Genomic DNA, 144179 nt, shown 5'->3' on the forward strand with positions numbered 1-144179 from the left:
TTCACGAAACTGTTTGTTTTTGAAAGCATAAATAAACGGATTGGCACAGGAATTACACAGAGCCAATATCTGGACAGGTAGAAAATGAGATATCTTGAAGGACGCCAAACCAATGTTGTGAAGAAACACCATCAACTGATCCGGGGTCCAGCAAACGACGAACGTTACGAATACGATCAACGTCATCTCGATGACTTTACGTCGGACACGGTCACGGGAACTTGATTGAGTGCCAGGTAGTGGTAAGCTTGCTCCCGATGTTGTGTTCTGAGGTGTTGTTTTAAGACTTTGCCATATTCTTACATAGGCCCAAGTCATTGTGAAAAGTGGGATAAGGTAGGTAAAGAGAAAGAGAACCGTGCCGTGAACCAGAGCTGCCGTTCGCGTAGTAGAGTATGCACACTCCCCATCAACTACTTTATGAAAAAGGGGAAAATTGATAAGTAACAGACACGGTAGCAGCCAAGATATAGCTATGCCAACAGCAGCCCATCTTCGAGTGAAGAATAGTCGATGCTTCACCGGATAGACAATCGCACACAGTCGCTCCAGGGTGATGGCAACCAGTTGATTCGTTGACGCCAGGACACTGATCCAAAAGACATACCCAGCTTCAACCGCGACACATTGAAAGTGACGAACTCGGGGATCAGTCGATGGTAAAATCAGCCGAGAAAATACCGACACTACCCAAAGCAAAGACGAAATCATATCTGTTACCGCTAAACTGGCAATGAAGTAGTTTGTCAGGTTTTGCAAAGATTTCTTGCGCAATATTGTAATGCACACCAGCATATTGCCGAAAACGCCGACAAGGCCAAACAGAATCTGGACAACATTAACGGGTTTCCAAAGCGATACAAGGAATACAATATCTTTAGCATCTGTTTCGTTTCTGCAAACGGTATGATTTGTCTCGTTACTCGTCATACTATAGACGGTCTTGAGTTAGTGTTACTTGTAAATTTCTGTCATTAATATGAAAAAGCTAATCAGTTAAAACAACGATTGATCCGTCCCTATGTGCAGCATCCGTTGTTATCATCAATATACCAACTTGAAGTTCTACTACGCCGCGGCTTTGGTATTGACAGTCAGCACTTTTGTCATCTCCCACTTGCAAAGAGAATCCTAAGAAAATAGGAATAAAAATAACAGTCTCTCGTAAGTTGTCACTGACTGACTGACTGACTGACTGACTGACTATCTGTCTGTCTGTCTGTCTGTCTGTCTGTCTGTCTGTCTGTCTGTCTGTCTGTCTGTCTGTCTGTCTGTCTGTCTGTCTGTCTGTCTGTCTGTCTGTCTGTCTGTCCGTCCTCCGTCTGTCTGTCTATCCGTCCTCCGTCCGTCTGTCTGTCTGTCTGTCTGTCTGTCTGTCTGTCTGTCTGTCTGTCTGTCTGTCTGTCTGTCTGTCTCTGTCCCCTCTCCCTTCCACTTCTCTGCCCGTATTTCTCTCCCCTTCTGCCTGTCTCTGTCCCTCCTCTGTCTCTGTCACTGTCTCTGTCTCCCTCTCTCTTGCTCACCCTGCCACCCTAACTTGAATTCAAAGTACTCATACATAGATTTACATTTTGTAAATGTTGACGAATATAATTGTACACAAGTACTTACTATCAACTTCGTACAGCTGTTTACCATGTAGACCAGTACCCCTCAAGAACATACACCCCCTTTCTCCTGAGCCTTAATGTCAGGTAGCTTTCATACACGCAACGTATACTAACTATATACATACAGCCAACTGTACAAACTATTGGTAAATTCCGTATAAGGAATATTGCCTGGAGCTCAGAAAATCAACACGCCCATAATGTTGGAGATGACTCTGAGACGAAAGCGGTCGTTCACACATCCTGTACTTTTTAAACAGGACTTTTATCATTGGTTGCAGAATGTCGAACTCAACTGACGTAGCGTATGAACAAGAAATGTGTATTTATCAGGGCAATTTTTCATAATCACAAAAATCGAGTTCTTCGAGTAAAGATGACACGTCCTAGATGCATGCGTACTCTATTTCTTCTCAATCTTTGTCATATCAAATCCTTGATGCATAAACTGAAATAATATGGAGATGTAATAAAATTAGGGATCACCAAATCGCCAAATAATGGGAAAATTAGACTCGTGCAAAGTTTACACACTTTTAAGCAGATGTGTCCCTTATATATATTATAATATTGAGTTTAGCAAACAAACACGAACTGATCGAAGATTTGTTTGCTCAATTCTTGGCTCATCAATCAATTCATAACTGAAGCGATACTTGTGTTCACACGTAAAGCCGTTTTATGGGAAACGCCACTCCAGAATATGATGGCATTTTCGTGAACTTTGGGTTCTGGAGAATCACTTCACGATTGCATACAGTCATGATGTACTTGTATTTTAAGGACACGCATTGCCTTATGGGAGACAGCAGACATGCATACTTGATAGTAGCTGAACTTTAAATTTTCAGGACCCTGATGTGCCTTTACCCTCAAATAAAACATCCATTAATATTTATGCTCTGTTGGTGAAAAAGTATGTCTGATAACTCCCATGAGACAATTTTAAGGGGAAGGACCTACGCTGAACAATGAACGAGGAAAATGTTTCACCTCGGTTTACGTGTTTCTCCACAGTCGAGTCGAACGTAAGGGGCGGTCTATGGTTCTCATGACTCGCCCTAGTCTACACATGTGCACATTTCTTCATTCCGGCGAAATTGTAAAAAAAACGCCATCAACGACATGATTTGGAAAATATTACGTCACTGATTGTCATATGGAAATCTCATCAGCGCTACTGAGCGAAAATTATCGTTTACAGGGAAATGTAATAAAACTAGTGGTTCAAAGTTTAAATTTCTTTCTGACTTCAATTGTCATTTCTTTCAGACTGTTAAATTACGACGACTATGAATTAAAAGTATCTGCCTTTTTTTGAATACTTTATTTTTACAGACCAATCACGGGTGTTATGATGAGAAATATAGACCTGAGTATGAGCGCCCAAAGTGATATAAAATCACTCGAGTGAATCAATATTTTACAAAAAATGGCTTTTATTTCTCATAGTGGCGTTTAAAATTGCGTTCTTGTAGTTTTGACAAGACAATTACCAACAACCCAGTACAAATAAATGAAATCAACAAAATTCTGTCTCACATCGCGTCTTTTTCCGATCAGATTATTAAAAAAGAGAACTGTCTTTAATTTTTTATTTGTAGCCTTTAAGCTCTGTTTACACATCATATCTCTATCACCATTAAATATGAAATGAAGCCTGAGATAGTTTGACCATCATATAGTTACCAACATGTATCTTGCAATTGGTGTGCAGTATAATATGTGCATTATATATATATATACATCATATATATACATATATATTACATATACATCAGTATATGTAAATGTCTATGCTGGCGTAAACAGTACTTACATACGTATGTAGAGCAGTGTAGATACACAGTATCAAGCAAGGTAAAACAGAAGCCGTCACACAGCATTTCACAGTGTTGCGATCATCAGACGATGATGGAGCGTGAGACACTGTGTAACGGCTTCTGGTTATCTTGCTTGATATAATATATATATATATATATATATATATATATATATATATATATATATATATATATATATATATATATATATTTGCTTGGTACTGTTATATATATATATATATATATATATATATATATATATATATATATATATATATATATATATAAGCTTTGTGTAAGGAAAGTTCAGAAAATTTTGTAAAACTTGTTTTCCTTAGCTTGTCGTTCCACAACATTAAAAATGTGGGGTTTTTTCAATCTTTCTACCAGGGCATGTGAAACTGTATAAATTATTTAATTACATAGGGTAGTGAGTTCCAATAGGTACGTCATGTTGGCTTCTAAACCGGGGCCAGGGAATGATAGTTGATAGCGTGACACGAATGTCGTATCTTTCGAATTCAGACTAGGTCAAGTACCACGTGGACTTGAATACGGACCAAAACTTGTATATATTGACAACTGTATTAGAAAAATATAGTAGTTGATCTAATTGTTTACTTAAAGTGTAAGCTTATAATGCATTCTTAATCCGCTCGCTCAGAATTTTATTGAAGTTGTTTATTTATTTTGTTTTACTTACAATATCTTTAGATGTCATCGCAGTAGATGGTATTGATGCTATAAATGCCATTGTCTCCGAGGAGGAGGGGACGACGCGTAAGCACATTCCCATAGCACCATTCTCGAATATTTTAGACAGTGCCGTAAAGAGGGCTGTGGTTTACAATGTCTAGACGTCGACGTCGTACGTATTGACCCGCTAGTTATGATCATGTTACCGCATATGATAGCGCCCCCAATGTCATTTATCAAAATTACTTCGATTTTAACGTGTTCATATTATCCGCCGTCCTTGATTTATTCCTGTCAAGTGTATTGGGTGGTTATAAACTGTTCATAAACAAGGCTTATAAACCAACCTAAAGCAAGTTAATCTACAGTATACACTAAATGTTTATGTTTTCTTTTGAATTTAACATACCCCAAACATCTCATAAGTATATCATAGTCTAATATTTCAAAGTTTGTGTATATACTTTTCTTCAATAAATTTCAATTCAATTCAATTCAATATAATTATACATAACAACCGAGGATGTAACGGGGATGGGAAGAGGCCTTTGCAAAACAAAATAAAACAAAACCATGCAATCATTTCAAAACAGCACTGAAAATCATAGCAAAGAACAAAATGAACAAATTAAAGTTTTTAGTTTACTATAATGTACATACAATAAAGTGAAATAAATAATTACTACACATACAGTTCACAACAACAACAACAACAACAACAACAACAACAACAACAACAACAACAACAACAACAACAACAACTCGATCTTGCCCGCTTAACAACCACAAGACAAGACAAGACAATACAACACAACACAACACAATACAATACAATACAATACGATACCATACAATACAATGCAATACAATACTGTAAAAAGACAAGACAAGACAAGACACGATACGACACGACGGTGTCACGACACGACACGACACAACACAACACAACACAACACAACACAACACAACACAACACAAGACAACACAGCACAACACAACACGACACGAGACAACACAACACAACACAACACAACACGACACGACACAAGACAAGACAAGACAACACAGCACAACACAACACGACACGAGACAACACAACACAACACAACATAATACAATACAGCATACAAGAAATTTAAAGACAAACCAAGACATGTACAAGAAAAGGAACTGAATTCAATATGCATGAAACAACCAACGATATCCCTGCGTCATGTGTAAGCAGACGAAACTACGAAAGCCACCAGGTTTTCTTTTCTTTTCAAGAGTCCAATATTCAAACATTCGTTCTCAAAGTTATTGACATTGCTTGCTGTCCAAATGCTAAAATAACGTTGTTCGTCGCGACGTGAATGAAAATTAAAATGTTTCTGTCGAGGAACGCGTCGAGGTCGAATCCGATGCGAGTGCATATGTGAAGGGACGTGAAGCTTACAATATCCACACAAAGATATCGGATTTTAGAGTCAGATGTCATTTCTGTCACGTATGCAATGGTTTGTCCCCGACTACACTCTCATTCCAGCTGTTCTAAATTATGCGGTGATTTATCTCTAAAGGTTTATTTGGATTTATTTACAGCTGGTCGTCCTTCTAGTTCATGACCTAAAGTACACACGACTATTTCCAAAATCATCACTTGATATACCATGAATAATGTTTCGTAGTTTACCCACATTAATATATCAACTGCTGTGTGTACAGTAAAACTTATCGATATTTCTGATATGTCTGATAGGCGTATACGTAGGCCTCGTTAATTGTAAAGTGACGTCATTTTCAACTTTGTTTATCTTCGCTTGTGTTTGATTGGAATTGATAGGCTGTTGAAATCATTGGCCTTCACCCTTGAAAAACTCAAATGGATGTTATACTAAACGTCGAAACAAGACAAGTTTTCAGACGTACATTTTTTGGATGACTAATTTTTACGGCGGGATTTCAGGTGTGAAATGTAGACGGGATTTAATTTCAATTTCTTGGACGGACTGGTATTACGTGTTTAAATACATGCAACTTTAGAACCTCAGGGTGTATACATTGCATGGAACAGCCTCTATCACTTTCTTTGCGAGACATGCCAAGATATACTGCAGAGGAGTGTGTTCTATCTTTCCGTTGTGGTGTTTGAGGCCAAGTTTTTCCACCCAGTCGGATTATCGTCACTGATTTTGTGACAAAATTATCCGTGCACGATGTCATTCAATCCAGAGTTCCATGCGCAGGGACAAGTGGACTATTCAAATCCCATCACCGGAGAAGTTTCCGATTCCGGATGCCCGGGAAAATTTCGCCCGCTCGACACCGGATTGGAAAAGTTGAATCAATATGCCGACCAAGTCGATGTTGCTATACCTAGCGATAACCAAAATGGAACTAATGATGTAACCAAAGAAGACCAACCAACCACTGCTGAGACCGAGGAAGCCGGTCAACTTGACGACAAGCCGCAGACAAACGGCGATATTGACCAGGACGGGGCGGAAAATGAAGTACAAGTGCAAATTGAGGCCGGCGTATCAACTGATTTGGAATTGGAGGCCAAGCCAGGGGACGTAATTGATGGTGTTAAAGGGGAGGCGAAGGAGGAGGCGCTAAAGGTAGGTGCCCAAGTTGGTGAGATTGAAGTAGAGCAGAAAGAAATAGATGTTGACGTGAATTTGGAGGGGGCAGAACAAGTAGAAATAAAACCGGAGGACCAGGGTGCTGCTGTTGGTGTGGAACTTAGAAAAAAGGATGATGGAGAGGACCCAGCAACTAAGAAAGTTAAACGACGGAGCTTTCTTGAATCTTTGCACTTGCCGAAATTTGATTTTCCACCCGGTCGGAAGCATCATAATATTGGTACACAAACACCTACAACTGAGAAAGAGAGGGAAAAGGAAATGAAAAAGGGGAAGGTGTTGAAGGAAAAGAAGCCCAAGAAGAGTAAAGAAAAGCACAAAGATAAGAAATCAAAGAAACATGACGAACCTAAAGCACAGAGTGACAAAGATAAACCAGATGAGAAAGTCGAGAAAGAAGATGAAGAACCGAAAGTTGAAGATGATAGTAAAGAGGAGATAGAAATGGAGGTAGCAGCAGGTGGAGAGGTTGAAATTAAGGGAGGGGAAATAGATGTGAAAGTGCCTGATGTGGATGTCTCCAAAGAGGATCAAGATACCTCAAAAGAGGAGGGTGAAGTGAAGTTGGAATCACCAGATTTAGAGTGGGACTTGGAAAAAGAGATCAGATTAGTGGAACAAGAGTTTGCAAAGATTGATGACTTCATTGCAGATGATACTATAGGGGAGGAGGATAAGCCAGAGGAAGAACCTAAAGAGGAAATTGAAGTCAGACCTTCCACGCCAGAACCACCACCTGAAGAACCACCAGCACTACCAGAAAAAGATGTAGAAGTTAAGCCCCAGGAACCTGTGAAAGTTGTTGTGAGTACTGAGGTACAATCAATACCTGTCCCTGTGAAAGTGAAGACAAAACCTACCAAACCCACTAAACCAAAGAAACCAAAACCAAAGAAAACTGTCATCGAGACTGGCATTGTACGAACACTGAGTGACCCTTCAACATCTGATGAACCTGGTACACCAACAACTCCTGAACCTATGGAAGTGAATGTATTTCAGGAAGTTTCAGTAGTGACGCCTTCAATGCCAGATGAACCAGTAGAAAAACCATCTCCTGAAGCGAAAGTTGAAAGACCGTCAACCCCTGACATGCAAATTGAAAAACCGTCAACCCCTGAAGAACCTGAAGAAAAGTCATGGACTCTGGAAGTACCAATAGAAACACCATCAACTCTTGAAGTACCGGATGAGAAACTATCAGAAGAATTACCTGAAAAGCCACAAACACCAGAACTAGAAGTAAAAACGTTAACATTTATGGAGCCGGATGAAAAACCAGCAACACTTGAAGTACCTGAGGTTGAAGAAATATCGTTACCTGTAGTAGAACCATATGAAAAGCCATCAGCTCCAGAGGAGCCAGATGTAATTCTTCCCACAGGTGATGTAGATGTAATTCTTCCCACAGGTGATGTAGAGGTAATTACTCCCACAGGTGATGTTGACATAGTTACTCCCAGAGCCGATGTTGAAGTAGTTACTCCTGCAGCCGATGTTGAAGTAGTTACTCCTGCAGCTGATGTTGAAGTAGTTACTCCCACAGCTGATGTTGAAGTAGTTACTCCTGCAGCTGATGTTGAAGTAGTTACTCCTGCTGCTGATGTTGAAGTAGTTACTCCCTCAGCTGATGTAGAGATAATTACTCCCACACCAGATGCAGTGAAAGTACCTGAAGTGGAACCAATAGAGATACCAGCACCACCAGAAATAGGAGAGGTGACTGAAGTACCTAAAGAGATCACCATTGATGAAACACCAAGCCAGTCTGTAGAGGTAACAACACCAGAACCAATAAAAGGAGATGTTCATGTTACAGTAGTGCCTGGTGTAAAACCTGTAAGAGTAAAATCAAAACCCAAAGATCATAAAACTGTTATTGAGACTGGTATTATAGCAGGTGCTGCTGATGTAACACCTGCGACAGAAATCGTCATGGAGAAAAGGGCATCTGTATCCTCGGCAAGTAGTTCTGATAAAGATCATGACACTTCAAAGGAAATAATAGTCGAAGGGGAAGTACAGAAGCCAGTGAAAAAGAAGAAACCTAAAGTTGAAAAGGAGAAGCAGAAGAAGGAGAAAAAGGAAAAAGTGAAGAAGGAGAAAGACAAGGAAGAAGGAAAAGAAAAGAAAGAAATAAGTTTTGGCATTCACATCAGGAAAGGCAAAGATAAGGAAAAGAAAGAGAAAGTTAAACCGGAAAAGAAAAAAGAGAAGGAGAAGGATAAGGAAAAACCAGCTAAGGTCAAGGTTACAAAAGAGAAAGAGAAAGAAGAAGTCGTCAAGGTTACAAAAGAGAAAGAAGAAGACAAGGATGAAAAAGAGGGAGAAAGAGTAGTGGAGATAGAAACAGTTGACGTGGTTCATGTACTACCAGCAGTTGAAATTGTGCAAGTTGAAGTGGAAAAACCTGAAAAGAAGAGAAAACATCCCAAAGAGAAAACGGAGAAAGAGCCAAAGAAGAAGGAAAAGAAACATGATGACGAGGAGAAACAGAAGAAGAAGAAGAAAGAAAAGAAATCTGATGATGAAGAAGAGAAGAAAGAAAAGAAATCTGATGATGAAGAAGAGAAGAAAGAAAAGAAATCTGATGATGAAGAGAAGAAGAAACATGATGACGAAGAGAAGAAAAAGAAGAAGAAAGAAAAGAAACATGCTGAGGAGGAGAAACAAAAGGCAAAGAAAAGAAAAGATAAGGACAAAGATGAAGCAAAGGAGGAAGATGACGATAGTAAGAGAAAGAAAGAAGAGAAAGAGGACAAGTCACCAAAGAAGAAAAAAGAGCATTCAAAACCATGGATACTGAAACACAAAGGCAAGAAGAAAAAGGATGAAGGACAAATTAGTGGAGATATTACTGTTACACCTCCAGCTGTTGACATCCATGGTGAACTCGAAACTACAAAATCTGATGTTGATACCACAAAATCTGAAGGTGACACAACAGAGTTACGTCTTCTCAGTACAAGCACCATATCAAGTGAAGGGGATCATCTACCTTCAGATGGGGACTCCTCACGTCCTCTAAGCCAAGTCAGTGAGCCTGAGGGTGGGGATAAACCCCATCCTGCGAGTCCAACTTCTCCAGTAGGCGGAGGAGATGCTTCCATCACTGTGACTACCACAAAACCAGAGATTGATATCTGTCCCATCAGTCCTGTGTCAACTACATCAGATGATTCAGTGCTCCTCCCAGCTACTCAACACATTACAGCCGAGGAACTCAAAAAACCAGGTGAGTTACTTTTACTGTTTTTCTTGTTTATGTTTGGAATCTTGGCAGCATTGAAACAAAGGAAAAATGATGCCAGGAATCCAGGCATACAACTAAATTTATAATCAGAGGTACAGTTGTGAGGACTCTTGATTTGTTTTAATTGTTAATTTTTTTAAATATAATTTCTACAAATGAATGGTTGATAAATGTTGCCTTGGATTACCAATATAGCTAAATTTGGGAATGTCATGATGCAACATATTCATAATAGAACTGAACAACTATAATTATTTTATTGAAGAATATCTTGGTAGAACTTAAAACATGTAAGAATGAAACAAATATAATATGTAAATGTATTTTTTTTTACAAATGACCATAGTGAATGGCATTTCTGTTTGTCCATCTGAAAAAAATACTGTATTGATCACATGCTACAAACTAGACTGTCCACTCTACGCTTCACAGAGTTTGAGAAAAATGTTAAAAATTGAGTGAAAATCAGACTTTTAGAAAACTATACAATTAAAAATAGAAATGTCATGATTGCAAATTGCAAAATAAAAATGAAGGAAAATGATCAATATAACCCAAATATACATATTTTGAAAAGTGTGTAATCTGAATTAAGTCAATTATTTGAGCTGGGAATGAGAATTTGTCGCACAGAAGTGAAAAATTGTTATACAGGATAAAATGTATTTAATGGAACATGAAACTTTTAAGATAAATACACAGTGGTATACTAATATTCAGTATTTTTAAACTAAAACATAATCTGATTAATTTATGTAGTAAGTTGTTCTGTATAGTCATAATACACATCAGCTTCTGAAAATTGACTGAGTCACTGTCATGTCAGCTGTGTGTAACCCATAGCAACCAGTATGTTGTGACGTGACATCGTATGAGGTTAGAGAGTTAAATGGGAAGTTGTAAGTTGTATTTACATGTAATTGAACTCACTGTTGGTTTCCGTCTGTCAATTTGTTCTGGCCTCCGAAGGTTTTGTCTTGGTGAAATGTTTGGCAATAACGTTTATCAGTATGGTAAGTCACAAGTCATATGATAGTATGAAAATTAGTTACATATGAGAAATACAAGCCAGTCTAAAAGTTGACTGATATTTGAAATTTTTGTAATGTTTAGACTTCATTATATTAGACCAGATAGTCGTGAATGATGACATGCTGAAATTGTATCACTTGCTACAAATCTGAGATGTGTACCGGACCAAAAGTGTTGTGTTAAGACATTAGTGTTTTCATTTCAGACCTTAGTGTTAACGTTCACAGACTTAAGAGAAGTGTAAAACAAGTTTAACTTTATCTCCTAACTTTGACACTGAATTAGTTCTTTTCTCTCGTAAGCACTATTTGTTTTATTTTATTTGTTGTAACATTCTGCAGCTGTAACAGAGGCATGAATTATAATTGAGAAGGGAGGGAGGATTACATTGCCTTGAGGTTATCGTGTACATGTTATTTATCTACTTTGACTTTTAAAGTATCATGTATGTACAAATATTAAACGCTATAGCCTAGGTCAATATTTTGTTCTGGACGTCTTCATTAAAAATTAGGGAAGACTTAAGGTATTTTAAGGGATGTAGTCACATGAAATTAATATTAGCAAAGACTTGACCTGGGCTATAAAGAGAATGTTATCAGATAGAAGTTAAGGGAAGATTAGGGACAGTGTGTGACATGAAATGAACAAAGGCTTGAAGGAACTTTAGGGGAACGGAATTTTGATAAGAGATACTGTCACATTAAAGTTAAACTTAAACAAGCGAAGACTTGAGGGTAATTTTTTAAGGGATATTAGATGTCACAATGTTTGACTGCAGTACTTTTAACTTACGAGTTTAATTTCTACAGTTACATGTGCACTAATTCTGTTCAATGCCAATTTGGCAACTAGATGAGGGACTTATGGAGGGGGGGGGGTGACTAGAACTTAATATTTTTCATTGTTTTTGAACGTGATATAGATATGTTTCTCACAATGTTGTCTTGCTTATGGTAGATTCCAATAAAACTTTATGTTGATTTACAGATGGAAATGATTTTACGTTGTTCTATAATGAACAGAACAAAATTTTGAATTGACAAAATTGGAGTTCTATTCTACCATGGAAGGACTGTCAATGTCTAATAATGTAAATAATCTAACTTGAATGATGCGACCTTTTCACACTTAACACAATGAATTACTGTGTACAATTTTTAAGTGGTAGCTTTGGGTCCTACTCATAATGTATAGCTTTGTAATTGTTCGAATAGAATAGTGAAAGTAAAATGTTTAAAAAAAACCCCACAAAGTACTGTTCAACTTTAAATCCCTTTTCTTATGACCAATTATTTTGTAAATTAGTCACAAGACTACAAGCAGACTGTATTACATAAACAGTGTGTTTATTTGGATGTCATTACAGCTGTGTTTCTAGTAGTTTAGTCTTAGACTAATAACATTCAACTGTAACATAGACTATTTAAAAACTAAACACAGGGACCAAGCTGTGTCCATAGACCCTACACAAATAATATGCTATGTCCCAATCTGAAGTACACATGAGTCACTCCCAACCTGACTTTTGTGCATTATAACTGATGAGTCACCATCATTCCTTTGATGTCCCACCCAATATCAAATACAAATTAAATAAACTAAGAAAATGATCAAATATCATCTGTGTAAACAAAGCATATGAAACAAGGGATATTTTGACATCTGGCATATTTGGTTATTTTAATCCCAGTTTCATTTTATTTCATTTTAATTCAAATCTGTGGTATAGTTACAAGTATATCGCATCAAGTTCATCAACATGTACATGTAACTTTAGAAAGAAAACTTATTTGATAATTTCCTGTTCACTCACTACATGGCAATATCACGTACTTGTAGAAAAGTAAAAACAAAAAGATGGAAACAGAAAGGGAAATCAGGTAAAATTGACGTCATAGTTTTCCTATAGGTTTTACATACCATGAATTGTTTTTGAACCAGTATAAAGTTACTGGGAAACTCTGGTAGATTCTACCTACTTCTATAATGCTCTTTAGCAAAAACACTGACATCAGATTAAAAATGCTATTAAGGAAAGACAGCAGATATCAATTAGTATGGAACCTAGTATCTTTATCTAAGTTGTCAATTTGTGGTCATGGTTTGATGTGGTGAGAATTAGACTGCAGGGTGAAAGAAATTATGTAAAATATTGACTATCAGTTTGAAACTGTGTCGAGGTACCAGTGATCTTTTGGAATGGGTGGGGTAAACTGTATTCAGGAATGTATTCTATAGCACTTTGGAATACTTGGCAACTTTAATTGAGATCATCTATGAATAAAAAATGGCATGGGGTTCATTTTGCAAGCAAGGAAAATCTTGGATTCTGTCCAGTTTGTATATTTTGTTCAAAATGAAAATCACATGGTGAAAAGAAATACATTCATGTTGAACTGGAATTTTTCCTGACAAACATGGAGACTTAATTGCAAATGTGATCACACGTTTTTGAGAGTGCACCTGTTGCTGAAATGTCACATGTTTAGACTTTCTTGAAAAAAACAATTAGATTTGAGTAGGTTATCCAGGAAAAATGTTGAATGAATTCTGAGCTAGTGAATGAAGTATTATTTTGTGAAAGATTTTCTGAAAATCATGAAAATCATGAAAATTTTCCATTCGTTCCTGTGAATATGCAGGGTGTTATAAAATTAATATGGCTTACTTGATGAGCTGAACTCTGTCCACCAAACCCTAATTTATAATACTATAATTTATGGTTGCATTGATAGTTGAATCTGCTCATAGGAATGTAGTAACTTATAAGTGAAGTCACGTAATGACATTATCTCATCCATCCTTTACAAGGATCTGAATGTACGTGGATTAAAATGGAAATTTTTGATTTGTGTACCATCTGATGTATAAATCCAGTCGTAACCATCATTGAACATCACAAAGTCAGTCTTGTGACCCAGACAAAACAGGTCATGCAGCTAGAATGAACTGCAGGCGTCCACATAGTGTATCACAGTGCTGACACCATGCCAACACCAAATAACATATTACTTTGTCCTCATGCAACCAATGGGTCTGTTAACCAATATGTCATCTTGTGCTCCATACCCTGATGTAACTTCAGGACCCCTGTTGTTGGTGCTTGCATAAGACATCTTACCACTGTATATGAAATAGCCAATTTATTCATTTACAAAATTTTGTGATCTCTTCAACACTTACATAGGCTTTGTTGCATTGAATTGGATAGTTCTCTTGTAATCCTGTATTTTACTGTCAGTGTAGCTATGAATGCATTAAAGTGGCCATATGGATGAGGATTGGGTATTTATTTTGGATTATTAATTTATAAAACAATTTTATCATGGATTCCTACTTGAAAAATCAATATGAAACAACATTTACCAAGTCCTTGTTTGTAACTCAAAACATTGCAAAAGATTAATAAATGTGTAAAATCTTTGTTATTGTAAGTACAATAACAAACCTTTTACACATTTTTTATTGAGTTACAAACACAAACTTTGTCAGTGTTGTTTCACATGACAAAAATTGTTTTATAAATTAAAAATCCAAAATAAATACCCAATCCTCATCCATATGACCACTTTGAAAGGTAGAAATATAAACTTTTAAATCATTTTTGCTCCAAAAACATGGTCAATAGTTATGTACATGTGTGACCATTTCAATCACATGGTGTGTATAATACATCACAGTAATGTGCAAAATGTATAAAGTCTCCAGAAAATGAAACTTTGGAGACCAAAAATTTGCAGAATTTTGTAGCAGAGCGAAATAAGGTTCATAGTATGTGTTCATACTAATTTATCATCCTCTTAGGTAGCAATGATGAAATACAGTTGGCATCTAGTTTGACTCAATTTAATAGTAAATAATTATTGCAGATGACTTGATCATCAGCAAAAGTCAGTGAGGTTTGAAATCCTGTGGTGAAGTTAAAGAGATTTAATCTGGTGTACATTCGGAGAGATAAATTAATGTCAAACTTTCATTACTACTAGTCAACAAGTCTAGTGTGTACAGATGTGAACGTTGCACTCATACTCAATGAAAACATGTGATAGATGTTGACAGACCTTTAGAAATTGTTGAAGTTCTTCAAATTGTTGGTTTTCTAAATTTAAGGTATACCAAAAGGTAAGCATTTACGCAGATGGATAAAAGAATGAAAATTTCCCTCTGAAGGCATTTGTGAAACATATATATCGTATCAACGCAAGTCTGTTTCTAAAAAGAGCTGGTCACATTTAAGTTTGTCATGAAAATGTTCCCTTTTCCAGACCAGATGTAACTCACTATATACATGTAAAACTTGAACTACATAATTTTACAGAAACATGTCCTAAAATCCATCTTTACCTAAGCTAAGGGTACCCAGGAGAATTTTACTGAAACTGATGTGAAAATTATGTGTTTATAGTAGTATGCAAAGTTTCATTCAAGTTTCACTAAAATTTTTACTGTAGATGCAAGTAAACAATTTTACAGGAGCAATAGTGTGAACCCTGTATCAGCAACAACAAATTTGTGTCACTCATTTAAAGAAAATAATCTCTCTAAGCAAATAGTTCAAGTCAAACTTCATTAACATTATAAGAGCTCAAAATAGTCGTAAACTAAACTTTGGTGTATGAAAGTGCCGTCTTCAAAAGTGACAAATGCATTCATGTATGTGATTGTTATGCCTGATTTTGAAATTATGAAAACAAAAATGAACAGGTAATTGCCATGAGTAAGATATATGTATTAATATTCATGATATACTCATTTGAATATTCATCATTATGTAAATAAGTTGTTGACAGACAGAAGAAGCATATTTTACATTGTTGGTGATGAAATGATATTCGCCAGAATAAGAGGCATATTTATAGTAAAAGTACAGGGTTAGTTGGTGTAACCCTGAATATGATACTGGAGTCACTTTGATGAACAAAGTGTTATGCCATCAGAATAGCTTTTAAATGGTGTATGATCCAGACAGATTAAGTTACAAATAGACGTTTTTTTTCCCATAACATGAAGTTGCTATGGTACCCATTCCGTTGAAATTGTCCTTGAAGTGCTTCAATAGGATTTTATTTGCTCTAAAAGTGTCTTATCATATTTCATCGGGGTGGATGAAAATCATTCATTCAAATGTTATAAACTTTATCAACCTTTCAAAAATTCTTTTTTTTTTCCAAACTAAATTTCCACTGCAAAGTACAGTATACTCGTATGTATGCTGTGTAGACTTAAGTTGCACTGATTTGTCAACACTTGCATAGATTTCAGTGCCATGTGTACCACAATTCAGATGGAGAAACCAGTAAAACACCATTGGAACCTAGATAAATTTTACCCAGCGGACTTCCTCCATTTATTATATTAGTTATCAAAATCACAGAGGCAACAAATGCAATTCTGTGTAAGTACTTAGTGAACTTTTCTTCACATTTTACCTTTCCATTTAAGTTTTACTTAGTGAACCTTTTGCAAGGCTTCATGTTGTACTTCCACAAGTTGTGTCACCATAACTATAGAGTAATATCTGGATAAAGTCTATATTATCATAAGTACACCTCGCCATTGTAAACCACTATCTTTTTCATTGCAATGCTAACTGGCCTGAATTTATTTCTTTTTAGTTACGTCAGTAGAAAAAAATGTGTTGGCTTGCCAGCTTGGTACTTCTCTACTGTTTGTGGTGTATATAGTGTGGTTTCATACCCTGTGGGTGATGTAGCCAATACTAGCCATACAATATATGCAGTTATTATTTCCTGTAAGCATCAACAGCTGTGTCGTGATCTCCCTGTGTTTAAATTTCCATTTTGTATATTTATAAAAGTTATTGATAGCGGCTGAACAGAACAGTTCATGGAATGAGTTGACACCCAGTTATTTCTAAATCCCTGTGCTTTGATCAGTGTAAACACCGTATACAATTTGACTAATGGGTAGCCCTGACCCCCAAGAGAAGATTTAAGTTTCCTGCCCGGTATTCTGTATCTATGATCACATTTATTGAAAATTAGATAACAAAAATGATACAATAACAACTAATAGGTTGTACTTTTAAAGTGGCTGTGAAAGGGAAATCAGCTTTGTAGCCATACTATATGTTTGAACCACTGGGACGTCAGTTTATATATCAGCAGGGAACCACTCTCTCCTTTGAAGGAAAACATTTTTATCAAAAAAAGGAACAGTAGGGTAATGGTTAATAGTTTCATATTTCCTGTTTGTACAACAGTTTGATGACCTTTCATAAATTTGTTGTTCAGTTTAGTGGACATGTTTAGGATTCATCGACCAAACTCTGTGTGTGGTAATCTGTAATAATAATGATAATAATAAAGTGTTCTTATTTAGCACTTTCTCGCACTATGCTCAAAGCGGTTCACAATTAGTACCCCAGGCACCATCCTATAACAGTACAAGAGCCCTTCCCAGAGGAGCCCACAGTGCACTGCAGCCTAGCTCTGTAAGAATATAGGACTAAAGCATATCCATTATACAGCTTGGATGACTTGGGCACAATTGTTGTTGAAATCTTGCCTAAGGATTTTAACCAGAAAGACACAGCAATGGCGAGGCTTGCACCAACAGCTAACACTAGTAACAGATCAAGTCAGTCACTTTAACCATTCAACTGTCATGACTCCTGTAATGAGTTTGAATAAAGTCAATTTAAACTGATAATTCAAAATCAATAAAGTAAAAGGCAAATTTGTACTTCTGTTATAGAATTGAAGTAATGAGAAGGTGAGACAACAAATAACTTATAAGTACATTCAAGAAAAACATGTACATTATCGTCTTGCTAATCTTGCTAAAATGTACGTAATATGTTCTAGGTGTGGAATTTGAAAGTGTCAACAACAGAGATGTGAGTGTTTTAAACACTTATCTTTTTGCAAAAGTAAAAAGTGAATTAATTTGCAGTGCATTAGAAGCATTGAACAGTTTGTAGTTATATTTGAATGATTTTAAAAGACTAAACTTGATCACAACACTTGTTATTCTCTTTTTGCCTCAAGGCCTTGAAAGTGGCATATGCCAGTCTTTCACTCTTGGTTACCAGTAACTTGTTGATGTGACTTGTGTTGTTCATGTATAGGAAACCATGGAATCAAAACTACATACTATCACATGGTGAAACTGAGTCATGGCATGAATATGCTATGTCATAAGACTTTACAGTCAGTGTCTGATGATAATTACATGTATACATTCTTCCTAGTTTTAATGTATTGTTCTGTGCTATTTCATAAATTACTTCTAAAAAGATATTAATATATGATAGAATTGAGTACGTTAAGGTGTGAAGAATTTAGGAGCACTTCACTGATATTTCCCTTGAAAATGATATGATGAAAATATTGACAGTATCACAGGTTTAAGTTTCTTGAAGGTTGTATAAACTTTGTTTGTCCTGGCCATGGAATGTTTATTGTGAAAGTTAAACTTTCTGAAGTAGCTGAATCATCTTTCCATAAAAGGTTAATGCGCATTCTTTATCTTGATTGTATCAGTCCTTAGATTTGTTGAAGATGCTCATTCTGTTCCAAGTGAAACAGTCATGTTATCCCATCTTGTCTTCAGAAAAAGTGAATTTACTCATGTTCATTGAGGACTGATTGATTCATGCCATATACCAAACAAATGCTTTTGAGTAATATGCAATTTCATACAGTGAATTTCTAGTGAAATTTTTCTCAACAAGTGCCATTCATCAGATGATCAATTCTGTGTTCATGTGGTCTCACTTTAGTAGTTATTTCTAGCTAAATAGTAGATTCTATAATTAAACTCATCTGGTATCATATATATGTTGATTTATGCCTCAGTATGGATATAGATCATAATTTTCATATAGTGTTGACAAGTTAACAATCGTGTCAACGCCTATTTTAGGGTGTACCCAATTACACCCTGGAATCATTTATTCAGTGCACTGAACTGTTATGCTACAAACCCAAGGTACTAGTGATAATACAACATGTTTAAAGTTCAGTATTAGTAAAATGACATAATACTTCAAGTGAATGAAAAAAATAACAGAAAATGTTCAGGTCTGGCTGATGATATCCATTGAAGTGCAATAAACACTACACACTTCAAGTATGTTAAGAAGTAGTACAGGTACGGCAGTATTGTTGGTGTGGTATGTAATATTTCTGTTTATCAATTGAGAATAGAAATGCACACATGGGACTGATATATATGAAAAAAACAAACAAGACTTGATTTATTCATAAATAGGAAAATAGCAAATCATGTAGATTGATGTGTAACATTATTTTAAAACAAAATGGAGTAAAGGGAACAAACAGCCCTACAAAATAATTATGAGTTTGTTATGAAGTGAAAAATGTGTGGCTTGTTAGTATTCGTTTATGTAAATTACTATAATAGATAAATTACAAAACATGATTTCATTATCCTACAGTCATGTAATTAAAATGGGAAGGAGAATTTAAACTGAAGATTTTATTTGGAAATATTCTCTTGCTTCACTGTCAAACTCAAAACCAGTGATTTCAACTATATATATTTGGTGTCAGAGTTGTAGTTGGATAGATCCTCAGTTCATTTACTAAACTCAACACACGATATCACTTGATTAGAATACTGAATGTGCAAAGGCCATGCATCATACACTATATATAACTTGATGGTCACAATGCTATAATTGTAAGTTGATTGCACTCTATATTCTGCTATTAAAATATTGCATTTTATCTCGACTGAAATCATTGTACAATTGAAATGATATACAAAGTACATTATATCCCTTGTATTGTAATTGTCAAGGCACATAATGATGTATCATGTTAATCTAAACTATTTGAAGACAAGATAAGATTTAATGTATGTACATTGTGGGCAGGTCAGTTGTCAAAGTTGAAAAGGACACATGAGCATATATATTCCATATTTGGGCAATAATATTTTCATTGCATGCCTTGTGTACATTCCTTATCAGAAAATGAAGGAATTAAAATTTAGTATGAAAATTGTTTTAATACATTATCACACTGCAGTGTATAATTACCACATATCCCTTTCAAATAAAACATGTATAGTTTCAAGTTAAATTAAAATGTATAAACTTTCTCGTGTTATTTCAAACATTGGATTAGAAATAGCAGACAAGTGCTCAATTGAGGTGCAACAGTAGGTGTTATAGTCTTCTGTGTATAAGGCATTTGGATTCGGGTCACTCATGTTAATAGAAAACAGAACAACTTTCTGATATAATAAATATTTTAAATATATTATCTCAAGAATTAGGGAATCCATTTTGTCAAATAAGAATAGAGATACACCTACTGTAAACCTGGAATATTTTGCTAAAGACTTATTTTCACTTATTTTGGAAAACAAAAACACAAAAATAAGTAGACCTTAAATTGCCCTCAAGAAACTAGTGAGAAATTATTATATTTGAATGTATTATTTTTTTTATATCAACCATGTGTAATTCTATGATTCATACTAAGAAATATATTTAAAGGGTAATGTTTCAATCTCAGGTTCTTGTATCAGTGTTATCTTATAATTTGAACCATGAGGATTAAATATGACAATTCTTTTATTCTGTGCCAACTTTTTCTAAATTTTTGCCAGACAACTGCTTTCTACAGCTACATAAATTTAATCCTGGTTTGAACTGGGCCTTTGAAAGTGCAGTTATGTTATCATGTGGAATGAAGACAGTGGACAACAGTAGAAAATTTACGATGGGCATGGACCACCATCAGCTTGTTTTTGAGAAAATCTTCTGCAATCCACACCAGTGTTGTAGACAGCAGAATGTCAAATGTTAGAGTGTATTGTATCATAGACTATTTAGAGCAAAGATTGAAATCTAATATAAACAGATTATGTTAGTAAAGTACCACTCTGGCAGTGATCACACAATAACCCTTCGGATATTAATAAAATATCATAGCAAAGTAATAACAGATTTATGATAACAACCATAGTGATAATGCAAACAACAGTACATGAGGTTCAATTCAACCATTGTATTTTTAACAAAAGTAATGCTTTCAGTTCAGAGGCATACAAAAGGAAACGTCTTGACCCTTGGATTTAAATACGTAAAGACATCCCTTGATTAATCAATGCTTGCTTTGCAAACACAGCAAATCAAATGTAATATGAATTCATATTAACTTACAATTTGCATAAATGAATATTCATCAAGATTGTCCATATGTGGACTTGAGGATTGAAGAATACATAATTAGAATTTGACATTTAAAATTAATGTGTACAGTGACACAGGCTAGAAATAACTGACCCTCAATCAGATCAGTCAATAGAAGTATGAAGTTCTCAAATTATGTATCAAATTATTTAAACATACTATTCCTTTGACTTTAGATATTTTGAAATGTTCATCATATGTCGCTTTGTAAATTGATAGTAATACACTACATGGTTTCACGTATTTTAATTAATTGTATATGACTCGCACAATACTCAAACATTCCTTTTTGACAGTTTTCAAAGGGAATTATTCAAGACTCTCTGTGTTGAATATTTGCCATAAAAAACTAGTACCTCTTAAATTTTGTTCATAAACATATTCCTGGACAACAAAAGGGCTAGACGTCAGACGCCAGCAAGCTGCATAGGAAATGTGATAATGTTCTAATTTCTTGACCTGAATCCCTTTTATAGTGTAGACAATATAGTGATGTGATCATAAAGTTCCCCTAAAAGGAAATGAAAGACCACTGAATATAAGATGACATTGTCATTTGAGATTTTATATCGTTGCCCAGTCATTTTAGCGAGTGTTTTATGTTTGCTAATGAAATTAATTAGTAAGTAGTTAAGATACATAAAAATGTGGAGGCCACTGTTACTTTTAATGCTATTGTTATCAACAATAAAGTGTTCATAAATGTTTCTGTTCAAAGTATATTAGCTGCCAGAGTAATATTTAGTTGGTGATGTAAGTTTTTACTTCTGTTCATACACGTAGGCTTTTAACTTAAAAAGTGATTCAGAGTCAGCGACTGTCATAAGCAAGATCTGATATATATAAATATATATACTTTTGTCCTGTGTGAATGCACTATTTCATCTGTCTTGTCAGATGGTATTACAACTTGCAGTTAGTTTATAGTTCTGTCCTGACAGTGCTACGGCTAGCATACTTATTTTGTAGTCCTGTCTAGATAAAACTACAGCTTACACACGTATTCTGTAGTCAGTCCAGATGGTACTACAGCTTGCACACTTATTTTATAGTCCTGTCCAGATAGTACTATAGCTTGCACACTTAGTGTGTTGTACTATCCAGATAGTACTACAGCTTGCACACTTAGTGTATTGTCTTGTCCAGATAGTACTACAAATTGCACACTTATATTGCAGTCCTGGCCAGATGGTACTACAGCTTGCACTTATTATGTATTCCTGTCCAGAGGGTACTACAGCTTGCATATTTAATATTTTTCTGAATGAAAACTGCCAAACATACCATATCAATATCAAGAATCAAGGTACACATCACTGTCAAATCCTATAAATGGCTAATAGTACACATGGATGTTCCAGCGTCAGTCATATTTTGGTTTAAAGTTACTTCTAAATATGAAAAGTCTGTATAAAGGAGCTAGTAAAGTGCTATTACCGTTAATCCTTCCTACTAACCTGAAAAGGTTGTACTGGCAGCTTGTCATTGCCTGTTTGCTGAATGAAACATATCATTAAACCAGAGAGGCAGGATGACTCCATTTCAACTTTTGGGTTCTTCAATTGCAAAAGTTGAGATTTTACATTACAAAAAGTTGCAAACAAAAGAGTTGAGAAAGTTGGATAGAAGTGAGGGAAATGATTTTAAGAGTCTTCTTTAAAGAACATATTATCAATTTCATTGTCAGGTAAAATAAATTTTGTTTCTGATAAACATGACTTCAAAAAATAGGGTAGGTAGGTCTGAATTTTATTTTATTTAAAATTTTAAAACAAATTACTTTGACCCAAGATAAGATAATCGTTGATTACAATATTTTCATGAGAGTTCTGATGAGGTGTAAAAGAAGTAAATAAAGACATTTATAGTTAAGCAGATGAACACATTATGCAGCCCATACTGTTATATGATCTAAAAAGAAATTGGTTTCTCTCTCAGACTGTAATATGATTTTGTTTTATCTTGTTGCATGCAAAAAAATATTAGGGTGGCCAGGAGGTGGGGGGGGGGGGACTATTAAAACTAGGACCGGTATGGCTATCCGAAACACACTATATTTTTTATTTGGCCTTATCTTTCTCATCCCTCCCTTCCATGAAATGTCAAGGAATTGTTTATTGTGAATATAAATATTTTTATCACGTAGACAAAATGACATTTTGAGGAGCAGTTCAAACAAGTCTCTGTTGATGACCTGTAGTGACATTTGGTAGCTTCCTGTGGTAGCACAGACAAAGTATTCACAGTATGTGCAACCTTTCTCATGCCTGGGTCAAAGTGTCAGGATACATGGTTTTTACCTCCAGAGTGACCTTTGATGAGGTTACACCAAGATAGTACATAAGTTTTTAGTGGGAATCTCCAACTGAGAGGCTCTTACCATTATGTAGAGGACTGTATCCTAATTGTGAAACATTCATGAAACATTGAAGATTGGCCTAAATGTCTTATTTATTGGAGAAGTTTAATATATATGTTTTCATGTTGGTAGAAAAAGTACATGAGTTAAGATAGATATGTACAAACATGAACTGGATAAATTACTTCAACACTATTTGCCAGACTTGGAAGGTAAAGAGATTTGCTGGACTACTCTATTCATGTACCTTTAATTGGTTTTGAAGATAATGAACAGCTGGTCTAAAACCTTTAACATAATCTTCCTCTAACTATTGTCTTTTTTAAATCTGCAATATATTTGGAGATAATGTATGTTAAGCCCTGTGCAATAGATGAAATAGTTTTTGTTGTAAGTCAAAACTGTCAGTAACAACTAGGCAACATTCTCAGATACAGATTCCTCACCTTCAAATAGGGATATTGTGAAATTATACCATGCACAAGCCAATTTACTGTCTTTGAACAAAAAATATGGATTGTATACCCTGGTCATTCTCATCTAGCAACTCATAGTGACAAGGTCCCTTAGGTCGCTCATATTTTCCTTGGCTGAAAGAAGAAAAATATTGGGAAATAATGTCAGTGTACTATATATTATAACAAAGAGTATGTGTGGAATCAACTACCCATTATTCCTTCAGGGTAAAGTATATACAACTGAAATTCATTAAATTTGAAATCTTATGGAAAATTGAACTTTACTGCTTGAAATTTCTGGAGAATGAAATTTATGAAATGGTGAACATAGGATGTTGAAAATTATTATTACTTCAAAAATGTACTTTCCATTAAAATAATCAAATGTCAGTCATCTTGTAAAATGTACCTTAAAGTACTCTGTTAAGATGATATTAATAAAAACTGAAATGGCTTGGACGTTTTAGGTATTTTATATATATCAAGTTAAGATTTTTATTTTACAAAGATTTAGTAATACAACTAATTTTAAGATTAAATTTGCAGACATACTGTTATACTATAGATGAGGATACAGTCTTTTATAATTAGATGTTATTCCATAATATTTTTCTTTATTCAGCCAAGGAAAATATGAGTGACCTAAGTGGTCTTTTTTGTCAAGATGAGTCACTAGATGAGTAGTGACAATTACTCTTAAGCCATGAGTATTTTCAGCTAAATGAAGAAAAATAATGGAGAATAACATGATTATACCAGCGACAGTACTATCAAAACAGCAGAACAAGCAAACCAAGTGACGTAGACACATGTTTTCATGACATAGACGCGCGTTGTTGTGATGTACAACAACTAGATTATATATTCCATGTTTTTTGTCCTAAATGGCTTGTGCATGGTATAATGTCCATTGTCTTATTTTCATCAAGGAGGTAATAGACACAAACTTATAATTACATATTTTCATATTTTGAATTCACAGAAGAAAAGAAGACACATAAATTCCGAACCTTTCCTAGGTCTAGCACACCCAAGAAACCCAAACGGAAAGATCATGGACACCGTAAACGCCGAAGCTTAGATGCAGAAGATGTAACAAGTTATATCGTTGAAGGCTCCATGCCAATTCACCTGCCTGAGCCAGCTGCAAAACACCACAAGGTGGTAGTTGCCATTGACTTTGGTACCACTTTCAGTGGATATGCCTACAGTTTTACCAACGAAGTAGATGTCATTCACATCATGAGAAAGTGGGAAGGTGGAGATCCTGGCGTAACTAATATGAAAACTCCAACAACCCTTCTGCTGCATCCTGATGGACGGTTCCATTCCTTTGGATTTTCTGCCAGAGATTTCTACCATGATCTTGACCACAATGATGCCAAGAAGTGGCTCTACTTTGACAAATTTAAGATGACTTTACATTCAAGTCAGGTAAGTCATTCTTTGTTTCCTTCTGCCACCATTTTCCCCATACAATCCTACCATAAACGTTTCCTTTGCTCGTGATTAGGGTACCAACATCAGTCTGAAATATTGTTCAAAGAAATATGTTCCAGTGTTGATTGAGAATTGTGTTGAGAATGTCATAACTCATTAACTCAAGTATACACTTTAAATAAGTAAATACAGCTGTTAAATTTGATATCATTAATATTTTAAAACCTTCAATTACACAGGATGTGGTAATATGTTACACAACAACCTGTCATGTTTGATGGTAAAGATGAGTTGCATCATGTGAAAGTATTTAACAGTTAACAGTACTATATAGTTGTGTACAGTCCTGAATATTAGATTTATTGAGGCAAAAAGCACCTGAGAGAAGATTTCATACTTTATTTTCAAACAAAGTATTTCAAATTTATATTTTGAAGTAATGCTATTATATAACAACTTTGCAAATCAGTTTTGTTGTGGTCATGTAGTCTGACCAGAGAAGATATCTTATTTACAAAGTCTAACCTAAGGGCAAGTGAGATTGAAATACTAACCGTTGAAATATTTACTTTCTTCCGTTGTTTGTTTTCCTCACCACATTTTAAGATATTCATCACCCCAAAGTTTATAAACACACAATCTCAGTAAATGACTTGTGTGGGCCTGTACGATTACCGGACTTTCACCTCTTGCCAACCCACAGAGGAGAGTCCAATTAGTAAATAGCATCTTCAATCCTGTATTGTTCTACAACATTGTAATCTCATGTTAAGAATTTTGTGTACAGACTTGTGATAAGAGTGTCTATGAGAAGTTCTGGGTGTCTTGGTAGTTTGAGAAACTCGTTTTCTCGGATCAGTATTCCTGGATTTGACAGTGTCTTATAGATTTTAAGTTTATTCTAAACTTTATTTTCTGTGAATTATGATTTTGCAAGATAGTGATTTTTATGAGTAACCTCAGTCTATGATTCCTATAGAAAAAAATAATTTGACCAGTTTCTTCCTCAATCCGCCTTTTTAGTTAACCTTAAAACATATTTCCTGTGAGTTGTTACTTTATAAAACAATTATGTTAAGTGTTCTTGTCCATTACCCAGAAGGAAATGTAACTACTTAGATCTGTTGACTTAGCTGGGAACTAATATTATGAAAGACTGTGTAATGTACAAAGTTCATATGATCTGGAAAGTCTTTGAATTTCAAGCCACTCCTCAAAGGTTCAATGAAGTTTAATCCTTGTAACTTGTGGAAAAAATGAACTTTACTAAAAGTAAATGATACGTTATAAAATGGCAAAAAATAACTGCCTTTAATACATGGAAACGTGCAGAAATATACTTCGCATTGCTACAAATGACAATCTGATCATAAAAAGAACACTACACATCAAACTATACCAGAAAATGATATAAAATTGACCATGAAAACTTAAGAAAAGTGACTCAAAAACTGGAACAACTGGAAATTTATGATTGTGATTCTTACATTTTGCTAAATCCATCTTGTATATGTACATGTATACAGTATGTTATATGAGTGATTGAATGGTGCTCTGGATTTTCACAAAACTATGTGGACTCGAGTGAGTCTCAGAAACATGGCTGTAGTGTACATGTCCCAATAAAATGATCTATTAAGGCAGTACTTTTAACTAAGAAGACATGAGGTTTGATGGTGACTTTTAAGTAAAAGTTACAAAAATATTGACACTGATTTATAGTGTGTTTGCCTATTAGTATTATTTATATGTATTGTACTTTAACCAACTTTTATTTATTGCCTTATTGTACATGAGTCATCAATTAGCTAAAATATGTATACCTCTAAAATGCCCAATTTTAGTCACATTCATACTTCGCTAAAGCCATAAATAACTTTATAATCAACCTATCGGAGAATATGCTGTCTTAGTTCAGGATGGGTTGGAATTGGAGAAGCGTGGCCATATCCATTGTTAACAAATACTAGATTCCATTGAGATGCAGTCATCGATTTATGAACAATATTTAATTTGTGATATTGAGTATTTTGAGATAGGAGTTAACTATATTTTGTTGAGTAGTGAAATATTATCAAAAGTGCACAATAACAGGAAAAATCAGATTGTACAAGATTGAGATAAGTACTTGGAATTCTGCTGCTATTTAGATTAATGACCTGTTTCTGTGATTTAATATTTTATCAAGGGGATTGATGCATTTATTCCATAATAAATTAAAGTGGCCATATGGATGACAAATGGGTATTTATCTTGGATTTTTAATTCTTAAGACAACTCTACTATGTTTTTCCAACTTGAAAAAACAATGTGTACAGTATTGACTAAATACTTGTTTTATACTCACCAAATGTTAAAAAACTGAAAAGTGTGTGAAATGTTTGTTATTGTTCATACAATAACATATTTTAAACATTTTGTTACAATTTTTGAGTTACAAACGAGGATTTAGTATATGCTGTTAATTTTTTTTTCATGTATAAAAGCAGTTGTTTGATGAATTAATAATCGAAAATGGATACTCAGTTGTCATCTGTATGGCAGCGGCTACTTAAAAACAAAACAACAGAGATGTACACTCTGATGTCTTGATTGACACTTTTATTAAAGAGAATTAAACTAAAAATTGTGTTCTTTTGACCATCAAAATTCTAAGTTGTCTGGATAAAATATTCACATTGCTCAAACATAACTATGCAAATGTATCCGTAAATAGATATTTTGTCATACATGTTAACCTAGAGATTATCTGAGCAGTCAAAACACGGAGTTTAAAAGGGAATACAAAGGTCACTGCTCCTATTACGTTGGAAGAATCAGGGTCATCAAACTTATATAAAAATTAATAAAATTAAATAGTTAAAACTGCCAGTTAGGATGGGATACTGCAGACATCATACCAATTTCAAGAAATGCATTAAAATGTAATGCTACTAAATACAGTCACATGTCCACAAAAAGCTGCTAGACAGAAAAAAATTTGTTAACTTGCACAGATTGATAATATAACATGTACATTAGGAGACTAAGATTGCATAGATGATAATACCTGATGGCATAAAATTCCTCAGTGGCTGCCAAAGGACACTCTAGAACTATATGAAAACAACAAAGTTGCCTGTGGTGCTGTGACAACTTTGATACAGACACCCCTTCCTCCCCTCCCTCCTTTTTTTCTTGATCTGGATATTTTAATTAAGTTTTTGTGTTTCTTGACAGAAATGTATAAGTCAGTGCCCAGGGTATCATCAAAATTTTTTATTCCCTGTCACTTTAAACATCAAAATTATTTTGTAGTGTTTCTTACTTTAGATACTTTTTTCTGTGAAAATTTGCATTTAGATATATTAATTGCTATAAATAATAAGTTGGGAGATGGGCTATTTTGTTATAGTTTGATCCTTAATTTAACAAAACAAGAGATATTTTTCACTTGTTAGTCAGTATTCCCAAGGAAGGCCTCCCTAGTGTCCATGGTGCCTAGGCTATAGAGAGATGGTGATATCACTATACCATCTTTGTAATGCGATATTGGCTGACTATACCCACCCAGGAATTCTATACTAGCTAGTATGGAATGCCGTGTATATGGACAACATACCAACCAGGGCAGAAAATAGACTGTACCGATTACTGGATCAGAAACACTTGATATACAATCACTCATTAAAAGTTAGTCAAGTGTGAAGTACACATGCTATGCTGTACGTGGTATGGTAAACTTGTGGTATGGTAAACTTGTCGTTACAATTTAAGTGATGTGGTCTTAATTTGACTGGTCAAATCAAATTGTTTCTCTGCATAGACTCTATAAATATCACTTAGTTATTTTAGATTGTGGGTATTGTTCTTGTGTTTTGTTTAATTGTTTCTGTAATGTATGTAATTTGCAATGCTTTGTTTCATTGATGTGCAAAACTAGTTGTTAGGTTTAGTACTGGCTGATGTGATTTAAGGCGATTTTATGCATTTGCTATATATGCAAACAATGAATGGAAGTTCAATGAATTGAATTGAATTGATTCATAGAATAAAAGTGAATTAGTTGTTGTTTTTCTTCTTCTGCAAAATGAACAATGAATTTGAAGAACAAATGTGAAGAACACAGTAAATAAGTTGTCTGCACATATGAAATAAGAATTAGGGGAAGTATATTTTGATGAATTGAAATGAAAATTGACAGAATGATCACAATTGATGATGATGATGATGATCATGATGATGACGATGACAACGACGACGATGGCGACGACGACGGCGATGATGATGACGATGACAACGGTGGCGGCAGCAATGGTACTGGTGGTGATGATCATTATGTCGTTGATGGTGATGACGATGACGATGACAATAATGATAACGATGGTCAGGGTGATAATTATGTGATCATCGATGATGATTATGACAATTATTATGATGATGATGATGATGATGATGATGATGATGATTATGGTGATGTTGATGATGATGATGATGATGATGATGATGATGATGATGATATGGAGATGATTATGACAATGATGATGATGATGATGATGATTATGGTGATGTTGATGATGATGACAGCAGAGATCATAACTGCAATGACAAGGACTTGCACGTCAACTGTACATAAAGTGATAAACAAAAAATTATTACAACTGAGATTCAGCTGTGACTTGTATTTATGTCATATATATGTATGCCAGTATTCAAATTTCACTTTCATAGTATAGTGCCAGACAATTCATAGCATAACTCAAATATGATCAACAACAAGATACTCTGCCGCCATTGAGAATAGTATGATTTGTGAAGAAATGAAATAGACAACATGCCATGGGGATTCAATAATACTCTCAAATATAACTATGTCTGGACATTGAAAAACTTAAAGCTAAGTAATTCAATGTATAAATTCTGATAATTAAATGAATCATTGCTAATGTTAAACATTGAAGCTCTACAAATGCATTCGTTGATTATGTATTGTCTGCAAGCATCACTGAGTATTTTGCTTGCTTAAAGTATGTGTACAAGTCTTCCAAATTGATGAACAGTAGTGCAACATATTGATACAATGTGCTAAAGTAGGTTTGTGTCTTTGTGCAAAATTTAGTAGGTTACAGATTATAAAAAAGATGTGCAGCAATTGTCCACGTCAGTATAACTTTGATCATAATAAATTTCAAATTTGACATACAAAATTACCAAAGTTCATTGTTAGACATCACTCTGTAATCTACATGTATAGCCATGATGATGTCATCTAATAGACGGGTTTATTTGCAACAGTTTGCAGCGTTTAAAAATAAACTATTATCAAAATTTGCCACTGTGTAGGAGTTATAACTCAGTTCATAGGCAAGTACTGTATATGTAGCAATATATGTTGCAGTACTTCATTGTTCATACTTCGAGTGGAATCGCACTGTAAAAAATTAGTTTTTCCCTTGTAAATTTGTTGAGCTAAATTGTTGTGACAAGGCCAAATTATTGTGTATTTGTGGTATATCTACATTGCACGCTGAGTTAGTAAGGGAAAGTAGAATTAAAAAAAAAAACTCCCTATATATAATGATAGTAAATGTTAGGTAATATAGTACTATGTACTGTTTTAGCATTTCATAGCTATTGTAACTAGTGCATGTTTATCCAGATACATAGTGGCCAGATTTGAGAAATTATCAGTACAGTTGATTTATGTCTTGTTATCATTACAAGTATATGGTAGGTTGGTATAGTAAATAGGTCATATGGGATAGTTCCATGTCATAAAATGAGAAGTATTTTAGGACCACACCTAAACTCAAGATTGCAAAAAAAAGGAGTTAACATATTTTGAGTTTTCAGAGTTTGTTTTCATGCATACAAGGTCCCTAGTTCTGGTATTGTTGTGTGAGTGTAAATGACCATAAGTTGTAAAATAATATGATAAGTATTGTTTTAGGACTACACTAGACTGTCGACAGTCGTTCGTGCCTTTTTTTTGCTACGTTTCATCTAAATCAAAATCGTCGCCTCGCTCCGTAGCACTGGATAATGCGTACTGATAGGAACTGCCATTGCCGAGGCACGAACGGTGAGTGCCGAAGTACGTGGTTATAGTATTGGTCTGGATCGGAGCGAGGCAACAACTTTAGTTTTAGATAAAATGTGGCAAAAAAGGCACAAATGACTGTCGACAGTCTAGGACTATACATGTACACCTAAACTTGGTTTTTCACATATACAAGGTCCCTCATAGTATTGTTGCTATGAGTGTAAGAAACAATAAGTTATAAAATAATATGATAAGTGTTTTGGGACCATGCCTAAACTCCAAATTGTGTCGGGGAAAAGGAGTTCACATTATAGTCTGAGTTTGTTTTCACTTATACAGGGTCCCGAGTTCTGGTATTGCTGCTATGAGGAGTGTATATAACAGAGGGCAACAAAGTTTGCGTCTATTGGGGATTAGATAATTACCACAATGACAGCACATTTCAAACTGATGATGTACACAACAGTGTGTAGAGGGTTTATGTTTCAGATGTTTATTATAACGTTCACGTGAAGGAACAAGTCAGATATATGGTAGGAAGGCTGTGATATGGAAATATGCCACGTCATTACTTGTGTCATTTTAATGTAGATATTGTTGAATCATTAAAAATAAATAAAATGTTGTGAAATCGTTTGTCATAAAACTTTGAAATAGTCAATAGTAGTTTAAGTAAACTTTGACTGTCAGGACTGATCCTAAAATATACAAACCTCAAGATGTTTTTATGGAGTAGTAGTGATAAACAGAATCTTTTATTTCTAGGGGAACTTCAGTCATGCAATAGTGTTCCTAAGTTACATAGAATGCATTTGCATATATCTAATTTGCATATAATTTATTTGCATATATGAAATTTCCATATACTGTCTTTGCATATGTTAGGTCAAAGTTGAAACGGTCATTAATTTACTGTATATTCTTTTTGAGTATGTCAGACTAGGAGTGAAATACTATAGCAAACAGATCTTCAAAGTGACAATTTCTTGGCAAATGAGAACATAACGTTTTGTGTACACTGAATCACCTTTTGCTGCCCTCATATTCATGAATAAGAAAACACCAAAACCCATTTATGTTAATTGTCAAACAGCATAACAATTCATTATTTCAGATTAGATCTTAGATGTTTCCCTTGCGATTATTTGTTATCGTCCATGTGAATATATTGAACTTGTAATTATAAGAACTTTGATACTAGACTTTGATGTATACCAATCTGCGTCAACAAACAGACAGTCTTAGTGACAAAAAGTGTTTGTTAAATTTCCATCGACCATGAACTTCCTTAAAACTGACTGTATTGTTGCTGACAATCAGAATCTCACATCTATAGGGTCTCATTAAACTTAGTCAGTGAAATTCTTTGTTGACATCAATCTCTGAAACTTCAAGTTTATATTTTGACAAGAGGCATATAATAATAATGGAATAAAACAAAACAAAGGCATCCTTATGTGGACTAGGCCATGTGAAACAGAAGTCCCATGGCTCTCTTAACTTGCTACAGTAATATGTGTTGTATGGGAAAGTACAGGACAAGAGGATACTGTATACCACCTACCCGCACATTTACATAAATCAATCTAAATATATCTCCAGCTAACTGTAATTGACCTTGGCCAGTAATCTAGATGGAAATGGTGGTCTCTACAGTTTAATAGTTTCCTGGGTTGCTTCCTGTAAGCTTCTGTATTGGTACATCCTGGTATCAATAACTTTGTGTACCACTGGTAAATGTACATTGCATTATATCAATAACTTTGTGTACCACTGTTAAAATTCAAAGGAGAAACTGATAGCTGTGTTCTGCATCTTATTTTCTTTCTCCTGTTTTCTCTTGTCTTGTCTTGTCTTGTCTTGTCTTGCTATGTCTCATCTTGTCTCGCTTCTCCTCGCCTCATTTTGTCTCATCTCATTTCATCTCATCTTGTCTTGTCTCGTCTCGTTTTGTATCACTGTTTTCTCATGTTTTGTCTTAGTTTGTTTTGTCTTGTCTTGTCTACCCTGATTGAAGATTTTGATATCGACACAAAGATGTGATAGTCTTGAAAGTCTTCTCCATTTCATTTGCTGGCCTACATGTAAGTCTGCATGATTTTTTTTTCTGTTGAGATGTAAAAAATGTTACTGTATACAAACCAGTGGTTGAGATGGAGTGGATTGATTGATTTAAAGTATATCCCTCTACCAACTTTCTGTGAGGAAAGTATGTTTTGTCCAGAGGCTGATATTTTACAGACATAGATAGATATGATACATAATTGCTTCAAAATGTGATGCACATGATATAGAAGTAACCAAAACAAGCCTGACATATGAGATAGTGTCAGGATTATCAAGGGTCAGATCAATATAACCCTAGGCAAAGCTTTGATTGGAGATGTAGGTACAAGTCTTTTTAGTTCTATAGAATTTACACATTGATTGATTACTACAACTTCTGTGTTCACATTTCAAAAACTCACCAACAGATTTGTGATATTCTGGCTAAGAAACAGAGATTTTAAAAATGATTCTGAAGTCTTAATAGACTTAATGTGTCAGTGTTATGTAATAAAGGATGTTAACTCAGTTTCCTGTTTATCTTTCAATTTAAGGAAGTATTTAGAGTACAGTTAACACTTCTATAAACTAATTAAATGATAATTATAAATTGATTGAGATAAACTACAGTGATAAGATACAGTGTTTATCTAACAGGAAGTATTTAACCCAAGAAGTCTTTGCAAACATGTGACAACTTGAAGGCTTGAAGCAACTCATGTTCAGTGCATAAACGAAATTTGACAAGTTTGCAACAGTTTCCGGTTATAATTATGGAGTATATGTACATTTGAACTTCATGGAATTTTCTTTTCAGAGTGGAGCACGGAATTGTAATTCAATGTATTACTCCATTTCTGTTATATTGTGCTTTTGGGTACCCAGTATTTTCCATGTCTTAATTTTTCAAATAAAGTGTATGTATTTGCTGGAATCATGGAAATAGAAAAGAGAAAATTTTATTTTATGTAAAAGAGAAAATTTTATTTTATGTGTATTCACAAATTTGGTTAGCAGTCCTTACAATGACTGGAGAACTTTGATAGATCTTTTAAAATACCATTTAACAAAATGTGATGGAAACAAACTATTTCCCTTCCAAAATGAAAACATAATTTTGATGGAGAAACCAGGTAAATTGACGGGGGAAAACTTTGGTAGACTTTACCCACATACTAAAAATACTGAAACTATAGTATGATGGAGATAAATAGCCTCGTTATTTCGAGCATGAATTTCAATCTCTGCAACATTAACCCTATGTATTTTCCACATCAGGAATACAACAACATGGTTGAAGTTACAGAATTGGAAGTGTTTTGTTTGGTTGTTTTATTACTGGGTCACAATCCTTCAGTTACCATCAACAGAATTTAGTAGTGGTTCACATGTTTCCATAAATCTAAGGTATTTATGGACAGATGTAAATGATGTCTGGCATATAAATTCAGAATTTAAATTAATGTATCAAAGTACAGTGTGCATATTTTTCCAAAATAAATGAAAAAGTGACTTGATTGTCATCTTCAGACAGAATTTAGGATGGTAATGGTGGTGAGAAAATATTGAGAAATGTTTTAGAAACCTGTAGATTCCTGCTGTATGAAATATTTGTTGAATTAGCTGGCTAATATTTCCTGCATTTAAAGACCAAGGATTCAATCCTGGGTGCTCATATTAGTATTATCGTATCATTGGAACATGAACGATTACATCGGACTAATCTTTTGCTCTGGACCAATTTTTTCTGTGGGTTTCACAGGCAGTTGTTTTCACAGCTCTGAACTGGTCCTTTTAACTTTGACAGAAATATATTAGTTTAAATCGTAATCCAAACTTCTTTAAACTTTTTATAAAAGAAAATGAAGCTAGTGAATGGAAATTGTATAAAAGACAAAATTCCAAGTATGTATAAACAATTCATGTGGCACTGTTCTAGTTATAATGTACATCTTGTGACCTTTGACCTCACTGCAACCACAGAAAGTCCATTGATGGAAATGCTGTATATGCCCTTCAACCTGTCATTAAAATAGAATTATATGTATGTAAGATAAGGTCAGATAGCCACCATTAATCAAAGGTACTAAGTGTAGTCTAGTCTTGTTGTAGTTTAGTGACAGTGCCCTCAATCTTTGTACAGTAATGATGCAGATGTTGTGAATTCTTATGGATGAGAAATGGGTTTTTTATTATTTTTTGGATTTATAAATAAATTTGCCAAGTTTTTTTTTACTGTAAAAAACAAAGTGAAACAACCATAGTCCAGTTTACAAAGAAAATGATTTTGAAAGTGTGGAAAGTTAGTTAGTTAGTTAGTTTGTTTGTTTGTAAGTGTGGCTAATGACAACATTCATCTTGAAAGTGGGCGTGGCTTAGTGACAATTTTCATTCCTAATAGTGTGTATGGCTTATTGACACAATTCATAAAAGTGGGTATGGCTTTATAACATTAAGCCAGTGGTTTTACAGTTGATGCCCATTGGGTGTGACTTTGACAGCTGATGCCCAGTGGGTGTGACTTTTTAGGGCATATACTCATGAAAGTGGGCATGACTTTAACGCCATATAAATGTGTCAGTAATAATTGGCTTTCAAATTGCTGTGATTATTACAAGGAATTTTGACCCCTCAAGTTTAGGGTGAAAATTACTGGGCCGAGAGGTATATATAAATATAACCATGCATGTACAATAAAATATGTTCTAGGTTTTGAGTTAACTAGAGAACTGATGATATTAGATATTACCATACATTCGTCTTCCCCAACAGAAATATGTAAGATCTATTTTAGCGACAACTGCTGTTTCAAGTCTAGAGCAGTTTAAAAATATCAAATAATCATGTTTGAATGACTCAAGACATGTAAAAATACTTAATATCTTCATAAACACAGACAGCCTGCCACTATTTTAAGAAATTATTTGAGTAAATTTAAATTATTTTCCAAGATAAGTGATGAGTCTGGATAAGTGGGTGGGCTTGACATTTCATAGTAAGCTATGTTTAGCACTGATGCAAGTCATCAAGGGGCTTGTATAAGGTATATGTCTGTGTTAGAATCTATTTTATACTGATGTCAGCATGCAGTGACATCACAAAATATTTGTCCTCTGCTTCTCCTCAAGGAGAACATGGCTACATGTGTTGTCAAGCATTTAGAAATACTAATGATATCATGAGAATAAATATTTCATTTATGTAAGGCACCCTAGGGATTTAAAAAAGAAACAATTAGTACTGAGGGGAAAAGTAGAGAAAAACTATATAGTTTGTGCTGAGGGGAAAAGTATTTATTATACAGTAAAAAAGAGATATTCGAGCAAAGTATGTCATCGTACACTTTGAAGCAAACATCTGTACATCATCACATTAACTTACTGAATAAGTCTTGTAAAACATTAAGACACAAGATTTATAGATAATGAGTTTACTCCACTTATTTTTGACCATTTTTTCCAATATGAATATAAACTTAATCAGACAACAAATGGCACTTACATGTCTGACTGTAAATTTAGTACTAGTGTCATCCATAGAATAGGAAAAGTGTAACTGGATAAGAACAATGACAAGTGTCTAATAGCTTTGTGGGTACTTTTTGGATTGTTACTCCCCATTGCAAGTTGCTGGTCACCCACAATGTTTGAAACTTTGATACATTCATGCACAAACCAATAATAAACTGCACACATTCTACAATTTAAAGATAACAAGATTGCAGTTTGTTGCTACATTGTGTCTAAATGTAAACATACTGCAACTATATGCAGCCATAGGGCACCAATGGTTTGATGTCTGCATTTGATGTTTGCATGGTAGTATATTTAAGTTAGACAAAATTCCACAGGGAAAGTATATTCATTCAATCTTGCTCTGTTAAAGTGTAGCATATTGTACACGAGTTTATTAATGATTTCTGTGTGGTTGTATCAAACAGCAGTGAACACTAGCTATTAAACATGAAACGTACAGGCATGTAAACAAATCTTTTGGCAGTAAGTAGCTATTTCTCCAAATTTATTTTCCTCTGTGGATTTCCAATAAATAGACAGGCAAAAAGAAAGTTTTAATCTGTGAAACTGAAAGTTTTGTTGTGATGAATGAGATTTAAAATGGAGCAAAAGTGATGATGACACATACATTACAATACATATGTCCTGACTGACTTGTTTATAGTGATGACCCAGTCAGGGACACAACACTTACTTGTGTGGAGCAAATGAATCAGGGTTGTTTGTGTACATGCGATCAGTTGTCAGCACTTCATTTCACTGCTGTCAAGTAGATGTTAATGCAGTGATATAAAACACAGGATTTCAATTAGTGTCAGCTTACTAACCTTGAATAGCTGGCTGATTTCATGACTATCATGTATACTCTAATCTATAAACTACTATCTTTTCATTCAGAGATTTGTTTGTTTGTTTGTTTGTTTGGTTGGTTGGTTGGTTGGTTGATTTGTTACTTTGTTCCATGCAATTCTTCACCCACTTGTGACTATACTCCAATTCTAATAGGCATTCCTACCTATAACATTTCATTTAGTCATTAATTTTTGTTTGGTTGAATGTTAGTTTGTTCTTTTCACTTTCACATGTTTACTTCCAACATGCAATTCATGTAATTAGTGAATTAATCACTTTCCTGTACAAGAAATGTTTAAATGGGAGGGGGGAGGAGGAGAGGGGAAGAAAGTAAAAACAAAACCTGGGGCCTTAAATTTCTATGGTTGATGCACTGAGGACTAGAGAGTAAATAGAAATGCTGTGATATACTGTGCTGTGTTTGTATGGTCTGGCTATAACCATAAGTCTTTTTTCAAAACTGATTTTGGCCATGAAGGGATGAATTTAAATTTGTCTTATATATGTCCAAGCGTCCAATACTCTGTTGGTGTACATTTGACTATATAAGAATAAAACTACAGGCCACTTGATGTACAGTATATAAATGCACTATCTAAATGCAAGTACGGTTGAATGTACAGTACATGTTGAACATGGGTTTACAGTAATTGACTGGATGGCCTAGAGGGTCTACTGGTACCTATCACACTAATCACATACAGTAAGACATTTACCATAATCTTTAATTTGAATCTTATCTCATTTCTGTAGAGGAATGTACACTATTTAGATCCACCCCTCAGGAGAATAGAGTCAGATTTAGATAAAGACACTAGCCATTGCAACTTTGACTGGTTTATTTAAAACTCTGACCCTGCTGTACACCATGCAAGGTATGGAGTGTGTAACATTGCTTTAATTGACAGCTATGTTTACTAGTATGTAATATTCTGTAGTATAATACACGCTATCAAGTAGTTGTACTAGCTGTAACAACATCAATATGAATAATATTCCTGTACATCTTCATAGCATATGTTTAGTAACTTCAAAAGACCAACTGTAGACAGCTAGAACACTGTACATTAAGTGGCCTAAAGCATGACTCAAGATCGCACCTGTGTGTGCATCAAGCCAAAGTGAAGTTAGGTTTCTGTATTGTGTCTTCTAAGCTTTGCTCTACAAATTTTCAAAAAGTAATTGTAATAAAAAATTTCAAAATCATACAAGGAGACTTAATTTCACCCAAGTGACCCTTAGAAAAAGGTTTTATAGCAGCCTATAGACATATTTCATAAACATTTTATAGTACTTTTATATAACTTTTCATATTTCTCAAACTCTAGCATCTCACAAATAAATATGCAAATTCAGTGTGATAGTTTCAACTTTATAGTATGATGGGTCAGAACTTTAATATATATAATGATTGGGAGGCATGGTGTTTGTCAACAACAACAACAACAACAACAGCAACAACAACAACATGAACGACAAACTTCATCCAGGCATGTATCAGATGACCAATGGTGAACTTCTCAAGTAGTGGTGAATTTCTCATTTCTCATATTAAACTGTGTTTGTAAATTAGACAACCTCAAGTTCATGGCCATTGACCTGTTTTATCTGATTACCTAATTATAAGGCAGACACTGGATGTCTTTGCTGTGGTCCTGAAATACCTTGGGGTACTTAGGAATCTGGAGATATGAAATATTAATACTTGCTTAATGGACTGACAGAGTGAGTAGTTATTTGATACTTTGGTCCAATGTATCAGACACCCTAGTCTCGTTCTTGTACGAGGCATCACGATTACTACCATCATCTCCACTCATGTATAGGGAAAGTCCTTTAATATTCTAACACAGAAATCTGTGCTACCTGCGCTGGGTGAAGGGTAAACAGTGCATGTCAGTAGTAATTCATCACAAATTGACAGACAGTTGCAATTGGTAGACTATTGCTCATTAACCAAACTCCACCTCTTCAGTCTGAAATTAACATCATGTGGGGACACGATAATGTTGTCACATTTATATGAATGCAGTCAGGGGTAGCACAGATTTGTGTGTTAGAATATTAAGGACTTTCCTTAAGCTGCCTTAAGTTTAAGCTGCCAATCCTAATCATTATTTTAAGTATTTAAAACAACAAAATAAAAGAAATTCTTTGTCTTCTTGACCTTATGACACATCAGTTTTCTTTCCCCAGTGATGTCTGTAAGTATTTCACCCAACTATCACAGAAGGGGTATTCTGACAGACATTTTGTTTGGTATTGAATTGAAGCAATATATTTCAAAATTATGAAAAAGATAATATGAAATGAAATTCCGACCTACCTACCCTATTTTCTGAGGCCATGTTATTGGGAAACACGTAATTATTATTTTTCGCTTTAGAATGATCATCGTTGTGGACAACAAAGTCCAAACTTTTTGGTCATGACTACGTTACAGCAACATGACTGCTGCCTTAGAACTGATAATTAGTACACCTTATTTTAAAATGTAAGTTGATGACATATTTGAAGAACTATTTTTAGGGAGATACGGTTTAGAAATGTTATAGTAAAAGTAGAAGACTGACCTGAGATGAAAGAAGATGAAGATATATTTATATTCATTGAGAGCATACACATCTTTAGTGTCAAAGGTCAAGATGTAGTGAACATAAATCAATATACTTTGAAGCTACATAATTTGATGCTGTGTTTTCTACATGTTTCCAGTGAATTGAATTATTTCTTCCAGAATTTATTAGAATAATGAAATATATTGAATGAAAGTGGCCATATGCATGATAATGATAGTTATTTTGGATGTTTTAGTGATAAAACCAGTCTACTATGTTTTTCTACTCGAAAAAAAAACATGTGAAACAACATACACTGAGTCCTTGTTTGTAGCTCAATATATTGCAAAATGCTAGAAAGTGTCTAAAAATGTGTTGTTACATGTATAATAATATACATTTCATGTTTTTTATTTTTTTTTTAAATTATTGAGTTACAAACAAGGACTTGGTATATGTTTTTTCAAGTACAGCAAGAGTTGTTTTATGAATTGAAAATCCAAAGTAAATACACAATTCTAATCCATGTGGTGACTGTAAGAATTCATGGTTATTGATAATACTCAAACTGTTCTGTTGTCAAATTTGTTTTCTTTAATACTGAATTCATTTATGAACTCGTGGAAAGTTGTTGAAAGCAGTTGAATTTCAAACCAATTCCAGAAAGTCCTTAGAAGTTTTAGAAAAAAAATTTGATATATGTAGAAATTCCTTTTAAATGAAATTTATGAATTTCAAATATTTAGTAATGAAATATTGAAAAAAAGATGGCCACTGCCATAGGGATGATTGCATAATGTTACACAAGCTCAATGAATAAACTTTGTTCATTTAGGGGGAGGAGGGGATATGATTGCTGAACTTCATTTTTGCACTTCTAACCAAAATTTTGAACATTTTCAAGTCTTCAATGATAAAATGTTCTGTATTTACTACTGAGATGTTGATATGTTATTGCTAATGTGATACACAGTGCTGGGTTTCAGATTAGTATTTTAATGTGTTTACCATATTTCCACAGAATCGTAGCTGTTTGACTGCTACAATTCTCACCATGGTTATATTTAAATGTGTCAATGTCGCACTTGTTAATGTTCGTTTATGGGTGAAGGGGTTTTGACCTAAACAAACAAAGTTCATCTATTGAGCTTGTGTGACATTATACGATCATACCCTTTACAAGTCAAGTTTCCATTATAGCAACTCAAATGACAAATTCTGTTGGTGAGATGCACTACAAATATTCCTGGAAAATATCAATAGTTGACCAAGAAGACTCTCAGATATTAAAATGATACTCTTACAAACTAGAATGTCCGTGATTTTTCAAAATACTACAGGAATGTCCTTAAAACTTGGAAAGCCTGCAGAATGAATTCTATGTATTAATTTGAAAAAAATTATAAATTATTGAAATTCCTATTGTCAGATAACTTCAAGTGAACTTTGCATCACAAATTATTGGTTGTTATAATGTAAAACCTCACATTACTCTTGAAAAAGGGAATAATTAATACTTGAACAAGAAATTCTAAAACTTGTAAACTCATGTGCATGCAAGGCAGAAATATAAGAACAGCAATGAATAAGTCACTATTTTAAAGATTTTGTGTTGTGTTTTGATGAAATTTTGATTTTGTTAGAGATAGAGGAAGTTTCATATTTAATATAAACATGAAAATCTTTGAAATTAGTAGTAAAACAGTGGAAATGAAAAGTATATTCTTGTATTAATTTTATCTGTATTTCCTTCACTGATTGCATACTTATCAATCTCGTGGCATCTCTAGATAGTGTGTTTGTCTGAGAGCCATAGAGAATTTGTACTATCCAGTGGTTAGACAAAACACAACATACTTGTTTATAGCCTTGGTGTAACTCATGTAAACACTAGATGTTTTCTAAGCTGGTTATTAAGTAGGCAAGCATTTCTGTCCACAGTTCAGACAAGAGACTCTGTAATACCACTGAGGCGTATACCATGTCAAGTATTTGGTATGGAAGGACGTACGCGTGAGAGACTAAAAACCATTCCAAAGTTGAATATTTGACATGTCTAGCATTATGACGTCTGTGAAGTCATACCAATCGATATCGGTCAAGTGGTTCTACTTGCATAATACATGGGTCTAATGACAATTTGTAAACTAGTATAATAGGAATTAATGTATAAGATCTTGATTGTATGACGTGTGTGTATTATTCATCGGTGTAGAGGTATAAAACGGGTGAGAATTAAAGTCACCTTTGTCATATTAGATTCAAATCATTTCATGGTAAGTCAAGCATATTACAAGCAATAATACACCATATAATCGTTTCGGCATGAATGAAGATGTGAAGAAGAGAAACTGGAGTAGAGTTACTTTGTCTCAAGCAGATTCTGAGTCAAGTCGGGAAATATGCTATCTGTTGATTTCTTGACACATTGTTGTCATGGTAACAATATGAAGGTAGTCATCTATAGTTTTAAAATTACAACGGATGTCACACTGTAGTCTAGTTGTGGTTGCCAGGGAAACAAAGGGTCATTGAAAGGTTGAAAGGTCACGATGCATAACATTTTTCACTTGAATTAAAATAAAGAGCTAAATTCACTTTCAGGACATCATGATGGGAACAGTGATATTTGATAATATTTTAAAGTTTTGATTTTTGATTTCGGAGCAAAGATTTATTCAAGAATATTGACTTTAGCAAAGGCAGTCTGCCTTGAAATTCTGGCATTGTGTGTAATGTAAGCTAAGTTTGTGTGTGGTCATGTTTATGCAAGGTCAGAGGATTTCTGCCAATTAATCTCATCCTAGACTCTATAAGATATTAGATGTGGTTAAGAAGTGTCCTTCAATACTAGATAAATGTTTATTGATATTGAACCAGTTGTGGAACCCCATTGCATGCCGATACATAGGAATACAAACAAGCACTTACAGACCTTTAATTGTTACAGTAACTTTGTTTTAAGCTTGAAATTGTAGTCCCACAGTGAGAATGCGAAATTATGATAATATATATAGCTGACTGAATGAGTTTGAAAGTATGTATATATTTTATTAGCACAACTGAACTGAGGTTCAGTAGTGCTATAGGAATCGCCCGGCATCTGTCTGTCTGTCTGTCTGTCTGTGTGTGTGTGTGGATGTGTGTGTGTGTGTGTGTGTGTGTGTGTGTGTAAACAACTTAAAGTCAAAAACCACTGAACCGATTGCCACGATATTTGGTGGGTTCACTACCTTGGGTGTCTAGTTGGGAAATTGTTCAAATCAAAATGATCGCATCAGAGGTGTGTGATTTGGGTCAAAAAATGTGATTTTTGGTCAAAAAACTTAAACTCAGAAACTACTGGGCAGATTGGTGCAAAATTTAGTGGGAACATTCTTAAGGGGGTGTAAAGGAAGATTTGTTCATGACGGGATGATTCCATCAGTGATATGCAAATTAGGGCTAAAAATGTGTCTTTTTGGTTAAAAATCTATAATTCCAAAACTACTGAGCAGATTGGGCTGAAATTTAATGGGGATGCATCTAGGGATGTATGGACAAAGAAATATTAAGCATACCATGATTCCATGAGTGATATGCAAATTAGGTGTAAAAATGTTCATTTTTGGTCAAAAACTTATATCTCAAAAAGTACTTGGTCACCGAGTCTGAAACTTGGTGAGATGTTTCTGAGTGTTATTCTTCAAAACATTTTGACAAAATTGGCTCTAGCGACCATGACCACGCCCTTAGCAACAACCAAATGGCAGTATATTTTGGTCAAATAACAACATCATATGGTAGGCAAATGAGTAAACATTCAAAAAATGTATGCAAATACTGTAGCAACCATGACCACGCCCATAGCAACAGCCAAACGGTCGTGTATTTCACAAAGATAACAACAGGAATTAATAGACAATTGAATAAACGTTCAAAAAATGTATGTAAATTTGCCTAGCAACAAGACCACGCCCATAGCAACAGCCAAATGATCACATATATTGCAAAGATAACAAAGGGGATTAATAGACAATTAAATAAACATTCAAAAAATGTATGTAAATATGCCTAGCAACAAGACCACGCCCATAGCAACAGCCAAATAATCACATATATTGCAAAGATAACAACAGGAATAGAAGACAAATGAATAAACATTAAAACAATGTATGCAAGTGTGCCTAGCAACAAGACCAAGCCCATAGCAACAGCCAAATGATCACATATATTGTGAAGATAACAATGGGGATTAATAGACAATTGAATAAACATTCAAAAAATGTATGTAAATATGCCTAGCAACAAGACCACGTCCATAGCAACAGCCAAATGATAGCATATATCGTAAAGATAGCAACATGGTTGGATAGGCAACTGGATAGTCATTCACCAAATGAACACTTATTGTTAGCATGTTAGCATTTTTAAAAACTGTACAGTTGTGCTACAACGCCATTGGCGGTATTTTAATATTTTTGGGGGGATATGTATGCACTGTATGATTTTATCAAGAAGCTATTTGTAGAGATTCATGTACCTTTTTGGTGGAGAATTTGATTATAACCAAGCTCAGTTCATAATGTTTATACTAGCCAGCTGGCAGTGGTATTGAGAGGGAAAAGTTGTTCAGTTTTTGATACATTTCAACTTTGAATATACATGAGGAATCTGAGTAGATAGTTTTTGGAATTTTGATTGCAACTCAGAACAGAACAAAAGATAAGGATGACATCAGACAATAGGGATTATAAACTATATGAACAGAAAGTATGGTGAGAAAATATAATATAAGACTTTCAGATATGTACAGAACTTGAAACAGACTTTGAAAGAGACACAGACTTTGAAACAGATCACTTCCCTTTACTGGATGACAAAAATAAACACTTTCCAGTGTATTTGAAGTGTTGATAGCATAAACACAGCTGTTCCTGTGGTAGGAATTCAGTTGGCTACTTGAATTGATGAAAAATGACTGTAAATTTCCCCGGAATGGAATTAAAATGGGGAGGGGCTGTGAGTCTCGATGATAGATGCTAAGTGACATCTTTTGGTTAACATTCAAATTGTACATGTACATAGAAAAAAAAATCATATTTGCATGTGTGTGTGTGGTTGTATATGTGTGCATGTTTGTATATACTTGTATATACCAGCAATCTGATTAAAAACTGATGTGGTGAAAGCAGCTAAATGCTTTATTTACCTAAATTTCCATCGTTTTGTGTTGTGTTGTGTTGTTTTTGTTCCGAGTGATCGTGGGAAGGTGCTGATCACTCGGAACAAAAACAAACAACACAAAACGATGGAAATAGAGGTAAATAAAGCATTTACCTGCTTTCACCACATCGGATTTTGGTGAGATTGATGTACCAGGTAATGCTTGAAAACCTGTTAGTATGACAGCCGGTTTCCATATAATAACTAATGTTATTCATCTAAGGACACTTCACAGCTGTCTGTATAAACTAAATAACATTACCATTATCAAAAAAATGCTATTAATTAACAGCCAATTAACCTAATTATAGTGTAAATACTTTATCATAATTGGATTGCTATACAAACACCTTCAACAATGTGTGGAGGAAACTAAGCAATCTAAATGCTGGTGACTTTGATGTCTTTTTAAGAGGGGTTGTAAAAGTTACAACTATTTATTTTACAGCTGAGTGTCAAGGAGTTGTCCATCACTATCAGAATTAATGATTAACAGCTGTATACCCCTCTACTTTACAAGTGACAAGTACAAAGCTATAAACAAGATGTATGTTAATTGTTAATTTATTTTGTATCAGATGTTCATGCACAGGGTGCAGCGAGCATGTAATTGATTGATCGATCGATTAATGGATCGATCAATTTATTGATTGATTTATTAACTGGTTGAATGATTGATTGATTGAATGATTAATTTTTGTAGTGAAATTTGTGTGTGATATTGCTAAATTGACTCATTGATTTTTGTGGTGATATAAAACTTTTTTTCTTCTTTCCCTGGCTATTTTTCTCTCTTTCAGCTGTATATAATTCTCTGTTTATTGACTAAGTAAGACATCTTGTCCATTCTCCCCCTCTTATCTAAATTAAAACACCCCTAATCTTATAATTTGCCAAGAGAGCAGTTACATTAACACTTTGCTTTATCTCTTATCTTGTGGGAGATTTTTTGCTGTTTATTGCTGCCTGTACCTTACCAAATAACATTATGCTGGAAAGAACAAAATCTTGCACATGTGCATATATAGCCAAGCAAAGCTAGATTTATATTCAACACTACAGTACATTCTTATTGGAAAAAAGAAGCATTTAATGTAGTCATGTGTGGTCTTTACTGTATTGATCTGATTTCAGACCACTATAAAAGAACAGACTAGCAACGTCTATTGACACCATAACACCAAAAGGAAAGGCCACATTGCTAGTCTGTTCTTTTAGTGGTCTGTGGTCTGATAATTAGGAGCTGTAACCTTGATGACAAAAACATGAACATGTTACTAACAACAAAACAAGCAAAGACGAACTTTCTAGATCACACTCAAAAGGTGTCTGACCATTAGTTCAAATCTTAGATCGAAAATGAATGATTTATATTACCTTGTCGTCTAATATCCTGATGAACATTAAAAATATTACAATTTCTTTTTATCCAGAATGTAGAGTAAAAGTCATATCAACATAAATGTGCAAAAGTTTATGTTATAGATGAACATACAACTCTAGTAATGCAAACTATCTGTTAATTAACTAGAACAAAACACAAAAACACAGTGTTGTAGTAAATGACACCTTGGGAAGGGAAGGTGCCGGGTAAGGTTGATTGAACAGCTAGAAAAAAACTAACAGTTTACACTACAACTTCTTGCAAAAACTGCTCCTTGATCATGTGACCAAAACAGTGCATGACATCACAAATAACAATGAGCTCATTATAATACTATTAGCTAGGCTTATATTACCCATAATTCAATGTTTGCCCCCCCAAGCATTTACAAGAAAGTCAAGGTCAAACATACACATCACATATTATCTTTGTTTGAAATGTTCAAATACAAAGAAGTAAAATTGATTCATAAAACTTTAACAACACATACTCCAACAACTCTGAGGATAGAATTATCTATCATGTATTGAATTAATGTGTTGACATTGAACGCCTTGAATTAGGGCAGCCGTCTGCCTACTTCAAAAGAGAAGGATAGGTCACAAAGTGTTTATAACTTACAGATGTGAGGTGGGGTATCATATTAATCCGTTGTATTGGCTTTTCTAAACAACCACACCTATAATATACAAACAACTGAATAATTGAAATTATACTGTGGCCGGGTTTTTTTAATTCACCGCTTTGTTTATTTATATTAAACAAGCTCTGGTTTTCACTATTCATCCAATCATTGTATAGTACATTGCAGTAAAATATGAGTTCTTGATTTCCTAGTTGAAACTGAGCATCGTTTAGAAAGTCGTAAAGAGGTCAATCACTTTTTGTAGAGAGACTGCATTGTAAACTTTGCGTTGTGGAGAGGAATTAGTTGCATTTATACACCACGCAAGTTATCAGTGATTGCCAGAGAAACACCAAATTGAAACTTGTCCCTCATTCATTGTTCAGTGGAGGTCCTTGTCATGAACACAGCCTTGTGTCACAAGAGTCAGTAGACATGCATTATGCAACAGTAAAGCATATTCGCAATTGCTTTATTTTGAATGTAGCACTTGAAGTCATGTATAGCTAACTCCCATGAGACAATGCAATAACCTCCACTGAATATGACTGAGAAACAAGTTTCAACTCCGTGTTTCTTGGCAATTAGGCATAATGTAATATGTGATGTAAAATCATCATGAAATGACTCCCCTGAACCCAAAGATTATAAAAATGCCAAGCTTTCCCACAGTGGCTTTAAACCCGACACCCTATATTTAGTGTACAAGTTATGTATTTTGTTACATAGAGTTACAGAAACCAAGTCATTAAAGGGTTAAAAATCAAATATGTGGTGTTACATGTATAATTTTGATGATGTGGTTTTGACATATTTTGTTTCCAATTCAGGCAGCTTCAACATTATATTCTGGTCAACTATAGTAAACTCTTCTGTTGAAATGTTCTAGTTTCTAGTTTCTGCTGATAGAAGTCAGAAATAATGTGACGGCGGGTATCTGTAAGATTTATATATGTAGCCCTTTGTATCATTTGAGTTTCTTCATATCTCTTGTCACTCACTGTCACAGTACAGCCTTAGGGTAGTACTGGTAAAGAGTCTACAATAGATCCCCAGTGATGGGGTCAGATACCATATGATAACCTATTCAAGTGCTTGTCTCGGAAACTAGCCAACAGCAACACAGAACAGCTAAACAGCTACAGAGAAAGCCAATTTCATCAAAAATGGTGCCTCAGATAGCAAAATTTAAACGACAAAAAAAATCTGTTTATGACATACCTATTTCAGTAAATAGTTCTTGTAGGTGGAGTACTTTGTTTATGACACTAATATCTTTTCTCCACCCATGATAAAATGTATTAAAAGTTCAAAAGTTCAAATACTAAGAAAACCCCCCAAACTTTTTCCATACATATATATACACACTGGCTCTGTCTATTACAACTTAATTAGGAGTACAGTTAGCTGAGCAGAATAAATCAAATCATTATACTTTAAATTTAAAACTTAAAGGTCCAGTTTGGATCGATTAAAAACCCAGTTTGGACCAGGACTAAAATATAGGTGTGGAAAACAGTTGCCTATTGTAAATAGAGTTATAGAAAAAGTTCACACTGAACAAAAGAATGACCCTATGTATTCCTTTTGGCACCACTGATAAGATAACACTATGAAATGCAAAAACTTGGGATTGAAACCCTGGCTGAAAAACTTAAAAAGTGTGTCAACTACAGTGAAGGTTAGGAAATAGTACAGCTGGTAACTATCATACAGTGTGGATTGTATATCTGTGTCAGAGTGGTTACAGTTAACATTAAACCATCACATCTTATCTAGTCAACGTGCAACAGTAACATTAAACTATCTGGGGTGTTTTTCTCCAACTTTTTCTTTTCTTGAAAAGTAGATCAAAACTAATTGTTTTGTCATCTCCAGGAAGAGAGTGATATTGTGGTTTTGTGATAGTATGATATGTACAGGAGCATTACTAATGTAGAACATACTTTATGTAGGTGACAATGCTACTAAATTACTGTATTGCCTCAGCTCGTCTATATATCTCTTTGATGAAGGGAGTGATAGGTAGCCAAATTGTACATTTCTGTCGCTGCCTTTCTCTGTCTGTCTGTCTGTCTGTCTGTCTGTCTCTCTCTCTCTCTCTCACTCTCTCTCTTTCTCTCTCTCTCTCTCTTCCCCCCTCCCTTCCCCCTCCCACCCTAAGTCAGATAAGGACACAGGTTCTTGTCAGTTTTAGTTTACTTTAATATGATTTCCAAGTATAACAAGATAATGGGCCACCCCCAGATTCTAACAAGTAGGTCAAGTCAAGGATTTCAGGTCGTCATGTTAATGTCAGACTGTATATCCAAGTTGTAATAGGTTGTATGCTCCATAAATCACAAAGCAGACATAGATACACTAGTTTGTTTTAAAGTTTAAATTCCTTTAACTTGTCTGGCCTAATTCTGGGGTCAGTTCAGTGTGATATCATGCTGATAGATACATTTGAACTCACTGGCTTCATAAAGCTTTATCTGGAAATGTGTTGTTTGGCAAAAACATGAACATTTCTTGTAAACAGATGAAATTTATACTCATGTTCCTGTGGCTTGATCTTTACAGAAGTTCCTTGGAAACAGTACATGTATATGTAAATTTGAGAAATTGAAAAAAAAAGCTTTCTTCCCAGTGTTATAAGTAGAGAAACCATACACTGTTTTATGCTAACTTTTTTTTATCCACCATCTTTAAAGGTGCACAAACTGCAACTAGAACGAGTTTTTGAAATATTCTGATTAGATAATGAATTACTCATATTATTGTACACCCTGATCAGTACTGAATCACCTGACCAATTTGTGCAGCAGTACACATAATATGGTGCAATAAATTCAATCAAATTTATTTTGGGGTCCATACCCAAAAATCAAAACAATCACAATTATAACCTATTGATGTACTACTTATGGATACAATTGACCACTAATTAACATGTACAATGACTATCGTTGATATTTTAACAATTTTTAGTTAATATATCGTTGGTTGTGTGATCTAAAAAAATATTATTTCACTTACAGTAAGTGCACCTTTAAAATGAATTAATCTGTCAGTGAAATATTACCACAGTCAATTACTGCATTCTTGAGATTTTACTTGCATTATTACTGTATAATATTGGCTTTGAAGTTTTAAATTTCCAAAACTTGGCTGATGACATTTCCATCCACAAATTGTCTTCCAGTTCATTGCATATACTTAGCAGCATGAACAATCTGTGAATAATATTGTGTAGGGAAATCTGAAGACATTTGAATGTTGTAATTCAGACATAGAAGTTAATGGTCAATGACCTAAATCCTAGTTAGAGTGTAGGGCAAATAAACCAGATAAGACCATAAAGAAACATTTATTGGAATACTTTATCAAAATTAACATCATTCAATTGTAAGTATGTAGGAAAGATGTATAAAAATGACGTTTTCTCTTGAAATTATAATATTTGTACGAATTCTTGCCAACTACATAATATATCTTTAGCAAGTCTTCATTTCTGCATTGTTTTCATGAATATTGCAATGTTACTTTTAAACCTGCACTAAGCTGTATAACTGGAATGTTATTTTTTCCGACGAGACAACAAAATACCACTACTACTACTACTACTACTACTACTACTACTACTACCACTACCACTACCACTACCACTACCACTACTACTACTACTACTACTACTACTACTACTACTACTACTACTGTAACTAACTGCTCAGGGTGTACAATATTACAAGTAAGTCACATGTATCTAAGAAAAAAAGTTTCAAGAAAAATTTCAATTGCAACTTCAATTATCTTTGAAATCTTCAACTACCATGTTAAAAATAAAAAATGTAATTAAGAAAAGACATATTGAAGGTTACACCCATAGTTAGCATTCCAAGTATAAATAAGTCAGAGTTGTGACCTTGTAGAAGCACATATCAAAACTGCATCAGATTCATTTATGCTATTTGATCCGCATTTAGCCAGGCCTCTTTATAAATTGCCAGAGGGAGATGGTCATCGTTTGCAACTGTTGCATCTTTACACGTAGCTAGGGTGTAGGGTGTACGTAACGTACGTATGTTATTTGTAGAAATGGAAAGTTTGTTGACCCTCTGTGTCTCAATGCAGTGTCTTATCTCTGAAAGACCAAGTCCTGATTATGAGTAAAAATTTATGTACATGTACTAAATACAGTTATAGTGGCAGGAGTTGGGTTGGGTTGAGTGGAAAAAGTTGGGTCTTGAGTAAAAAGAATGGTTGTGTAATCTTATAACTGTGTAATCTTATGACTGAAGTCAGAATCCTAGGATTGAATCTGTGGCCTTTAAAAAAAAGTCGTCTTCCAAGTATATCCCAATACTTACAAGTAAATATGGAAAATTTCCTAATGCTATTTCAGCAATCTTGGTCGAATTGTTTGAGACACAAGTTCATGTAGACACCACTAGAGGGCGCTCTACATTGATGCAAAAGGTTCATTCTGCCAGACAGCTTTCAATAGGCTATGTACAACCTTGCAAAGTTAAAGGCCCAGCGAAATTGTTGTCATAACTAATAATAATAAGGATAAACACTTGTGAAGTATCAGCTTTCACAATGAATTTTGTGATTAATGCTGTGCAAATATTACCTCAGACAGAGACCATTATTGGCACAACAGGGATATATAACTTTCTCAACTCCCTGGGGAGCATTCAATCCATTGCAGCCTCTGCATAATATTCAATCCTTCATAAAACAATCTCTGTCCTACTAGTTCCCCACTTTTGCAGATGGGTTGATTATCACAATATAGTGTAATTATGCTGTACAATACCATCTTAACTCATACCAGGTGTGCCTCATGTTATCACTGCACATAAACAATGACGACATGAGACCATTCATTTGAATTGTAATCTGCACTTTGCTAGTTTAATTGTTTTTGTCACCACCTGTCAACACTTCAACAGGATTGGAGGGCAAAAAGTCAAGATGTCATCATAAATAGCGCCCTCTCACATATAGTGAAAGCAACTTTTGTCTTTACTGTATGATAAAGCTTTGGCACAATGAATAGAAATTAGTATTACTAACAGAAAGTTCCAAGAACCTGGGTCACAAATGTATCAGATATGGACTATTATACCATGCATAACCAAAATTATGGAATATATACTCATTCTACGTCACGACAACGTGTGTCTACAACACTGGTTCTGCTGTGTTCGAAATATGAGTAAAAAAATGTTCAAAATTGCCAGTATTTCCCCAATTTTTCTTTGATATTAATGGCAGAAGTACAATACTCGTGACCTAAGAGTTGTCACTATACTCATCTAGTGACACGTAGTGACAAAGGCCCCTTAGGTCACTCATATATTCCTTGGCTGAATGAAGGAAATATTGCGAATGACATCTAATTATATTGGTATTGTTTGATTTAAAACACACAGGACCTAAACAGCAAGACAGAATTGGTTGCTGTCAATGGAAAGAGACTTCCAGCAATTGAAATTTTTGCATATGCTCTAAAATTCTTCAAAGAACATGCCCTTCAAGAGTTAAATGATCAACTTGAAGAGAAGATAAAAAATGAAGACATCCGATGGGTGATTACAGTACCTGCAATATGGAGACAACCAGCAAAGCAGTTCATGAGAGAGGCAGCGTACAAGGTAGGTTTTTATACAAAAAAGTGCATGTGCTCACAAGTGTTCTTATAAAGTCTATTGTTGTATATCCAGTCTCACTAACAATTAAGTTAAGAAGTTAGTTTTAGCTTTCTGTCAATGAGAAGTAATCTACTGTATGTGTGTGTGTGTGTGTATGTATGTATGTATGTATGTATGTATGTATGTATGTATGTATGTGTGTGTGTGTGTGTGTGTGTGTGTGTGTGTATGTGTCATTTTACACTGAGGTCCTGTTATAATAATATCATGTAACACACATTTCTAACCCTAATATTTTGATTATATATATAATTATATAATGAAATTGCTGTTACCGCTCAGAATCAAGAATTGGAGAAACATTGTAATTGTGATGTGAAATGAAGAGAAAGATTTTACCTCTTCACACCATACTGCAGTTACCTAGTTTCATGAAGACATAGCTTACTTCTTCAACAGACTGACTGCTATCTTTTTTATTCTTTTCTCAACTTAAAGGCTGGCATAAGTTCCAAGACCCACCCTGAACAAATTCTGATAGCTTTAGAGCCAGAAGCAGCGTCAATATACATCCGTAAGATGAGACTACATGAAATAATTCCAGAAACAGACGACAACAATCGTTTCACTCGATATCGTAGTGGATGTCGATTGTCAACAGGTCCTATTAATGTTGACTTTATGCACGGTAAGTTAACTTACCAGTTTACACGAGTCAGCGGTTGATTATAACAAATTAAAACAGATTTTGTAAGGATATTTCTCTACTTGTCTGTTGTAACAAATTCTGTTAGATTATCTATTGTCAAAGTCTTGATGCCAAAAAAAATATTTTCCAAAAAATATTTTAACGATCCGTTGAAAATTAATTGAATGTACAGATTTCATTTGATATTATAAATATACGACAATAAAATGCCACTTTGAACCAAAATATTCATGAACCATGTAACACTTTCACCAACCCCATTAAATGGGTCAAGGGTCAAGTTAATAGGGTCAGTAGGTCAGAAGTCATTGATTTGGGTCAAGAAGTTGTTATGGTATTGGCTAGGCTTTGGGTTAAGGGTCATTTACCATATTCAAGAGGTCATTACTCGAAGTCCACATAGGACACGTCAATAAAGAATCATTAATGATTCTTTTGATCAAGGGGCAAGTATTTAGGTCAAGTGGCCAGATTTCATTTACTTGGGTCAAGTTATAATCTTCTTTGCTTTGAAATGAACAGGTACCAAATACATGGTGGTTGACTGTGGTGGTGGAACTGTTGATATCACAGTGCACGAGTTAGAAGAACATCTAGGTACACTTAAAGAATTACACAAAGCTGCAGGTGGAGAATACGGATCTGTTAGCGTGGACAATGCCTTTGAACAACTCCTAGTAGATATGTTTACTACAGAGTTTATTGAAGAATTTAAGGTGAGAAATAATTCAGAAGTAATGGTGTTGTCACTTTTATCCCTGCACATGTAATACAGGAAGTCCATGTAGTCTTAGTCAGAGTAAATGGTTTGGATGAAAAAACAGTCTATTCATCTCTACAAAGGATTACTTAACATAGTGTGTACTTATCAGTTGTGTCCATATTCGTCTTAGCCTACTCAGCAATAGTAAGTTATTTATGTATAATAAACTTACAACACTCAATCCAGCCTTCGGTTTACTATAATAGATGCAAATGAAATCTGTTGTTCTTCAGTGTGGTAGATTACACAAGTAAGGTGATTCGAATCACCCTGTGATCAACATAGTCTAAACATTGGAAATCCCTAAACAACTGTTTTAGTTTGTGTCTATCTTAGAAAACTGAAGGCTCAACTACCAGGGTGATAATTATATCCAGATGAAGACTATCAGTTTTCCTATACTGGCCGCAGATCATGTTTGTTCCTTACCAAACCGAAAGATTAGTCACAAACTGCAACAGGTCGTTTTCAGCTTTTGTAAAGCTGTAGAATGTCTGCCAGTTGTCTTTCTGTGAGCTGTTCTCGGCAGCTCAAAATTAACTAAGTATGCGCAAAATAAGACTTCTTGCAGCTGGTTGTCAGAAGTCTGAATTGAAGAGCTGTTGCAGCTCAAGGAAAGATCTTTCATTTTGGTAAAGATTCTGTCCAACTATCTAAGTGTCATGTAACTACCAAGATCGATTTATTAAGCACAAGCTTCGATTAATATGTCGCCTTCAGTGATACTGTATAGTTAGAGGACCCTGGAGAATAGATAATCTGAAAATGTTATCTAATTAGTAATATGTATAGATGTAAAAAATTATATATATATAATATATAAAAAGCTGCCAATAATAAGTTTTGTATTTCACAATTGTCACTGTTGATACATAACTGCAGATATATTAATACTGTGATTCCTCAATTGACTTCATAGAATGATCCACAGTTGCAAACCCCATTAGGGAGATATTCTGAGTGTTAAATAATTGTTCCTCACCAAGAACTTGACCATAAGTTATACACACACATTTACAGATAAAACGACCAGCTGGTTGGGTAGACTTGATGATTGCCTTTGAAGCCAGGAAACGTAACGCAAGTCCCTGGAAGAACAATCCTCTCAATGTATCCCTACCATTCTCATTCATTGATTACTACAAGAAGTACACAAAGAACAATACAATAGAAAATGCTGTCAAGAAATTCAACCACAAAGATATCAAGTGGTCATCACAAGGTGAGTTAAAGTACATACAGATTTGTAATATACTTTTTAGAGAGTCAGTATGAGTAACTAAGAGTAGAGATTTGTACATTTAGGACAAGAAAATACAAGCATTTGCAGTATTAAAGTACAGAGAGATTTATAACAAGCAAATGATAAACATTTTCAGTCAGTCAGTATGAGTAACTAAAAGTACATAGAGATTTGTACATTTAGGACAAGAAAATACAAACATGAGAGATTTGTACATTTAGGACAAGAAAATACAAACATTTGCAGTATTAAAGTACAGAGAGATTTATAACAAGCACATGATGAACATGTTCGGTCAGTCAGTCAGTCAGTATGAGTAACTAAAGTAGATAGAGATTTGTACATTTATAACAAGCATATAATAAATTTTTGTTTCAGACTATATTAGTAATAGTACAGAGAGATTTGTTCATTGTAGACAAGCAAACAAACTGTTGCAATCAGTCGATATCAAAAATTGTTATTTTATCACAATCAATGATGCAAAGTAAATAACTTATATCAAAGGCAGACAAGTTTGTAATAACTTTTGGTTGAAACCAGTTTCAATTATGACAAAAGATAAATCAGATACATGATATTAATTGTGAAGTAAATATCAAAGTATTTCAAAGCAAAACACTGAATCACAACAGAAAACAAGACTTGATATGCTGATAGATGATGGTGTTTTTTTATACAGTTATTGAAATGATAAAAATGACATTCCAATTTTAAAGACGGTAGATTTTCATACATCAAGTGTGTTTAGTATACATCTTCCTTTCAATCCTTACTGCTATACATTGTATGACTTGATATACCTGCTTTCTTTACATCCCATATTCCTTTTTGTTTCCCAGTACAATGAGATCTGTCTTCAGTTCCTTTCCAGCCATGAAGAACTTTGCCATCATGTGTGCCTCCTATACCTTTTTGTTCCCAGTTGGTACTAACATGGTATATTCTACATTTCCTTGTCTCTTTCCATTTGCCTTTTTCTCAGTTTTTCTTTCCTCCTTTTGGTTTCTGTCACCTTGGTGTTACCCACATACTGTGATCATAATCTTTGGCCTAAAGGTCATATCTATTTTCCATTTGTTTGGAAGGATTTGTAAAGCACATTTTTTTCTCTCGAAAATTAGGTACTTAGATATATAAATTTATTAGAGATGATATTTTTCTTTAAATGGTTCCTCAGGATAAATAAGCAGCATGGCGTGCAGTGGGATAATTGTTCATATTTTTGATAAATAATTGCCAGTTATAATACCTTATTCTGCCAATGGAAAGTCAATCATCAATGCATAACAATTAATGAAATGTCATATCTGATGTTCAAGTGAAAAGAGAATGCAAATGAGAGATCTATGTAAAGTTGTGGGGTGATCTGGTAGAGGGATCTTTTTTACTTTTTTACCACTACATATAACTGGATGAGAATATATTCAAGTAATATTCCTGGGGAACTCGGGTCAATTTCTACCTCCATCAACTAAACCACAACCTATCCTCACCTCCTTCATAAATAGATTGGAACTGTAATTTATTAATGCATGCAAATTTATGCACACATGCATGCCTGAATTTGAAGCATGGTTGTTTAACATCAACATTTTCTCCAAGTTAACAGAATAATGATATCTTCAAAAGTTGAAATTTGATGTCTATAGCACTAGCTCTCTTGGAAAACTATCTCTTAGTGATAAAATTATTCACACTCTGATACACACATCCTAATATTGAATGTCTTTTCTCTTGGTATGTCAGTATGAATTACTTGCATCAATTTCATTTTAATCTTACATGCATATCTAAATAGCACACACACATCACATGTTTAACATTGCTTATAGTGGCCATATGAATTAAGGTTTGGGTATTTATTTTGAATTTTATCATGGCTTCCTACTTGAAAAATCAATGCGAAACAACATTGACAAAGTTTGTGTTTGCAACTCAATACATTGCAAAAAGCTAATAAATTGTATAAAAAGTTTGTTATTGTACGTGCAATTACAGATTTCATAACACATTTACTAATCTTTTGCAATTTATTGAGTTGCAAACAAGGATTTTGCATATTAAAGTAGGAAGCCCTGATAAAGTTCTATAAATCCAAAATCCAAAATAAATACCCAGTCCTCATCCATTTGGCCACATTAATGTGAATTACTGTTTAAACTCAAACTAATGTGACTTTAGTATGTATCAACCATCAGACATACATACATACATACATACATACATACACATACATACACATACCGTACGTATATATGTACGTACGTACGTACGTACGTAAATAAATACATACATACATACATACATACATACATACATACATACATACATACATACATACATACATACATACATACATACATACATACATACATACATACATACATACATACATACATACATACATACATACATACATACATACATACATACATACATACATACATACATACAGACAGACAGACATACATACATACATACACATACCGTACGTATATATGTACGTACGTACGTACGTACGTACGTAAATAAATACATACATACATACATACATACATACATACATACATACATACATGCATGCATACATACATACATACATACATACATACATACATACATACATACATACATACATACATAGACAGACATACATACATACATACATACATACATACATACATACATACATACATACATACATACATACATACATACATACATACATACATACATACATACATACATACATACATACACAGATAGACAGACATAATCCTACTAGTAAACATACTAGATAAGTATCCACTACATTTGAGAGGAGAAGTGCAAATTCAGAAATATTTTACACTAACAACAAGTATTAAGATCCATCAGTCAGTTAGGGATAATGGTTACATAGTAATACCAGTGATAGTTTCATTTGGTGCTGTAGGAAATTTGTAAAGATGAATTTTCACTTTCTGGCCAGAAAACCAACTCATAGTAATAATAATGTTAGTTTTTATAGAGCACTTTCCCACTATGTGCTCAGAGTGCTTTACAATTTACAATACAACTCATGAAAATAATAGTAAGGAAAAGATATAAAACACAGTGCACAAGGCACAGTGATTATTGAGAAAATAGTCTTTTGAAGCTTGTTGAATACAAAAAGTGGTAATGGAAACCAAAAGGAGAAGAATGGAATTTTAATTGTTACTGGTGGAGATTAGTTCCATACAGGTTTGTAAAAAAACCTATGAAGTTCAATGTTTTATCAAAAGATTACAGTATGTGATTCAGAATTTGATGTGTTTGTTATACTGCTGTTACTGTCAACTGGGAACTAAACCATTTTTACTAGTGGAGATTCTCTTTAATTTGCCCCTTGAGTTCCAGGTATGCTGAGGTTTACGCCAGAAGCTATGCGCAGTTTATTCCAACCAACCTTAGATCACATCTGTGGTGAGATTGAACTGGTTCTCAAGAAACCAAACCTTGACAAAGTCAATTATCTCTTCCTGGTTGGTGGATTTGCCGAATCACCACTCCTCCAAGATGAAGTCAGGAAAGCGTTCGGCAACAACCTGAGGGTTATTATTCCACAAGATGTTGGATTGACCATTCTCAAAGGTGCAGTACTATACGGTATTGACCCCAACGTCGTTAGGGTCAGGCGGTCACCCTTAACATATGGTGTCGGTGTGCTGAACAAATTTATTCGTGGTAAGCATCCTGAAGAAAAGTTGATCATCAAAGAAGATATTGAATGGGTTTCTGACATCTTTGATGAGTTTGTGATAGCTGATCAACCAATTGCAGTCGGGGAAACAGTAATGCGTAGTTACACCCCTGCTAAACCCAATCAGAAATCTACAGTGATTAACATGTATTGTAGTGATAAGCAAAGGGCTGCTTTTATCACGGACGAAGGGGTAAAGAAGTGCGGTACACTTCATATTGATCTGTCGGAGACCACGTATATGCAAATGCCAAGACGTAGGGAGATTCAGGTCAGTATGCAATTTGGGGATACCGAAATAAGAGTTAGCGCCCTCGACATCATTACTGGTAAAGAAGTCAAAGCCAATATTGACTTCCTTAGGAAATGACATGTTGCGTCAAGTAAAAGACAGTAGCTCTTTTTTTTGTGGATTTCTCTCTCTCTCTTTCTACAGCACCTGGTGCAGAACGTGACAAAGTGAATGTGTTTATCAGTGAAGTTTATAAAACAGAGATTGAGGATAGGAAAGGAAGATTTTAAAATATCGAAAACAATCAATGTTTGTATAAGTCATTGTAGTCATGGCAACTTAATTGTTTGTAAAACTAAACGTAACTACAGTGATACAAATTTGAACGTTTCTAAAAAAAATGAATATGGTCAGAGCTTGAGTGTTCTTCAGACCTCATTTAGCCTACTTTTTAAAGCCAAATATAGAAATTTAGGAATTTGCCAAAATATTCGAAATTTCGTCCATTTGTATGACTAATTAAATGATTTTATGAAGACCATTTGGCAAGTTATCCATTACATAAAAGTGAGAGCTTTGATGCGAAGTTTTAGCTATTTTAGATGCAAGCTAAGCTAGGTTTTAGTATTTAAAAAAAAACAAATCCAAACAAGCACATTATATTTAAACATTCTTAAAAGTCATAATTAGCATTGCCATTCTACATATATGGCTGCTGCATGTATCTAGATAAAGGAAATTCCTGTGAACTTACTAGGTGTAATGTAATAGTTCCCATAATGTGTCTTTACATAGTCATAACCAGGCGTGCAACTTTTTGAGTTTCTCTGTTTGTAATTGTGCCGAGACCAGTTGGCCAACTTCTTGCCAACTTGTAAAACATTGTGTACAGTTTCTAAAAAATCTTAACCATTAGGGTTCCATTTTTTTTTCAGTGACGTATATTTTTATTTGGAAAAAAATAGTAGAAATCAAATCATAATACAATCATGTTTTTCTCATTGTATATCTTAGTGCCAAAGTTATCGATGCTGCTTAGATGTATATTCCATGATAAAAAATCATAATCTTAGCATAATCTTTAAGTTTCTAAAACTTTATATGTATAAAAACAAAAGGCCAAGAAAAAACTTTGTATGAGGGCAGTCTTTATTGGTTGAACTTTAAAGAGTTTTTGTTGGTGGGGGATGGTCAGTAAGTTTGATACATGGCAGTTTACCTAAATTACTGTAATGCAATTCTGTAGTAAACCACTAGATGTTATAGAGAATTTCTGTTCATAGTAAACTTTGTTGGGTCTTGTCTGTATTGATCCCTAAAGATGACTTTCAAGGAAATACTAGTCGGCAGAAATTGAAGTCTGTAGGTGCTGTTTAGATCAGAGTTCATTAGTGTGACTTTTCATTTTTACAAATATCTTATAATTAGTTATAAAATAGTGTTATTTAAACACAAATAAAATGGGATGGAAAGTTCTTGAACCATGTATACTACCATTCCATAAAGAAGATGCTTTTTAACAAGTACTTTGTTTTCTTTATTGGATTGAAGGTGACAACTTTCACCTTCAAACTTTTTTCTCTCTCTACTTTTTTTGACCTTCAAACTTTGTTTTCTTTTTTAAATGAAGAGAACTTTCACCTTCAAATTGTTCACAAATTCATTTATAGTCTCGATCTTTACATTCTTGTCTCCAAAGTCATGTCTTGCATGAAGGGATTTCTTTTTAGTTATTTAAATCATTTCAGATCATCTGAAAATAGACGTATACCTGACAGATCAATTTTGGTAAATATTTGGCGTAAATCTTTGGGAGAGTTTTATAGTGCAGTCGCTTTGCTTGATCAATACAATGCATTTAGTCAATCAAGTCTTCTGATCTGTAATTTGTGAATATTAATCAATAAAAATGCAATCATTGGAAGTAAATTTGAGTAGTAATAGTGTCCAAAATGATAGAATAAAGCTACTAGATAGAAAACAAGTCAATTTCTCTGTTTCATTTGTGTAAAAGTTTTCATACATTTCTGTATAAATATACATTGTAACATCTTCTTGTATTTTTTAAGTTTCAAATATACTTCGATGATTCTAGTATTTGTTCATATTTTTTCCGATTTTCTTTTTCAATCTGTAAAAGTAGTCGTACCAATTATCCAGTATTTTTTTTCCATTTGTTTCTTAACTTTGATTGTTAACAGAGTGGAAGGAATCTGGCAAATTATCCAGTATTTTTCCATTGGTTTCTTAACTTTGATAACAGAGTGGAAGGAATCTGGCAAATTATCCAGTATTTTTCCATTGGTTCCTTAAATTTGACAACATAGAGGAAAAAATCTGGCAAACTTGAATAAAGTTGTTTACTGAATAACAATGTACCGATCTCATGAAAAGATCCAGCTGACAGACCTTTTTTTTAAATACTCAAAAAGGACTATAGTGTTTTGATATTTGGAACTTAAATCTGTCTAAGTTATCCACAAAAGGATTGATGTATGATGCTTGTATGATAGCTGTCATTTCATTGAAATAATCAACACATTTCCAAATTTGTCATTTGAAATTTAAGATCGGATATCCCCAACATTTTTATTCCACCAACAAAAATGCATATCCATCGGAAAGTGATAATTGAAGTAAGTGTAAAATAATCTACAAACAATCTGGTATACTCTACATGGAGTGTTTGGTAGACATAGTATTTTCAACAACTTGTAATTTTTTTATCAAAAAAAACAAGCAGACAATTTTTCAATGATTCTTTGATGAGGTTTCTTCGCTCTGCCATCAATTCCCTTCAAACACTTGAACTTGATAGCTTGAATATAAGATATAGTTTACTGGTAACTTGAACTTTAGATGGTATGTCAAATCATATATGATCAATAAACCCTTTTGTGTTTATTAGAGAATTCTAATATATCGGTTTATGAAAAATGTGCAAAGCAGAATTTTGAACTGATGCACTAATTCTAATGTTAGATTTATTTTTTTTTTACCAAAACTGATATATATGACTTTTCTGACATATCATCTGATATTGAGTCAAGTTTTCCAATCTGTATCTTATTTTTAATATGAATTATTCAGTTTTTGTCAGACATGTATTTACTTTAATTAAGTACCCATCTTGATCCAAATTTGTAGATGCTTCAAATGTAACTTCGACGAGCACCAATAAGGTACAAATTTTACAAATCTCATTCCCATTATATCCTACACCTGTTGGCATCTGTGATAATGGTATACTTATCAAAACACTTGTACAGTAGTTTCCTTTTTTAAAAATTCAAGATATCTATCCATGTAACATCTTAAATATTGAATTTGAAGAGCAGTGCTACAGAACTTGACAATACCCAGTCAGTACTGTTTGAGCTTCACCAAAGAAAACAAGTTTATTTGGTTGGCTTAATATGACATTGGTTACTTCAATAATAGAACCGATGTAAATAGGGTTTGATTCTCAAAGTGGTGATGATGTCCACATACCTTTCTGCTTAGGAATTGTTTGCGGACGTTAGGTGATGGGGGATTGTTAACCCATCATCAAAACTAACCTGTGACTTTAACCAGGTGGAACAAACGATATTAAAATGGGACTTTTGAAATAGTGTACAGTTGATATGCTGGGTTTAAAGAAGAATTGCAATTGCGTGCAGTTTGATGTGATGGCCAGGAAGGTATATGCGAACAGTGCAGACATATCTAGGAACGACTAGAGACTGTATGATTTGATTGCCATTTGCTGCTCTTTATTTCTTGTGAAAGTAAAGAATTCAGATCGAGTTCACATATGTGAATCATTCAGTCATTGGAAATCACCAGTAAATTACATTTAGGTGTTGTATTTTAAACCACTTTGGTGTTTGAATTAAGAGGAAATTAAAGTAACAAATATTGAGTTCCCAAAAGTATTGCACAGAGCAAGGTGCCAATATGAAAGTTTTAAATTCTGAATTTTAATATGGAAGTATCAAATCAATGAAATACAGACAAATCAAAGCAAATACTTTGAAAATAATAGTAGTTCACTTTTCACCCAATTTTTTTTTCTATGTTTTAATTTTTATTTTCACGGTATTATTTGACGCTGTCTTTTGAGATTAAGTTTCGTTTTATGGACTTCAAACATTTCTTTCTGATGCACTGTGGTTTTCTCTTTTAGAAGGCAACTCAATTCACTTCTTTACATTTCTCGCTATTTTTCAGTCTTGGAGGCAGTTTGTATCATCGCGTAACTTTGGTTGATAAGATATTAAATGCAGCAACAATAAGGCAGTATTAAATTTTAGTTTGTTGTATTCTTTAGTTGCCCTTACAAAATAATATATCACATGTAAACACTTGCAGCTTTTATTTCAATAAATACACAACGTAGTCAACACAATATATTTCGTTGTCATCTGACATCTCAATTCTAAGCTAGTCTAGCACTATTTGAACACAATCACAATGTATGATCTCTGTGTGTTACATGCTTTGTCCATATATTATTTGACAGCAGAGTACACACACATTTTATAAACCAATGACACACAGTATTGCTAGAATAGGAATCTGTTCAGTCCCATGTCATCGATCAGAATTAACTCCCAAGAATTCTGCCTGTCAGAACTTTCCAAAGTGTTTGTTGTCAATAGTTAAGTTGGGTACATGAATCCTGTATACTGGCTATTAATCCTGGTGGACCACAGCTGAATACTCCCATCTTGTTTACCTGCAATGAGATAAGTTTCTTGCCCTAAAATCTAGTAATGTAAAGTTCAGCTTTTGTATTAAGTAAATGTTAGCACAGGGTTGTGTGTTTCAGCACACAGTAAATTTCTCTGTGTGTTTGTGGAATGCTAACTGAACTTCAACTACCTACTACAAAGGTAGCAGCACTGAATGAGCTATCAAAACAAACACCAGAGTGCATAGCAACAATGCCCATCCCTCTAGTAACAACCAAACAGCAATGTCTTTTGGTAAGATGAACAATCAACCCATCTATGCTAAATGTCCCCATTATTAAACCTGCATAAAATGCCGGCATAGTATTGCTTGTGCTTCAACACCATTGGCGCTCTTACAGTATGTGTCCACCATAAATGCAGATGAAAAGCCCATTATACAAGGTGTGTGACGTTTATAGAACTATAATATAGAACTTGAAAGACATACGATATACTGTAGAACGTCATGTACATGTATCAAAGTGAGTCCAGTGGGGATGTGTATAGGACAATTTACAACCAATTTCATGTTAGTGTGCATTGGCCCTGATACAACCTGAGAGACTGCACATGCTAGACTACATGTATAAGATGGCAAACTTGAATGAATACAGTTAAGTGCCATATTTTGACAAAATGAAGTGAACTAACCATGCAGACATCAAAACATTGGCGCCTGTGTGTCTGACTCATATTACAGTAGGTGTATTTGGTGTAGCAAGAAATTGGGACCTTGCTATGTAAAGTGTTGGGTGCAGTTTAGGAGTGGATTGTGTGTAGCTGTATCAAGCAGAGTCAGTGAACACTAACATGAAAAGGGTTGTATCTCATGTGTGCGGTTTCAGAATAAGATTTTGGTTGAATCTAATCTGTAAAATACGTTGTATCGTTGTGAACTCTGAGAATGCACATAACCAGTACGGCGTATCTTGCAGTCTACTACGATATATTTGCACATGACGTACCTCATCATGGTGGTCTTGTAGAGAGTCCAGTAACGAGCAAATATCGGGACAACCAAAATGTGTGGCAGCTCGTAGACCAGTAAATAATGATTGGTTGGACATAGTCTGGAAATGGCGCTCACAGATATACTGAAAGGAACAGCAAATTATTTAATTATCAATCAATTTTTACGACCAATTATCAAAGATATTGATATGACATTAACGGACATGCGCATAAGTCCGACTCACAGGTAAGTGTGTGTGTGTGGAGGGGGGGGGGGTGAAAACCTGGCTGACTAGGGAGGCACGTCAAGTAACATTTTTTTCATAGTAGTCATTACAGTCATGAGTTACAAACGAAAAGAATATTTCCCAACATGAACGCTGGTTTCATGCAAATAAGCCAAATTCAGCAGGGGTTTGTGGTTTAAATTTGGGAAGGGTAAGAACGTGTATAGTGGTCAAATCGCGTTTATCGACAAGCGAAAAGCACACCATCCGGGCATGCGCATAAGTCAACTACTCAACTTTAACAGATATTGGTCTTTATCCTTTGACGTAATTAACAAATTAAACTTACCAACATAGTAGTCCTGAGGTCAAATTTCTGGTAGAATTGCGTGATGAAAATGTGAGTATCCACAAGACTGTTTTCATCATTTTGTTCAACGTCACGGAAAATATCCATCATCCATTCAAACTGGTGTTGAGTACGAGTTACCCATAGAAAGTATATGTCATACAGAAAATAAAGACACTTCATTTACGTAATAGTACAAATTACCATAAATTAGTTATGTATACTGCAAGTGGAACGGTTTAAAAAATATGTTGTCAGGTATGATAACTTACTTGTAACATTGAACACCGGGAAAAGTATTGCATCAGCTGTGGAAAAACGTATTTAATGTTTTGGGTCCGCACCCAAATCAGCGCCCTCAACGGCGATCAGTTTTAACCTGTTACTGACTGCTCAGTGGCTTATGGTTAATATCGATCCCTGGTTAACATGTAGAAATTTGTTTAATTATTGGTATTTTTATAATTTTAATGAATAAATTGTAGTTGTCTGATCAAAAACAATTATACTCCAGTTACACCAATACAGTTTTAACATGGTGACAGATTCAAAACCAATATTTAAACTTGCCACTACACTACCTACAGATAATATCCCAGTTGCAGCTATTATAGGTTTAAAACTTTACTAACTGGAGAATTATTTTTTTCAATCAGACAACTAGATTCAGTGAAAAGTGTTAAAATTACTAATCATTAGCATTGTAAATGTTAAATAGAGATATGTTTTATTCATATGTATACGACAGTAATAATTTGAAATCGTGATTGTATTGGGGGTGCTAACTTTAGGATGTGAACCCAAAAATCAATTTGATTGGAATTATGTACTATATTATGCGTCTTGCTACTCCACATGTGATTCAACGTTATTCAGGGTGTACGATATTACGAGTAAATCATTACATTAAATCGTTTCAACAACAGAAAAACCCAATCCAGTAGCAAATACAAAAGTATATATCTCCACATTTGTATGAAACAATCACCACGATTACAGGAGAAATAAAGATGCCTTGATGTTTTACTCATGAGCTACAATGTTTCTTACACACTTGGACATCTTCAAATGCAAACGAAACAATTATAGATATGTCATGCACAGTGAGAATGGAGGAGCAGTCTAGTTAACAAATTGATTATCAGTTGTGAAGTAAACAACTGAAGCCATTAAAATCATCAAGTCTACATGTATTTTTTCAGCAGAGGCCTGTTTCTACAGCACTGTTAAACAATAGCAGTACTTGATAACACTTTTCAATGTGATTGGGTAATTGTATGTATTGTGTCTCTTTTATTGTTAGTCCAGAGTTGATATATATGAATTGTGTCTATCTTTGTATCAACATATGTCCAATGGGTGAAACAACAAGGCAACTTCGTTTCGCCTGTAATGGCGTAATCATACCTTCTTACACTGAGCAAAACCTTTGACTAGTCTTTGATTGATGAATCACATCTTTCGATATTGATGCAAAGGGTGTGACACTAATACCAGCAGCAATCAATACACACAGTGCATATCGGAACCTGTCCTGGTAGCCTGCACCAAATGGCCCGTCTATGTGCAGCTGTAACTCACAAAACATATCAGTGGAAATGAGACAAACAAATCACATAATTAGAATGCTAATTATGCAAATTGACACATATTTTCAATTGTGATATAAATCTTTGTCAAGTATTGTTATTCAATCAAATCCTTGATAATTGGATATCAATACATTTTCCTATAAAGTATTGCGTTATGCAAATCGGGGTAATTGATATGCACAAACAGTTTGTAAACATAACTACATAGAGCATATGTACAACTTGAACATTTTATTTCCTTTGACAGAGCAGATTTTACATATTACCGTTCAAAAAATTCAATTGTCTTATGTATAGAAGTTCTCAACATGAATTATGTGTAAACTGTGTTTGTGCTGAGGGACTGGACACTAATTACGGGTGGAACGCCGGTTTTGGGGGGGTCACCATTTTTCATGCAAATGTCTGGAGAGGGTCGCTATTTTTGTGCCACAGATATAACTATAAATCACAGATATTTCAATGACAAAGTAGGGAAGGGTCAGACGCCTTGACATTGCTGAGGGTATACACAGTGTTTGAATTAACCCGATAGGGGCGCGTTTCAATATACGGATGCATTGTTTATCACACATACATGCTCTATCTAGTGACCACCTGGCCTTACAATGGAAGCGGACGAAAATCTTTTGTTATGCAAATACAGTGCGACTTATAAAGCGACGAAAACCTCATTAGCCAATGGGTAATATTTAACTTCAACGAAAATGAACCTATGCAAATTTCAAATGTCAAACTTTTAAATGTACCAAGTTTCTGTTACGTTAACGATGATACACTTTTTGTCATAAAACCTTAGCATTTGGGTGTTTGAGACACACACAATTCTTGTTTGAAACACACACAATCCTTGTTCGAAACACACACAATTCTGGTCAAAAGAGCTTAGCATTTGCCGTTTTGTGCAACAATTTACTCTAAAACTGGACACATCAAAAGATGCGTCAGTTCCAGGCGACAAAACACTCCAGTCGAAACCACACCAACTTGTGTCTGCATCAACTCTCATTGACGGATCCCTTGATGTCTTCTGTTTTAGAGTAAATTGTTGCAGAAAACAACCAAATGCTAAGGTCTTATGACCAGAATTGAGGTGTTCGAAACACACTGAATCCAGGTCATAAGAGCTTAGCATTTCGGGATTTTCTGCAACAATTTACTCTAAAACAGCACACATCAAAGGGCCGTCAACACGGATTGACAGTTCGGGTAGTCTACACGACGGGTGTTTTCGGTGACCAACACCCCGTACAATTCTGACTCTCCGACGCCCCAGCGGTGGCAGTCGCTCGATCATGGATGGGTGGGTACCCCTGCTTGTTAGCGAAATTTCATATGTACCCCTTTTCCAGTTAATATTTCAATGAAAAAGAACCCCCCTTTTTTGTATACTGAATCTGGGAGAAAGTCACTTCAAAACCCCTTTTTTCCAAAATCTGGGAGGTTTTACCTTGAACTATCTCTGGATTTCTACACTACGGGGTTTCGATATGTCGTGTCGAAACCCTGTAGTGTATAAATCCAGAGCTATACCTTCAAGGACTACCGTGGCCGATAACGACAAACCGGTCTTCTAATTCAAGTGTCGGTCTTCTAGTTCAAAAAACCGGTCTTCTAATTCAAGTGTCGGTCTTCTAGTTCAAGTGTCGGTCTTCTAGTTCAAAAAACCGATCTTCTAATTCAAGTGTCGGTCTTCTAGTTCAAGTGTCAGTCTTCTAATTCAAGTGTCGGTCTTCTAGTTCAAGTGTCGGTCTTCTAGTTCAAGTGTCGGTCTTCTAACCAGGACCAGGATTCAGTGTGTCTCAAACAAGGATTGTGTGTGTCTCAAACAAGAAATGTGTGTGTCTCACACACCCAAATGCTAAGGTTTTATGACAAAAAGTGTACTTCAATATTTCAATGGACATCTCATTGCATTCATTTGCATGCCAACGACGTTAACCAATGACGTCAGAATTGTATCAAGTAGATCTAACACCTGTTTCTAAAACCTCTGGGGACCGTAGTGTCTGAGCCAAACAAATTCAAATTTCACATCTTATGAAAATGATTTTTGATTGACGGAATCTAAAGATTTGCACATGGAGTTACAGATAATAATAATAATGATGCTATATTGTTGTTTAGGACGCGTCCATTCATGTGTACGTCCATATTTGCATATGAATACCTTATTAACGAGGGGACAGTCGTCACCGTCAACATAAGTACCTAGCGAGTTTGAAGTGTTTTGATATCTTTTATCATTAATACTAGCCATGGAAATGTTGTGATTTTTATCTTCATTTTATAACAATATTCTTAGCTCTGCAAAGATCACCGAGATGCAAAGTAGTGCGCAATTTAAACAAATTCAAGGATTCTCATTATTCATTTGCCCATAGAGTTTGTCCAACCTCTGTGATTGACACTCATGGGTATAACTTGTATGAGCTGATACAGAGAACTTTTACCTTGTTTACTCATTTTAAAATGAAAGCAAGTGAGCGAATGTGAATTTGTCCTGTGTATAACTAGCATTGAATGACGAGTTTATTTAATTTTGTCACCAACATATTTTTTTATCTTCAACATTATTTTCAATTGTTGTTAGGCCTAGAAAAACAGTTATTTGGTTCCGGTTATCCGACCCCACCTATTTTTTTCACAACCGACCCTAAAATTTTTTTTTACATGTTGGAGAAAGAAATAATAAGATCGTGAATATTGTGAAGTCTCGCCAGAAATAGTGGACGCGGAAACTGACATCAACTAATAAAAAGACAATAAAAAATCTGTTCGTCATATCTGTAATGGCTGAACATATGATGGGAAGAACCCAAAACCATTTGGAAAACACATAACTACCTGACCTAGACACACAGACCTGACAAAAATGTACATAAAATATCTACCTACCCAATTCTAAAAATTGTGTAATCGGAGCCGCACAGTTTATTTTATTTGGCCTTATAATTCGTACCCCACATTTGCCTTAATTTACCTGTATGTCTCGTTCATGGTCTCTGAGTAGTTCCTGAGGAGCTTTTTTAAAAGAATTTTGTTTTTGTTACTTTCAGAGATTGTATGAATTATTTCTCATGATCACTTGTTGGAGTAACAGTTCAATTCATCACTTATATATCTGCATATCTCGGTGTTCAGCTCATGCTACCATTTTGAATTTGAATAGTTGCAATTCATCACAGAACACAACCTATCCACGCTGACTGCAGAGACACGTGTTTTTTTCAACATAATGAACCTCCAGCTCATAAAATAATATGTGACGTTCATGAAACGGGAGATGCAGTGTCAAGGTTTCGCGTTGGTGTTTTTTTGACTTTGTGAAGAGATGAGTGTCATAACTTCTTGTCTTATCGGATTTATTTTATCATCTTGAATTACAAAACAACATACATCAGATTCCAAAAAGTGCTGACAGGTATGTCGAGAAAATAGACGGCGTGTAGTTCAGTGATATTAATATATATATATATATACTGGTCTTGCGAAACAAATTTTCAGTGTAGAATCGAATGTAACAAAGTGACCAAGCCACCTTTTCTTCATTCACTCATATATATATATATATATATATATATATATATATATATATATATATATATATATATATATATATATATATATATATATATATATATATATATATATATAAACTATGTATATATATATATATATATATATATATATATATATATATCTGTGTGTGTGTTTGTGTGTGTGTGTGTGTGTGTGTCTAGTTCAGATAGTTATGTCCGTTGTTTTCCATATGACCTCTGTGTGTTACTGGTTTCTCCTCATAAGATATACAGCCATTGCAGATTGCAACTATGGATATCTTGATGTACTTGAATTGATTATATTATCTTTAGTGTCTGAAACAGAGGTGTTTGAAAGTTCATCAAAGTGCACCTAAACCGACTGACGAGATCAATTTACACCTCACAAAGAGTCAAGTATAAAACAAAACAAGTCTGCCGAATCTGATAACCTTTGGATATAAGTGTACTTTATTGTCAGATTTCAGGTTTTTTGCCATAATCCCTGAATGCACTTTCTGCAAACAAACAAACAAACAAACAAACAAACAAACAAACAGTGTATCTGACAAGCCATTTAATGGATTTCACCAATGGAATCGACATCAGTATTAAAATTTGAAAATATAATGACGCTGAGGATAGATGAAAAACACTTCAGAGTGGCCATGTGGATATTTATAATTGCAAGTAAAAACATGTAATCAACTTAAGTTATGCATGGTGACATCTCAATATCTGGGGGTGGGGCGGGGCGGGGGAGCGACAGATGCATGCCCAGACTGGACATGATGCAATGATTACTGCTATTTACCTGTTTTATTTACAAGTCACTTCCTGTATGTATGTATGTGAAATAACAGACCTTTAACAAATGTAAATTTCTGCAATTATCAAGTTACGACTTGGACTTAGTCTACGTCATTTCACACTTGTTTCACATTTGCAGGAAAGATAGTAAAGATAGTAAAGTTGTTTCATCCGTACGACCACAATAAAAGGGTTTCTCGAGTATACATATCTGACTCTCCGTAACAACCAATCCCAAATTCCTATTCTACGATGAGTTCATTGTTATTTAACGGATTTACATTACCTGAGTCTTCCCAGTTGAAAGTGAATAGTGAAAAAAATCTGACTGATTACTGAGTGTATTGTATCAATTTTTGAAACTGGATAATAGATAAGGAAAACTTGTACGGATCGTATACTTTCCGGTAAATACCTTTGAATCATGGAGAAATTAAAGGAAAGGTCCAATAAAATACATTGGCACTAGTACTTTTAGATACCTTATCGTGAATTTTAGAAATAAAATAAAACGTATTAAAGTTATGTTGAACCTAACTGTGTGCCGCCATTTTGGGAACTTTTGCCGCAAAGGGTGCTGGGAAAAACCCCTGCTTCTTACGTCACACCATCCCAAACGTCCACCATTTTATGTTGATTTTGACAGGACGTACATGTATCAAAATGAAAACAATAGACTCTCAGTACCATGGAAAACAAAACATACGAACGGACTATGCATTGTTTTTTTTTTAAATTACTATCATACTGAAGATATTTTACAAAGCTAAGTTGTCATCTTTATGAATTAAAAAAAAAAACTTCAAAATATTTCAAATGTTTTCTGTTGTTTCACAGCCACAGCCGTGGGGAACTCAGGTAAATTGATCGGTCGGGAACCGGTAACATTTACGAGCTGTATACGTGGAATTCGAATGTTAGGATGACGTGACATCACAATGTCTCAAATTGAACACTGGGGGCGCTGTATTTAAGGGTAAAATGGCGTCATACATGACCTTGAATAAATCGGAAGCTACATGTAAAACCGATAATTGAGTTTACAAAATGGTATAAATCACTTGTCATATTTATTTTATTTTATTAATAGAAATTGCAAAGTCATTTGATTGGACCTTTCCTTTAATGTTTTGATCAGTCTAGGGTCATGATCTCTAAGAAGGTGATGATACATGCATCGTCTCTCGACAAACATGTAGCTTATATATAACAAATGAGTGGTGAGATGTTTGTGATGGGAAGACTGCTTAGTGCAAATCTATTATCATATTTCACCACAACGAGCACAAAACACTATAGCGAGAACCATCAGGTGGGACAAGAAGTATGATCTCATAACACAACATCTTTAAAAGAGCTCCACTGGCTACCAATGCAGGATAGAATTAAATGTAAGCTTTTATTGACCACACATACACATTTCTCAATTAATGGAATATCATTAACCTAAATATCTGATATAATTCACATGAAGCCAACTCCTAGGCCACTCCGATCATTTGCCAAATGTTTATTGCACGAAACCAAGTACAAACTGTTGTCGTATATGGCGTGCGTGCATTCTCACGTGCTGCACTCCGTCTATTTATGGAATGCACTGCCATTGGAAATATGACAAAAACCAACAGCTAACGCCTTCAAAAAGAACGTAAAGACATATCTATTCTTCAGAGCATTCTAACTGTACAGTGCCTGAACTTTACATCGTTAGTTGAAACTGGCATTTGATAAATTCACTGACTGACTGATTGATTGTCAATGATTTCTTTTTTTTTTTGTAAATGATGTCAACGAAAATAGTTATAGCAACGAGAAAGTTGAATAGCACTTGCTTGTACCACAGTGAAAGGAATGAAAGATAAATTTTGAGAACAAAACAAAGACCTGCGTATACATGTACGCATTTCACGCACTTCTTATAATAGTATTGTTAATATTGTTATCTCGTTCCCAATTGGAAAGAAATTGTCGCTGTTTACTACGAACGACATATATTACAGCATGTGTCCTAAAGACTCAAGTGGACTTAAATTTGCCATCATTATCACGTCCTCGTTTGTTACCTTCATCATCTGTGTCATATATACTGCGATTTTGATTTAGAGAGTGATCATTTTCAATAGACCTGTAGCCTGTCCCAAGATACATTGCGCGTCTCTCCATACAATGCCATGTATTGTGTACGCGCCAAATGGTTTGCACGCGCTACTCGGGGTGGTTGTCACCTGACCATACCCTGGGTTTACCTGTAAAATCACTGTCTGTCATTGATGGTGTTTAGTCTTTGTTCTATAAAATCATTCATAATCAAAGACGTCAAAATGTCTTTCCGCCATTTCCTGATCAAAATGTTATTTCAAACATAATAAAGGCAAAACAAGACTAGATGCAAATAACAATTGAACACGGTTAGACTGACAGATGGAACAACGTAACACAACAAGCTATATCAATGCCTAAACTCGTCACTCCAACACCTTAAATACTCGAGTGTTTTTTTAAAAGTGTTAATGATTGTCACATGCCTTGTGAACGTGAATTGAGTTTCAACATTCACGAGATTTTTTCCCTGCTTGACAGAACCGATCTCAACCCTCTTTTGCAAACTACTGTAATCATTTGCGTACAAATAATATCCCCTTGGGCTGGCCTCGAGAGAAAAAAATGGAAACTATACATTATATACCTTAAATTTTATGTCAATTCCAAGTTATATAATATCTATATACTGTGGTTTACCAAGAAAACTAACATGTTGTATATCCAACATGCATTGATAAGGAACGAGTACGACGGGGGAGGGGGGGGGGGCAGGCTGAAGAGAAGTCAGAGTGGGTCATCGAAGTTCTGACTGTCTAAGTTTGTCCGTTGAACAGCTTCTTAATTTTGTTTAGCCTCAAGTAGATATTTACAAGATTAACGAAAGATTCCCCCCCCCCCACACACACACAATGGCAGCTCGCAAATAAGCCTACACAATACACATAACTATACTGATCACGACGCGACACATAATGTTTGTCAACAAACACACAAACAAACAAACAAACAAACAAACACAATCAATCAATCAATCAATCAATTAATTAATCAATAAAAAAAACTTCATCAGGAAATACGTTTCAGACCGACCATTTATTTAATGCAACCGGCAATTGAAAATTTTTTGAAACAATGTACACATCTAAAAGGACTGCCAAATTGCCAATGTGTATTTCTTAATTGTAATAATATATTATAATATAATATATTATGATATGATATAATATAATATGATATAATATAATATAATATAATATAATATAATATAATATAATATAATATAATAGAATAGAATAGAACAGAACAGAACGGAACGGAACGGAACGGAACGGAATGGAATAGAATAGAATAGAATAGAATAAGTGATTTATTTACCCAAATGCATAAATGATTAATATGGAGATGTTGACACACTGTCGGTGTCAGAGCTTTCATTAAAACTAGTTAGTCCATCACTGCAAATGTCTGGAGACTTGGGTTTTGGTATAAATTCACTTTCATGGTTTCGTAATCTCTTTCCCTTGTTTAGTTGAGATGGATCTGGACATGATTTTTCGACAATGACTTCTGCTTCGCTAATGTTTCGCATCTCGGTTTCTACTTTTCCTCGCCCCTGTTCTGGATTAACTACGCCACACGTCTGGTTCCCACCACTGCCTCTTCTCGAAGGGTTGGTTGTATGAACTGCGTTGCTCCTCGGCCGCGTGTACTTTCGAAAGGAATTAGACTTAAGCGTGTACACTAATGGGTTGACCATGCTACCGAGGTACATCAAAGCAAAAGTTAAATTTGCATAATGACGGTTCAACTGCACGTGTGTGTGTTTGCTCAAAAAGTAATATATCGCCATAGGTAAATACGTAGTAAAATAACACACAATTAGAATCGATGACACTCTCAATGTTGCGATGTCAGTTCTTTGCATAGTCGATGAGTCAGATGAGTTTGATTGCTGAAGCCACGGAACAATAGATCGTTGATGTTTCCTTGTTTTCCAGAATATACATGCATAGGACACGACAATGGCTGTCGAACTTATGCAAGCGATTAACATTGCTACAAGTTCTAAGCATCGATTTGTGGAAGTTCTGCCGCTGAGTATGAAACACGATATGTAGGAGACTTCGCCCGTACTCACCTTGATCGCTGCTATAGTAATGCAGAGAGCGCAACTGGTGACTATGAATATAGCAATGATATACTTCATCGTTTCACGAGACAATTTGCCAACGATCGCACACGATCTTGTGATGCTTAATGTTGCTAGTGTGCACATGCTTCCCAAGCACGATGCATTCGTCAGGAAAGTCTGTAATTTGCAGACGGTGGCAACATTGTCCGAAAACTCCAATACGCTATCTTTGATAACCATCGCTGTCAGGTATAAACGTAATGGGGATGCAATCACACACACGGTGAAATCGATAATAGCAAGAGATACTAATTGGATGTTAGATGGTGTTCGCATCTTTCGATAGTTCGATACAATATAGCAAACCAAAACATTTCCGATGGAGCCGAAGATGAAAATGACAAAGTACATAACACAACTCACAATATTTGAAACTAGTTCAAGCGTGGTAAGAGACATGATTTCTGACTTGCAGACGTTAAGCTGGTGAGAGTCATATAATGAACTTTCAGCCTATGTCACGTGATAGTTAAAACATTTACGTAATGTTATTTTTTTTACATATTCGAGAGGAAAAATCAAATCGCGAAAATTGTGAAGTCTCGCAAGAAACAGTGGATGTGGAAACTGATGTCAACTTAACAAGACAATATAAAACTGTTCTTCCAATCTGTAATGGCTGTACATCTGATGAGAAGAAACCAATAACATTCAGACCATATAGAATACGACGGAAAACATAACTACCTGAACTAGACACTAAGGTATGACAAAAACATACATAGAAATATTCAATGTAACGAGCTTCCTTGATCAGAAAATACCTAACTATTCCAGACTTTTATTCAACCGATTACAGCTCAGCTTTCAATACAATTTCACCCTTTAGATTATATGACAAACTGATGACGCCGCCGACTCACAGGTAAGTGTGTGTGTGTGGGGGGGGGGTGAAAACCTGGCTGACTAGGAAGTACGTCAAGTAACAATTTTTCATGGTAGTCATTACAGTCATGAGTTACAAACGAAAGAATATTTCCCAACATGAACGCTGGTTTCATTCAAATAAGCCAAATTCAGCATGGTTTGTGGTTTAAATTTGGGAAGGGTTAGAACGTGTATAGTGGTCAAATCCTGTTTATCGACAAGCGAAAAGCACACCATCCGGACATGGGCATAAGTCAACTACATGTACTCAACTTTAACAGATATTGGTCTTTATTCTTTAACGTAATTAAGAAATTAAACTTACCAACATAGTAGTCCTGAAGTCAAATTTCTGGTAATATTGGGTGATGAAAATGTGAGTATCCACAAGACCGTTTTCATCATTTTGTTCAACGTCAGGGAAAATATCCATCATCCATTCAAACTGGTGTTGAGTACGAGTTACCCATAGAAAGTATATGTCATATGATAACTTACTTGTAACATTGAACACCGTGAAAAGTATTGCATCAGCTGTGGAAAAACGTATTTTGTACCTGTGTACACGTTAATGTTTTGGGTCCGCACCCAAATCAGCGCCCTCAACGGCGATCAGTTTCAACCTGTTACTGACTGCTCAGTGGCTTATGGTTAATATCGATCCCTGGTTAACATGTAGAAATATGTTTAATTATTAGTATTTTAATAATTTCAATAAATAAATTGTAGTTGTCTGATCGAAAAAATATACTCCAGTTACACCAATACAGTTTTAACATGGTGACAGATTCAAAACCAATATTTAAACTTGCCACTACACTACCTACAGATAATATCCCAGTTGCAGCTATTATAGGTTTAAAACTTTACTAACTGGAGAATTACTTTTTCAATCAGACAACTAGATTCACTTAAAAGTGTTAAAATTACCAATCATTAGCATTGTACATGTTATATAGAGATATGTATACGACAGTAATAATTTGAATTTGTGATTGTATTGGGGGTGCTAACTTTAGGATGTGAACCCAAAAATCAATTTGATTGGAATTATTTACTATATTATGCGTCTTGCTACTCCAATATGTTTACCCACATGTGATTCAACGCTATTCAGGGTGTACGATATTACGAGTAAATCATTACATTAAATCGTTTCAACAACAAAAAACACGTTCCAGTAGCAAATACAAAAGTACATATCTCCACATTTGTAACAGGTTACAGGCTGTCATATTGCATGAAACAATTGCCACGCTCAATGTAGCAATGTAGATGCGAACCTGTATTTTATTGTTTCGGTATCACTACTTTGTCCCTCGCTTACAGGAGAAATAAAGATGCCTTGATAATTTACCCATGAGCTACAATGTTTCTTACAAACCAGGACATCTTCAAATGCAAACGAAACAATTATAAAGATGTCGCGTACAGTGAGAATGGAGGAGCAGTCTAGTTAACAAATAGATTATCAGTTGTGAAGTAAACAACTGAAGCCATTAAAATCATCAAGTCTACATGTAATTTTTTTCAGCAGAGGCCTGTTTCTACTGCACTGTTAAACAATAACAGTACTTGATAAGACTTTTCTATGTGATAGGGTAATTGTGTGTATTGTGTCTCTTTTATTGTTAGTCCAGAGTTGATATATGAATTGTGTCTATCTTTGTATCAACATATGTCCCATGGGTGATGAAACAACAAGGCAACTTCGTTTCTCCTGTAATGACGTAATCATACCTTCTTACACTGAGCAAAACCTTTGACTCGTCTTTGATTGATGAATCACATCTTTCGATATTGATGCATAGGGTGTGAGACTAATACCAGCACCAACGCAAAGTGCATATCGGAACCTGTCCTGGTGGCCTTCACCAAATGGCCCGTCTATGTGCAGCTGTAACTTACAAAACATATCAGTGGAAATGAGACAAACAAATCACATAATTAGAATGCTAATTATGCAAATTGACACATATTTTCAATTGTGATATAAATCTTTGTCAAGTATTGTTATTCAATCAAATCCTTGATAATTGGATATCAATACATTTTCCTATAAAGTATTGCGTTATGCAAATCGGGGTAATTGATATGCACAAACAGTTTGTAAACATAACTACATAGAGCATATGTACAACTTGAACATTTTATTTCCTTTGACAGAGCAGATTTTACATAGTACCGTTCAAAAAATCCAATTGTCTTATGTATAGAAGTTCCCAACATGAATTATGTGTAAACTGTGTTTGTGCTGAGGGACTGGACATTAATTACGGGTGGAACGCAGGTTTTGGGGGGTCACCATTTTTCATGCAAATGTCTGGAGAGGGTCGCTATTTTTGTGCCACAGATATAACTATAAATCACAGATATTTCAATGACAGAGTAGGGAAGGGTCAGACGCCTTGACATTGCTGAGGATATACACAGTGTTTGAATTAACCTGATAGGGGCGCGTTTCAATATACGGATGCATTGCTTATCACACATACCAGCTCTAGTCAGCACCTGGCCTTACAATGGAAGCGGACGAAAATCTTTTGTTATGCAAATACAGTGCGATTTATAAAGCGACGAAAACCTCATTAGCCAATGGGTAATATTTAACTTCAACGAAAATGAACCTATGCAAATTTCAAATGTCAAACTTTTAAATGTACCAAGTTTCTGTTACGTTAACGATGATACACTTTTTGTCATAAAACCTTAGCATTTGGGTGTTTGAGACACACATAATTCTTGTTTGAAACACACACACAATCCTTGTTCGAAACACACACAATTCTGGTCAAAAGAGCTTAGCATTTGCCGTTTTGTGCAACAATTTACTCTAAAACTGGACACATCAAAAGATGCGTCAGTTCCAGGCGACAAAACAAACACTCCAGTCGAAACCACACCAACTTGTGTCTGCATCAACTCTCATTGACGGATCCCTTGATGTCTTCTGTTTTAGAGTAAATTGTTGCAGAAAACAACCAAATGCTAAGGTCTTATGACCAGAATTGAGGGATTTTCTGCAACAATTTACTCTAAAACAGCACACATCAAAGAGCCGTCAACACGGATTGACAGTTCGGGTAGTCTACACAACGGGTGTTTTCGATGACCAACACCCCGTACAATTCTGACTCTCCGACGTCCCAGCGGTGGCAGTCGCTCGATCATGGATGGGTGGGTACCCCAGCTTGTTAGCGAAATTTCATATGTACCCCTTTTCCAGTTAATATTTCAATGAAAAAGAACCCCCATTTTTGGTATACTGAATCTGGGAGAAAGTCACTTCAAAACCCCATTTTTTCCGAAATCCTGGAGGTTTTACCTTGAACTATCTCTGGATTTCTACACTACTGGGTTTCGATATGTCGTGTCGAAACCCTGTAGTGTATAAATCCAGAGCTATACCTTCAACGACACCTAATCCATACCGCACACGGTCCTGGATTATGTGACCTTTCTCCCCGGCCCGGGCCTTCGAGAGAGAGAGAGAGAGAGAGAGAGAGAGAGAGAGAGAGAGAGAGAGAGAGAGAGAGAGAGAGAGAGAGAGAGAGAGAGAGAGAGAGAGAGAGAGAGAGAGAGAGAGAGAGAGAGAGAGAGAGAGAGAGAGAGAGAGAGAGAGAAGAAATGGGACATCGTACCCATATTCTCGGAGGGTGATCTGAAAAAGTACCCCTTGTTATGATTCCACGGACCTAGATGGCCGACAAGATGCGAAACATCCATTGGATAGCGACCAAGAAAACAGGTTGTAAATTGTGATATTGCCATTCTGAAGAGTCACTTTTACGATAGGCATTCTCGCAGACGGTGTATGCGTTTCGCTCAAGGACATCGGGGTATCATGGCAGAGTACCATCTAATTTGGATGAAGAATCATTGAAGTTTGAGCGTATCATACAGAACGTTTTAAAATTTGATGTAGACACTGGACGTACGTACTCTACAAAAAGACACAGCGAGAGAGGGGTTAAAAAGGAGACACGAGAAACATCATCAGTGGAAAGCGGGATGGTCACCGAAAACACTGGACATCGCGTAGTAGACGTATACTGATGACTGCTCGAGCGCTCTCTTCAACGTTGAAAGCGGCATCTTTTGATGGTCATAAATGCTCAGCATTTGGGACTTAATGTCAACAATTTACTCTGTTCGACAGACCAGAAGTTAGTGTGTCCTAGACACCACAGGAAATTGTAACAGTGTGTAAAGCAGGATGCTTTGAAGAAGTCACTTCCGACTAACGCATCTTTTGATGTGTTCTGTTTTAGAGCAAATTGTAGCATAAAACGTCAAATGCTAAGCTCTTATGACCAGGATTCGGTGTTTCTCAAACAAGGATTGTGTGTGTCTCAAACAAGAAATGTGTGTGTCTCACACACCCAAATGCTAAGGTTTTATGACAAAAAGTGTACTTCAATATTTCAATGGACGTCTCATTGCATTCATTTGCATGCCAACGACGTTAACCAATGACGTCAGAATTGTATCAAGTAGATCTAACACCTGTTTCTAAAACCTCTGGAAACCGTAGTGTCTGAGCCAAACAAATTCAAATTTGACATCTTATGAAAATGATTTTTGATTGACGGAATCTAAAGATTTGCACATGGAGTTACAGATAATAATAATAATGATGCTATATTGTTGTTTAGGACGCGTCCATTTATGTGTACGTCCATATTTGCATATGAATACCTTATTAACGAGGGGACAGTCGTTCACCGTCAGCATAAGTACCGAGCGAGTTTGAAGTGTTTTGATATCTTTTATCATTAATACTAGCCATGGAAATGTTGTGATTTTTATCTTCATTTTATAACAATATTCTTAGCTCTGCAAAGATCACCGAGATGCAAAGTAGTGCGCAATTTAAACAAATTCAAGGATTCTCATTATTCATTTGACCATAGACTTTGTCCAACCTCTGTGATTGACACTCATGGGTATAATTTGTATGAGCTGATACAGAGGACTTTTACCTTGTTTACTCATTTTAAAATTGTGTTCATTTTTAAAATGAAAGCAAGTGAGCGATTACGAATTTGTCCTGTGTATAACTAGCATTGAATGCAGTGTGTGAACTTAAGGGAAAATGACTACTGGTCATAAGGACCGACATGTAGCAAATGTTGCTGGTCCTTAAGGAAAACTGCTGGTCCATATTCAATGCAGTTCACATTCACGACCTGTATCTACATCACCCCCCACCCCCACTTAGAGATCAAATGATTTTGAACTTTAATATGATACAACATATCTTTAGATATACTAAAGTAAAAGAGAGTACAGCGAATTGTTTACTATCCACTATCATTTCATCAATCTGTTTTTACAATTGAACATTTCCACTCACAGAGTCAAAAAATACAAATTGGATGTAAACTTGGAAGTAAATTTTGGATTCACAACCAAATACTTTTTGACTCTGTGAATAGAGATTTTCATTTGTAACTATGAACCCAGAGACTATGAATATTCATTCTCGCATAATCTGTTCCTATAGACTATAGTGGCCTGAGACTGAATGTATTCATTCCACCATAGAAATACAGATCCATAGATTGTAGATAATATGGGTGAATGAATCAATAAATCTACATTATCTGCAATCTCTAAGAGCTCACAGTCCTCTCCTTCCTCTCTGTGCGATTCACTAAATTCTGAATCACACAATCCAAAGTCAGATTCATCGTCTGTGTCAACAGCTAATGTAGCTTTCCCACCCTTATATTAGCGAACTTAGACCACAAATTCATCACAAATTCATCATAGCAGAAAGTTTTGTCGCATAACTATCCCTCTTGAAAACTGTGTATTCGCTTTATTTCAATTTCCATCCACACAGTGACACGGGGCGGTTTCGTCTTCCTCCAGTCATTACAAATGTGTACTGAAGCCCCCCCCCCTCCCTCCCCATGAAGCCCTACCCGTATATCCTACCGTGGTGTATTGAGTATCGTCTCTGACTGTTTGTGTAAGAAATCTGACCATGATGAAGAGAACTATGGCTAATCATGTCTTACAGTGCGAGTTTTTTTGACGTTAGAACGTGATATGGTAACTGTACTGTAATGTGTCATCCACTATGTACGCGTGTTTGGCATGGTGCAGTATTTTTGCAGATACAACAATGGCAACAGAAATGCAACATTTCTAAGTTTATACGTTGTATTACAACATAAAAGGACATACATTATCATATGCATCAAATTGAAAGCAATCAGACTACGCATTTTTTTTTACTGTTTTTACAAAAAAAAACTATCGTACTGAAGATATTTTACGAAGTGTACCTGCCTTCTTTATTAGTTAAAACGCCATTTTCAGAGTAGTTTATATGTTTTCCGTCAGTTTGTTTTGATCATGGCCACACACATGGGAACTCCGGTAAATCGATCGGGAAACCAGCTAACATTTACCGGCTTTAATACCAGCCTTTAAAAAACAGTGTCTGTTTCGTCTTCTTCTTTGGAAGCTCATTGCCGCCTTCTAAATATCGCCACATACTTTATAAATACAACGTGGAACTGCCTCAAACACGTTAAAAGTTTCATACACTTCGAACAGTAAACTTTACAACAGTGATTACTACATGTATATGGCGGAAAATAAACGCATGCGCTGAATGCGTTAAATGAGTCTGAATGTCTAAGACGTTCTGATTAGTCAAGACACAAATAATTAGAGAAATTCAGCCAATCATGTGTTTGCTAATATAATTTCATAAAGTAAATGCTGTATGCTACGTCATCTACGATATCAACATTGACAACAACACATAGCGAGCTTGCTCTGTGTCGCTTGACTTGAACGAGATGTCGAGAGTAAAATAGGTAATACAAGATCAGATTCATGTAGGTGAAATTGGATCTAGTTTTGAATAAATGTTATTATTTACTCCAAATTTCTATCGGTCATAATTAAGGACCGATAAGTTGTTGTAATTCTGAAAAACTGTCGGTCCGAACGGAAATCTGTTGGTCTCGGGCCGAAGGACCGGCGTTAATTTCGCACGCTGATTGAATGACAAGATTTTTTAATTTTGCCACCAACATATTATTTTTTTTATCTTGCAATAGACATGTAGTTTTGTTGTTAGGCCTAGAAAAACAGTTATTTGGTTCCGGTTATCCGTCCCCACCCTTTTTTGTCACCGTCGACCCTATACTTTTAGACCCACAGACCTGACAAAAATGCAAATAAAAATCTACCTACCCTATTCTAAAAATTGTGTCATCGGAGCCGCACAGTTTATTTTAGTTGGCCTTATAATTCGTACCCCAAATTTGCCTTAATTTACCTGTATGTCTCGTTCATGGTCTTTGAGTAGTTTCTGGGGAACTTTTTTCAAAGAATTTTGTTTCTGTTACATTCAAAGATTGTATAAATTATTTTTCACTTGCTGGAGTAACAGTTCAATTCAGCACGTATATACGTTGTATCTGTATATCTCGGTGTTCAGCTCATGCTACCATTTTGAATTTGAATAGTTACAATTCATCACAGAACACAACCTATCCACGCTGACTCCAGAGACACGTGGTGTTTTTTTCACCATAATGAACCTCCAGCTCATAAAATAATATGTGACGTTCATGAAACGTGAGATCTAGATGAAGTGTCAAGCTTTTGCGTTGGTGTTTTTTGACTTTGTGAAGAGATGAGTCTCATTATCGGATTTATTGTACAGTCTTGAATTACAAAGCAACATACATCAGATTCCAAAAAGTTCTGACAGGTATGTCGAGAGAATATACTATGTGTAGTTGGGTGATATTGAGTCTCAACAGAAAGAGAATTAAAATTATAGTCTATCGAGTAAAAAACGTTGACGTTTGACTTTGTTTTACGTTAAAGTAAGGAACCCGGGATAAGGCCTAACAAAAAGCATTGTGAGGTTCCGCGGATAATGCTTAATTTCAGAATAGGTGGGGTAGGTAGATTTTTATTATTGTTATCATATGGTGATCTATCAGATTTGTTGGTTCTTATGTTAGAACGATGACCGTTGAGGCGTTTGTGGAATGATTGAGTGGTTTTACCTATATATTGTATGTTGCATGTCTGGCAAGTGAGGGCATAGATCACATTACTTGATTTGCAGTTAACATCATCTTTGATGGGGAATATTTTACCAGTTGTAGTAGCCATGAAATGTTTGGTAGTTTGTATAACGGAGCAACAGGAACATCTTGCAGTGTTACAAGGTTTGAACCCCCATGTAATTGGTCGGATTTGGCGTGTGTTATTTTGTTTTGATGGGTATGATGGGTAGTTGTGGCATGACTTTATTCATTCTTTGTGAGGTGTGGAGTAAAACCTGGTTAACTTCACTTATCTTCTTGAGGTCGGGTTGACGTGGATCATACGTGGTAATCCATGGAATGCGATCAGATGATTGTTTGCATTTATATTGTAGCAAATCTGGGCGAAGGAAGTTTGAAGCACGTGATATCTGCTGGTTTATGGTTTTGCTTTTATATCCGCATTTTTTTAAGGTGGACGGTAAACTCTGATAATCTTATGTCACGCCATTCGGGTTTGCTAATAATGCGACGAATACGGATCGCTCCTGAGAAGATTATTGATTTGAAAGTGTGAGATGGGTGACAACTAGTAGGCGGAAGATATCTATGGGATGCTGACGGTTTACTGTAGAGATCAGTTTCTAGTCTATGGTTCTGTAGATAGATTTTGACATCAAGGAATTATCACTGATTTCTGCGGTGAACTCTCTATATATATATATATATATATATATCCAATATATATATATATATATATATATATATATATATATATATATATAACTCGGTGAGTATCAATCTGCTAAGACAGTGCTCTATACCACAGTGGTAGAGCGTAATAACTATTATATATATATATATATATATATATATAGTCATTACGCTCTGTTATATATATATATATATACATATCTGCGTATGTGTGAGTGTCTAGTTCAGATAGTTATGCTTTCCTTGTTTTCCATATGAGCTCTGTGTGTTATTGGTTTCTCCTCATCAGATATACAGCCATTACAGATTGCAAATATGGATATCTTGATGAACTTTCAAACACCTCTGTGTCAGAGACTGAAGATAACATAATCAAATCAAGTACATCAAGGTACACCTAAACCGACAGACGAGATCAATTTAGCTATTCGTTTCATGTTGATTTTATGCACCCTAGACCACACACCCCTCACAAAGAGTCAAGTACAAAACAAAACAAGTCTGTCGAATCTGATAACCGTTGGATATAAGTGTACTTTATTTTCAGATTTCAGGTTTTTTGCCACAATGCCTGAATGCACTTTTTTGCAAACAAACAAAGTGTATCTGACAAGCTATTTAATGGAATCGATATCATTATTAAAATTTGAAAACATAATGACACTCATGATAGATGCAAAACACTTCAGAGTGGCAATGTGGATATTTATAATCGCAAGTAAACACATGTAATCAACTTAAGTTATGCATGGTGACATCTCAATATCTTTTTTTTTTTCATTTTTTCATTTTTTTTTTTGGGGGGGGAGCGACAGATGCATGCCCAGACTGGACATGATGCAATGATTACTTCTATTTACCTGTTTTATTTACAAGTCACTTCCTGTATGTATGTGAAATAACAGACCTTTAACAAATGTAAATTTCTGCAATTATCAAGTTACGACTTGGACTTAGTCTACGTCATTTCACACTTGTTTCACATTTGCAGGAAAGATGTCAAATTTGTTTCATTGATTAAAAGTTCAAAATCATTTCTCATCCGTACGACCACAATAAAAGGGTTTCTCGAGTATACATATCTGAATCTCCGTAACAACCAATCCCAAATTCCTATTCTACGACGAGTTCATTGTTATTTAACGGATTTACATTACCTGAGTCTTCCCAGTTGAAAGTGAATAGTGACAAAAATCAGACTGATAACTGAGTGTTCTGTATCAATTTTTGAAACTGGATAATAGATAAGGAAAACTTGTATGGATCGTATACTTTCTCAAATTGAACCCTGGGGGCGCTGTATTTAAGGGTAAAATGACGCCATACATGACCTTGAATAAATCGGAAGCTACATGTAAAAACGATTTTTAAGCTGTATGAAAGATAATTGAGTTTACAAAATGGTATAAATCACTTGTCATTTATTTTATCAATAGAAATTGCAAAGCCATTTGATTGGACCTTTCCTTTAATGTTTTGATCAGTCTAGCGTCATGATCTCTAAGAAGGTGATGATACACGCATCGTCTCTCGATAAACATGTAGCTTATATATAACAAATGAGTGGTGAGATGTTTGTCATGGGAAGACTGCTTAGTGCAAATCTATTATCATATTTCACTACAACGAGCACAAAACACTACAGCGAGGACCATCAGGTGGGACAAGAAGCATGATCACATAACACAACATCTTTAAAAGAGCTCCACTGGCTACAATGCAGGATAGAATTAAATGTAAGCTTTTATTGACCACATACAAATTTCTCAATTAATGGAATATCATTAACCTAAATATCTGACCAAATTCACATGAAGCCAACTCCTAGGCCACTCCGATCATTTGCCAAATGTTTATTGCACGAAACCAAGTACAAACTGTTATCGTATATGGCGTTCGTGTATTCTCACGTGCTGCACTCTGTCTATTTATTGAATGCACTGCCATTGGAAATATGACAAAAATCAACAACTAACGCCTTCAAAAAAATCGTAAAGACATATTTATTCTCCAGAGCATTCTAACTGTACAGTGCCTGAACTTTACATCGTTAGTGGAAACTGGCATTTGATAAATTCACTGACTGACTGATTGATTGTCAATGATTTCTTTTTTTTAAATGATGTAAACGAAATAAAAAATAGTTATAGCAACGAGAAAGTTGAATAGCACTTGCTTGTACCACAGTGAAAGGAATGAAAGATAAATTTTGAGAACAAAACAAAGACCTACATATACATGTACGCATTTCACGCACTTCTTATAATAGTATTGTTAAGATTGTTACTATTATTATATAACTCTCGTTCCCAATTGGAAAGAAATTGTCGCCGTTTACTACGAACGACATATATTACAGCACGTCTCCTAATGGTCCGCTAAAGACACAAGTGGACTTAAATTTGCCATCATTATCACGTCCTCGATTGTTACCTTCATCATCTGTGTCATATATACTGCGATTTTGATTTGGAGTCGGAGTGATCATTTTCAATAGACCTGTTGCCTGTCCCAAGATACATTGCGCGTCTCTCCATATGTAATGCCATGTATATATTGTCACCTGACTATACCCTGGGTTTACCTGTAAAATCACTGTCTGTCATTGATTGTGTTTAGTCTTTGTTCTATAAAATCACTCATAATCAAAGACGTCAAAATGTCTTTCCTCATTCCCTGATCAAAATGTTATTTCAAACGTAATAAAGGCAAAACAAGACTAGATGCAATTAGTAATTGAACACGGTTAGACTGACAGATTGAACAATTGCAACGTAACACAACAAGCTATATCAGTGCCTAAACTCGTCACTCCAACACCTTACATTCTCAAGTGTTTTTTATTTTAAATGTATCTTATTCCAGTTTTGTTGAGAATGATTGCCATATGCCTTGTGAAAGTGAATTGATTTACAACATCCACGAGATTTTTTCCCTGCTTTATGCATGACAGAACCGATCTCAACCCTCTTTTGGAAACTAGTGTAATCACGTGTGTACAGATAATGTCCCCTTGGGCTGGTCTCGAGAGAAAAAATGAATGCTTTATTCGTTAAAATTGGCGCAATCTCGTATTCATATACAATGTCTGGCCCGTCCGCCATTGATACTCAGTCTTCTCGACATGTATATTCAGCTTATAAAACACACAATTTTCTTGGCGATCAGTACGTTATATATATTTTTGTATTATAAGAGCAGCATAATATTCAATGTTATAGTTTCTGTTTTGACCATCAATGATGTGAAGTGATTCAGCAAACAGTGGGAAAAATCTGTTAAACAGTTCGCCAAATAGGCATTATATAATCTATCTAAATCGAAAACGCAATTACTTTCTTTTGTCATAGACCCTCAGATCTATTCCTTTTTTTTAATCAAATACCTTTAATTGCAGCAATACGTGCACTCTGCAGATTGTGTTGTCTTCCCTGACGCACTGTCACATATTAAATCCCGACCGTCGAACATTTCACACATACCCTCGCCATATGGATGATGATTGGGTATTCATGCATGTTGGATTCATAATTTATAAAACAATTTTTTTCATGGCGTCCTACTTAAAAAGTCTATGTTAAACAACACAGACCAAGTCTAAGAGCTATAAAATGTGTAAGAACGCTTGTTATACGTACAATAACAAACATTTGACACAATCATTTAGAAGTCTTATTTTTTGAGTGACAAATACACACCTTAACTATGTTGTTTTCCATTAATTTTTCAAGAAGGACGCCAAGATAAAATTGCTTTGTTAATTTAAAAAATAAAAAAATAAATACCAAATCCATCCATATGACTACGTTTTAGACCAGGGAATATAAATAAGTTGTTCACCCTACACATAGTTATGATATTTCATTTATTTAGGTGAAGGGCAATACACCCTCATCTACATGTCAGTAGCATGGCTGCTAGACTACGACTCGCACACTGTTTCAAAAGTATTTTTGATATTTTCGGAACAATACATGTGACATTATATACAAATAAAATTTTGTGCCAATTCAAAGTTATATAATTTCTATATTCTGTAGTTTACCAAGAAAACTAACTTGTTGTATATCCAACATGCACTAAGGAAAGAGTAGAATGTATGGCGGGGGAGGGGGGGGGGCAGGCTCAAGAGAAGTCAGAGTGGGTCATCGAAACTCTGATTGTCTGAGGTTGGCCGTTGAACAGCATCTTAATTTTGTTTGTCCTCAAGTAGATATTAACAAGATTAACGAAAGAACCCCCCCCCCCCATCTCACACTGGCAGCCCGCAAATAAGCCATCTTACGCAATATACATAATTATACTGATTGAGACGCGACGCATCATGTTTGTCAACACAAAAACAACCAACCAACCAACCAAACAAACAAACATACAAACAAAAACAATCAATCAATCAATCAAATCAATCAATCAATAAAAAAAACAGTTCACCGGGAAATACGTTTCGGACCGACACTGAAATTTAATGCAACCGGCAATTGAATGTTTTTGAACAATGTACATATGTAAAAGGTCACAAAAGACGGCCAAATTGCCAATATGTGTTTCTTAATTGTAATATTAATATTAATAATATAATATAATATAATAAAATTTAATATAATACATATAATGTAATGTAATGTAATGTAATGTAATATAATATAATATAATGAGTGGTTTATTTACCCAAATGTATAAATGATTAATATGGAGATGTTGACACACGGTCGGTGTCAGAGCTTTCATTAAAACTAGTTAGTCCATCACTGCAAATGTCTGGATACTTGGGTTTTGGTATAAATTCACTTTCATGGTTTCGTAATCTCTTTCCCTCGTTGAGTTGAGATGGATCCGGACATGATGCCGACAGCGATTTTTTGCCAATGACTTCTGCTTCGCTAATGTTTTGCATCTCGGTTTCTACGTATCCTCGCCCCTGTTCCGGATTAACTACGCCACACGTCTGGTTCGCACCACTGCCTCTTCTCGAAGGGCTGGTTGTACGAACTGCGTTGCTCCTCGGCCGCGTGTACTTTCGAAAGGAATTAGACTTAAGCGTGTACACTACTGGGTTGACCATGCTACCGAGGTACACCAAAGCAAAAGTTAAATTTGCATAATGACGGTTCACCTGCACTTGTGTGTGTTTGCTCAAAAAGTAATATATCGCCATAGGTAAATACGTAGTAAAAAAACACACAATTAGAATCAATGACACTCTCAATGTTGCGATGTCAGTTCTTTGCATAGTCGATGAGTCAGATGAGTTTGATTGCTGAAGCCACGGAACAATAGATCGTTGATGTTTCCTTGTTTTCCAGAAGATACATGCATAGGAAACGACAATGGCTGTCGAACATATGCAAATGATTAACATTGCTACAAGTTCTAAGCATCGATTTGTGGAAGTTCTGCCGCTGAGTATGAAACACGATATGTAGGAGACTTCGCCCGTACTCACCTTAATCGCTGCTACAGTAATGCAGACAGCGCAACTGGTGACTATGAATATAGCAATTATATACTTCATCGTTTCACGAGACAATTTGCCAACGATCGCACACGATCTTGCGATGCTTAATGTTGCTAGCGTGCACATGCTTCCCAAGCACGATGCATTCGTCAGGAAAGTCTGTAATTTGCAGACGGTGGCAACATTGTCCGAAAACTCCAATACGCTATCTTTGATAACCATCGCTGTCAGGTATAAACGTAATGGGGATGCAATCACACACACGATGAAATCAATAATAGCAAGAGATACTAATTGGATGTTAGATGGTGTCCGCATCTTTCGATAGTTCGATACAATATAGCAAACCAAACCATTTCCGATGGAGCCGAAGATGAAAACGACACAGTACATAACACAACTCAAAACATTCGAAAGGAGTTCAAGCGTGGTAAGAGACATGATTTGTGACTTGCAGACGTTAACCTGGTGAGAGTCATATAATGAACTTTCAACCTATGTCACGTGATAGTTAAAAACATTTATGTAAGGCCTAAGAAATAAAATTGTTTGGTTCCGGTTACCCGACTCCAAGTAGATGTTTACGCCGACCATTTACATATTTGAGAGAGAAAAAATAATCAAGTCGCGAAAATCGTGAAGTCTCGCAAGAAATAGTGGATGCAGAAACTGACATCAACTTACAAAGACACTATAAAACTGTTCTTCCAATCTGTAATGGCTGTACATCTGATGAGAAGAAACCAATAACACATGTCAACAGAGACCATACGGAAAACGACGGAAAACATAACTACTTGAACTAGATACTAACGTACGATAAAATCATATATAAAAAATATAATACAATTTCACCCTTTAGATTATATGACAAACTGATATCGCTGGGACTTACTACTAGTATATGGAAATGGGTGTTTTTGGTAATAATTTTTACGAGATCTCTAGTTCTTAATACTGGTGCACCTCAAGGTTGTAATTTGTCGCCAATGTTATACTCATTATTTACCCATGACTGTGTTACTGTGTCTGATAATAATATTAAATTTGCTGATGACACCAACGTGGGCGGATTAATCAAAAGCGATGAAACATCATATCGTAATGGACTCTATCATAACATGGTGCTCTAACAACAACCTTGAACTGAATGTCAAAAAGACAGATTATTGTGGATTTCGAAGGAATCCATCTGATATTGTCACTCTAGTCATCAACAACTCAGAGCTTGAAATAGTGCAGTATTTTAAGTTTCTTTGTGTTTTCATTTCAGCCGATCTGAAATGAAAAAATCAATAATGACCATATTGTGAAGAAAACACAGCAAAGATTTTCTTAAGACGATTGAGAAGCTTCCGTGTCAGAAAGGGACTATTGGTTAAGTTCTACCGAGCGATGATGAAAAGTGTCCTGACACAGCTGTCAATCACCGTTTGGTGGGGCAATGCATAAACTTGTTTTGTAAATTAAAAAAAAAATGCAAAATCCTCATCCATATGGCTACTTTTTAGACGCCACAGTCGATGACGTAAACGCCCTAGTCGACTCGTTAGCATTGCCAGTAGCATCATTGGGTGCCATCGTCCTTCTCTTTATGAGTTGTACAACGTTCGAGTAAAGAAAAGAGCTCAGTCAATTGTAAAAGACGATTTCCATCCAGCACGTAATTTATTAAAACTTATGCGCTCAAGCAAATGACATCTTCCCAACATACACACTTGCTCTAAAGTAAATAAAAATGAAGAGTAACTGCTATAAATACATATAGCAGATTGAGTGACAGGTTTGTTGAAAATTAAAAATCGCATCGTCGTACCACTTCGACAAAATGTCCTGACGAGAAACAAGTATCTTTTTTGGCCAAAAACGTGTATAATTATAAAATGTATGTATGCCTAGTGCATGTTCAACTTTTGTCTTGATCTTGCTACTGTAATGCACAACAACGATTGATATGAAAAAAAACCCCTTCATTTTGTTTTTGTTTTGTTGAGTTTTGATAATATGTATGAATCTTACTATAAAATTCAATTCAATAATAGAAAACATGTCATTTAAAAACGTTTTTGTTCTGTTCTATCTAAAACCAATTAAAAGTTAATTAGCTACAAGGATTGGACCACAACAGCAGCAATATTGTATTCTTGTATAGACAGAACAAATTGATATAGGGGGTGAGATTTCATTACTACTATAACAATATTATAATCTGAACATATACACAAAAACAAAAACACAAACACTCATTCTGTGTATGTATGTATGTATGTATGTATGTATGTATGTATGTATGTATGTATGCGTGCGTGCGTACGTATGTATGCATATATGTATGTATGTATGTATGTATGTATGTATGTATGTATGTATGTGTGTGTGTATGTATGTATGTATGTATGTATGTATGTGTGTATGTATGTATGTGTGTGTGTGTGTGTGTGTGTGTGTGTGCGCGCGTGTGCGTGTTGTCTGCTCGGATGCAATATTCCATTTCGCACTTACCGACAGCGCCCCAGTCTGGATTGGCTAAATTGTGATACCACCCGTCGTTGGGTATGATTTCGAATCCAAAACTATCGTCCACACCACATACTAAAATATCAACATTTAACAAATTTAGTCAAATGTTGAAAATAGTCTCTGTTATTGACAATTTTATCTTAAATTGACATATAACCTTTAAGGCGATTGCTAATCACAAATATCCTTGATGTGCTATGAAGGCTGAAATTTAATAATACCGATGGGATGGTTCCTCCTCTTGATGACTTACTTGATAGATACTTGGTGAGTAGCTAAGGGATGATCGCAATTACAATGTCAGACAAACTCAATAAGCGAACTTCGTTCGTTTAAGGGTAGGGGGTCTGACGTAAATGCGATTGCTGAAGTTCATGTTCGCACTTCTAACCAAATTTCGAAAACTTTCACGCCTTCAATGATAAACTCTTCTGTATTTACTAGTGAGAGATGTTGATAAGTTGATAAAAAGTTACTTCTAAATGTGAGATACAGTGCTGGTTTCCGGTATTTTGTTTACCATCATTTCAGTAAACAGGCTCATAAGGTTGGAACGTCATATTTACCATCATTTTTCTTTTTACATAACCGATCGTAGTCGTGTGACCGCTACAGTTGTGACGTCACACTTGTGAACGTTCGTTTAGGAGGAGGGGAGGGGTTTTTGTCCTAAACTAACGATGTTCGTTTATTGAGCTTGCTGTGCGACATTATGCGATCGTCCCTAACATGTTCGGCACAACGCGTATAACGGTCTCACTTGCGTATATATTGTAGTTATATAGTAGTTCTCTATGTATAGCAACTTCACGACCACCTATATCTATTGTCTACGTACGAATACAATGTACGCGTACGGGCATGACAGCGAGTACAGATCTAAACTTGTCCTTAATTACGTACAGACATGCCAATGCATACTCATCGTCACAACTCACATCACTTTCTATTATAATCTGAGGTCACATTAGTATGGCGCTATCGTCGAAAAGAAAGTTGATATTTCTAGAATCAGTTTGAAACTCAAATACAAATTGATAACACTTACGGACGACATGTGCAACACCAGATTTTCAGCATGGAAGTTGTTGGAGTGGTGATAACGATGTTATAGGCAATCTTTGAGTGATCATCTGTTGGTGGTTTTTGCTTTGTCACATGACAAAGGCCATGGTGAAGATGAAAACGGTTATAGTCCACACACACTGATGTGACATGCTACTGACTGGCTAGTGAAAACAGTCACCACCTGAAATGTTAAATATCTGAACATGATATTATCCAGGCCATTTGTTGTACGTCGATCAAGCGCCGCCTATAAAAAGTGAGATTTGTAGCATGTGTCTGAGAAAAAACAAATAAACCCCACGTAGAAAAACTATTATGGGTAGATTTTTGTTGTCTATAAACTATTGTTGGGTTCTCCTGTTGTGATTTTTTCAAAGTATTGATTAGGTAGTTGCCTTGTCATGTACCGAGCGATGCTTGGTTTAAATTCACTCACACTGGGGAGTCTCACCTATAAGAAAGCTGCCATCTGTATTTCGTAATGATTGTTGATTGGTTAAATAAATCGAGAATGCCGATTGGCTAAATCAATCGTGAATGCTGATTAGCTAAATCAATCGTGAATTTTAATAATTCGTTATATCAATCGAAGGTAATTGACACGCTCGTGTACCATGTTGTGTCTCAACCCGTTACAGTATTTGACATCTGTACACGTTTCACACGATGCAGTCAATCCAGCAGACAGGGCAAACGTACGACCGACCTTCCTTCAGATGTAGGACTCCCTAGGGTCCCTGTTGAACTCTCTAATATACAAGTTTACAGACCGTGTAGCGACGATTGCAGTTTACATATGGTACCGTTCGCTGAATTTTCAGAGGATTTGTGTTGGCTTTACCAAGAGATGTTTAATCATGGTCATTTACGAAGGGGTATTTACTGCGTTTCGTCATCGTAACAGGCCGACGTATCACGATGAACACCGGTACAGTGGCAACAACTGATGTCTTGTTTTCAAAAGTGGTGTTCTGTTGTTGCGTAATCACGTTGGCTTATTTGGTGACGTCGCTTGCAATAAAAAGTTGTAAGGTCAGTCCATTAAAATATTTCTGTTTCATCCATTCACGTTTTGGTTTTGTCACTTCGTGTAGGGGCTATGAGTAAATATATTTCAGCTTTGCAAGAAATGATCTCACATTGGGCAGTAATTAACTGCCACTTGGAGAGATCACTAGTGGGAGGGGTCCTGTGAACACTTTTAACAAGAAATTAGGCACATGTAGGAGGCCGTTTAGAGGCATGAGATTTCAAATCATGTACATTATTGAAAGCCAGAGGGTACTTGAACATTGTCTTCATTACCTCAATTTTTCTCCCAGTACATTATATATATAATTATATTATCTGTCCATTTGAACCTATAAAGAGATATCAAGCAAACATATTTGCTTGGTTGTCGATTTACTCAAAATCAATTATATGGTAGGTAAATGAAGTGAACAATGTTGCAACCATACAAAATAAACGACTGGTTGTGAGCTTTAACCTTTTAGAGAGAGAGAGAGAGAGAGAGAGAGAGAGAGAGAGAGAGAGAGAGAGAGAGAGAGAGAGAGAGAGAGAGAGAGAGAGAGAGAGAGAGAGAGAGAGAGAGAGAGAGAGAGAGAGAGAGAGAGAGAGAGAGAGAGAGGGGGGGGGAGTGCTTGCTTCTTGATTGATGAAGGCCTACACAAACACATTGGCATGGCACATAGTCATGGCAGTCACCCGCCTCGTATTTATAGGCCTTAGAAAAGTTTTGCAAATGTATTCCTGAAATTTAATTTGATTCAAATCATGAGCACAAAATTTCGTCACCCCCCCCATCAGACCATTATAATGTTCAACGCTCCCTTCACACCTCAATTATTTGGCCTTCACCATTTTCTCCTCGGCATTCCCCCGTAAATTCTACTCGTTCTATTACAAATTAATACTGCATTAGTACTATTTACAAGCAATAAGCTTACAGTGTTGTGCAGTGTGTGCACTTAAAAGAAATATGTAGGCCAAGAACTCATGAGGTTTTAAGAGCCTTATCGTGCTTGCATTTCATTTTACAAAGCTTAGAGTGTAATATTAACCAGGAGATTAGTTAAAAGGTATAGGGTACAATGCTCCGGGGCGAGATTTTAAGATTTATCACTCGTGTATATTGATAAATAAAACATGGAGCTAAGCTGTGATGTACTTAGTTTCGTATGTCGAATTCTATGCAAAGTAACCCTCGTCCGTTTGAAGATCAAGCAACAAAAGATAATATGTTTGGCGATGCGGATAACAAATTGGGTATCTATTTTGGATTTTTTACTTCATAGAACAGCTCTACTGTGTTTTTATACATGAAAATAACAATGTAAAACAATATATATTGACTCTAAAGATATGTTTGTAACTCTAAAATGTTTGCTATTGTACGTACAATAACACACTCTTCAGCTTTTTGTAATTTATTGATTTTGGTCGAAAAGGGTTGGCGAAATACAATACAATAGGGGACATGCAATCCAGTCTGAGCATGCTCAGATACAAAGGACTATGGGATTATCTGTGGTTATCATTATACGTAATCTAGAGCTACTGATAAAATAAACCTCCCACAATGGTCAGGGTAACTATGAATTGAATATCTGTGGTTACAAAAAATGTATCAACATTGTTTACAATACTAATTGATTAGTATTTATTATTACATTTCCCATGATGCAACATTCAACATGGCGGGTTTGCGAGTTGCCTATTGGGCACAACGTTCCTCAATGGAGCGTGTGTAATAAAATTTGTGTTTTATGTTAAAGTTTCTAAGCATTTGGGTTTTTTTTAATAGTAAACCTTTTCAATGGCATATGTATATTTCCTACAACGATGGTTTGCAATTACCAGGTTTTTTTTGCGATTTTCGTTGGAACCATCGTATTAAGTGAGTTTTCATCTTTCCCATTTTCATTTATCGTGTGCTATCATACGAATATCACCAATTAGGAGCAGTCATATGGTGTACACCCTAAATGGAAAGTAAATCTGAAAGATCGTTCGTTTTTCTTTACTGTTTCACAACAAGTTGCATATCACATTTCGTCGTTTTAAGTCAACTTATTGACAGCTCCAAGGAGGGATAAATTATAGACGTAAATGCTAAGCCGTTTATCCTCTGTGTAAATGATGAACACACATATTTATCACCAAACAAAAAATTGACTGGAACGCGAGGCTTTGTATATTACGTTTTCGTTGAAAATGTTAGTTACATGATTACTGGGCAGAGTATTATTAGTTAGTGACGTGAGTCACTCAGTTCTCAGACTGATAGCATAAGAGATAAGTTGCCATAGTTACAGGTCATTTGCACCACAATTCATAAATATGGGAACTAAGATTTATCGAAATATTTGGAAGCACAATGTGAACAGTGCTCGAGTAAATCATAGAAATTCAAGGGAAAATTTTGCATACCAAAAATAGTGATTATTTTTGTACATTTGTCAGATGAATATCCGCTTTGTCACTTTCTTTAATTTAGCTACTTTAACAGAAATATGATAGCAGGGTAAATATTCACATGCTGTAGTGGGGGGGGGGGAGAATACATGACTTGTGGAACGGGTGAAGCTAATATACACCTTTTCTAGTCGGTGTGGAAGATGACCACCAGTCATTCCCTTAGTTACAATAGAACTCAAGTTTAAAGAATAGATACGTTAACGAAGAAATAAACTCCTTATATTTTTGCTGTTACTTTGCTCTAGAAAACCCCATCTATTCTCAGTTAACTACTAAATAAAGTATGGGGTCACGGTACGAATTTTTGAAATAGAGATCAAAATGATATCAAAATTGAGTCATTTTAGAATCCAACATGGCCGCCGACTACAGTGTTAACACCACGGAAAATAAGAGATTGAGATTTCCTTGAAAACGAGAAGCTGAACCTTCACATTTCTTTTATTATTTCGACCAGGAACAAACTTTCGGGTGGCATAGTTTGGAGAGATTTGGAGAACTTTGATTTTCTGGGAAATTCGTCCCCAAGGCACTATATACCTTTAAAATAACGCACCTCAGAAATGTCTTTGTTTTGAAATATTAGAAAGGCTGGTCGTACCTTTCAATACAGTATAATCTCTACATATTGAGTAAACATGTCATAAACCCTGAAACAAAACGTCGCCTGGCTCGACAACAAATCTCATTAACATTGCAACAGTCTGGCTAGACAAAATATCTCTTTACTGTTGAAAATCGTCTTGTTTGGCTCCACAAAAATCTAAAAATTCACATGTTATCGTCTGGAACATCAAGAACTGAGTTTCAATTGTGACATTTTAATCAATTGACTGTCTCAAAATATCAAAGAGCGCGCCAACCTTTTCGTTGTAGTTGCTGGATCTAACACTTTCTTGTTTACCAAGGAACCGCAGCAGAGCAATATGGCGAAAGCATCAATTTCAATGAACGATTTTCATGGGTGCCTTCTTGGGAGCAAGGGCAAGACATTTATGGTCCTGACGGTAAATACACTAATGTTTTCTGGTGAACCTACTTTCAATATTATAGCTAAAATGGGGTTGGCTTGGAGTTTCGCATTGCGTGTTTGACACAAAGATAGACATATTTCAACTCAAGACTAACATAAGTCATAACACGGACACAATAAACATAGTCTAGCTCCTATACAGTATCGTTACCATTAAACGTCCACTTTACAGTATAGTCAAAGTCGTCACTGCACTCTAGAAATCTTGAGATGCATGAGATGCATTTTACAATTCAGCCACAGCCACCCACACAGTCATTAACATCATGTTTTTGTTAATTAATCACAAAATTCTAACCAATAACACAGTCCCTCATAAAGTTGGTGTTTATTGAAACAGTTATGTAATGTCCAAATATGGTATATTTGTCAGCTCAGGATGTCCAAATATGGTATATTTGTCAGCTCAGGATGCTGCTTATACACTGTTTATGTCACTATAGTAGCTGGGGTTCACTGATTGGATGAACAACATTTTGTGTTGATTGAGAGACTTTGATCAGACTGTGAAAGAGCGAAATTCGTTTTCTTGTAACAGTTTAATTGAAAAATACCTTACACACATCATCATATTCAAATTTTTCGACAAATGATTTTCCGGTCATACAGGGAGATATGCCCATGTTATTCAAAATAATACATTCGAAGAAGGCTTGATGAGATAGTATGACGTACGGAATGATACCGAACAAGCCAATGGGATACTATTTATAGGACAGCGTTCCATCCGCTGACGTCAAGTGTGCCATCTTCAAACCTCTTCTATGACACATCCCTGGTTCATGAGATTCTACAAAATATACGCCTCGTGTCAAACTTTTCTAGGTCAAAGGCGTTAGAATGTGTTATTGCTATAATGCAAGGCTACCGACTCACATTCAATTTGGTCGCCGCTATTTTGCTTGATGATCTCACTATGATTACAAACCTAACACAGCACAGCACACATATATACTGTGCTTTTTAAAAACATAAATGACATTTTGCACGCTGTTGGTGGAAAACGGTGCATTTTTGGCTTTATCGTATCACTTATTATCATCTGCAGCAGCGTTAAGCTTGTCCGTCGACGTCGGTTGCTATTAGCAACGCGGTATTAGTCGCTTTATTTGATACTGTAAACGGTGTTATGCTAGTGAGTAGTTTAACTGCATACAGTCCCAGGGTACGATTTAGTCTTAGTGGCGCCAAAAGTGATTACTTGAGATTATTCTTTCGTTCTGGACCAAATTTATCTATAACTCTGTCAGACCATAAATCTTAAACCTGGTGTGAACTTTACCAGTAAAGTTTCGGTCTTTCATGTAGTCTCCTCGATTGATTACGGTAACCGTTATTTTTTGTCTTTTATTCAGCATCATTTTTTCAGGGATAGCTCAGTCTCACTAAGTTTATATTTTATGGTACGTCAACCTACTTCCCAAATGGAGATCACAGTTCTTGTCTGGAACTAAAGTTCTAGCCAGAATATCTAACTTTTAAATGTAAAACGTGTTTGGAAGATTACTTTATAACTTTATAATAAGTTTAGATTATCATGTATAACTGGATCATAGACTTTATTTATCAAAGCCCTGAGTTCGGCCTCAAAGCCTCACACCAAAGCCAGAGCCCGGAGAGATGCTCACGGCTCGGCGGTCAAAACCCAAGTCCTTCAAACCTGCGACGCTATGGTCGTTACAATAATTAAATCACAATAAGTCACGCATAGGACTCGATGAGCTTCCTAAGATAATAATAGGTCATGCATAATTATGAGCGTTATGAAAATGAATTAATAGGACACTAAACTTTAACTTGGATGATATCTACCGTACCTATTAACTATTGTCTTGACACCCATGTGAGTTACTGCAATAAAATATATTCATTTCTCTTACTAGGTCTTTGGCGACATGTATAAACAGTGTCATGTCTGAACCCATACACGGTAATTATAAATTTTATAACATGAACCATATTTCTAAATATTGATACAAAATATTTTTATTTAAAATTGAACACAACATAAATGTTCAATGACTAAAGAAATAGCTTCGAATGGGTGACATAATACATGCAATAAAAATGTAACAATTTTCTAGTTAAGAGTGTTTGCACGGATCAGGTATCAACGACCACTGAAAGTCTCAATTGGAAGCAAACGCTAAATGCGACCGCCGGTCTCTGCGACTAAAGATGAGACTTTCAAGTTACTTGTAAACAGTGAATGTGAGTGAATTTTAGACTGTGTTTGATACTCTCAACTCACTTATAAACAGTAAATATGACTCAATCTGAGACTGTCTTAGCTTTGTACTTTAGTGTTTATTTTTTCGTTACTGTAGCCACAGACCACTTCTTTTACGGTGTAGTATAGATGGTTTCATATCACCACGTACGCTTTCGGCGTGTAAAGTACTACGTGCTACCATACACCACCTACTGGATACAGTATTATGATTATGATTTTGAAATAAGACACAACACTTAAAATACTATAGTTCTTTTCAGAAGCTATGAAATTACGTGTATTATGTTGTTCTGCGAAAGAAATTTTATCATTACAAATGTCAATTGATTTGTTTTGCCTTGTGGCTAGCATAACTCGATGGCGTGTTTTCTGAATGTTTTTTTTTTGACTGGAACGAATAGATGATAGGGTAACTGCACTGCCAAAAAGCCACAAAGTTGTCGCTGTATAAACAACGCAAGGAGTTCCAACGACAGTTTTCCCAGTAAGGCGTAACAAAATTGCGTGGTTCCGATTACATTCAATTTTAAAATAGGTGAGGGTAGGTAGATTTTTTTATTTTATTTTATTATATATTTTTTTCATGTGTGAATGTCTAGTTCAGGTTTTCCATTGTTTTCCAAATGGTCTCTGTGTTGTTTGTTTCTTCCTATCAGATGTACAGCCATTACAGATTGGAAGAATAGTTTTATATTGTCTTTGTTACCCACTATATTTCTTGAGAGACTTCACGATTTTCGCGATTTTATTATTATTTTTCTCGAATACATACAAAAAGTTTAAGGTCGGCGTGAAAAACTAGGTGGGGTTGGGCAACTGGAACCAAACAACTTTTTTTATTTGGCCTAATCAAGTAGGCAAAGTACACGATGGAGAAGGGTAAGTATATGATAAGGAAAGTAAGGACTAGAGAAAAGATATAATTTTTGTTGTTGCGACGTTGTTGGTGTTGGTGGTACCCTCCTGATGTGTGTCGTGTTGATCATTTTCATCATATGCATGTGCAGCTATCTGAGACCTGTACCTCCAATAGATGTAACTATAGCAGACGACTATTGCGATGATAGGGACTATGACAAACAATGGCAACACATTCTCAACTTCTTTAATTCGGAGTTCCGAGACAAAATAACTGTATAACTGCAGTTGTCTGGCGAGGTGTTATTCATTGCGTAAAATCGTCGTTTGTTTCAGTACTACTTCTACATCAAATCGTCATGTACTGTTACAGATAATACCAGTCCCCAATTCAACACAATAACGTTTGGTTGACAGTCAGAGAACATTGCCCGCTGTTGACGAGAAAGCGGAACCTACGGCTTGCTTCAATGTAATATAACGACCTGGGTGTGGCTAAAGTCTTGTACGAGTACAATCTTGACAAATCGTAACTCTTTCTGGATATTGGTTGTAATTCTGTAACCCATGACAACGTCTACAGGTCATTATGTTATATCCCTTGATAAACATTGTCTAAAACCTGACTGTATGTAATTTTTAACACTATTTATCATGCCGGATATTTGTGTTTTGTGTTTAGTTTGGTAAAACAGCTTTGTTTATTTGTATCGTTGATAGTTTTGTTTAGCGTCATTAGAAGTTTTAAGCTGCGGTAAAATAGTTTCTGGTCGTTTCTGAATGTCATAAATACAAACAAACAAACAAACAAACAAACATCCTAATAAATACGTCATTGAGGCTGATGTGCGGCAGAAGGGTGGAGCTGGTAGCAGAGGAACAAGCAACGTAGTTTTGGACGATCATTAAAGCCAACCTTCCCAGCGATGCGAATGGTACACAAAACACGGAGAGTTACATTAAATATTGTCTCAAAAAAAGATACTATAGAAAAATGTGCTAATATAGAAGATGGAAAGCTGTTTTATAATAGGCAAATTAACCAAATATCAATCATATCCATCTGCCATTCATTCTTGGAGCAAAATTTTCGGACTCCTTATATTCATCCAGGCCATTGTTTACAAAACAGAGTGCATGAGAAAAATGCTTCAAATACAATCACCACTAATTTATTCTCTACTTCTTCACATCTCTTTCGCACAAGTGTTTCGTCGCAAGCAAGAAGTGCTACTATCAAAATCTTATTGAAAATTAGCATGCATTTATTTGATTGAAAGAGATGTTTTACGATCATACGTCTGTCACAAAGTGAGAACGTGCTTAGTATTGGGGTGACTAGTATTGACCCTGGTCAAAACTTGTTTACACCGTATTTAAATGAGGGAATGAATACGGGTACGTTGTATGCAAATCACCAAGTTATGAATTGTAATTTCATACTACCGGATGGCTGAGTTGTTTACGTTGAATTTAAATCAGTACAACATTAGCATATTAGATTACCAGATGGTTGACTTTTGTGGTAAACAAGTCTACTATGTAATTAGTAATGTAAACAGTTCGTGGACACTGAACCCGAGACCGGCCTGCAGTGTATAATACGCTTAAGCTTACTGTAGCAGTTGTAGTCGTATATGGAGAAATTCCGAACTCTCAATCCCTGATTACATGCTCAACATTGTACAATGACTGTGAACCTTGTGCTGAAGAGAACATTATCAGTGTAAACAGTCATTGACCTCATTTATACGATTTGCTTGTTGCCTTATGTATATGTGGGCAGAATCAAGCCCGCCCTTTGACTCTAAGTCTCGTAAAACAGAAAATTGTTACTTCGGATTGTTTGAGTAGTTTAATTTTTTTTGCCACAACCAGCCATCTGTAATTTTAAAGTGTGCATACTAGTTTCTTAGTTTCAACTTTAGTACAGGCAGTTTTACTGTACGAAGTGTTACTCTTTTATTTTATTTGGTAATAAGACCAGTTCGAGTTAAAACTTGTGACCTGTGACATGTGTATTCTTTCCCATTTCTCCATTCCTTGTGGTCCTCACCCCATGATCTACATCATCATAACATCTCTGCGGGACTAAGTCCATCACTTTCTGTGCCTTACAAATTTAAGGGACGATAGTCACGAGTACGAGTCTGACAACGAGACTAGTAGTCTTGCTGCTAGACGTTCGAGCCTTCTTTCCGATACCATAAGCGAACGAAGTTCGCAGTGAGGGTTTTGTCATTTCGCTAGCCTTGTCCATGCGTTAGGTTATCTTGAACGCGCCCAATAACTGATCACTTTCATCTACAAAGCAGCGCCCTCTCCCATCAGAAGAATAAGAATTGTTTCACAGTCAGGAGTAATAATATAACGTATATTTATAAATCATGACAATATGTGAAAATGACAATGTGCTATCCATATATATATATATATATATATATATATATATATATATATATATATACATATATATATATATATATATATATATATATATATATATATATATATATATATATATATATATATATATATATATATATATACATATATATAGTTATCCAAATGTACATACTGATGAGATCTAGATGTAAGTATTGGCCCTTGTGTTAACGTAAAGTTCAGTTTGACACACCAATATATTATTTAGGCATTTATGGAATTTTTATTCACTCTGGCTCTGGCTCACCCGTGAGCACACGGTACATGTAGTTATGAAAATGGGAAGATTTCCCCATAGAAAATAATCAGTTCTTGACATTTTTCACTGTAATATTCTAATAAATACAACTCAATTCAAAATGTTTTGAGATATTTAGTGACAAAGACACACACACACATACCTATAAACACGTACCCATAAATACACACAACGTTTCAAAGCAAAAAACAATCCCAGAAAATTTGGTAACGTTTTCGTACTACTTTGACAGTAAAGTGTGAAATACTAAACCAAAGACACGAACCTGCGATACAGAAAGTATATCTTTAAAGATTAGTCAACACATATATACAGTACTGATATCGATGAACTAACATGTATGTCGGATTTTATCGATGTATGTACATGCTAACATGAGTGAATATTCTGGGAACACGTGCGCAGAAATCTGGAATATCATATGGCTATGGCCTTTTCAGTGTAGTGTGTTCACATTTAACTGGTTTACGGTTTGCCGGGCATTTTCCACGTGGTCAAAGTCAAACGTTACATACAGTGTGACCAATGTGTTGTTGATGCCCACTAGCGATCAATTTATAATGATGATTGCCAAAATAAATAATCCTTCAGTACACGTGAGAACATGTTCTTTGTATCCATGGGCTGAAAATGATTAGTGCACATTCGTTAACGTTGCCTTCAAACGCGCGGGAAGTCATTGAAAAAGCGCCATCAACGTTACTACTCGGTATAGACCAGTAGTCTAAGAACAAAATTGTCACATCAAGTTATGCATTGTAGGACCTATTAAGCCTCATTTGTGTAAAAGTACAAAATTTGACGTGATAGGTGCAGCATCGTTTGCGTGACAAGTACAATACTTCAATGCTATTTGTAGGCTAAAACACGTTTATTAGATTACTTCATCCGGTATATGTCCTCCAAATATATTCATAACATGCATATACCATTTTAATTATAGACACTGCCGTCCTCAGGACGGGCATGTCCTTATGTTGATCTGAACGAAAGCGTATTTGACCATGATTGTATTAGTCAAAGGGAATTTAAACAGCTCTTCGCATTCTCATTATGTAACCTGACATGTCAGACTTGATGAATACGTGAACACTTTCAAAAACATCGACAGCTGCGTTTTAATTACGAAAAGGCAAATTTATGCCCGTGATCGTGAATCCTCTATGCATACAGGCTCCATGCACTCAGTATGAGCTTCCTCTATTCGACAAGGTAAGCAGCTGCATAAACAGCTAAAAAATGACACTCGACATTTGAATAGTTACCTGGTGTAGGTGACACATTTTCGCGGACATGATTTGGGTTACCATGGAGATAATAGTCCCTGTAGAAAAAAAGCACTGGAAAATCTTTCTAAACAGCTTTGAATGGCAAACCATCATTGTATACACGTACGTAATGAAATACAGTGTCCCAGATTCTAGTATTTCTGATCGATTGCTGCAATCTTTCCAGCGTGTTATTTGGTAACCATGGTAACAAAATTAATGAAGATTTCAGGATGAGAAAGTTGCTGTTTGCCAAACCATGTCTTAATGACATAATAGGATATCTCTATAAGTGTCTCCCTTTGGTAAATCCAATTCCAGAACATTGCATGGCGATCTTTTAAATCTATATAGAACATTTAAGTAGCGTGTAGGAACACGAAGTTTAACATAAATATCACCGCCAGTGATTCATTTCATAAAGCCTTTGATTTAAATAAAAAGAACATGTAGTTATCACGATTACATTTTTTTTAGAATTAAAAGAAAATGTGCTGGGAATTCCTAAGCGATTTCTTTAAAAGATGCCAGATTAGTATATTAGATAAGAATGACTCGTCGTTATTTGTCGAAAAGAAGTTTTGCTATGTCGATAGTACACATATATCAAATATCAATTAAAGTGGCCATATTGATGAGGATTGGGTATTTATTTTGGATTTTTAATTTATAAAACAATTCTATCATGGCATTCTACTTGGAAAATCAATGTGAAACAACATATGCCAAGTCTTTGTAACGCAATAAATTACAAAAGACGTACAGTAACAAACCTTTTTACACATTTTTTTTTAGCTTTTTGCAATGCCAGTATTGAGTTACAAACACAGATTTGGCATATGTTGTTTCACATTGATTTTTCAAGTAGGAATCCATGATAACATTGAGTGTCGGTAGAATGTTGTGCAAAAATAGTAGGATTTGATGCACGGCTAAAATGAATAACGGAGGGAAAAAAACTACTCTCAGTATGGATCGATGGCTGTGAAAATGTAGTTTTATATATGATCTCTAAAATCTGGACACAATCTGCAGGAAATATGATTTTGATCACATCAGAACTAGATGTAAATTACATCGAATTGGTTATAAATCGACCGTGAATATTACTTCTTTCTAGTACATTAAAAGTTTGTTGACCCCGATTGAAACACATTGGCAAGGGTGGCACTGTCACACCAATATATTCAATCTAAGTGCGCAGGTCTACCTTTTAAATACAAAGGGCGCAGTAACTTATCTAAGAGCTAAACCATTTGATATCGGAAGGGAGAGGGAGCGGAAGGATTTGGGGAAAACTTTCCTCGTAACACTAGGCGTAAATGATGTATGTAGCTTATTTTAGATGTAGCAGGTAAAAAAAAAACAGGCGGAGTAGAGTGGGAATTTCTTGGCAGGACTATACAACTGTTCGATCTATTTTAACTTTTTGGTAATCATCTTTGTCAATTAAGTGTGCTTAAAGAAGTCTTTTTGTAGTTGACTTCGTCCATTATAAGCCCCAACAAGCACAACCTGGTTGGGGCCATAGGAATAAACCTTGTATCCTGTAAAGCGGGAAATTTTCGCTAAAACATTCATTTTCGCTTATTTCGCTAAAAAACAAAAATAAGTAGGGACTAAAACGTCTTCTTGTACATGAACACAATGTGCAAGTCTGGTAACTAGTAAAAACAGGTCTATTAGAACCAGCTGAAGACTGTAAAATCGCGAAATGTTCTAGTAGCGAAAATATATCTAGGTTTATTGTGTATGTGCTTTTAGGCCCGTCTTTGGTCAGGCAATTCAACCAAACTTGGCAGAAATGTCAAACACTGTGTATGTAGTGCATACAGGTCATTTAATTTTGCGACCTTAATCTTTATAACAAATGCTGGCATATTTGTCCTAAAATACACATTTTGCCTCACACTCATTTAAGTGGGTACCCGACACCCACATTATTAATGTAAGATTTCTAATGAGACCTTGACTTTTCAAGGTCGCATAGCCAAATTTTGTCTTTCGAAAATAACTCAAGAAATTCAATACACAGATACTTCATTCAAGTGTCTACACCCATATTATCATAGTTATGCTTCTTCATATACGACCTTTCTTTCTGTATGACCTATGGTCTTGGCCTCCATCTTTAAGGTCAAATATCAAATTTCTCAATAACTTGTCAAGTTTTTTTTTATATCTAGAGACACTAGTCACGTGTCTGCACCTGTGTTTATCACAGTGAGCTTTCACCCGGACACTAAAATTGACCTTGACTCTCCTTCAATTGTTCAATAATTTTGGAAGTTTTACACCTAGAGGTATCATTCAAATGTGCACCTGCACAGTATTAGAGGTAAGCTTGCTGTTTTTATTATCATCTGACCTTGACATTCACCTTCTAGATTAAAATGTAATAAGCTCAATAACTTTGAATATTTTGTTAATGGGGTCCCCTTAAAATATTCTACACTAAGGGATAACCTTGAGGCTTTCTGATAAAATTGCAGGACCATATTTCAGATATGAATTAGCACAATACATCTTGTATTGTAGGGGCTGTGTGTTTGAACGCAGAAGACTTGTCTTATACTGGGAATATAATTAGCATCTCCTCGTGGGGCTAAAATGACTGAAATATTCCCTTAATACGTCATTGCTATGTCTGAATCACTCATCTAGTCATTAAACTTGCCAAGGTGTATATCTAAGTTATTACGTACTCAACGTTGCAGATAATTCGATAAAGCAATTTACAAAGTCGATTAAGAAACCTTGGTGGTACCTATATGTAACAACGTTAACATTAGAATAAACTGGAACCGTCATTATTAAACTACCAAAGGTTAGAGAAAACGTCGTGGCGTTTGATAGCTCCCCTTTCCCTCGATCCTCCGCGCAAAATATACGTTGGTATGCCTACTTAAGTCAGCTTATTAATGCCTTTAGTACATGTCCATAAATCACTTTACACATAATTTGGGGTGAAACAATAGCACCTCAGTATTAAGTCATTCAACTTTAGTGGAGAAGGAAGTCCTGCACGGGTTTATAGGGTGATGACATCACAAATACTCGGATCTATTTGTCTATATTTGACCTATTGATTGAACGAAGTCCATATACGCATATAGAGGTATCGAACATTTTTTACTCAAGGAAATTAGTTGACGTACATAAAGAGGAGACGATCATTAACATCACTGTATTGCGGTGGAGATTCGGCCTGCTATGACGACAGTTGGTTTTCCATTATCAAAATTTGAAATACAGTTTAAATGACCTTTCCATACACTTTTTCTTAGGTTTGCCAACGTGTGTTCTAATTGCTGTTAATGTGTATTCATGTCATGGTTCCAAGAGGCATATTAAAATATGTGATAGCATTACGACAGATCATGTTTATGAACGAGTCATCGCAGGAGAAAAATTGTGCGCTTTCAAGATTATCTTAATATGCAGGGACTTATCAAATTTGTAGTTCAAGTTCTGTTGCCACATTTTTATGGGACTACGTCTTAACACGCTCGATCACTCCCAGCACCACGTACCACTTTTACCACCTTTGTGTAACTATGGAAGTGGGTGGTACTTCTGTGGTGTACCCAGATGTTTTATCTGATCTAACCTCATTTGGATTCCTCCCGGAACCCTTTCCCTAGGTCCCTTATAGCCATGTATAGGTCTCCCATTCAGCATATAGCTGCTACGTCAAGTAAATATAATTTATGTCAACCATGCAGACTAATGTAGTACATATGGCACGATGAGTTGCCTGTCGCGCTACAAATTGTCATCAGTATTTTTAAAGTCAATGATTGAATATATAGCCTCAATTAGCTGTTATTTGCACCTACAGACCCGAATCCTTCTTTTATTCTTTAGTCTACGATGTTCTGAGCGTTCAACGAGGTCGTCAGCTTATTGTCGAAACCTACACGCCTAAAGTAGCTCGGTTAAAACGTACGTGTATTTAATAAATCAACCTTTAATATTGATAGAGGTCATTGCAAGTGTCAAAGGTCAGTAAGACTCACGTGAAATATTCACTATGTGCGCTCTATTTTGTACAGTTAATCATCCATCACATATTTGAATTTCAACTGGAAAGCTTTGCGTTCTCATTCAAGCGTTAACAGTTAAGACATGAAGTTCATTCAATACCCTGTAGATAATACAAAGCACCAAATAACGCAGCCTACGACATGAAAATACAATCAAATCTTAAATTATATTATCTTGTATCCAGTGTAGACTAGAATTGAGCCGGTGTCATTTTTTGTTTCCTTGATGGTACTAAGAGGAAAGAAATACACAGGCTTTATCCCAGCGGCAGTTACTCAGTTTTCTCTGACGCTTTAACAAACCTTCAATTGCAGTCTATTTGTGAATGAAATCATGCTAGGGCTAACTCAAACATATCTATGACGGAAGGTAGCCTTCAGAAATTATAGATGGGGAGGGCCTGGGAAATACATATGAGTGATATTTTACAAATCGGTTCTCAGGGAGGGCCATATTTTGAAAACACAGAATTGGGGAGGGTAACATTTTAATTTCACTCGGTGAATTATCTAAATTTGCATTATTTTGTGATTTTGGCATCCCATCCCCGCGAGTGCTGCCGCATCCCACCACTGCCACCTTTGCACCGTAATATCAGAACGTATTAGTCAAAATACTGCTGTAAACGATGCAGTGAATCTATTTTTAGTTGCGGCGTGAGGGGAAGAGTGTGGATCTCACAGGGGGTTAGTGTGGTCGAGGTATTGATGATAATGTCGTGGAGAGGGGATGCTGACTTCGGTCCAGGAAATGTCGGTAGTGCACTCATCTAGCCCGTGGGAGTTCTGGCCTTTAGCTCTAACAATTAGAACCAAATACAGGAACGCAGTGTCGTTACATAAATAATGTGGTGGCAGTGGTGGGATAGAGTTATTGCCATACTTTCTGAGACTGCTATCCATTTTTACATCTGACTGCATTTGAACACACCTTTTCGAAATTTTGGAACAATATGGAGGGTCATGGTTTAGAGAAAGGAAGATGCGGGAGCGCCACCTTTTAGAAAACGGAATCGGGAGAGCGTCACATTTTACGCAACAGATCACACTTCATTTAAATTTCCCCCAGCAGATCGTATAATTACCGAAGGCCCCCTAACATCTCTCCTATTGTGTATTTTTAGATTATTTCAAGACTGGAGTAGAATTATTACAGATGTAACATAACCATTAAATAAAAAAAACAGTTAATATTTCAATTTTTTAATGTTCTTCCCTATTTTGAAGTTTATGTGAAACTGACATCGCCCTGCTTTTGAAAAACCTCATAACCGTTATAATGCAACGAGAAAATAGCAAACTGCCATCAGAAATGACGTATAAATGATGCGATGACGTAACTACTACACACTATGACGCTGTTATTTTATGATTGTATCGCAGTAAAAGGAATTATTTTGATTAATTAATCCCAGGCTCTGCTCACTGATAATATCGTAAAATATCAAATCGTGAATTGTTACTGCAGGGGAACTTTTATCACACGACATCAGGTTCAATTTGAAGACATCTAAATGCCATCTATCTATGTTTCAATTAATATCATAATGTCTTTCAATACGCAACTCACCGCAAAGGTTTGTTTTAATAAAGTTAAGTTGTAATTGTATTCCAGTGTAGAGTAAGATTGTCTGGTTGTTTGAATTTGTTGTACCAGCAATATGAGAAAGTTTCAACTTAGTGTACCCTCTGTCTGTCTGTCTGTCTGTCTGTCTGTCTGTCTGTCTGTCCGTCTGTCTGCATATCTGTCTGCATGCTTGTATGTATGTATGTATGTATGTATGTATGTATGTATGTATGTATGTATGTATGTATGTATGTATGTATGTATGTATGTATGTCTGTCTGTCTGTCTGTCTGTCTATGTATGTATGCATGTATGTATGTATGTATGTAGGTAGGTATGTATGTATGTATGCATGTCTCTGTCTGTCTGTCTTTCTGTCTGTCTGTCTGTCTGTCTTTCTGTCTGTCTGCCTGCCCCCCCCCCCTCTCTCTCTCTCTCTCTCTCTCTCTCTCTCTCTCTCTCTCTCTCTCTCTCTCTCTCTCTCTCTCTCTCTCTCTCTCTCTCTCTCTCTCTCTCTCCGCACATTCTATTATTACTTTATCGAAGATTGTTTTAGTTTCATAATATCCTTGCCACAGCATTCCACATCCCAGTCCTGTAACGTACGCCTAGGCAGGTATATCTTAAACTGTACCCGGTGATACATATAGGTAATTATCCCATAGACCCTCCGAGGGACTATGATTATCCTAAAGAGTTTTTTTGTTTTGATCTAAAGCTTGCAAACTCGATAACTGCTTTAATTTTCCAATTGGAGCAGTAAAAAATATCATGCTCTTAAAAGTAACTGAGATAAGGTATGGCTAACGATAAAATTGTAATCATCAACGTTCATGAATGGACGCGTATTACCGTTTTCCCAAACTATGGCTTATGGTAGAAGAATTTATCACACGAAATTAGCAATCATTGTTTTCAACATGACACCGCAAAGGAGGACGTTTGAACGCTCTAGCTCAGTTATTAGCATTCCAAATAACAACTGAATTCAATTAACGCATTTATATTTTTAAAAATATCCATTGAACCCGACATTAGAACATCACACATGGCAATATTTACGCATGGTTTCACTCATGGCTTCCTGTAAGCCATTTGCTATTAATAGTAGAGATAACGTTCCTATCTGATCTCAGTAAAGTAATGACACATTTCATGTATTTTTAAGCTCCATATCTTCGTCTTTTATGGCCTCAATAAAGCTCAAAATTTGATCAAGGATTTACTGATTTCTCGCCCTCGGTATTCATTCACATACATCCAATTTAAAAGTGGTATTAGGGGCTTCCCGTGGGGCTATAAATTGGGGCTTCTATTTGTCAAGATGTCTTTTCAATATCTTCACTTGAGTAATCCTAAAAGTATTCATAACTCTACATCATTTCAATTAAAGTACACTTAGGTGTCACAGAGTTGTGAGGTGGTGCCAGGAGATATTTGCTAAAGTGAGGTCCTAATTGCAAGGATAAGTGTAAGCCGCGACACTCACTATACACGTATTATGATACTTTACCGTAATGAAGCACGTATGTGACAACACTTTCATAGCCTTAACATATACGCTAACGCGAGTCTGTGTTGTTCAATCGTCTGGTACGATGACAGTGGCATATATTACAGGTATTTGATGACCACGAGGGAAACAAGAAAGTGTGGCCCTGACTTGTTTATGTGGTGTGATTCGAAAAACAGGTAGAGCATATATTTCATTTTACGCAGAATGCCATTGGGGTACCATTTCACTAAAAATCAAAATTTTTCACATCTCTTCAAATTTTGCCATATGAAAGCTTGTTCCGCGTCCTTTTTTGAAATATTAAAGAAAGATTGTGTTTCGCCGTCTTGATTTAAAAAGGAAACCAAAAATCTCTGACTTTCCCATAGGATTAACACAGTATACGGCGGCTATTTTAGATTCTAAAATGTGAAACATCATTTTGATCTCTATTTTAAAAAAAAAATGCACATTGACTCTTCATTTCTTTTCTGTAACCAGATTTTAACTGAGGTTGAGTTGGATTTTTCTTCAGCAAAGTAACAGCAATACTATAAGCTCGAAAATAAAAAATCTCGAGTTTGGAAAATGTAGTCTCTATTCGTCAATTGATCAAGAATTTGTGAAATGGTATAAACATATTCATGGCTGGATGCAGATGGCTAGGGAAGAGTCTGGCTTTCCTTTAATTTTGATATTGTTACGTGCCATCATGAGAACACTTTGAACCCCAAGCTTACTGTAAAATATTAAATACAACTCCATCATATCTATATTCTGCTAGTAAAATATACGTCACCGTGGAATGTATGATTTCATTTTGCTCTCGTTTGATGCTAAGTTAATATCAACAATGCAGTGGACCACATCATCCAATATGATTGATATAACGAAGTGCAGCTGTCGGACCCATCAATTGTGGACCACATCGACATCCGCAATAAGCCGCATCATTGCAAAATGTTCAAATGTAGATTGGTATGATTACAAAACTGAATATTGCTGTCGTCATAACTTATTCACCATAGCAACATATATGTTTAATATCCCATTGGTTATATGACTAATACTGGTATGCCCATATGAAGTCTATTATGCGATGAGTGTTATCCTATGAACTTACTATTCAAAGGCTGGAATATGTTGTATGCTACACAGGGAGTTGAGGAAAATATATGGGACCGTTGTGACAATACAGGTCTGTGCTAGGGGTAATAATTGCACAGTGATATGATCACAAGTTAGTGCGGAAGGCTCTATAAAATGTGTACCCTTATTATTAGTGTATATAAGTCAAGATCAGCTACTTTGGTGTATATGAGTCAAGGTCAACTACCAAAAACCATTGTTAAATATTAAAGGCTATGTCTTGACAGTCATTGTAGTAAATCTGAAAACATTCAAGGTTTTCCTATCAGCCCTCACAAAAAATTCCCCAAATCCCAGAACGCGTAAGATCCAGTAAGACTTAAAGTGTTACCTAGGTGCTACTTTATCATAAGTTGATAGCAGTAATCAATACAAGTGTACTAAAGAAAGAAACAAGAAGTTTGACTGGACATTTCCTTTTAGTTGATAGCAGTAATCAGTGCAAGTGTATAAAAGGCAGAAATAAGTCTGACTGACTGGACTTTTCCTTTAAGTTGATAGAAGTAATCAATACAAGTGTACTAAAGACAGAAATAAGTCAGAATGGACCTTTCCTTTCAGTTGATAGCAGTAACCTATACAAGTGTACTAAAGGCAGAAATAAGTCTGACTGACTGGACTCTTCCTTTAAGTTGATACCAGTAATCAATACAAGTGTACTAAAGACAGAAATAAGTCAGAGTTGACTTTGCCTTTAACTTGATAGCAGTGATCAATACAAGTGTACTAGACAAAGAAATAAGTCTGACTGGACTTTTCCTTAAAGATGATATAATCAAGTTTTGATGACTGATTACCTAATTATGCTTAATCAATATTGTCCACATACGTCATGTTACATGTTTAAAGGTTGTAAACATTTATAAAACAATACACACATTTTAAACCTGCCTACTCATTGAACCGCAAATTGAAATGTATCTTAAAACTAAAATCGGTATAAAAGGCAAACTTCAGAACAGTAAATGAGGGGAGGCAGTGTGTGTTTATTATATCAAGGAAAAATAAAATTGGACGAAATTTGAAGATGGCGTGTACATGACCTCGATACGGCACCATTTATGGCTTACTAACGCACGATACAAGAATCGCAATGTTGTTTTCGTTTATTGTTCCAGTGAGATTAGAAGAAACCGTCTTATCTTCAAAGAGAATCAAATCCAAGATACAAATCAGCCAGCGTGTATAGGTCACATACACGAACCTTGTGGGAAATTTAAGGTACAAGGGTGAGAATATCCGACAAAGAGTCCATTCGTAAAGGATAATTATCCAGCGATGACTAAGTTATCACACTATATTATAAAAGATATTGTAATCCTCAGAAGTACAGCGCAGCAAAGGGCTGAACTAAAACAGTGTTGTACTTGTCAAGCGGCCTTCAAACTCGCATCGCTGAGTAATTTAGCAAGGGAGTCAAAAGGTACGAATCCGAAAACGAGTCCTTAATAATTTATAGTGAAGTTCGCCTCAAGATTTGTGCAATATTACCCCTAAAACATAACTGCCAGTAATAAGTTCACAAAACAGTGTTATTTTTTATTTGACTTGTAAACTGCAATTATGCTCTTCAGAATCGCAGTTTTCCCTAGGGAGTTCTCTGTATGCTAGATAGATCCTACAGATATGTTGGCGTTCATTTAACCAAGGTATGCAGTTGTCCACGAGCGTTGTCATTATTCCAAACATAAAAAAACTAATAATAGCATATTGAAGAGGAATGGAAACTTTAGAAATCATGCTATTAAGCGAATAAAACCTAGAACATACCGATTTGTAAAATATTACTTCTACGTTATAGGTAGCATAGTCAAATTATAGAGTTTTTTTTAAGCTGAAGGGAACAATAGTATAAATACTGGATTCTGCAGAATTACTTTCAAAGTCGACAAATAAAATGAGTGTTTTATTTGGTGACGTTTGTGAGATAAATGTATGTAAGATCAGTATGGTTTGAAAGAAAGTCAAATACAATCTTGATATCTCACATTACAGTCATTCACTTATTTAGATATTGTGTGTGTGTGTGTGTGTGTTTGTTTGTTTGTTTGTTTGTTTGTTTGGAAAACGGAATCGGGGGAGGGTCACATGGAGGAGGGCGTAAACACGTTTTTCAAATATCGTTTGAAAGGCAGCCCTCCCCCCCACCCCCACACATCGAATTTCATCTAGTTGTGTGGAATTAAAAATGTATTTATAACTCTCCTATACACAAGACGTTTCTATTTACATGCTTTGGCACGCTTCACCAATCGCAATGCATAAACCATTACAAAACGTATACTTGAAGTCGTTACGAGTAATGGTTAATGAATGCAGTGTCACTATTCTACATCAAATATCGTTATTCGACCTCTAATCAGATTGACATATACAATCCGCTCAATAAGACATCTGATCGAACCAAGCAAATACAGTTTGGTTTGGGTTTGTTTTGCAAACGTAACTTTCTTTACCCTTTTAGGCATACATACACGGGGTAAGATCAACAACCCGTCTAATTGAGCAAACTGGTTTTGTTTTAGATGTGTTATCTTTATATGACAACTTTGGACATACAACCTTGCTTTTTTTTCAAAATATTCACTCAATTGCCTCAGTGTCCTTTCAGATAAACTCACGATTGCGTGAATATATGAATAATTAACTGAGTGGGAACAGTAGAAAGAATTTAAGCTTGTTTCGTGAAGCGAGTAAGTCGTGATGTTGGGAATAATGCAATGATGGTTTGTTACCGATTCTTTGGAAATCTCACTGACATGGCTTCCAGCATAATACCTCAAGTACTGATTAATGTTATATTCACCTTGGTAAATTGTGAATCCAAAGAAATTATTTATTGAGATTGACTTTTGTTCGCTATTCCCTCAGGCACCACTGTAGGTACAATCTTCATCAAAGAAAACAGAAGCTGTGGTATCAAATGACACAGCCCGAGGAGTTACTATTTGTATGCCATTGACTTAAAAAAAGGTAATTGCCTTGGGAGGGATATGTACAAAACTAAGCCATTGATCACATAACATTCCAGCTTGATGTATTTTGTTGATGGGAAAGGTTACATAACACATGTAAAGTATGGCTAGACTTCATCAGAGGATCAATAGATTAATTCATTCAATTGTGACACGTCTATTCATATGTCCATATATAACGTTTACTTTTACTTTATTCAAGAAAACTCAACATCAGCGGAAATCAAGAGGTCAAAGGTCATCGTTCACAATTTTGAAATACAGGTCAATCCAATATGGCCGCCGAAATGTTAACAGTATGGGGAAAATATGAGATTGACGTCGACAATATCCTTGAGCGGGGTACCGTGAGCCCTCAGAATTATTCTATTTAGTTAAAAGGATCAGGCCTCAGGAACAAGCATCCATATGGCAAAATTTTAAGAGATTTTAAGGTTTTCAGTGGAATCAGTCCCCAGGTGCATTCTATTACACGCGTAGGTTGTGCTCTTATCAGCTCGGCCACGTCAATAATTAGTCGTTCGGCTATACACTGTTAAGCACGATGTCTTTCATAAAAATATCAAAAATATGACATTTTTTCGACTTGAAAATTATTAGCATTACTAATTTCTCATATAATGGATTCAAAATGAAATATTTTTTTAAAAAGTGTGATTTCTCAAGAAAAATTAAAGAAATTAGTTGCTTTTAGTAGGAAGTATACAGTGTACATTGGTGCAGGGCACTTATGGTAATTATTCAGTAGTAGAAGCTAAAGGCCACGTAATGTTTTGACAGTTTATTGGGACAGTGACATGAATCATTAGACGATTGTAATTTCATAAGCAGCTAAGTTATTAAATCGTGCGTGGACATATAATAACTGAAATTGGTAAATGTCTCCAGGATCAATTACATACTGTCACCGGTTCGAACCGTTGGAGTAGTTTACATGAACGTGCTGATAGCTACCAAGACAATAAAAGTCAAGATGTTCTCATCTTTAAACCAGTAGTTACAACAGTTGATTGTCGCAAACTGTAAACAAATCAGGGCAAGTACAAGAGAGTTGTTTTGTTTTTCCTCACGGATTATTCTATGCATAATATAATAGCAGCAAGTTGTTATGAAACAAAAACGTCATCTGGCCTAACAGAGATTGCTACATTTTATCGTCTGGCTCGACATAAATTTTACTAACACCACTCTTTTTCCATCGCCTGGCACAACAAAAAATCTTGCCAACACTGTTACATGTTATTTGCGTAGTAGCAAATTATTGCCAAATCATATAAATTGTAACAATGCATACTTTTTATCAGGAATGTGAAAGGATTAAACTGTAACAACTTAGGTTCAATTTTCGGCTTGGCAGTAAAATATTTGGCGAGCTACTCAAAACAAATTGTCACACCAGCCCACGACTTGTCTCAAGTAACTGGCTTTCATTGTACATTTCAACCACAATCTTTAAACGTATATTTAAAGGGCATATTTTACACTATTTCATCCCCCCCCCCGCCCCCGCGCCTTTTCCAACTGACATAGTTTTTTTTATCAACATGATCATTTGGCTACAGTTCAGAGATACAATCAGCAGGACATAGTTTAGTCTTATCTTCTATCATTCTAAATATAACAAGAGACAGAAGTGTCGCATTTGGACTACAGTACAGAAGGTAAATAGAAAGAAAACGTCATCTTGCTCAACAAAAAACAAAACAAAACGACTGTAACATTGTTACATTTTATTGTTTGGCTTGACAAAAAATTAAGTGTAATTGTTAAAGTTTAATCCTTTTTGGGCGCGTGTCACCTGAAGGTAGTTCACGTAAAGACAAATGTAGCATTGTTTGTGAAAAGGATTTGTGCAACACCAGATGATGAAATGTAGGAGTGTCAGTTCTGTTTCAAGTTAACTAGCTTCAATTGTAGCATCCAAATAGTTCACATCTCATCGTTAGAGCAAATATCACTAATTCTCGTAGTTTCGTTCTCATTTTTATTCCGGTGAATACGTTCGATACATTAACCATGCAATGTCCGCTATTCCCTAGACACATGAGCACAATACAAACACATGAATGGCTTCTCATTCTTTTATTTAGTTATTCAACGAGTCATGCATTTACATTACAGGCATAAAAGCTGTTTTATAGTCAGTATGTACCTCTTCAACTGAATGAACATGTCAGATTTATAGAAAGCTAACTTAAACAGCAGAGAATGTTCTCGTGTTTTATGCATTCACTAATTCTTTCCACTATATAATCAAAATACAAATTTCAATTCACCTAGCAACATTATTGACAAACATATCGCTTTGTACTTATTTTGCATTTATCTTCGATTATATTTTATCTTAATTCTCTAGACATCAAATATGCACTCATAATCAGTAAAACTGTGTATTCAAGTTTAATAGCACTTTTTATCTATCTTTCCCTCTCAGTCATTTATATATAAAATACATTTTGAATACATTCAATGCTTTGTCAGTTTGTTCATTTTTCGTGTGTAAAACTCAATGATAACAAAATTACAACCGTCGTAATAATAAGTGGAGACATTTCTTTTCAGTTACCATTCCCAAGATTGCGAGTGTATCTGATCGGCGTTCTTCGTGGACACCTTTGATGACAACACATTTACTTTCGTAAAATATCTATCTTCAGTGTTGAAAAGTCATTCTATGTTTACTAGCATTATTTTATAGAGGACTATAACATTTTATCGTAAATTAAAAAGTAAATGAAGTCAGTGACTATAAATTCTAAGAGATTTTGACTCTATATATTTTTGTACTGATGTATTTTCAAATCCTTGCCCTCTAATACAATCGTGTAGTATATTGGTAAACACCTGTTATTGATAGTTCCTTAAGTATAACTATACATGTATATTTTAACAATGCAGCAAGTTTAGTACACTCTTGTTACACTGCCAATGTAAAAAGTTATTGGCACAAAACATATCAATATCTTGTACAACTATCTATGGTGATCTGTGCCAATATCGGTTATAAAAGGTGTTATTTTATGGCAGCGGAGATAATTGAGGTAAACATTTCTCCTCAGCATCACCAAATATGCTCCATAATACTTATCCAAATTGATGGCGTTGGTGTGTGTATATGTGTGTGTGTGTACGTACGTACATGTGCATGTGATTTTGGATTACGTAACCTTGATCGAGGATAACGTCACAAGCGTTGCCAAAATTACGGTAGAAAATATAGTTTACTACAGAGGAAAGCAAGGTACCAACAAGCTTAGTTATACATAGGCTAAAACTATTGTTGACTATTGTGGATTACACATGTGGTTGATAACAGTGCCATGGCTATGTAGATGTAATCACCCGATAATCAAGATAGTGTAAACATTGAATGAGGTTGAATGTGCAGCCACTTGAGGAAACTCAGAGATGCCACCCTTCTGTGAGTGTAATTACATTAATCCATCGATAGCTTGTATCAATATGTTACCAGAAGTAATAGTCTGTAATGTGTGTGTCTATCATAGTCGACTGCTGATGACTTGATTTTCCTAGTTACTGTAGTGGCCACTGCAACACTGAATCAGAACCCCAGCGGTACTGTTGCACAACTTTTAAACTTTCTTTATAACCGTAATTAGACACTGGATAATTTGAACGTTACAATGAAACGTCACGAGACTTGTAACAGTTTTCATAGCCATGTCTATGGGAAATCTAAATAGCATTTAAAAAACCAAAAAAAAACCAGACGAGTTTGTGATATGATGAATTACAATGCTCGTTTATAAACACAAATTACAGCGTGTACGTTTAATCAATATTATACATAATTGAAAAGGAAATCGGAAATTCCCACAGGCTGATAACACCCTCCACTCTACCACTATATACTGTTACATAATCAACAGTTTCCTCGTAGAAAACCCAACATATTCCATCCTTTGCTTGGGTGAGAAACTGGTGACTCAGCTAGCGTAAATCAAACCGATGCTGTTCTCAATTGGTACAGACGTCTTAAATCATACCCATGCGTCAAAGTTAACACAGATAATACAACATATAAAGCTTAAATCATAATATCTGTTTAAATTGAGAACGAGAAAGACAAACCAAGGATTGAACTGTTGCTATGGGAATGAACATAAGTACCATATAAACACAAACACAGCATGTAGTGACGTACTTAAAACACTTTGTTGATAGTCGATGGAGGTCCTTAATTGCGCTCGACTGTTTTCATTGTAAACCATTGAGACGGGTGATTAAATATTTCACAAGATAGTTTACCCTAGGGTTATTGTACATATTGAAATCAAATAATAAAACTGTATACATATATATAAAGAGGAAAAACACTCAATAAATAACACACAGATAAATCGTATTAAACAACGTTGAGTGTTCAACTATGGGCGTATTAACCATTGAAATAAATTGTCGGTTTATTCCATCCCTGGGCGATGATATTTCATTGAAATTAAGAATTGAATAGTGTATTTAGAAACGAACGTAGTATAATTTGTATGTAACACGAGCTGTGTAGTTGAAACTTGATCTTTGATCTGGTAACGCCTCATGACGTCAGCTGTTCAATTTTGAAACTGTGTTGCAATGGGCATTCCCTTTGATGTTTGATTTGACAAACTTGCTCACAACAATGTCTTTAGTTCATAACTGAAAGCACGTTTTTCCCGTTTTTAGTTCGCCAGCATTTTTGCTGTTTAGATACTCCAGCCGTCCCAATCCCTCACAAATAGTGTACTTCTAATTCCAATATTAACACAGAGTCCATCTGGACAGGATGTAGAACCGTACGATCTAGTGTAATTTTTAGTTTGCCATCTTTGAGTAAACATGCAGCATGTAAAATAAAGATATATTAAGACCAATCAATGCAAGTATTTTGATGTTATTCAATTTTTCATCGACCTCGACTTAAATTCAATGTAAACAATGTATATTAACAATATTTAAAAGGTATAGGCCAAAACTGCACATTTACTTGGTTTAGTCAAGTAATAGTCAAGTAATATCTACCACTGTTACTTAGCAACACTCACCCAGCATTTACGTAATATGTTGAAGTTATAACATTACATGATATTCCACCATTATTTCAATATACAGTGAAATCGATTTAATGTATTGAATTGTACTAATAGTTGATAATCGCTAAACATGTTTTACATGGTGAAATGCATATATATTAGGTTTTTTTCTCATATTACTTTGTAAATTGACAGTGCAACTCTGAGCTCGGTACGTGTCTTTGCGTTGTAGTTTCAATCCAACCTAGCACAAAGGTGATAAGGGTGGTCTATGAAGGACTCTTGGAAATCAATTTTATTTGCAACAAAGAATACTTCTTATAGCAATATCAATAAATATTGCAATAACTAAAAACATACTACATCTTGTGGTTTAACTCGCCAGTACATCTCTCACATATGAACACCAAGGAATATGCGAAAGTTACGTAGTTGCAGTGTTCTTGAAACATTTACTTGGATATCAATTTCTTTACAAACTATCCTGTTCTGCCTTTTCAAAGTACACTACAACCCATTTAAAGCTGTGTCACTTATTTATGACAATAGTGACATGGAAAAAATGGAATACGCCTGCATAACTGTGATGGAGAAGGTGATTCAAATAACTTGAAATGGCCTTTATAGTTTCCATTTCAAGGTTTACATCTAAATATACTTGAGATGTTCAATAAGCGAACGTGAGCAATTCCTTGTGGAAGCAATATTCATTTTGTTTAGAAAGAAGTTTAGCCACAAAAAACTCGATATTTCATTCTCTTCATCTTACGGGAACACGGTGTTAGGCAAACAATGTTGTTTTTTTGCTTTCAATCTCGCCATTGGTTACCAAGGTAACTATCAGAAATTGGGTATCACACGATCAAATTTGCTTCAAGGAAAAGATTGAAGTACATCAAAATTATGTAGGGCTATGATGAATAGTTTGAATTCACTGCAATTTAGAGTGTTTCCTAAGAGAATTCTGACAACCAACCTATTCACGCACTCATGAGGATAGGCAACGAATGCCGTTTAAGTGAACAGTGTTTCAGATTCTGGCATTTTGTAAATGCTTTGATTGATTGAATTTGTGAATCAGATTTGGTGATGATGGCGTCATTATCTTGCACATGGTTAGGCCTTACAATACACACGAGCTTCAGTTTTATTCAGACTATATTTTAAGCCTTGTAGTAGGTTTTAAAGATTTGCTTTTGATTATTTACAAAGTTTCCGTCTGTGTCCATGATATCATCATACATATACATTTACATTTCACAATAAAAAGAGCATGTTTGGCAGAAATACCCTTTTTGATACAAGTAAGTAATAAATTATCGCTTTGGATACCATAGCAACCGTATTGTGATCCCACTTCGTCGCTATCAGATTCCCCTGATAGAGAGTAGATTTTAAGTAATTCTTAAGTCAACATGATACATAGTTTGGCAAACAGGGTGGCCTTTTCTTCTAATTAGTTGCAATTACAGCCAAAGAACAAATAATTAGATTTTGTCATTCGAATATGATTAATAGTTGAACATCTACATTTATTCTATAATTACTGATGACTCTTCTATCTACTTGAACACCGGCAAAACCTTCTTAGTTTGCATATCAGTCATGGTAACAGTGTTACCAAAATCATTTCTCTGTTGATATGCAATTCACAGTCAAATGCGTTTGCTCAGTCTATTGACCGCCGGACTGTATTTTTATTTCATTCGTTAATTCTTGTAAGTCATTACCTAAGTTATTGCGAATAATTCTGAAATTAATTTTTTTCGAAAAGGAACCCGTCATCAATAAAGTCTTTTCATTGAATGATTGTATTCGCCTGTCGTAGTCTTGGTCATTTTCCAGATTCCGATATAAATCTACACTTTCGTATTCACAGACCCTGAACTATTTATTTATTGAGCCGTAGGCAGGTCTGTGATAAGCATAAGTCGATAAAATATAAAGTAACTATTTTGCCCCGAAGAACTGCGTTTGCTATGCCAACGAGAATTCTCCAAATAGACAAGGCGGCTTGTTATTGAACCTTGGGGACAATGAGTCAGCTTCTAGTTGACACTCAGAACAGAAATACTTAGTACGACTTTCGTAATTTGGTTTAAGAACTCACTTCGTTAAATTGCTTTGAGAAGTGTTGTAATTGGGTTAGTGTCAGAGTGGATGAAATCAGTGTTACCTGATGTCGTACACATGAAATTCGGTAAAATTATATTATTGACTTACAATCAAGAAGTTTGGGATTGGCTTCTGCTAGTATTATCTCACACTGAGTTTCTACTCAAGTCTCAACAGACGCGAAAAGTTGGGATAAGATCAAGTATTGAGAAAGATATTAGGTAGGTTTTTTTAAGGTAACAGAAACCTCTATGTTAGAGTAATGTATGGCTGTCAGCTTTGTTATATCAGAATCCCGACAAGAGGAGAATCACACCTGACATGTATGACGTATAAACAATGCAAATTGTCAACGTCTTTTGATCTCTGTCGTATCTAATGAGTAATAAATATTCTACGAAAACGGGCCCAGTCTATTTAAATAATTCTGACATTGTAGATAGTTTCAGAACAAATATGGTTGTTAAATAAATAAACAATGTAATCGAAATAGCAGGAGACAGAAATTCATCCCGATCATTTTATCAAACACGATTTTTGAGATCATCGTTATTAACACACAAAACGTCTAGGGCCTGTTTTCCGACGACAGGAATTATTTGTAATGTGTATCGATGCGAGTGTCTGTGATCATACAAGGGCTTAATTCAATTTCGAAAACGTAAATCACGTTTATTCTCAAGGTAAAGACACCTGCCTTTGTGTTTGAATACAAATGAGAGGATATGTTGACAAAGATTACAACAAAAACACCGTAATTAGCTTGTACAAACACTCCGTAATTGCAGTAAGCAACATGAGATTTAGATAATAGGCATATTAGATGGCCTTGATAAGTTGTACAAATGTATGCTTTCCCGTTGTATCATGTTGGTTTCTGAATGCAACACAGGAAGAAAATATCTCTTGTTGTAATAATTTTAGCTAATTCATTTCTTATTGATAAAATAATACGCTCTGTATAAATATTAAAATAATTAGACCATAATCATTGCTATTTAATATATATCCCAAATATGGTAATCAGTTCGCAATTCTATTACCACATGTTTACTTTAGACTGACGAACCATTCTAATTACAGTAAGTATACGCGTACCTTAATTTCATATAGTAATTAAATTGCGACAATAAATTGAGTCCGTTGTAGGATTGCCTAACAGCATACTAAGTATGCCAACCATTGAGAACTTGATAAAGCGTTGTACACCGTGGTTTCTGCCACAAAACATCGAGAAGAAATATTTATACAATTATACAAATTAAATTGATAGTAAATCACAGAAAATAATGAATAGCAAATCCATCGTATCAAGGAATGGATAAAGCATGATTAGACACGTCTATTTAGGTAGCGTGGAGTAGTAAAATTGGAGAAATGTGAATACATGCTTAACGACCTCTTCCTTTACTATAATTTTTCATAGGGTGATCACGTGTCATGCTTTGATTTATTTCATTCGGAGGCGGTAGTCATATTAACTCGTAGTCGGAGAAAGTAATGCTAAGACTAATATATAGGAATACTTTAACTAGGACATTGACGGTTAATGCTGATGAAGTCGTAAAATGCAATGTTAAATTTTATGTAATTGTATTATAGCGGACACATCTAACAAACGTGAGTCTGTATTATTATTATTATTATATATATATATATATATATATATATATATATATATATATAGTTAGTCTAAAACCATATTCACTGCTGGGAATTTGATGTATTTCCAGAAGGCAATGCGTGTTTTATATTGTTCAATATCTGCTGCTATGAAATATTCAGATGTTTTCAGCAATGTGTCAGTTTTCTTTTCTACCTACAAGAGTGTACTGTTGGCGGTAATCAGTCGCTTGTATTAGTAGTTTATTGGCCTCTGGGCATTTCCGAGCCATACAAAATCTATAAAATTATAACAAAGATTCTGTTTTACTGCTCTAGCGTTCATGATTAATTAACGGAACATTGATTCTTCACATCCTGACTGTTTTTACAGACTTCTAAATATGAATGAAGGTTCATTATATATTGACGACCAAATTAACTTTTGATAATGATGTAACTTCTTCGAATACCTTTTATTATCAACGTCTTACTTGCATCTTACTTGTCTTTATATTATAATTTGATGTAAATAAATGTGTCTAGTTACTTTCCTATGTAATACTAAAATATCAACTGATAATATCGTGGTTCCTCACGAGAGTTGCTATGGAAAGCACAAATCCCGTGAGACTTTGTTCGTTAGTAAGAAAGAATAAATAGGGACGCGAGTTCTTTTGATATTCCTAACTCATCATCGAGTGCGGAAGTGTGTGGTATGATTTGTGCAGTAGACTTTAAGTGAAGCTCTTGCGGAAAGCAGTCTTAAAGTGGCGCTTTGAAAAATCTGACTTTTGCAGATCTAATGGACATCACGTGAAAAGGTGGATGAAGGAAGCTGTCATTGGGCGATTTAATAGCAGACTGCCTTACCGCAGTGGGATACCTGCAACTGTATCTCGTGTGTAACACCCAATCAGTCACTGAGAATGTCCGAAGAAACGTTCGCCGACTTGAAAATCGATATCTGGACAAATGAAACTATCGGGTTGAACAGTGAGACTAAATACAATTGGAATGAGTCAGACAGAGTTAATCCAGAGACTGTTGCCAATCGGCCTATGGTCGCCATCGTCATTATCGGCATCGTAATTGTAGCAATAACACTGGCAACCATCCTTGGCAATATTCTCGTGTGCCTTGCGGCGGTAGTCAATCGCAAACTACGGACAGTCACTAATTTCTTTGTCGTCTCGCTAGCTGTAGCAGATTTGTTAGTTGGACTGTTGGTATTACCCTTTTCCGCAACGTATGAAATTAAACGTGAGTGGCCTTTTGGTGTTATTCTCTGCAATATATGGATTTCGATGGATGTTCTACTCTGTACTGTATCAATATTGAATCTGTTTGCTATCAGTTTAGACCGGTACATCGCGATAACCAGACCTATGAGATACCCCCTTATAATGACGACAGGCAGGGCATCAGTTACTTTAGTCTTAATCTGGAGTATATCTTTCCTTGTATCCTTTTTACCAATTCACATGGGTTGGAACACCTCCGATGGAAGAATCCAAAACATTGACTCGCCAGAAAAATGCGATTTTGACGTGAGTAATAGAACATATGTTTTGATTGACGGTTTAGGAACGTTCTTTATCCCCTTGTTTATAATGCTTTTCACCTACTTTCGCATTTTCCGCATTGCTAGAGAGCAAGTGAAACGTATCTGCACCCAGACGAAGGTAGAATGCCAGAACCACCAAATGCGATCACACGACGTGGATGAACATAAAGCAACGAAAACTTTAGCTGTGGTATTAGGAGCATTCACTATATGTTGGGTGCCGTATTTTATTCTCTTTATCTTACGTGCGTTTATTTACGATGCTGATGAGGAAGTAAACTATGATTTATATTCTGTATTTCTATGGATGGGCTATTTCAATAGCACACTTAATCCAAGCGTGTACACTGTCTTGAATCACGAATTTCGTACTGCATTTAAGGATATCCTTTGTCACTGTGGACGCAGGAAAAGGATAGACTCAAACAGAAGCTACATAAACGACTGCTGAAGGAAATGGTACTTCAAGGCAACACAGGATTAATTTTAGGTATTTAAGTCGATCACGAAGTCCACGTTTTCGATGGATTTCACCAGTTAAATCCGTTTCAATCTTTGATTCTCATCAATCGTGCTCATGAAGATCAATTGACATAACGCAGTTTATTGGACGACAAACTGCTTTCTCTAGAGAACACATCTTACGTTTTATGTATCACTAGTAGTCGACAGTGTGAACAACTAAAAGCGTGATACTATTGCCAGAGACCAAATTAACCTATCCACAAAAAATTGAAACATGACATTTACACGACTTCATCTGACAAATTAGTATAAGCAGTCTTAATTTGTTCTTGTTTGAATGCCTTGTTATTTTGTAATGTGCCATCTGAGCCTGTGTATAAAATGTTTTGCTTCTCAAATACTCTACTTTTTAATCTGTTAATGTCGTATAATGTCTTCATTTCGACATGCAGGTTAGCAGCAAATAGATCTATACAGTAGTCTTGTCGTTAACATAACCAGTGGAGCACCAAATATTTCTTTTTAAAAACCAACGTCTTGTAATTACAAAGAAATGGGAAAAACAGTTTATGCTTCGTATAAAAGAAGAGTTTCATAGGAGAAGCTGAAACTAACTGAATATGTATGTATGTATGTATGTATGTATGTATGTATGTATGTATGTATGTATGTATGTATGTATGTATGTACCTTCACACACACATACACGTGCATATATATTATGGATATATATGGATATATATATATATATATATATATATATATATATCATGTGTAAATATGATATATATATATATATATATATATATTATATATATATATATATATATATATATATATTAACATGTGTGTGCGCACACACATATAAATGTACATATTATGCGCGTGTGTGTGCATGTGTTATATTCATACATACATACATACATACATACATACATACATACATACATACACGCATACATGCATACACGCATACACGCATGCATACATGCATGCATACATACATACATACATACATACATACATACATACATACATACATACATGCATACATGCATACATGCATACACGCATACATGCATGCATACATACATACATACATACATACATACATACATACATACATACATACATACATACATACTTGCATACATAATTGCATACATTCATCCATTCTTCCATTTGTTATTTATTACTTAATGCATTCATTGGCTAATGGCTAGACAAATTAACGATTTTTGCAGAGATCAAAGAGTTCATTGACTTTGTGAAGAAATTAAATGCACGAGCTACATTGAATGCGGTACTCGTTGCATTTGTATGTAGTGAAAACCTTTGAGGCTGGTTTGTGCAACTGTATATTGATTACTTTACTCTCACTGAACTCGATGGATTGACCATAATTTGACTTAAACTGAAAGGTCGACGCTGAATAATATAATATTCTATAACAAAACATTTAACTGTCGGGTGTTTGAATGTTCAGGGTGGAGAGGAAATAACACTGGAGACAATAACATCCGTTTAATACCGCATGGGTTGTGCATTTTCTAGCTTCATTTGCCGATATGAAAACGAACTGCTTAAGCAATAGGCTTTATTCGTTTCGTTAAGATCTGGCAATTACTGAATAACTGAACGCCGTTGACGCCCTCGATAAATGGACGCGGTTAAGTGCTTGCCCCACTAAATGAGCAACGTTATGCGAATAATATCACTTTGCAGTGGCTATTTTTATCAAATCTTTTGTAATAAAATTTGAAGAGGGATCGTCTTTTCAGTGTCGCTATGTGCAGATATGTGTTGAAAGATTCGACTAACAGAGATGCGAAATTGGACATCAATATATCACTGAAACTGTTGAAATCATAATAATAATCGCAATTTTCATTTCTAATTGGGGCCTGTCCACAAGAAATCCGTCGCTCATCGTCTGCCAATCCAATTGCACGTGGTAATGAGAAGAAGACCTAAGACTGGATCTACGTCTGAAGTAAACGTAATTATAGCTGCACTTCCCTCCAATTACTCTAGAAGTGAACCTGATTTGATGTTTTATACAAAGGCCGGATTGGCAGCGATGGTCGATGTACATAGAATCATGATCAATTTACAGTATGTGCAGTAATACCCCTGAACAATAAAAACTACCTATGTGGTCGATGAATCGCTTGTGCCATTGGGTTAAGTTATTTTTACGCACGTTGTACTGTTCTCTTCCTTTTATATCATTTGAAAGCGGTGTTCTGCAGAATGTTGAATATGCAGAAATTTAAAGATGCTTATTGGATACTGTAGTATTTGGCAGATGGATACACGTAGTGAGAAATAAGACACTGGACGAATGAATTAACAAACGCACAGATAGACAATGTGATAGACAGACTGATGATGGATTAAACAAATAAATTTGTACCCAACCGGGTCTAACTGACACAATTAACGTAGACAGTATTAAGGTAAACTTTATCATTAGGAAAAAAACAGAGAAATTAATCTCTGACATCAAAACCATTTAAATCAATGGGGACAAATAAGGTAATATAATAGAAGTTACCGAGCTCATATTTCAGCTTGCTGAACACGCAGATTAATTTACATGTGAACAAACGTCTCGATGAGGAGTCTGGGTGATTAATACCTCAAACAGACGTTTTTATATTAACTAGAATTTTCGTAGATGCAGGGATGCACGGTTTTACAAAGTACCCTTTCCCAACAAAATGCGAGTGATGACAAGGGGAGGCAGATATTGCAGCTCTTGCATTCGATGGGTTAGACGAATCATCGAGCACAGCCTTACTTATTCCTCGAAGCTACATGGCTGTTGCCTTCTTTGCCGCAGTCTGGTATATAGAAGCCTAGTTTTGCCTGTCAAATATAGCTTAACCAGGACAAAACTTCAACTAGAACACGATTGCTTACATTGAAATTTCTAAGTTTTCTAAAAATGATTAAGCGTTAAGTCTTCTTTAACCGACAATCTCTCAGAAAAAAATTAATTTGTTGATTAATGCTTAAATCTGTGTGCATACTATGAACTTCCAAGTTTAATCAGGTAATTGCTGTAAGCTATGTATTAAACCTAATCTACTTCGAACTGTGTAGAAATATGACGAATATTAACCTCTGAAAGTTCGTTCCTTGGTTAAATTTAAAAGTCACGGCAGCCATCTTTAAACCGCTTAATATCCACTGATATCCCTACCAATCAATCTGTTGCATTTTGCATGTAGTGTTATAGATTACATGACACAAAACGTTGATCGCCCAAACGGTGGGTTAGTGTTGTCTGCCCTTCTACGTTCATCAAACGCCAGCTCAATTGTTTCATCTACGTTTATATGTGTTGTAGTAAAATTTTATTATATGAGGTTTCTGTAAGATTCAGTCGATAAGTCTGAAACTTCGAGCTTTTATGAGATAAACCGTGCCGCTACTAAAACTCGTCGTGTTTATCATTATCTAAACTGGCCTTTGAGGGCTCTACTAAACAATATGGTTATTTAAAGAAAACTAATCTCCAATTAGAAGTCTGTTTTGTTGATTGAGTTGTCGTATAATTATATGCATTTCTTCTCAAATGCATCGAAATTTTCTTGATTTTGTAACTTTTGAAATGTCTATTTGGTTTATTAGGTTTATGCTAGAAGACATTATTATATAGTTAACGCTTTCGTTTCGTCTTTTCTTTTACTACGCTTATCTGTACCCAGGGTATTCTCTTGTTTTTATTTACTTTCGACTATATTCTTTGGTGGACAACTGATATAGAGATTATGTTCACATTTTTCTACTACATTTGAAAAATAAAACTGCCATGCTTAAACCTAAATGCTAGATTGGTGATCATGACGTGTTAGGTCATCACGACTACATCCATAATACATTACTTCGATGATTTATAGTATACATAGCATTTCGATTAATAAACTTTATTACATTTGTGAATTTAGTTTAACGTTCTTTTACGAAAACCTTCGCATTGACAATAAATTGATGTTATAGTATCCAATGATACTTTAAAATCGACACTCAGGCTGAAATTGGGTAGAATGCGAAAACAAATCATTTTGAGGAAATAACTTGTGTTCATTCGTTTTAACGCCGAATGGGTGCTCACAAGCTAGTAATTAGGTAATAAATGCACCAATACACGTGGTCGGTAAAGTTAAGCTAGATTGAACATTTAACAGTGAATTCGCTCGACCACTTTTGCACACGTAGGGTCAAATTTTCCAAATGTGCCAAACACAGAAACAGTGTGACTTACATGTACTCCATATTACATTGTAACTTTTCACAATACGATAACAGCTAAACAAACCGGAGATGATATTCTAGTTCCTTGGAGTGCTGTTACAAAGATAAAGTAAAACAGTATCACAGGGGTCTGCATACTGCATTAGAATACTTCCTGTGTCCTCCCAAATGGACACGACTATTGCGCAAAACTCAGCACTGTACATGAAAACCGAACAAGTGAAGCGATTCCAAACGATGTTGGTACGTGATCAGACTTTTTGACGTTGCTAGATAAATCGTTCAAGGCTGCACATTTAATTCGACTCGGCTCGTATATGGTGTAAAATACATTACAGTTACTCATTAAAGGAGTGCAGAGATATATACAAACGGAAGGGAAGGCCTTGGGATCTTTCAGAAGTGAGGAAATGGCGAATCCAACTGACGATCCAAGAGTATATTGAAGACAGTGTTATTTACGAAAGTACTGTACGTCCGGCATCGCGTGGCATGTTTGAATGATACCATGGCACCAATAGTTTCACTAAGTGACTGTAAACTGTCCATTCCAAATACTCTGAGGACCTAGAACACGACTTCGCAATCAATCTTCCAAACACGCATAGCATCATATCTTCTATTTACTGTCGTTTAAGGAGTTTATTGTATATGTTCGACCGTAATTTTATTAAATCTACTCAAATGACACACAAAAGTTGTGAATTAAGTAATATATTAATGTAACAGTTCATTCTGATCACTATGTCCATTGAAGACAAGTAGTACACGATATAAGCATCTGTGTACTTCACAAGGCCAAACTATTGATATGCAATTTTCACATGTACATGTTTCGTTGCGAGTACGTGACGTACATAGTTTGTATACGTGCTGAACTTAGAAATTAAACATGTACAGTGAACATGATCAAAACCAATCTTGTCCACGAAAGTTGGACTTTTGACATATGACTGGATAAAAAGTACATTGGCGAGCAGTTTTGAACTATTTTCATCATATACGCCCATCATTTGTATTTAATGTGACTATATTAAATAGTCCATATTGGCAATATTACCAGTATACGGTTTCAGTTGTTGTACTGAAAAATAAAACAGTATATGAAGACCTTCAATACACTGAGCCGAGCCTCAAGCTTTTTATATATACATGTGACGAGTTATCTGAATATTAAAATATGAATTTTGACCATGAGAGTTAAACAGAATAATTTCTGCATGTCAACGGAGCGAGGATATATGTAACTGCAATATATATATATATATATATATATATATATATATATATATATATATATATATATATATATATATATATATATATATATATATATATATATATATATATATATATATATATATATTGCGTCATTGTAGAGCGCCTCCAAACTATTTTACTGTCCGGGTTTATGATTTCCTTGAGGTACGTACAGAGTATAAGCCCGACCTCAAATGAAAAGTAAAATTTCAATGTCAGGGTCTTGACACAGTCTCATTTTAAGTATCATGAGTCAGGTTTTCAACTTATTCTTTCCTTGTAAAACCAAATTTTTTTTATCATGGCACCGAAAAGTACATTATTGTAGTACATTATTGTAGTATAGGAAATGTATTGTAAATGTTAGTTTTCATTTGATTTCCTACTATAACCTCGACCTCCTAGTGGAGTAACATTGACTTAAAAGCATTTGTAATTAAAGACAAGTCATAGCCAAGCTTAGATTAAGAGTAACACGGAGTATTTGCAGTTCGTTTTACAACGGATTTCATTACACTGTTCAGCGGCTTTGTTTCAAATTGCTACAAACACGCAGAAAGTAAGGATGAACTAAACTTGCCACACTTTAAGATAGCATACCGAGCTCATAAGATACTTTCTTGCAATATTTTATCGTAATGAAATGAAACGATGTGCCACCATGCAGACATGAAAACATTGGTGCCTGGGTGTCTGTAGTTTGCTATATATATATAAATGGTTTATTTCATTCAGACTAAATAGACAAATGAATTGCGATCTTGCTAGAAAGTGTAGCATTTGCAGTTTGTCATTGATTTCTGCGTGGTTGTGTCAAACATAACGCTGAATGGTACAGTATTGTGAAATTCACTCTTTCTTGTACATTATTTACCGTTAATATTACATGTACAACCTTGGATTCTCCATAGCGATTACTCTTTCTGTCAGCAATCAATCACCCGCATGTCAGTCACTTAACAGTTGAGGATTAAATACTACTAGTTATTGTAGACTACACATATATAGAAAGACAAAACACAGGACGCAAAATTCTTTACTCTACATCTACCGATCTTTTCCCAATCTTTCCCTTTAGGGTCTAATAGATTCCCTATTTTGTTTACATGCTGATTGTCATATCAGTACTTTCTCTTTCAACGTCTATCTAACGTAAAACATGCCAACGGAACCACATCAATATGTGAGTACACTGCGGGCGTTTCAATGTTTTTTTTCTGTGAAATGAATGACATGGTCTGATTTACATGCAAGATAAATTCAACACTCACGATGCTTTTATCAGTCTCCGTCAGAGACTTTTTAAGAGTGACTTGTGATATTAATGAGGCAGTTGTATCTTATATGAATCCAAGTGCCAAAATACAAAAAATATTATATTACTCAATAACTCAAACGCAGTCGACCTCGGTTTATTTCAGGATTTTTCTTTTTCTGTTCGTTGATTCATATTCGATTCACTCGACTTTTGATTGCATATAATAACCAAAATTGCAATTTGATTTGTATTGCAGTTGTCGTGCGTCATAATAGCTAATGGTGTTTCAGAAAGTAAAGATTGAAAATTATTTGATTTAATTTGATTTGATTTGATTTATTTCAGCACATATACAAAAACAAAAACAACTGACAATATAAACATTATTATGATGGGATAACACAGAAAAGTTAAAAACTTATTTCCACTATGGTCCCACATAGAACAGACAAATTCAACCACAGACATAAACCAAACACACATTACACAAAACAAGGGGAAAAACTTGGGAAATCAAAGTTCCCAATCATTACTACACACACCCCAACAAGTATGTTAATTAAAATTATACTTAAGAATCCAAATATGAACATGTCAAAATCAAGTAAAAGACGTGTACACATAATATTAAATACACACAACCATTACATGTGTCATAGCATACACGCCCTCAAGGAACTCTTAGACTATTTTGGGGCAAGGCTAACTCAAGTTATAAATAATGTAAGATTGTACACTGAAATCAAATAAAAGTCTCGTCCATCAAATAAAGAAAAACGTGATAGATTAAAAGAGGTTCACTGAACGGGAACGCCTTGCTAAATATGAAACAAATAAACAGATCAAATTTTATGATAACGTACAAAATGTATTATTTCTGTAACTCGTTTTACAAAGAATGCCGATTGGGAATTACGCATGCCAGCCGTTAAATGAATTTATTGTCTAAAAATGAGATAACTATATTCTGTAATTATTTCTGGCTTTTATTGTGGTTAGCTGAATTTCATAGTCATTTTTACAGATCGCAATATCTGTAAATTATCAGCAAAGGCTTACGTTTGAGTGTACCGTAGCGAATCAGTACAAAATGGCTAAAGCCAGTGCCATTAAAGTCGACATACCTGAAATGTTTGGAGATTTTTTAATATTTTATATTTCGTAAGATGACTTAAAGTGCACTAGCTGTGATTCGAGCCTTTTTTGGCGATCAGAAAACTTATAATGCTTCCACTGAAAATTGTTAAAATACCAATAATTAGACTTTGTGTATGATAATGAGAGGTCGATTTTATCTCTAAGTAGTATAGTAGCAGGTCGAAATCATGACATGAGGACGTGGGGGAGGGGCTGATTTTAGGGTCCGGACCTAAACATCAACTTGATTCGACTTCATACCATATTATGTGTACTGCTACACAAATATGTTTACCAATAGGTGATTCAGTGCTTACGATATTATAAGTAAATCGTTGTATCTAACCATACAGTTGCACCTAGTGCAGATTTATCAATGTTGTTTAACTAAAGCACGTGTCATCACCGTATAGTTGGCCTAGGTACATTGACAACACGATTATTGTGCAGATATTAGGTTGTTTGAAGGTGGTTTATGGTCCTTTACTAAACTAGATATTAAAGATAAAATGGATCTAAATCAGGACATTATTTGCAGCGGTTATCAATCCCATGTGGAAATATCAGTTACTTGTAAACACGTCAAACTGTTGTCTATAAGATTTTTTGTCACCTTGTTGAAACAATCTTACAGTAACTGGATATCTAGCCTAAAATTCAGTCATGTGTGATTTTGCTCTCTCCCTCTTCCCCTACCACACCTGGCATTTCGTTTAATGGCCGTATATTCAAACCTAAAATTACATTACGATCTCCCGCAGCGACATTGAATATGGTAATTACGTTTACATCGTACAGTTCAAGTTGGTTCTAATCACATGGTGACGTTGTTAACTCACAGGAAGAGTCAAATATCAAATAAAAATGTGTACCTTTTGTCTGGCTGTAGCTTAATTAAAAGTATAGGTCATTAGAAAAATGCCAGGCGTGGTAGAGGAAAAGCAAGAGACAAATCCTAAATTGACTGGATTCCAGGCTACAATGAATTATTGTAAATAAGTGGCTTTGATATCAGTTTTCTACTGTGTCTTTTCACTGGGCTCCTCGTTTGTTATTTCCTTCATTTCTTGCGCAGAGCCTTCCTCATTGACATCTCTCTCCTCTTCATCATAAGTGTCATAGAAAGCATCATCTTCATCATCATCTTCTGAGTCACTGTCATAAATACCAGACCCTACAATCGCTTGTCTGACCTGTCATCAACGTACATAAGAAAGGTGCTGTATCATGATATCCGATAGTTCAATGCGGGCATCGAATACTATATCTAACCTACTGGCGTGACATAAGGATCTTAAAGCCCCTCCCTCCCCCCCCCCCTCCTCATGGAAACGAAAAATAGACATCATATCTATGAACTTGATATGCCCAACGTTTTCTCCTTCAACAGTGTATTGGGTGGAACACACTTGTTTTGGTATTTTACTCTCGATGATAAATGGCATCTGATTAACATATCTGATGTAGTGGTTCTTATGTGGTTTTTATTTTTAAAATGTTATGTGATGGAGACTTTATCGTGTACTTTTTGAAAACAAAAAATGGGTTGTCATCATCTTTGTTTTTACCTATTACCAGTGAATTGTATGCAAAATCTGTCATTACTGTCGCCATTTCTTTACTCTCCCAATCCCATCATATAGGGGCGCTCTACTAAGTCACCGTGCTTAAGTCGAGTCTGGATTCAGATAATCATCAAACACCCTCTTATCCAGTCAGTGACCAGGTATATGTCGACGTCAGTGACTGAGAGTCAGAGCATATAAATGATCCAGTAAAACGCTTTCACTAGCATCATTTGGTAATATTTTCCATCACTTTGCTAATGCTTCATCCTTGTTCATTTGAAACCCAGTTTCTATCATTGTGACATATTGAGGGGTGTATTCCAAAATCACAGTAGAGGTGGTTACTGATCGTCGCAAAGTTAAGCTATCGTGTGCTTCTCTGCAAAATTAAATCTATCTGCATTGTTTTATACATACGTATAATCAATGAAAGTTTGAGACATGAACAATATGGAAAACATGAACATGAACTATTAAATAATGGGTTTCTTTCTAGACTGAGGCAAGTCACTGTCTTGTTGTCATTCTGATAGAATGAAGGCCAGTTGACAGAAGCAGACAGTATAATAAAGGAAGTCCTGATTCTTTAACATACCATAACTTGCACAAGCCAGATTTGCCCGAAATCTACTCACCTCATCAAGTGCTACTATGCCAACCAGACGTCCCATATCGATGACGTAGGCTTTGTTTATACCCAACAAACTAAACAGGTTGTGGACCTGCGCATAAAAAGGATTTTAAAAGGAGTATGGTCAACTCATGTCAATGATATCTATGACTCGGGGGGGGGGGGGGGGGTTATTTCTTATATGATAAGTCATGACATGCAACACATTTACAGGTATATATATATATATATGAAAACTCAGTATATGTAACATGGTAAGAGGACAATTGCCCCCGGACAACTGACCCCGAACGAAAAAAAAGCTAGTATTACAGATGAACGGGTTTGTCATTCATTAAAAAGTCATCGTCGGCAATTTGCGTACATTATGCTCACTACATTCACATGTTTTTTTTTGTGGGTATGGATAGTACTTAATGTTTGTGATCTGAGGCCTAAGTAACACTGTTCTGCTACATGGGGACATGTGAATATATATCATCCATAAACACAAACACGAAGTCATTTTTTTTATTGGAAAAAATTTATTTATTATCAGTTCAATACAAAATATACAGGTAACAAGATAGAAAACGAGTCAAAAGTAGAAAAAAATATTGAGACTCAGAATGTACATGTATGATGTATATCAGAATTCGCGTCGTAAGACTTTGGTGACAGTAAATGGTGACTCGGCTCGGTTTATCATGATCAGCCAGTGTTTAAAACTGTAAATTGTGGGCTATTCCCCATAGAAAATCTAGCATGTGACGATTTTCAAAATCTTGCACTATTGCATGGATTCTGGCTGCAGAATCTTGATACTGTCGACGTTGTGGTTGCGCTGATTCAACGGCAATCATTTGGTTGATGACGACGTTGTTTACTACCTGCTCACGTTTCAGAATATTGAGAAATCGCCATATATTTGGTAGTCTTGCTGCTAGACGTTCGGGCTTTCTTTCGATACTATAAGCGAACGAAGTTCGCAGTGAGGGCTTGCCCGAACGGATGTTCCATCCTCGATAGCAATGTTCGGTCGTGTGTTGTATTCTATCGGAAGAACATCCGAGGTCTAACAGATGGACTAAATATTTGGGTGATGAGAAGCAACGTTGGCTTGCATTCTGCGGTGCCATCCCTCTATATTGTAGTTGGTTCTTGGTAACTCGTCGTTGACTCGACTATTCGGACAATAGCAGCAAACAATACATTGCGGATACACTTTCAAAACCCGTCATGCAAACTACAAACAATCCATCACTAACACGAGAGTATAGTATTGACTAGTCAGTCATCACACATGCAACTTCCTATTCGAATGTATCGAAGCGGTGTGACCTCTGTCTGGCAGAAATGCTATATATCATATATATACTGACATATTGAATTTATTAAATAAACGTTCCGAAGTAATATCAATATAGATATGACCAACTTCCACTGTGGCACCCATATCACGTGAAAAGGAAATTTTGAAATTTGAAATTGGAACTTCATAGAACTATATCGTTAGTCGTCTAATGATCGCAACACCGTGAAACACTGTGTAACGGCTCGTGTGTATCTTACATGATACTGTTATATATATATATATATATATATATATATATATATATATATATATATATATATATATATATATATATATATATATATATATATATATATATATATATATATATATATATATATTGAATTAAACAAATTGAATTTATTAAATAAACGTTCCGAAGTAATATCAATATAGATATGACCAACTTCCACTGTGGCACCCATATCACGTGAAAAGGAAATTTTGAAATTTGAAATTGGAACTTCATAGAACTATATCGTTAGTCGTCTAATGATCGCAACACCGTGAAACACTGTGTAACGGCTCGTGTGTATCTTACATGATACTGTTATATATATATATATATATATATATATATATATATATATATATATATATATATATATATATATATATATATATATATATCTGTTTTATTTTTCTTTCATCAATTTGATTTAATGTATGCATTAATGGGTGAGTTTCATCTATAAATAGATATTTGGTATTGTATATATATATATATATATATATATGTGTGTGTGTGTGTGTGTGTGTGTGTGTGTGTGTGTGTGTGTGTGTGTGTGTGTACTACATAAAAAGGGAGGAGCACCAAGTTACGAAACCTTGGTCGATTTCAGTTTGTGATGAAAATGACTGACAGGAATATAAATAATCTTCAATGTAATGTTTAATGAATTGTAGAATATAAGGCTTAAATTCTAATTTAAAACTAAACTGAACAGCACAATATTCTAAGTCTATCCCATGTGCAGTGGATTAGCAGTATTCTAACTGGAGGTTATTGAGAATATAAAGAATAGACACCTAATTATGTATTCACATAGCTCACGCTGAATATATAACAGAAACAGCTCACCTTGTGCAGTGATGTTTCTCCGACCACATGCAGAGGAGAAGGGTCTATCTGGCAAGGGGCAAAGTTGACTTTTTCTGACAGCTGTTCTCTCTCCCAATCAAGTTGCTAAAAAGAAAATATGTGACATTTTTATCTTATGATAGGATAAATCCGTTGGTTAACATCTTGTCATAAGTTTGTGATCTGACAGTGTTAGTTTTATCATTATATTGGTCTAAGAAATTGAACCGTTAAAACAATGATTATCTGGACATATAGGAAGCAACTTGAAATATGATTGTTTTAGTGCATCAACTATTTTTAGACCTCCCAAAGATACATCACATACATTCTCATACATTGTCATATTGATTTTTGGAACCACGAACAATATATTTTACATCTCATATAGTTATCATAACGTTTTGCAAAGTTTTGAAGCGCTCGTAATATCATTGTTACTTTGTCGCTGTGTTTGCTTGCTAACTCCTTTGAAGGTTTTCGTACTTGTAAGCAAACTTTAAGCTATTTGATAATAAAATGCTCTTTAAATTGTTACTCCTGCTACCTTTGCTTATTCCATTTGTTAAGCGAAGCATGGATTCCAATTTCTTTGTCGGTCAGCAGCGCTTTGTTAATATGACTAGGCAAGTAAAAATGGTACCAACGTATAACCACCTGTGTCTCACTTTGCAAGGAAACGTTAACAGTCAGCTATTTGTCAGTCACGTTCCACAGACATGTACGCTGTGCAGAGTGTTGTGAAGTCATCAACAATTTATCATGGTCCGTTGCCATGTTATTATTCGGTTGAATTCAAATCAAGAGACATGTATGTCACACATGTAGCATCAGTAATGAATGCAATCTAACAAGCCACTTTTGCGTTTTATGGCACTCACTTTATATGCCAGCATTTTATTGCTTGTATTACTTACCTCCGTTGCATTCAAGTCGACGTCAACCTAGTAAATGAACAGGCAAAACACATCGGATTTAATACTCAAGTTCAAGAACGTCAATAATCAATGTAAGTTTAGTATGTATTAGATTTCTGATCACTCTTTCATTGAAAACTCGTCTGAGTGCATTAGCCATAATACATGAAACGTGGATAAAGTACATCGATCTCTCAGTAAAATGAAATCTTAAAACACATTAAGTGAGTGATTCAGAGAATATGAATAGACGGTGTGTGGTATATTGTATGTGACCCGACAGCAAAGTATAAAATCAACCAATAGTAACTCCCGTTTTGGGACACACTCATTGAATATACATTTTCTCCTTTGCAAGTTTTTATGAAGCCATACTAAATACCACGTAGATATGATATAAAATGATTCAGACATATTTTGTAAACGTTTTCTTGGATTTCTCTATAATACCCGTAATTACAGGAGATTTTATTGAATTGGTCAAGCAGTCAGCACTACTTATCTTCATGCACTACTCGTTCCTTTCTGAGAACATTGAGTTGATATTTTCCTCCATGACTTTTCGGGTCATTGAGCTAATTCTGTGTCTAGGAGATGGTCGACTCTAAGAAAGAAAGCAGTCAGATACTCAAGTCCCCGATGCCCAGTTAGATTCGTCTTTCCGCTAAGTTAATTATCATATCGTGCAGAAACCCCCGAAGGCGCGAAGTGATGTAACTTACCCTAGCAAAGGACGCCGGGATGTCTGATACCGTTGACTGTAAGTTGAGAGGGAGACAAGGTGAAAGAATATATGATTTAAATGACTAAGGGGTGTTTCTCAATGATATTACGCCAATTAAATTGCGTCTAATTGGTTTATGCATAAATATTTAATTTGTATGCCTCTTGTTAATCGAAACCCGAGGTTTTCAGTATGAAATATATTAAACTCGTTCTAATCTCTGTTACTATTAAAAGACAAGGTGCATTAGATTAACTATATCACCCTGTATCTGCGTGTCCAGTATATGTGCCAGTAAGGAACACATTCTCGCGTTTTCTTCTACCTTTTTGAAACTGATCCTGTGTATTCAGAAAGCTTTAGGTACTATTTAAATTCGCATATTGAATATGTTCAATTGCTGCTTTACAACATTTACCAAATGGTTTACACATTTTCCAGAAGCGCCACCACACCCCATACCCTAACACCATGTATGCGATCATAGTAATACCTTAGTTTTTCTTGGCTTTGCTTCATAGACAATGTCGATATCTTCATCCATTTTCTCATCATCATCATCATCTCTTCCGTTCTCACTGTCTTCATTCAATCTCTTGTTAGCTTCTTCTATCCTAGCAACTCTTCCAATTTTAGAGTCCACTAAATATTCCAGCTCTGACCGTGATATAACACCGACGAATAACATTCCGTCTGCAGATGTCAAAAAAAAGAGATTTTTTAATGGAAGTGTGTGTAATAAGACAACATAATATAACATAGTTTATTTCACTAATGCATAAAAAATATATCAATTTAAAATACATCAGAATTCTTTTGGCTCACGCGTTAAAAAGTTTATATTTAAAACACTGATAAAAACACAAGAGCACACACAAAGGATAGACACTAAAACGATAAAATAAAAAGAAAGACTACAATTATGAACATTTGGCTAATGGGTCATATCCATTCAACTGACGGACTGCTGAAGGATAAAAACTTTTCCTGTGGCGTTCCGATCTTGTGATCAATGATCGGAAACGCTTCCCTGATGGTAAATGTGAAAAGTGATCATTGGCTGGGTGAGTACTGTCAGATAGAATAGACCGTGGACAGAACTCTCATATTGTATACCTCCGCTACACTAGACTTTACTATGAAATTCTTATGTACCCCTCCCCCCCCCTGGCACTTTGAGCAATGCACTGGTAGCATTTGTATACCATTCTGTACTGAGTACCCTTACACTAGGTATTTACAGTGCTTTTTCCCAAACCGAGTCAAGGCTATTAAATGAACTCTCAAGTTCAGTGAGCCTGGTCACAAGGTTTCATAATGAGGTGGACACCAT

At 35.3% G+C, this 144179-nt stretch overlaps 3 protein-coding genes across 3 annotated transcripts in view; 2 read left to right on the forward strand and 1 right to left on the reverse strand.

The window, feature by feature from the left end:
- Window positions 1–6211: 6211 nt before the first annotated feature.
- On the forward strand, window positions 6212–64402 carry LOC144446470 (uncharacterized). Its single transcript, XM_078136236.1, has 7 exons — window positions 6212–9988; window positions 25030–25481; window positions 53118–53339; window positions 53835–54024; window positions 54568–54761; window positions 55829–56030; window positions 59436–64402. The coding sequence occupies exons 1-7, from the start codon at window positions 6325–6327 to the stop codon at window positions 60146–60148; spliced, it is 5637 nt and encodes a 1878-aa protein (XP_077992362.1). The 5' UTR covers window positions 6212–6324; the 3' UTR covers window positions 60149–64402.
- A 63169-nt stretch (window positions 64403–127571) lies between these two features.
- On the forward strand, window positions 127572–128660 carry LOC144446879 (histamine H2 receptor-like). Its single transcript, XM_078136723.1, has one exon. It carries the CDS (start codon window positions 127572–127574, stop codon window positions 128658–128660), a length of 1089 nt encoding a protein of 362 aa, XP_077992849.1.
- An 8951-nt stretch (window positions 128661–137611) lies between these two features.
- LOC144446880 (chloride channel protein 2-like) overlaps window positions 137612–144179 on the reverse strand; it is a 20640-nt gene continuing 14072 nt past the window's right edge. The window contains exons 16-21 of the mRNA XM_078136724.1: window positions 143340–143539; window positions 142845–142880; window positions 142123–142149; window positions 141206–141310; window positions 138796–138882; window positions 137612–137785 (exon numbers count right to left, since the gene is read on the reverse strand). Coding sequence (XP_077992850.1) covers window positions 137612–137785; window positions 138796–138882; window positions 141206–141310; window positions 142123–142149; window positions 142845–142880; window positions 143340–143539 — 629 coding nt within the window. The remainder of the gene's footprint in view (window positions 137786–138795; window positions 138883–141205; window positions 141311–142122; window positions 142150–142844; window positions 142881–143339; window positions 143540–144179) is intronic.

The sequence above is a fragment of the Glandiceps talaboti genome, chromosome 15 (genome assembly GCF_964340395.1).
Source record: "Glandiceps talaboti chromosome 15, keGlaTala1.1, whole genome shotgun sequence".
NCBI classification, from domain to species: domain Eukaryota; kingdom Metazoa; phylum Hemichordata; class Enteropneusta; family Spengelidae; genus Glandiceps; species Glandiceps talaboti.

Excerpts from the sequence above, each read along its gene's own strand:
- LOC144446879 (XM_078136723.1), top strand. The coding sequence starts at position 127,572 with ATGTCCGAAGAAACGTTCGCCGACTTGAAAATCGATATCTGGACAAAT.
- LOC144446470 (XM_078136236.1), top strand. The coding sequence starts at position 6,325 with ATGTCATTCAATCCAGAGTTCCATGCGCAGGGACAAGTGGACTATTCA. Across the intron at positions 53,340-53,834 it reads TGAGAGAGGCAGCGTACAAG|GCTGGCATAAGTTCCAAGAC; the intron begins GTAGGTTTTTAT and ends CTCAACTTAAAG. Across the intron at positions 54,025-54,567 it reads TAATGTTGACTTTATGCACG|GTACCAAATACATGGTGGTT; the intron begins GTAAGTTAACTT and ends TGAAATGAACAG.